The sequence below is a fragment of the Mchenga conophoros genome, linkage group LG7 (genome assembly GCF_057382185.1).
Source record: "Mchenga conophoros isolate Kocher_MC1m ecotype Shallow Benthic linkage group LG7, M_conophoros_male_GT1.1, whole genome shotgun sequence".
Lineage (NCBI taxonomy): Eukaryota > Metazoa > Chordata > Actinopteri > Cichliformes > Cichlidae > Mchenga > Mchenga conophoros.
Window position 1 is genome coordinate 23,598,615 of NC_140532.1, and position 143,880 is coordinate 23,742,494.

Sequence of the window (143,880 nt, forward strand, 5' to 3'; positions counted from 1 at the left end):
AAGTCTTTTTTTTCATACATTTTTATTTTTTCTACAGTGTCAGATTGTTTACAAAAACTCATCCTAATGAATTTAATGCCACCTTCCCACCCCACAAACACCTGTAAAAGTATTATATAGTTACTCTATTACATATTTTATATTTATATATTTACAAGTTCTTTAATTGAAATAAACTTCCCATCTTATCTACAACATGTTCTAGTTTTTATCCCTTTCTCATGCCATAACGAAAAATTGTCTTTACCCGACCAAAATCTGGATTGTTCCAAATGTTTTAGTTTACCTGGGATAAGTGAAGACTTTTAACACAACCAATTAAATACAAAACATCCTGAATGTTCATCACCTGGTTTGCCACAAAACAGAAATGACCCAGTGACTACTGATTTTTTCCATCAACTCAACATTTACCAGCAGTTTCAAGATCAGGGTCTCCTTGTGACCAAAAACACCAAAACACCATCCCAACTTTGCATTAAGTATTTCACCTAAAAATGGGCTAGAAATCAACCACTGTTATTATGTTAAAAATCATATGTGATTCTCCTTTGCCAACATTAAAGTGGCCTGAGATTTAAAGCAGGAGTGCACACACACTTTAAGACTGTGGGTGCCGGTTTAGTTCACTGGGATGAGCAGGGGACCATATGACATAATGCAACGTGTACACTAATGTCAAATGGACTCTGAACAGTTCAAAGATCACTCACAACAGTAATAAAAACTATAAACTATATAAAACCGTACAAGAAACACACAAAAAGACCAAAGCTGCCTTTCCCCACTCTCCCAAATTACACAGAGCACATTCATGTGGACATGGACAGTCAGAAGGATCTTTTATATTATTAGCTTTAACTATGTAGGTCCTCTAGAGTAGGTAGGGGGCATCCCATGGTTTTCTGGGCCACCCTCGGGAGCGCCTTGTTTTGTGCCACTGTACAAGAGGAAAACCACACACAGAAGTAATATATTAAAATACTCTGTGGAGCAGCAGTAGGACACCAACAGCCTCTGGGAGATGTTCTTCCTCAGGATCTTTGGGAAAGTCTCTGTTATTCTTTGTTTCAGTGTTGTGAGCACTTCAACAATTTTTCATGCCGTCTTAGACTCTTAGAAATGATGTCATGTTACCATCTTCAATTACATTTGAGCAACACTCAAATGACCTTTTCACACAAAAACTGACTGACTTCACAGATCAGGCTCTTTTGACAAGTTTATTTATCAAATATGACATTGGTGAAAAGAAAAGAAAACACACATATATTGTAACTTTGCAAACAGTTAACTTTTCATATACAAAATGCTGATCCATTTATCCATAAAATTCATTTATGGCCTTTTAACCTGAAATGCTTTCCCCTCGAAGCTGTCAAGACAATCAGCTCTGTTCACCTGAGGAAAAACTCTGTCTCATATAAAGGTGGTAGTGTCATGAGTCTATTCTTTTCCCCCAGCACAAGAGGGGAATCCATTCATTTCAAACAAAAGCAGAATGGACCTGTAACTACAGATCACGTAGTTTTAGGTATCAAGCACTTTCATGTTTCCATGTGGAGGTTTTGTACAATTTCCAAATACATCTTAGCCTGTGCTTGATGTACAAAAAAAAAAATAAAAATAAGGCCGCATGAAAAATATTTAATGAAAAATCAATATTTGTAAATGCCAGCAGTGCCAATAAAGCAAACTGGTACTTATCAAAGTATCCCAGTGTAAAAAGGACATTCTGTACAAAAGCCCTCTGTGGGACGTTGTTCTTGGTCACCATTATCTCAGCTGCAACAACAAAGATATGAAATTGAACATTTTGAACATCAAAAAGGCATTTTTCTTTGTACAGTAACATAACATCAAAGTTTGTAGCACTTTAATACCTCGATGCATTACTTACAGTTATATAGGCTATGGCACTGTCTGACTCCACGGCTCCATAGTTTGCTTGGCTGAATTCCAAATCATGCTAAAAAAACAACAACTTGCTATAGCAATCTGGCACGTAGGAAACATTTTATTTATCACTTAATTTTATTATTTATTGAAAAAATAAAAGACTTTAAAGTGCAAACTCACCCACTTTCTAGTTGACAACAGAAACACGTGATTAGTATTTTTGACACCAGCTTTGATTGGAGGACTAACCCCATGTTAATGATTTCGAAAAGATGTGCAAACGTCCAAGTATGGCAGAAATCAGTGAAAGCAGTTTCACAGATCTTCAAATTCTCAAATCCTTATCATTTCACCACAATCAGATTTCTGCCCGTATCTCGTTTTTGTAGTTTATAAAAGATGGATGGTCAGACGGAAATCACGCAACTTAATGGAATTAAATATGTGAGGGTAAACGATGAGTCAGCAACCAACTGTGTGGTTAAAACAACAACAACAAAAGGCTTGTTTCTAAAAGGTTTCTCAACAAGAAAATGGAAATATTTCACTCATTTTCATTGTGGTCTGATCAGTTTGTAAAACAAGGATTTTCTGATCCCAGCAACACTGTCACAGATTAACTGTGCCCACAGCAATACTGCGTAGACACCAGTCAGTATTCCCTTTTTATTAGTGCATAAATGACGATGAGAAATAAGGAGGATATTCAAAAGTAAGAAATGCAAAGCAACACGATTTCCAGGTGAGATAAAGGCAGAACTAAAAAGAAATTTGAAAAAGTTGCTTAAATGAAAGAAAGCACCAGTTAAAGTCAACCCCAGGGGAGCTCTAGCCTGCGTTTGGTCCCATTCGATCACACCCACCAGAGGGAACCGTGAATACCTTTTCCTCCCCGCAAGAGCAGCCATCCCAGGAAAACCAAAGGACAGAGTGGAAAGCGAAATCATCCCAGTCTACTCTACATCTGAGGCGTCGTTGTCAGAGGGGAGGTAGTTGCTGCCTTTTACCCGGATGTATTGGACATGACGATTGCTGTTGGGTGAAGGCTCTCCACAGGAGCAGAGCTGACCTGCGAACAGGTTCTCAATCTCTTCCAGCTGTAGGCCCTTTGTCTCTGGGAGGCAGCCCAGTACAAAGATGAGACCCAGCATGGCCAGGCCCGTGTACAAAAAGAACGCACCTGGAATACAGGGATTTTGGGAATTAGGCTCAAAACTATGAAGTTCTTGGCTGTAAATTAAACTTGATAAAGTTGTGTGAATTGTTTATTTAAATATTTAAATAGGAAAAAAACACCTAATAAACAAATTCAATTCCTCTAAATAACCTTAAAATAACCTTAAAAAGCTATGCACACTGCTCAGAAAACACAGCATCAAGTTAAGCTTGCAGGATATTGATGTGGTCAGTTAAGTAGCAGAGGGGGTTATTCATCAGTTTCAGCTTCTTTGGGGTTAATAAAATTAACATCAGGTGCACTAGAGGGGCAACAATGAGACTACCCCCAAAACAGGAATGGTTTTACAAGTAGAGACCACTGACATTTTCCCTCCTCATCTTTTCTGACTGTTTTTTCACTTGTTTTGCATTTGGCCAGGGTCAGCATCACTACTGGCAGCATGAGATCATATCTGGACCCTATAGAGGTTGCAAGAGGTAGTCTAGCTCCTCTAGGATGGCAAATCAATACGTGCTAATGCGGAAGGTTTGCTGTGTCTCACAGCAGTCTCGAGAGCACAGAGGAGATTCCAGGAGTCAGGCAGTTACTCTAAAAGAGCTGGACAAGGCTGAGAAGGTCCTTCAGTAGGACCCATCAGCAGGACCACTATTTGTTCCTGGCGGGATGGAAACTGCCAGAGCTACAAAATGACCACCAGCCAATCACTGGTGTAAATGTCTGACCAAACAACCAGAAACAGACCTTATGAGGGTGGCCTGAAGGCCCAATGTCCTCTAGTGGGCGCTGTGCTCACTGTCTGGTACCATGGAGTCTAAGGCTACTTTCACACTGCAGGCGAAATAGCTGGAATGAAGATCGGGAAAATGGACCAGGCTGCCGCATCATTTTTTTCACTTTTTCAGGAGGTGTCTTTGAATAATTTTCATTTCCATCAAACAACTCGGGATGCTTACGTTCCAAACACATTACCCAGTCCATATCATTTTTTCCTTGGAGGTCTGATCCTTTAACTTTTTTTAAAGAAGTATTTAACCCAATTAACCACAACTCAACCAGCAATAAAAATGTCTGTCCCTTTCTTTTTTTTGCCAAGTTTTATACTTTTAGCGTTTCCAGTTACTTAATACCCTAAAACACTTTAGCTGCTATCTTAATGCAGTCTTACCATAATAAGTAAGAAACTCTGCAACATGGAGAAACGTCAGAGACACCAAGACATTGAAGATCCAGTTCACTCCAGCTGAACAGGCGTTGCCAGTACTGCGCGCCCAAAGTGGGTAGATCTCAGAGTTCACTGTCCAAGGCATGGGGCCCATACCTGTAACGTGTATTGTATGCATTATTTTATCACATTAGACATGTGTCAACGACATATTAGCTGTTGGTTAGCCTTCATGATTAGGATAACACTGATAACATTCAAAGAGGTTGAGTATGAAGAAGCATTTTCCTACATCTTGAAAATTTGTTCTATTTCCATAACTCGTTTCTTAGTGTCACATTACAACGCATTAAAAAGTGATGATTTTGTTTTCGAATTTGCAAATGTTTGAATAGACATGATTTGGTATAAAAGATGGACCCAGACTGTTTGAAAAGTGATGCTAAGGTGGAAGCGCCTTTTATAAGGAAGGAATTTATAAGGCAACTTTTAAATGAGATCATGTGTTTTCAGAAAAGTCATTTTCAGATGGGGCGACTCATCGGTAGATGGTTTATTATTCGAACGACAGGCTGTTCATCACAAGTTTTCAGCCAATAAGACAGCAATGCAACAGTCAGGCCTAGTGCTCACTCCTCAGCTTTATAATGCCACTTCACTGACTGTCACACAGTAGCCATATCCATCATTTATACTGTCCAAGTTACCTCACAGTCAAACTAAATTAGGGGAATAGACTCAGCACGTTTAGGTTCAGCTGCAATAAGATGGGGATGGCTATGAACTGAGAAATAATAATTTAAACAACAAAATAAAAACAAATACAAAAAAAAACAAGAAGAAATTAATTTTAAACCTGGAGCAAAGAACGCAAGGTAGAGGATGAGGCCAAAAAGAACAATCCAGGAGTAAGACGAAGGACAGTAGTTGTACGCCCAAATTGGATTGTCGCTTGCTTCTGTTCCACTGGAACACCTGGATTAAAAACAAAAATAATAATAATAAAAAACAGAAACCATATTGTACTTCATAAAGCCACCCTACTGTTTTACATTTAGACTTTATTTAATTAAACATAATGTTATCAAATGTTTTACTTATTTTATTTTCATTGCATTTAGATTTTTACTTATTTTGCTTCTTTGATTTACTAAATTTTGGGATTGAATACTTGTTTCATTTTCCTTTTATTGAGCTAATCATCTCAACTTTGGGGGTAAATAACACAGATTAGCTTAAAAGTATTTGAAAAACAATCTATTACAGTGCAGGTCATAGACAGCATTGTAATATTTCAAGCACTACTTTTAGTAGTATTTTAAAACTGGACCTTCAAATAATGTTCACAGACACATGAACTGAAGGTCAGGAAGAGACGTGCTCTCACACTCTCAGATACGCAACTCAAGCTTAAAACACACAACACATCACCACACCTATGACGTAACACTGGATCCTGTTAATGTGACACAGACAGGAAGCTATAAAACTCCACCCTTCTGTTCCTTCTAACAATTGTCTTACAACAAAGAGGATCATTCAAGTTAATAATGGAGAGTTTTATCTGCATCTGTTCTGTGTTTTGTTAACATTATATATGTAAAAGATGTCTGTTGATGGCATTGCAAGACATCCCTGTGGTTTTTTTGGTTTTTTACCTTGAAATAGATTGCATTAGTGATTAAGCTGAGATGATATTATGCAGGTTTATTTTTTCCATGAGTTTGTTAGCACTATTATTTCACTACTTCTTTATGCACTTTTGATATCATCCATATTTCCATCCATCCACTTAGCAGTCATATCCAAGAAAGAAATCACTGGAACATCTTTTCGGACCTTTACATTTTTTGTGAGCTAATGCATACACCTTCCCTTTATACAAAAACAAAAGACCCCAAATATCTGACCTTCCCCAGGCTGCATGATCCGTGGATGACTGATTGACAGGAACACAGGAAGAGTCGTACACGTTGGTGCCATTTTCAAGGAAACAAAATCCACAATCTGGATCCAGCATGCAGCCTTCACAAGACCTGCAGGACAGAGATGAATGCAAAAGCTTTCACAAAAGACAGCACCAAATCTACTGAGCGGCAGAGATCAGGCCTTTAAAGATTAAGCAAATACAGCTATTGTTGGAGGTAGGAGGAAGAGTGAGGGGTTAAAAATCACCAGAGGATGCATACACGCACTCCAAGAATGAAAGTTAGCGAAATCATTGTCACAACAGTGAAGAAATACCAAGATAAGCATCACCACTGAGCCACAAAATACATAATACAACCAAATGTTGAACGACAACATAGTGTAAACTGACAGGAAGTCGAACTGCCTGCATGCTATGTTGCAATACAAAAACAAATAAAAATTAGTGCAGTGTGATTTTTTTTTTTCTTCTTACCCATATGTCCTGCAGGTTGAGTTTTGGGGGTCTAATGGGTGGAGGGTTATAGGAGGAGAGTTCTGGGCAGATAGCAAGAACCCAACTGCCAACAGAGCCAGACTCAGACCAGTTCCTGCATCGGAAACATAATGAGACAAACACACTGAGAAAGACGGCAGGGGTGTCTGCAGAAACAAGCAGTTCATTTTCATATACCTGAATAATATCATTGACCAAATATAATACTATTACCATAAAAACACATTAGTTTTACTTTAGAAGTCAGTCTGGTTGCAAAAGTCCCAGAGATGTTTACATGAAAATGACCCCAGTCCTGCCCACTGTAAACACTTTTGGCCTTAGCTACAGTAAGAACACATTTCTATATTTTTATTTTTGATTTGTGACAAATTGTGTTAAATTAACTTAACACAAACACCCCCCCAAACTTAAAAAAAAAATGCATCTATCAATCAAGTAATCTCTATAATTACAAACCTAAAAGACTGCCCAGGGTCAGCTTCCTGCGACCCACTTTCTCAACAAGCCAGACTCCCAACAAGGTGAACACGAAGTTGGTAGCTGAAGTTGCTGCGGCCAACCATATTGCCTGTTTATCATCACGCACCCCAGCCATCTGCACAATGGTTGCACTGTAGTACCTAGGATACAGCACAGGACAGATTTACAGAAAACACACTTGCTCTGATGTAGCGCTTGAGGTTTTACAGCAATGGTTAGCATTGTCATGCGGTCTGAAACTGAACAAAACAAAAAGTCGGCCTACATGACGGTGTTTATCCCAGACAACTGCTGAAACATCTGGAGCCCACAACCAACGATGAGAGCCCTACGAGTCGGCGAGTGCCTGAGGATACGGAAAATAACAGGCCCACCTAAAAATAACCAGGAAAAAAAAAAGAAAACACACAGTGTGATTAAGCACGCGCACATAACACCTGCTATGTTTCCCTTTTCCTAGACATCGTTTACCTCCATTTAAATCTTTCTCTTCTTCCTCAATGCTGGCTCTGATGGTGTCATACTCCTCATCAATGTTCTGGCCTCCTCTGATCTGGCTGAGAACCTGATGAGCCTCTAGGCTTCGGCCTTTTTGGAGGAGCCAACGGGGGCTCTCGGGCAGAAAAATAAAGCCGAAGAACTGCAGCACAGAAGGAAGGCAGGAAAGGCCCAACATGTACCTAAAGCATGGAGAAGATGCAGCTTCTTGGAATCTGAAAACTCTGGTGCCCTTATTGGCATTCACGGCAAAGATCCAAATAATGGTAAAAAAGGGATAAATCAAATTTAACCAAACTAAACTAAAGCCCTTAGCACAGGTGAGAGAGCATCAAAGCTGCGTACCTCCAGCCGTCTTGTCTCACGTAGCTGAAAGCCCCATCAATCACACTGGCAATGAACTGGCCACCAGTGATAAAAAGGGAATTGATAGTGACCAGCTGACCTCGCAGGTGAGGAGGGGAAACTTCTGCGATGTACACAGGAACAGTCATGGAAGCAATGCCTAAAGGCAAGGAGAGGAACAGTTTCATGCTAATGCACAACAGATGCATTCCCACAGACAATTCATATTACATCCTAACTCTGCCGTATAATTCAGAGCTCTGTGTTTGAATAAGGCAAATATTGAATAATGAGAGTCAAACAAAGGGTTCCTTATAAGGAGCAAAATCATAATGGTGACTTTACCTTGATACAAGCTGTAGTGTTAAATAAAAATAACTTACCTATGCCCAAACCAACTGTAATTCTGCCAACAAGGAGGACCACCTTGTCTGGGGCAAGACTCAAGATGATGCCACCGACAGTGAAGATAAAGCTGGCCACAAGGATACAGATCCTGCGGCCCAGCCACCCGTTCAGGTAGCCTCCACTCAGGGCAGAGAGCGCCGCAGCTCCCACAGTACTGGAAACCAGCAGCTCCTGCCACAGAGCATTCAGGTTCATCTCCTTCTTGAGGAGAATCATGGCTCCAGAAACCACTCCAGTGTCATACCCAAAGAGGAATCCCCCCAAGGCAGAGAAAAACGCCAACAAATAGACAAAAAGCGGCTTGGGGGCATCCCGGTCTGGGAGATTCTCATCCACATGCCTAGATGGAGGTCCTATGAGACTCCGCTCTCCATCGTCCCCGGCTTTCTGTCTCCTGCTGGCCATGAGGTTGCTCATGTGCTCCAAGCTGTACTCATCATAGCTGCTGGACATAGGAGAAACCAGAGGTTAAGCTAACCAGGGGTTGCAGGTCACCACTTTATTAAATCAGCCAGGTGAGATACTTCTGTGAGGAAGTGGCGGTGACGTGTACATGGATGCAGTCATGTCCCATTAAAGCAGATTACAAATCATAATCATTTTTTGTTGTTGTCGTTTTCCCCTCAACAAAATAATAGCAATATTTTCAGTGCAAGACGTTCAGCTAACCTCTAAGTTAAATTCCAAACCTTGGGTGTGTTTTTAGGTCTCCAGCTCGAAAAAGCAACAGGAAAGAAAGCACCACGTCGTGATTTTAGCAGCTATACTAGCTAACTTTGATGACGACATGTCGTGACTAATTCCTGTGGTTAACCGAGCGCCAGATTCTGCTGTGTCGCATATTTCGGAGTCGCGTCGTGGGAAAGCTGCCTAAACAGTGTAGGTTGATGACTTTAAGCTGACTTTAGATGTTTTGTTCACCACTGACAGCGCTACTGCTTTGCTCTGCGTGCAGCCATGTTTGTGCGTGAGGTCACGTGCCCACCCGGCTACAAAAACAATGTTGTTTCTTTTTTTTCAAACAGAGAGTTTACGATCTTCCTACAGCACCGTGCCAAACTCCATCCAAAATGTCATTTTTAACGAATTTGTGCTCAGCGGAGACTTTTGTGCACGTAAAACCAGAGTTGACAGCACATGTATTGTCTACTCGAAAATTCGGCAGAGATGTGAGTGAACAATTTTCATTCAGATCACTTTTCCCCATCTATTTTTCATTACTTTCATGAGTATTTCCGAATGTAACTTCTACTTCATTTATTCTTATAATGCTAAAAGTACGGAATGGTAAGTGACCCTTATGCCCCTCGTCCCCATAAGTCATCTGTTTGCAATAAAGTCAAATAAGTCGCATTACTGGACTTTAGCCTAGGTCACCTTAACTATCTGTGAAAAAAAAAACCATACCTCTAAAAAAGCTGCTTTCCTCCAGCGCACAGTGCTGCTGTGGATGTGTTCTTCAACAAACAGGAAGTCTGTTATGTGGATCATATGATATTATCCCTGAAAAAAAAAAAGTAAACACGCCCATTTGAACTGTAAAATGTAACCCAACTGGTTCTTTTTATGGTAGTCGTGATTAATGAGCCAACACAGCAGGAATTTGCACTGGCCACAAAACATGGCAAAGATTTCAACTGTGAGCACTTTTTTATGCGCTATCAGTAAGTTTGGGCAGATTTAGATGGATACGTTTCGCGAAGGTAAATATTAACTGTTGCTTAGCTACTTTTGTTTTTGTTTTCTTATGTATTTTTACCCCCCAAAATATGATTAACATTCTTTTTTTAATCAAACAGACACTTGACAGATAAAGACACGTTTTCCACTGGGCTTTCCTACATATAAATTGTGCAAAGTTGGGTGATCGTGGCTCAAGAGTTGGGCGTTCGCCTTGTAATCGGAAGGTTGCCGGTTCGAGCCCCGGCTCGGACAGTCTCGGTCATTGTGTCCTTGGGTAAGACACTTCACCTGTTCCCTACTGGTGGTGGTCAGAGGGCCCGGTGGCGCCAGTGTGCCCGGTGTCCTTAGGGACTAGTAAAGCGCTATACAAATACAGGCCAAAAAGCAAACCCATCTAAACCGTGGTCTAATGTATACTTTAAAACGCATAAAGCATTCTTGTGTCCTAAAATAAAATTTCATGACTACAATCTTTAAACAACAAGTAAACCGGAGTTTTTTTTTTCTTTATTTATTTAAGTAGTCTTCAGGAATAGTTCTGAATGATTTAAAAAAAAAAACGGCTGAAAAGTGAAGATATTTAGGCATATCACTGGTGGTTGGGGGGTTGTACCCAATGCTGAATACAGGAAAAATAAGATATGACCACTATGTCAAGCTGATATTCTGTGCTCACCGACTGTCATCCAATCCTCAAATCAGATGGTGCTCTCCTTGCCAGGGAACAGCTGGACCTGAACCACAGCTTCTAGGGACACTGGAAGTACCTACACTATAACATACTTTGTACTTATGCTATACAACTTAAACAACATAGTTTTCAATGATTTCTTGTTTTAAGCCTCACACTCATTTACTTTCCTCTCTGTGGGAGAAAAGGGTCCACCCAATATCTCAAAAAAAGTGCAAAGGTAGACAGCATAGTATGGTAAACAATATATATTTTATTCTATATGTCAATGGAAAATTGTATTTAGTAGTCAGTATAATCTTTTAGTGATATAAGTTTGCTTATGGTAGGATGCTGTTTGTAGTTATTTGGTAGTGACAGGATGTGTGATTTTTAGCAGGCTTGGTTCACCCCCACATCCTGGGAGCATGGGAGAGGTCGTACCTTGTTTTATTGTTTTAACGTAGCTATGTCTGTTTTAGTCTAAGTGCCTTAACTGCTGGACTTCCTCACCGTGCCATCTAGGGTGGGGGAGACTACCCTCTTTATGACCAAGGATATACCTTTTGTGCTTTCATGTTTTATGACCCTTTGATCAGCAGGACACACACACACACACACACACACACACACACACACACACACACACACACACACACACACACACACACACACACACACACTGAAGTATAAATAAAGACCGGGGCAGTTTCTTAGTGCGAGTCTCAGTCTGGAGGCTGCCCTTGCTAGCAAGAAGTTCTGTGTGTTTCTCTTCTCTGAGTCTTTACTGAAGAAGTGTTTTAGAATATTTTCCCTAACACTATATATCTATATATTTTTCATAGCTGCTTTTATTATTATATTATCATGATCAGAAACTAATCCCACAATATCATTTGCATTGGTAAGTTAAACTGCATAAAGAAATTATTATTTACAATGCTGCAGTCTGTTCCATGCAGCTACATTTTCAATAGAATTCACTGGAGAGCAACCTGTTGAAATGATCCCATATCCATCCATCAGTCTACCCATCCATCCATCTTCTTCTCCTTATTTGGGGCCAGGTTGCAGGGGCAGCAGCCTAAGGAGAGAAGCCTTGACTTCCCTCTCACCAGCCTTCTCCTCCAGCTTATCCCAAGGAACACCAAGGCATTCGCAGGCCAGCCACCCTTCAGAGAAAGCTAATTTCTGCCTCTTGTATCTGTGATCTCAATCTTTTGGTCACTACCCAAAGCTCAGGACCATAGGTGAGAGTAAGGACGTAGCTCAACCAGCTAAATCAAGAACTTTGCTTTTACACTCAGCAGCAACCGCATCATTGTAGCCACAGCATAAATCTGTCTGTTTATCTTCCACACCCAGCAGTCATCAACAAGACTCTGAGCTGCTTAAACTCCTCCACTTGGGACCGTAACTCATCCCTGACCCGGAGTGGGCACAACATCCTTTTCCAGCTGAGGACCATGGCCTCAGACTTGGAGCCGATTCTCATTCCTGCCACTTTACACTCAGCTGCGAACTGCTACAGTGCGAGCTGGAGGTCGCCGCCTTACTATACCTTTAGGCGCCCCAAGTCTGTCCAGCATCCACCCCCGCCACATGACTTGGATCAGGTGATCAGTTGAGAGCTCAGCACCTCTCTTCACACAAGTATCCAGAACATATGGCCGCAGATCTGATGATACAAAATTGATCATCGACCTGCAGCCTAGGGTCTCTTATTGCCATGTGCAATTATAGACGCCCTTTTGTTTGAACATGGTGTTTGTTATGGACAATTTGTGGTTTGCACAGAAGTCTAGTAATAGAACATTGCTTTGGTTCACATCTGGCAGGCTGTTCCTCCCAATCACGCGCCTGCGGGTCTCACTGTTGTTGCTCACATGAGCGTTGAAGTCTCCCAGTAAGACGACAGCATCCTCAGGCACACCACCTAGAGGCTCCAAGAAGGCCAGGTACTCTGAACCATCGTTTGGTGCACGGGCGCAGACGACAGCCAGGACCCATTCTCCAATTCAAAGGTGCAGGGAACAAACCCAGGAAAAACTCCAACTTATAGGCAGCAAGCCAAGCGGATGCTAAAATATTCTGACCAAACTGTTTCCAATTTTGCACATTAGGTACAAAGCAACACTGAGAAAGTTTTTTACTTTGGAAGCCAAATCATATTGCAAAAAAACCAGCAATACAGTGTAACTCTAACAAGTGGGGATGCGTGCATTGATACAAATATTGAAAGTACTGATCCCAGCATTGATATTGCTCCTGTTTCATGAAAAAGCAGCCACGTCTGTGCAAACACCGGTCCTTTCAGCCACCCTTTGCTCCACCCTCACCTCCTCCTCCCTGTGGTTTGTTGCTGTGGAGTCACATGACTTAGGTGCGCCTGGTGTCCAGATATTTATAGCTGTAAATGAAAACACTGCAAACAGCAATGCCTGTAGGAATTTCTCTACTATGACTTTATTGAGTCACAACTAGACAACAGTGGCAGTACAGATTAAAAGTACACAGTTTTACTGTTGTTTACGTTCAGTGATGCCATCTAGTATTGTTAATTCTATGTGAGGCTGCTGCTGTGGTGGGATTTTTGAGTTGAGGGGGGGCATTCCACAAAATATTTCTGACCGGGAGCTCGGAACTTCCGACTTATTCAGGAACACAGCATTAGAAAAACAAAATATCGATCATATTACCTATCATCGATTCAATACCAATACAAGCTTTGGTATCGATCCGCCACTTCTAGTATACAGGGGTGATTACTTTGGGAGGACACCTAATTTAGAGATTAACTGAAATAATTTAAAAACTATTTTAGAGTTTTCTTTAGTGTGGGAATTTTCCTCCATCATACACAGCAAATGTCAGTACCAGGTCAAGCTGCATTGTTGTAAATCTGTAAATCAGCAACTGGCATTAGACGCAGAGTGGGAGGGCTAACTCAAGCCACTCGTTAGCTTGTAAAAGTGTAGCTTGAAGTAAACAACAAAACAACAAAAAACCCGTTGGGGGGTAACGTAAGTGCCGTTGACTTGGCTCTCTGTCTGACTCGCTTCCCCTGTCAGAGAGAAAGTCGGATTCTCTCTGACTCTATTTTCAGCTTCCTCTTCTGTAAGCGGGGAGTTTTTACTGCCTGCAGTCATATGATGCGATCGTAGGAAAGCAGGAACACGCCTTTCAGAGAGGACTCGCTTCGTTTTCACATCCAAGCAACATAAAGTCACCGACTCCGCAAAGAGGAACTTATTCTCTGCCACAGGAAAGTTAGCCGAGGACCGTGATGTCGGAACCGAAACTCCGCGACACTGACCGCTTCCCTTGTAGCAACAGCCACTTATAGCTTTCTGTAGCTACTGTATTATTATGCAACACAGCAATTCAGTAATGATTTGTAAAGACATGAGTAACTACAGTGGATTTTCAGTGAGTTATTTATACGCTAACGCTGCGCTCAGTGTGGCCGCTCGAAGGCCGTTGTCGGTTCAGAGAGAGCGCAGTGATTGATTTCAATGCACGTCAAGTCGTCGTCAGCTGGAACAGGGCGCTTTAAAGACCATGGTTAACAAAGAGGAGCTGGAAGAAAGGCTGAAAAAACTTTTGGTGAGGCTGAAAACTCCCCAGGAAGACAGGCAACTGTGCACGCTGATTCAAATCATCCAGGATCTGCTTTTCCTGGCGCACACCGACTATGGTAGGAAGCACATTGTTTCAGCGTGTGCATCATCACGCTGCTCATAAACAGCCATCATTTCCTTTTAGCATTTTTGCATTGCCTTATGAGAATTAGGTCAAATTAAAAAAAATCAAGTAGTATTTGCCCAGTGTGAAATGTGATATGGCATTCAATAATTTTGCATGATCGTTTTTATGGTTTTATTTATTTCAGACCACAATGTAATTCACTGAGCTCTTTAAAAAAAACAAAAACAAACAAACTCTGCTCCTTTTGTGCATTTTTTCCCTTCCATCCTTCCATCTTCTAGTCTATTGATGCTGTATTTCTTTGTTCATATGTCCTACTTTAAGGTTTGTTATACAGCAGGTTAATGATTTAGCTGTTTTTACAGAGTAATTTCCCAGTTTTGGCGATAAATAAAGCATATCTTATCTTAAATACAAAACATAATGTCTTTGGGGTCATACTAAGGCCATTATAGTTTACTTAAGACTAGGCGTGAAAACACATTCAAGTTACCTGAAATCAAATTTAAAATGAGATTTACTTAGATTAGTAGATTTTAAGCACAGACTTGTACCTGCACAGTAAAGTCCTGCTGTAATGCTGCCTTGTTATGCACATTTAAAAACAGGAATGAGGGTAAAAGACCCAGTCACTTTATTCAAAACTAATGGGACTCATCGTGTCTTCTTATCTCTTGTTCCATGCTGCAGCAGCTGAACTGTTTGAAGACAAAGATGTCCACGTGCCCCTCGTGCTGGTTCTGTCTACCCACATCAGCAGCAGAGGAGTCCAGCAGGTAATGAATGACACAACGAAAATTAGCCATTATAATGGCAGGTGGTGCTATCTGTGTGAGGTAAGGTGAGGTGTGTTCAGCAGCATCACTCGCTCTTTGTTGTTGACAAAATCATCTGTGGACTGACGCGCCTACACAAAATCTAGCATGTCTTGTGACTGCTGTGTAATGCTAATTATCAGAGGTAAGACTACATATTGAAGCAAACTGAAAGTGAGATTGTAAGATTCATATTTTCTCAGTACTGTAATGTGTATGCTTGAGATCAGAATCATTACTTTTCATTGGTTTATTGTAATGACTCATTCCCGTCATTTTAATAAATTGTTTGTTCTTCCTTTTCACAGGTTGGCTGGTCATTGCTGTGTCAGCTGATTGAAATATGCCCCACTACACTGGACCAGCTAACCAGACCTTTGGATGAAGCCCAAGAGTGGGAGGTAGAGGGAGTGCACCAGTAAGTGAAGACTCTCTGGCAGCTGTGGGCTTTATGCAGCACCACTCATTTAAATGAATGACTATCATGATGGCTCATGCCACACGAAGGTACATGAAATATATAGGCGTGGTCAAGACAACCTGCTCAAGTTCAAACCAAGCATTAATTTTGGGAGGAAAGGTGATTGGAGTGACTTTGAACGTTGCATGTTGTTGCTGTTGGTTCCAGATGGGCTGGGCTGAGTAATTCATAAACTGCTGGGTTTTTCCCCTCAGAACAATCTCTAGGGTTTACAGAGAGTGGTTCAAAGAGAAAATGTCCAGTGAACGGCAGTTCTGTGGGCAAAAACCCCTTGTTGATACCAGAGGTCAGAGGACAATAGTCAGACTTTATAGTAAGGCAACAGTAACTCCAATAACCACTTGTCACTATCAAGTTTTGCAGTAGAACATCTCTGAATGTTCCTCTGAGATGCACAGCAGAGATGCACAACATGTTGATCATTGAAACAGCTACAGGGGCAGCAGACCACACTGGGTGTCACTCCTGTCAACCAAGAACAGGAAACTAATGCTACGGTTCAAACAGTCTCGTCAAAATTGGACGACAGAAAAACTGGAAAAACGTTACCTGCTCTCATGTGGCTTGATTTCTGTTGTGATGTTCAAATGTGAGGGTCAGAGTTTGGGATAAACTGCATGAATGCATGGATCCATCCTGCCTTGTAGCAAGTGTTCAGGCTGATAGTGACGAAATGGTACCAACAGAACCACTTAAACGTCATTAAAAAGCCACAGCGTAACAGAGTATAGTTGCTGATCATGTTCATCCCTTTATGACCAGTGTATCCATCATTTTTAACACAACTGTGCACCATGTATAAGATCATCATCCCAATCTGGTTTCTTGAACATGACAATGCCTATGCTGACCTTTAAATGACCTCCACAGTCACCAGTTCTCAGTCTGGTAGGGCTCCTCTGGGATGTGGTCGAATAGGAGATTCGAGTCATGGTAAATCTCGAGGCAAAAAGGAGACTAACCCCTTCAATTTTTACTCCACTTTAGTAAAATTCTCAATTCTGATTTTAGAAAAATGAATGTGGACCATACTGAATTGAATTTCTTTGAATCTGAGGCACATTTCCTTTTAGGTTTATAGAATCAAGTTTATAGAATTTGATTCAGATTATTTGACACCAGCTTTAGCTGCTATGACCCTATTTACACGTGCCAATTTCTATTAATTAATTAATTCTCCATGTCAGGCATTTGTGTTAGCGGCAATGCTTACACAATTTTAGAATAACACAACAGACAGCCATTTTTCATTTAATAATCAAATGATCAAGTTAGTATTTAGGGTGAAGTAGTTAAAACAATATATATCATAAAATAAGTTTTAATTCAGTTAATTTTTGCAAAGGTTTGGTCTTTCAATGGAGATGAAAAAAATGACCAAATCTATTTGGCGACAGCTTTGGTGAAGTTTTTGCTTGTTGTATGTTTTTCAGGCAGATCCTTAAGGTGCTATCTCAGTACAGCGCAGATTGTCGAGTGACCATGGTTGCACTCAGAGCCTTGGCCCTGCTGCTCAGATCAGGTATGAATACACCGAAGATCCTTCCTGCTACAGATGGCACTGCAAAAGCCTTATTTGTCATTTAAGACTCTTTAATGTGAGCAAGTTAACCACCTTGTTTTTCTTTCAGTGATTTGTTTGCCTGCACGGTCACACTCCTTTCTACTCTGATGTGTAGCTGAGTGATTTGAGGCTTCTTAGAAATGCAGAGTTTCAGCTAATTCAAGCATTTGCATACCCAGCAACAATGGAACAAATATTTCCTGCTTCTAAAAATGTTTGTATAATCTAATAATAATATCTGTGCTTGTCAGAAGAATTTCACCACTTATCCAACATGCATTCATGAAAAAAAACATTTTCTGATAACATAGCTAACCCATACATTGTAATAAGAGGAGCGGTCAATAGAGTAAAAATTCTGAAATGTTTTTAATCTGCAGGTTTAGGGTTTTTGCTTTTTGTTTGAGCTGGTTGGGTATAAAACAAGACGGGGAGTTTAACGAGAGGCTCGGATAAGATAATCGAAGCAGAAAATAATCTCAGTTTGGTGACTGGCTGCAAACAGATATTCATTGTACTTGACATTTTATCTCTCATACATAGCCAAGATTCCTCTGCTGCTACTGGATGAGGAGGAGGACGTGTTTGGCCTTGTGGTGTACGCCATGAAGGCGTTTCCTACAAGCGAAGAAGTGCAACTCCAAGGCTGCACAGCTCTGCAGCTGCTTCTGGAGGAAGGTGGGTAGATACACACTCCAACCTCGTAGCGTGTGGATTTATTATGAACTTAAATGTGTAGTCTACACTGTCTTTGTGTTTCTAGCTTGGTATGTGTCTTACACTGATCAGTGACACTGCCTGACTTTTATTTTAGAAAAGAGATTAAACTAATTTAACAACTATGCTCTACGTCATGTGAGTGTAATGCTTGTTAAATACAGCGTGCAGTCATTGTCTTTGTGACCTGAGGGTGGTTCCAAGTCGGAATGTGAATGCCTAAAGAAAAGTGAAATAAAGAGCCGCAGCGAGAGTCCTGGGGGGAATGGTATTTAACATTTGCTATTTTAACCCGTTAAATTCTCGAGGAAACACTTTGTAAAGTTGTGCCTTTCCTGTCTTCCTGCTTACGTTTCTTCAGTTGGACTTTCTCGTTCTTATTTGCCTTAGTGATGCAGGCTTCTCTCTTACATCATCATCGTCACTGCTTTTTGGGACACACCTTTCATAAATCTCACTGTGATTTTGCATTTGTGTGTATTTCTTGCAGTGTTTCCAGTCTGTAATGACTTTTTCTGAATTCTTACCAGAATTTGTTTACTTTTAGTCAGTCTACACTTCTTAAGGTACACCTGTTCAGCTACTTATTAATCTAATAATCAATGCAGAAGAGCACACATCCTGCAGTTTCAATCACATAATGTCACCGTATTCAATTACTAATGTGCTAATGTGAGGATGTTGACATGTTAGCTTGTTTATACATATTAATGGAGACATGACAAAAGAGAAACATGGTGCACAGAAGAATAAAACCTTGAATAAAGTTAACAAAAAAAGAAAAAGAACATACAGATACATCTATGTACTTCTATTTTAATGTCGAATGTTACTGAAGATTAGCTTGTGTACATTTGGAACACAACTTTTGGCATATAGTCATCGATGCAGCATGTCTAATTGAGCTTTTTGTTAGCTTCACATTAACATTTTCTTCTGTGTGTTGGTGAACAGCAGCCGTATATCTTTACTGCGTCTGTGTTTGCAGTCAGCGATGAGCACCTTGTGGAGTTTGTGGAGAACCAGGATCACGCTGTGGTTCTGGCAGCTCTCCAGAGGTTTCCGGACTACTGGGAGATGCAGCTGCAGGCTTTAAAAGTGCTGCTTCCTCTGACTCACCCTGGTAAGTCCTGATGACATCACAGTGATCTTTATGATGGCCATAGAGTAAAGAAAAAAAAACCCCGTGTTATTCTTACTGCACAATCCAAAAAAAGTGCTGTGTGTTGGTTCTTATAAAACGTTATGCCTGATCTGTGTAGCTGAGTCTTAGTTTGAATAGAGAGATTTGGTGTAGTTGTCCTTTGTGTGTGGCTGTGTGGTTTCCCTCGGCTAATGTCATCTTCTTTTTGCTTTGCTGAAGTCACAGTGGTAACAAACACAGGTTATGAAACAAGCTCATAAAACCTCGCATGGTCCATTTGTAGATGGACCATCAGACCGTGATGTCACTGCAATGCTTTTTAGGGACTCTTGATTTAATTTCCATTATCCCTCTAATGCCATTAAATAGGAGTAAAATAAGTGTCCTTCTGAGAACTTGTGGGACAGGATAGCCGTGCATGTTTGGAAAGAAAAACATCAAATTGTCATTGTGAGAAAACATAGCAGCTCATTCAGTGAAGACTCTCTGAAGTATATTTCCCAGTAAAACATGTTACGAATGCAGCAGATAATTGAATTGGAGACTTCCTACAGTTCCATGAAATTTATTTTAATTATCAGGATGTGGGAAGTCCGAATCCTGTTTTTAGGATTACAAAGATTGCATTATTATTATTATTATTATTGTTATTTCTTATGGCATCTTCCAAAGAGTTATCCATAATTTAAAATGGTGTGAGTTAGGAGGCCAGAACAGATCGAGGGCATTTGCTGTCCAACTTTATTACGGCCCCTTATCTGTTTAATCTGTAACACCAAGAATTAACGATCATGTATTGTGTCTTATACGGGAAGTCGATATATTTAATTTAAAATGAAAACGATCATCAATGACAATTTACCAAAGGATTTTAAAGTTGATCACTATTTTGGTATTTTCTCTGATATTGATGAGATATTTTACTTTATCTTCAACTTAAAAAGCACTTAACATTAACAGTAGCTTCTAATTGGGATTCCTTTTATTTTGGTCATTGCAATAAACCCAGAGGTTGCACTCTTTAAAAGCAGGCACTCACTGCTGCCTGGAGAGCAAGTTCTGCAAAGATAACACTGTTTAAAAGAGACTTTTGTTATGCTGCCAGGAAGTCCAGGAGAATGGTGGAAAGTACCAGTAACAGTCCGAGTGAGTCAAAAAAAAGGACAGAGAGCTGAAAATAGGAACAAAATATATATTAATGATTAAACTTAAATAATCCTTAACCTGATTAAGTGGAGTCAGCTGCAAATTGTCGTACCTGCTGTAAGGCAGGGGAGATTAGGCAACATCACAAATGAGCCTGGAAGGGCCGTAACTCATTCAGTACCTTTTATAAATATGACTTATAAGTAGATGTACTTTAAGCTACTCCATCTACTACTCTTAGAGTGAAGTGGAAGATGGATCAGCTATGCTCCCATCTCAGCCGTTTCAGTTATTCTTGGCTTGTATTGAGAAGCTGCAGTTAATATTTTTGAGAGAGAAATGAACCGATCGCACTTCAGAGATGTTCTCTGAAATACGCAGGACTGTACAGAAGATGGTGCGTTACTTTTATGCATAATCTAATTTTGAGCTGATTCAGATCTGAATGATTTCTGTATGGAATATGTAAAAAAAATTTAAATAATTTTGTTGTTGGTCGAGTATGTAAATCTTATTTATAGCTAGTATGTAAGTGTCTTATACTACTCATTACAGTTTTGTGCTATTTGTAATTCAGCAGTACTCAAAGACTCAGGTGGAGTTGCGTACTTGTCTTTTGCAGGCAGTAACGTGGAGGTGTTGATGTCAGGGGGCACTCGGTGCTACAGCACCATCATCGCTGCCATGGATGCTTTCCCTGAGGTGGAGGAGCTGCAGGAGAAGGCCTGCTGCCTGTTCAAAAGGTTTACTTCAGGTCAGAGCGAGTGGAAAAGGAGAAGAATCATATTTTAATCATATTTTTATGGCCTTCTTCTTCCTCTAATGTAATTTAGTACTGACATTGTTTTTGTGGATGCAGATTTGTTTTGTGCACTTTTGTGTTTCACTTCAAATGCAGAATATTAATTTGTGTATTATCATAGCTGATAAGAGCTATTGAATTAGACTCATAAGACTTTTGAATTACATCCACGTAGACATTTTACATACTATATTATATACTGGTTAATTAGGTAAATTAGTCTTTCAGTAACATTTCTCAGTGATCGCTGAGCTCATTCTCCCACTCACTGTTTTGTTTGCTGTTGTTTTATCAGCAGTTTTTGTGCCTCAATTAAATGGCACAGCTGACGAAAGTGAAAGTAAAAGTAAATGAAGAGTGAGAGCAGAACTAAACAGAGTGGTAACTCAAGCATCTGGAACTTCCACTGTCCCACCTGCCGACTGTAGAAACATTATCTATCTATCTATCTATCTATCTATCTATCTATCTATCTATCTATCTATCTATCTATCTATCTATCTATCTATCTATCTATCTATCTATCTATCTATCTATCTATCTATCTATCTATCTATCTATCTATCTATCTATCTATCTATCTATCTATCTATCTATCTATCTATCTATCTATCTATCTATCTATCTATCTATCTATCTATCTATCTATCTATCTATCTATCTATCTATCTATCTATCTATCTCAATTTCTGAGCCAACAGTGAACATTATTAAGTATCATTGTTGTTAACTATACAAACTAAATAAAATTAAAAAAACAGTGTTAAATGGGTCCAGCTCTCAGATGTACAGTTAATAAATAACTCATGAATAACACTAGTAATGATAACACTGTTTGTTGAATCCTCACTGTCAACACAGCAGTGTTTGGATTTCATTCGTTCGGATAAACTAACGTGTTTTTTCAGATGACAGATGAAGATTGAGGAGAGTTATCAAAGTAATCAGAGTATTAATTCTGGGTGCTCGGCTTATGGTGTCTTGCAGAGAGTTACAACGACATCCTGGTGAGGAATGGTGTCCACAGAGTCGCAGTCAGAGCCTGTCAGACTTTCCCTAACAACCCCAAGCTGCAAGCCGCTGCTCTGTCCTGCCTGGCTAACCTCAGTGAGGACCCACATTCACAAACTATATTTAATGGACGTGTGATGGTCTTAAACTCAACATCAATATATAGTGATGTTGCACATTTTTTGAAATATTGGAGTTCAGAAGCAGCACATTTTCCATATAACCGTGATGTTTGCTTAGTTATTTCACTAAAGTCTTCAAGCCCTGCATCTGTTTTTAAGCAGATGTAGACGCAGACGAATAACCCAAAGCAGTTGCCAAGCTTTGTGGTAAAAACCAGATGATACTAAAATGCAACTGTCTCTTGACCTTTCTCCATTCTGCAAAAATGACACAGTGATTGACACAGACTTTGTCCTTTTTGTTAGCTGCAACCATCGTGCAGAACAAGGCGGTGGCCGAGCAGGGTCTGGAGGAAGGAGAGGAGGAGGAGAACAGGGGTAACGGGCAGGTGGAGGACATGGAGCTGAGCTGGATGAGGGAATGCTTTACTGCACTGGAGCTCCACGCAGATGAGCCAGATGTTCAGGTCTGTCTAACGTTTGGCTTTCGAGTTTTACATGGTACTCCTGAAGACTTGAACTTATTTAAAAATCACTTGTACCGTCTCAGGAAGCTGCGTGCTGGGCCATTCACAGTCTGTTTCTGCACGGAGCTGCACTGAACCATCTAGAAGAAGAGCAGGATGAAAGGTGACACAGTGACATCTCCACACGTGCGTTCATAGCCGTTGAATCTGTGCGAGAACTGAATGTAATGATGGCGTTTGGGTATTTGCTCCACAGGACTCCTGTTTATAGACAGCTGATGGCGGCCATGCTGCTTCACTTTGCGTCTCCCAATGTGTTTAACGCTGCTACCAGCGCCATCGCCACACTCATCGCAAACAACAGTGAGTCTCACGTTTCCACACGGTGTGCAGAGATGCAGTTATGATCAACATCTGTTTGTTTGTCTGTGCTGAAACTGCCGCCTGCAGCCTGTAATAAAAGCTTATGCTACAGATGCTATGTATATATCTCTATATAATATAAAAACACTGCTGCTTTGGCTGTTGCCACGGTAACCGGTTTGCTTTGTTTGCAGGTAAGATGCGCTCTTTGCTGCTGTCAAGTGGCCTTCATGTGAATTTGGTGGAGATGATGAAGAGACATTCAGACTCAGCCGAGGTTTCCATCAGTGCCTGCAAACTGTTAAACCTGCTGTTCCAGGGAAGGTGCGAACGAAGACGGTTCACATTCTACGATGAAAAAATTCAGACACACTGAGGAGAGCATTTAGTGTTTCTCACAAGCTTTGAAACTAGTCTCCCTGTATTTGTAGGGCCGCCAGTCTGGATGAGTTGACCATGGCCATGAACCAGATCCTCAGCACCATGAAGTTTCATAACTTTAATCCCGAGGTTCAGCTGGAGGCTCTGCAAGCCAGCTTGGTCTTCCTTTGCCCGGGTACGCTCTTGTTTTCTTTTCTCACTTCCGTTCCCAGCAGCGACGTGTTCTTTGTGTGGTGTTTGTGCGCAGAGGTGACCTGCCAAACAAAAGTTAATGGTCGCACAAGTAAAGTTTTTTTTCCCATCTTCTCCAACAGGGCAGCTTATTTACCGCACTAAGCTTCGTCCCAGAGGAAGATGGAGAATATAATTTATGAGTATTATTTTGACTAGTACTAAGTCACAGTGTAATGTGAAATGAGCTGCTCATAATGAGGAAATCGCATCTATTCGCTAATTTTGCAGCCCTCAGAGCATATCAGCTATTTTTGTTATGGAATTTTGCTACATGTGCTCTTTAATTTAAGGGACTTTTCACATCTGAGAGTCTAAACCACGGTTCCTGTTTTTGTTCTCTTGTGTATATCTGATCCAGTTCATTTTGGTTTCACATTGCAGTTATGCAAAGGCGGTAAGACCTTTATATGACGAACGTGCATGGTTCATTGTATTTGATTGCTTGGCAAACAAGTGTGTATCTATTGTAAGTCCTTTTTGGCAAGTAGCCTGGCTCAGTTTGTATGAATACGAGAAAAAACAATAGACAGATTCTTTGTAATCCTTATGCCCTGTGATATTTAAAAAAAAAAAAACTCTTTCGGTTGTGTCTGAGGGTCCGTGTTTACTCATGTCCTTGTCCTCACTCGTTTCCTTCTCAGACAGGAGTTTAAGGGAGCACGGCAACTCAGTCGCAGATCCCGACATGGCCGACGTGTCTCTGAAGGTCCTGAAAAACCAGTGTGTGGTGGAAGGAGCTCACATCCTCTACCTGGAAGCTCTCAACAGGGTATGGGCAACACACACTTTTTCAACATTTTGAGCATTTTGGTTTTGTTTTGAAATGCCCAATTGGAGATTCTAATCGGGTTTTATTTTTAAGAGATTTTTTTTCAATAAAGAGAAAATTATTCAGGCTGCAGAGCGCCTGAATGAAACGACAGTTCACCCATTCGTTTTATAAACTGCATCGTAGCCTGTTCTGCAACTAGAAGATCAGAAGGATTGTGATTGCATTTCTGAAAAGATTTAATAACAATAATAGATTGGATTTATATAGCACTTTTCAAGGCACCCAAAGCGCTTTACAATGCCACTATTCACTCACTCTCACATTCACACACTGTTCTCAGTTTTCATATTGGTATGGACGTTGAAAATGTCCGTCTTTATGCTTGAGTGTGGATGATAAACACTGACTGAATCAGCCTCGGAAAAGAGTAAAAACCAGAAAAAAGACACCACATGTCATCGAGGAAGTGAACGTCTGTCAAGTCTAAACAGTCATTTGTCTCATATTTAGTGTTTTATGATAAAGAAGTCGCGACTTCACACAATGACTAATAACTGAATACGTTTTTTGTGCTTCATTATGTTTTAAAAGAACACAAACAGCAAAAACTCTGTTGCCAAAGGCCGTGACATCTGTGGCAGAATAATGTCTGAATAGCAGTTTATTTAACGTAATAATTTGTGCATTTGAAACCCAGAGTGCTAAAGAAGGCATAATCATTCAAAATGAGCATTCAAACAGGGTACTTTTGGCTGTTGTTTTATTTCCAAGGGGTCACCACAGTGGCTTTATCCGTATATTGGATTTATGACGGTTTTTATGCTGGATGTGCTTCCTGACACAAGCCTCCTATTTGTCTGTGTTTAGGATGCGCAGAAAGTACACTAGATTATGGCTTAGGCTGGATTTGTGTCTATTCCTCTTCACAAACTGGGGCTCTTTCACGTTTGAGACAAATATGTTAAGGATAATGTGATTTTTATTTGTTTTACAACCCAAGAAACTTCTCTTAGTCTTAGTAGACTGAGTCCCAGATCATGAACCTGTCTGCTGTTGAGCATTTCAGTGTACTCTAAAGGACAAAAGAGAATAAGAGTAAAGCTCAGATTAATGAAAGTTGTTTTATGTCATTATATATTACACGGTGTGCTAAAATGATATATATCCATTAACTTTTATTCTAATTAATGTTTCATCCATGCCAGTAGTACATAACCACATTTATATTTGTTACTAACGTTCTGCTGATGCTGATGTGTGCAACACTTGAGAAACACTTAATGCAGCATTATCTGTAATTCATTTTGGTCTCTCTTCCCTTTCTATGCATGCACGTGCGTACAGTTCATCAGCAGCTCAGCCATTCAAACATGTGGTTTGAAGGTGCTGTCTGCTCTGGCTGACTGCTCTGGTGCGGTGGATCTTCTGTGCCAGCAGGGGGCGATAGACACAGTGCTGCATACACTACAAATGTTCCCGCAGGAACGAGGTACACATTTGTCACTGTAAAAAATGCCAAACTTTCTCTTAACATGATTTGCAGGGAGATCCGGGGTGTAGTTTTTCACTTAGGAATAGCTGAACTAATCCCTTTGTTCACTTCATTAAATCTGTGTTTACTGCCTTTAGCTGCCTGAAGAAAAAAAAACAAAAAACACAAAGCTTTTTCTCAACAGAACTTTATTAAAGGCAAATAACTACACTCGCACTAAATTTCCTGCCCTCTCCAGAGATACACTACTGGGGGCTGACCCTGCTTACCTACGTTGTGTCCAAGAAGAAGCTCTCGAGGATGATCGTACCTGTACTGGCCTCCGTTGTGGTTACCGCTCTCATTCAGTACAGAGAAGACTCTGAGATGCTGCTAAAGGTGACCCAAGTGTTACTACTCTGATATAACGCCATGACGTAATAAACCCGCCCTGTAGTTTCATTAAAAATAAAAAAATTACATTATTGGGTTGAAGAAAAAAATCTTAGAGCTCCCATTTGAACAGAATGTAAATTACGGAGTTCTTCTTTTCATAATGTTATCTCATCCTATCCTATACGATTAAAGACATAACCAATTTTTAAAAAAAACGCTAATAACCAATTTTTATGTATATTTAAATCCCTACTTTTCACATTTGGATGACAGCTCAGCTAATAGCCATTACACATGCTATGATGTAATTGGTTGCTAGCCGTCTGGATACAGTGATACAGTCACAGAATTGTAGATCTGATCTTAAATCAAGCCTTCAAAGGCAGGATGCTGTGCCCTTTGAGGCTAATTTCTACCCTGTGTGTCTTGTTAAAGGCAGTACTGACAGTGTTGCCCTCGTAAACTTTCTCCTCCTGTCTGGTTTGCAGTGTTTACAGGTGGCATTGAGGATGCTGGACGCCTGTTCAGGAGCAGCTGCTGAACTGCAGAAAGAAGACTTTGACAGGCACATCTTCCAGTGCCTTAGAGAAGAGACTGACCAGAGCATCAGCCCAGTAAGTTAGACCACCGCAGCAACAACAACTGAATGAATTTCTTTAAAATTCAACACACATGTTCACATCCTTGTGATCAGTTTGATCTTAAATGTTTTCTACTAGGCATCATCAGATACAGATATTGATTCCAAATATCTGACCTTTTTTATTTAGACACTTAAACTTGACCAGTAATTTGAAAAAAATTACTTCCTTACTCATGATTATTATTTCCTGTGTTGCAAGATCAAGGGTAATAGTCTCTATCCCAATATCAGGAAGCAGTTGTGTTGAAACACAGGCTACTCTGTGAACACAAATGACCACGCATTACGTTAATCGTTTAAGCCATTGTCTGCTGGTTTAATATTTCCTGTGACATGCTTTCCTAGAAAGCAGACTTGCTGCCCTTTCTGACTCCTAGTCTCTCTGTCTGTCTGCGATCAGCTGCGGAAGTCGGTGTGCCTGGCTCTGTCTAAAATGTGGTGCGACTCAGAGCTGCACTACAGCATGCTGGAAAAGGCCTGCATGGATGGAGATACAACAATGACTGAGTGTCTGATTGAGCTGGGAGCTGACATCAACAAGAAGACCAAAAATGAGTCTCTCATTTACCAGGTCAGAGGTCACGATGGTTTCAGAGTGATTTGACTCGTTCACTCAGTCACACACAGGCATACAGTGCTTTTACCCATGACTAAGCACTTTTATCTGACATTCACACATGCACACTTACTCTCCTATGGATGCATTTTGTCCAAGGATACTTCGACACATGGACCATAAGAGCCGAGGGATTGATGCACAGACCGTCTCATTGGTAGTGACCCGCTCTGCCTGAGCCTCAGTGGTCCCCATTTAATTTTGTCTCAATAGACAGTGGCTCTTCCATTGCTTTAAAGATTAATAACTGTGACTTTGAACCTAGAGGAGACATTCATTTTCCCCAGAGGATGAACCCCACATGTGTATGTCCCAATCATGATCGACGTCGTACATAAGGAGTACCCTGATTTTTCTGACAGGCCTCAGCTTTACTTTTTTGTTCAGCACTACATATTATGTACGTCCATCCATCCATCCATCCATCCATCCATCCATTAATCCTCTTCTGTTTCTCCAAAGACACGTCACAGTAGCAGGATATTCTGTCCTTCTCCCATGTTGGAACGCTAGGTGTTCCCAGGCATGACAGGATGTAATCTCTGTAATCTCTCCAGCAATCTGTGGGGCAACCATCAGGTTCTCCTTTCAGTCGGATATTCCTACAAAACCTACAAAGGGAGGTGCCCAGGAGGAATCCTGTCTGTGTGCCTGAACCTTTTCAATTAGCTCATTTTAACACAAAGGAGCAGGAAGTCCACTGTGAGCTCCTTCTGGATGTCCAGGCTCGTCGCCCTTTCTAAAAGGCTGAGCTGATCTTATGGAGGAAACTTTTTTCGGTGACTTGCATTCGTGATATCATTCTTAGAGTAAGGGGTTGAGACATGGATAAGACTGGAGTTACTAAAGAATTTTTTGGTACAGTGTTTGATGATACTTAAGCTTCATTACTAATAATACTAGCACTCATGTGTTTTTCAATTCCCAGTCATGCTCGAATAATCTGTAATAAGACAATCAGTTCAGTCTCGATCATGGCCTGTCTTTTTCAGGTCTGTGAGAGAGGTGGACCTCTGGAACTGGTGGAACTCTTGTTAAGCCGAGGCTGCCACGAGCAGCACCTCCGCAGGGCTCTGGCCGTGAGCGTGAAGAGGGGTGACGGGCCCACAGTCATCCAGTTACTTGGCCGTCTGGGTCTGGACCTCAACAACAATGCCCTGTGCCTGGGCGGCTTCAGGCTAGGCCGTCTGGATGCTGCCTGTCTGAGCCCCCTGCTGGCCGAAAGAAGCAGAACTTCCAGTCTACGCTACAACAACAGTGAGGAAGAACTGCTGAGTTTTTACATTTTATATCACAATTTTATGTTTGTTTGTTTTTTAGATAAAACAAGGAGTTTGAATGTAATCATTTATATAGAGCCAAATCCCAACAAAGACCACCCCCGCGCTGTCTGCTTAGAGACACTGGTTTTGATGCTTTTTCATTCCACTATGATAAGATCACTTATCTTGATGACATAAAAGCCTGGATATGCTCGCAGGTTATCCAGATGTCATGTGATTCCATGTAGCTGTGCATAATCCACAGCAAGAGAAACATTTGCAGTGTTTTTTTTTAAATATTACTACCTAAGGGAATAAGTATAAAGTGAAAAGTAGCAGCACTCGCACAGAACCATAACAGAACCATAACAACATATCTGACACACTAAGGATGCTCTCTGTTCTTGGAAACTCTGATGAGGATTTTATTGGATGATGGGAAAAAAGCTGCAGAGGAAATCGATTCAATTAGCAGCTCTAATTTGAATATCTTTGTGTCTTCAAGCTAAGGGCACGAGTCTGGCAAAGTACATCCAGTTTCTCCAGAGGTCCAAAAGTGTGAGCTGTCCCCCTCGGTCAGTGACTGACCCATGTTTGACCTCTGGCTACATTTCTGATGAGAGCGACGACTCCAGCTTCAGCTTTACCTCTTTGGAAGACGGCCTGTTTTTCAACGATGACATGGAGAGTGATGGTAAAGGGATGCTGATTTTCACCTGCCTTTCTTAAAGAGGGCATTTCAGCTTCATATTCTTGAACTCTGTAGCTATATAACACTGTAGCTTCTCCCATTCCCACTGCCCATAACCTAGTTTTGTCTGATTAGTGCTCCTCATAAACCAGAGTTGTCAACAACATTGTGTGTGGGCTGCTGTGCTCACAGCCAGAGTTTTGTGCCTGGGTTATCTATTCCAGTAACATTATACAGAGCCAAGAGTAGAAAATATTATCCTAATATTATCTAAAACGGACTTGGAGCACTACTTGTACTTCTCTTTTAGATAACTTCCAGCACGGGCAACAAACAAGACACGTAACTGACACTTGATTATTAGATTTGCATGCTGTTCAGAGAGACTGTATAATTCTAACATTGCTCTAAGTAGCAGTAATCGGTTGCACTGTAGTGGCATTGTTCTCCAGCAGCGTTGTTGTTTTCTCAGAACTACAGCTGAACATTCTGTACATGGAAATCCTTCATTTTCCACTGCCAGAGTAATTCATTGTACATGTATGTTTTTACTTGCGATTAGACTCGGCCTATTTGTAGTGAAGTGGCGGTGTCTCAGTGACCCATTCGTTCAGTTTGCAGTGACCTTTTGCCTCAAAAGGAGGTCTCACATGGACTCGATTAAGAACTACACATTAAAAGCACATCTGTAAATGATCACCAGTGTCTCACACTATGAGCACATGGGCATGTTTAATGAATGCATGGAGTGTGCTGCTTTGTTCCCTGACAGTTTAAGATGCAACAAGCTAATATGGTTCAGTCAAACAATTTCAATCTTTCATGTGATTCAGGGGCAGCACACAGAAACAGCTCTGTATAGCATTATTGTTACTTTAACCTTCAGATCAATCTATCAACCTTGAAGGAGAGGTCAGAGGTCAAATGTGACATTATATTTTGGATATTTATACAATACTAATACAGTAAAATGCACACCACACTTGTAAGAATTACAGTTTCTTAGAAACCTTTTTTGAGCTACAGTGTCTGCAGACAGAACGAGACACAAACCCGACCAAAAACACAACCTCCTTGGTGACAGCAGCAAGAGAATACGGCTTCTAGTTGGCAACAATTTCATATCGCATGACGATTGGTACCCTGTAAAAACGATTAGGGTTCAAATATACTGCAAGTGTATTGAATAAGCACTCATGTTTTACTGCGTGTATCTTTTTTTATAGGAAGCGATTCGCTGTCTGGCGCTCTTTCTCCAAAGCCGTACAACAATTCATCAGAGGAGCTGAGGGGGGAATCCTTAAGGAGGAAGCAGGGCCGCCGCAGACATGCCAGCGCAGAGGTAAGAGCTGTTAAAAGACATTTGGTATTTTATGCTTTGGCCCTAAAATTTAACTTGTCATCGCCGTTTTTTTTTGTTTTTTTTAATCGCTTTTTAAAGTATGATCCTAAAGTTCCATTACAGTTTAAACACTCAAGAGAATCCTTGTAACATAATATTAGAAACATCAGGTTCCACATAGTTCAAGTATGGTTCCCACACCTTAAAGAATTGATCTGTTTTTGAATGCAATATACATGTAAGATATTCCAGTGGCACTAAATCCAACACTACTCTTTTCCAACCTTTAATAGTTGGTACTTTTTCATAAATCCATTGGAGTAGTATATTCTTCCTTGCCGCATAGGTGAGAACACAGTACAATCTCCTATTATTCTTGGATATTAATCGCCGGCTGGGGAGGCCCAGTATGAGAGACAGAGGGTCCATCTCCAATTCACAACCGAAAATCTTCTCCATTTCAAATAGCACATTAGACCAATATTCTTGCAATTTCAAACATGACCAGAAGCTGTGAGTTAGGGTACCAATTACTGTCTTACATTTAAGGCACATGGGTGAAAGGGTAGGATTATATTGATGTCTGCGAAACATAGATATGTGCATTCTATGTATAATTTTTAACTGTATTGCTTTGGTACGATTACAAACTGATATTGATTTGGCGTAACTCCAGACATCTTCCCACTCCTCATCATCATTTACTATACCTAATTCCTTTTCCCATTTGCCTTTAAGCCTCTGTGACGTCCCTGAGAGTACAGAATATAAAGCCTTATAAAATATCTTCACAGGTACCTCTTTGTCTGTTAAAAATAATAATTTTTCAACAGGAGAGACTTCATGACTCTCACTAAAGTTAGTACTATGCAAAATATAATGCCTTATCTGTAAGTAACGGAAAAAGTCATGCTTGGGGAGAGAATATTTCTCAACCATTTGGTCAAATGGCATAACTACATTATCGGAGAATAAGTCCCTCAGTCTCTGAATTCCTTTGTTCTTCCATTCCTTAAATCCTATATCAAACATCCCCGGTTGAAAGTCAAGATTATTCACAATAGGAGTAAACATAGATGTTAGCTTCAACCTTCCCTCAATTCGACATACTGACCGCCAGGCCTTAAGTGTATTAAGTGTGACTGGATTATCACAGCTCAATCTAATATCTTTAAAGTTCTTGAAAAACAATAGGTCCCTTAATGGATACTTTGAAAGAGAGGTTTCAATCCCCAACCAGATAGAGTGTGAATTATTTGTGACCCAGTCATGAATATAACTCATGTGAGTACTCAATTGATATGTTCTAATATTTGGTAAATCTAGACCTCCTACTGAACCTGGGAGCTGCAGTGTAGCCATCTTAAGTTTTGGTCTACGTTTGCTCCATATAAAAGAGCTTAGCCAACTATTCAGATCCTTCATCACTCTATTTGAAAATATAACCGGAATCATTTGGACAGGATATAACAATCGAGGTAAAATATTCATCTTAATCAAAGCTATACGTCCTAGCCAAGAAACAGGTAGGGAATTCCATCTCTCCAAATCTTGCTTTACCTTCTCGAACAGAGGGGAAAAATTTGCTTTATACATTTCTTTAAATTCTGGAGTTATAAATATCCCTAAGTATACAAAACCTGTGGGGGACCATTTGAAAGGGAAAGAAAACGGTCTAGTTGGCACTGAATTAAAGCTCCCAATTGGCATAGCCCCTGACTTAGTCAAATTTACTTTATAGCCAGAAAATTGACTAAATGTATCAATAATGTTAAGTAAAGCCGGTACTGATGTCTCTGGATCAGAAATAAATATTAAAACATCGTCTGCATATAAACTGATCTTATGCTCATAATCGATTTGCAAACCCCGTACATCAGATGTCGTCCTTATAGCCTCGGCTAATGGTTCGATAGCCATGGCAAACAAAAGAGGTGACAGTGGGCAGCCTTGCCTCGTTCCTCTATACAATGGGAAACTATCTGATTTCAATCCATTAGACAAGATGGACGCCTGGGGATTATCATACAAAATTTTTACCCACTTAATGAAATTATCACCAAGACTGAATTTATTTAAAGTATAAAATAAGTAGGTCCATTCTATCCGGTCGAAAGCCTTTTCAGCATCCAGAGAGAGCACCAAACCGCCTATGTTCCTTTGCTGAGCAGCCTGAATTAGATTGAGAAGGCGTCTGACATTATTACGAGAATTACGGCCTTTTATAAAGCCTGTTTGATCTTCTTTAATAATTACAGGCAAAAGAATTTCGAGTCGAGTAGCTAATATTTTAGAAAGTATCTTCCGGTCCACATTTAGAAGAGCTATCGGTCTATAAGAGGAGCAAGACTCTGCGCACTTCCCCTTCTTCAAAATAAGAGAGATATTAGCTTCCCTTAGAGTCTGAGGTAATCTATTATGCAAGAACGAGTAATTAAACATATTAAGTAACGGGTCTATTAACAGCTCACTAAATTCTTTATAGAATTCACTACAAAAACCATCAGGTCCTGGGGCTTTGCCGTTCTTTAAAGTTTTTATAGCATTTAGTACTTCCTCTCTAGAAATGGGAGCATTAAGGGTAGTCTATTGTTTATTTGTTATAGTAGGCAGACTAAGCCTGGAAAAGAAATCCTCCATTAATTCCAGTGCATTAACTGATTGTTCAGATGTATATAGTCTACAATAAAATTCTTTAAAAATGCTATTTATAGTTTTACTATCATATACGCGCTCATTCTGAGCATCACAAATAACTGTAATAAATTGTGTTTGAGATCTTTTCTTGATAAGGCATGCCAAGTATTTTCCAGGTTTGTTTCCATGTTCATAAAATCTTTGTCTAGTAAACGTAAGGTTAAGCTCTTCGTCTTGCGTAAAAAGGCTATCTAAAGTTGATCTGACTGCAGATATCTCTTGTAGTAAAGCTGGGGTTGGGGAGTCAGCATAAGTCCTTTCTTTTGTTTTAAGTTCTACCACTGTAATGGAACTGAGCTGTTTTTTTTTTTGTTTTTTTTTTTGTGTGTTTAGTTATCAGTTTGTTTGTTTTATGTTTGTTTGTCTGTTTGTTTATTTTTTTGGTTTTGAATTGTACACTGTATTATGTTATGTAATTATGTACTATTTGTGAAAATAAAAGGGAAAAAGGGAAAAAAAAAGAAAAAAAAAAAAAAAAGTATGATCCTAAAAATGTCTTTTCTTGGACTCTGAGATTTACTTCCCTAAGCAGTCCCTTCTTTTGTAACAGTCTCTGCTATAACTCTGATATGAAGCTTTCTTGTGCTCGTATGTCCAGAGTGGTCAGACTGAGACTGAGCACACTGAGCCTCTTCGCAGAAGATATGGACGGAATAGCTCGAGTCAGAAAGGTATCTGAAAAATCTGATCTGTGATCTTTGATATTTGTCTCTCCTTTGTTTTTCTTCTTTGCCTCTTCTTTTCTTCGATAACTGATCCTGTTTTTAATGATATAAAATCATACATGGACAACAGCAACTTATTCCATGAATTCATCTTATTTTTTTGGATAACACTTCCGTTTGTGACACTAAGATATCCACATTTGAAAGGATGCTGGAAGCATGTACACCTCCTTCTTAAAGACATCACGTAAAATAAGGAATATTCAAAATTTAACAATGCTTGTTTTTGTAAATGAGATTCTTAAAGACTGTGGCAGCTTTGAATTGTAAAAACTGGCTCCATATCCTGGAATGCCGTTTAATTTGAACTTAATACACGCTGTCCTTAGGTGCCCGCTTTACCACAGTAGCCTCAGACACTGTGGACGTTTGCTAAACTCGACACTGTTCTGAGAAACACAGTAACACGCAATAACGATAGCATCAGTTCTAACCCACCACTTGAAGAGCAACAGTCCCACGAGCTTATGGTCTTAGTCACGAAATGTCGTGAAGGGACTGCCCCCGTCATCACTGACCAAAGATTATTTCTGTAACTATAAAACCACAGCGTGCTGCTGCTATGTTTTGTGTTGCAGCAGTTTGTCTTTCACACGCTGTTGTGTTTTTGTTTGTCCACACTGTAAAAGACTTACTGAGTGCAATGGTGGCGCTGTGACAGGTCAACAGGCATGACTCCTGGTCCACACCTAGCTACTTTTTTCAAGTGTGTTTTTCCAGCTCTCTATCATACCTGAAGTGGATCTGGTGCTCTTGTGTATTGGTTTTAATTGGATAAAAGGTATCTAAGTAATGAAACTATTGCTTTTGCTCTTGTTATCGCCTTGTCAGTGCTGGGGTCTGCCGAGAACTCTGCTGCTCTGCCGAAAGAGAAAGAGAGGATCCACCTGCTGGACTTATCTGGGAATGAGCTGGACTCCCTGTCCTGTCTCAACGATGGCTTTGTCCAGCAGCAGCTGTGGCATATCCACCGTCTGGACCTGAGCTATAATTGTCTGCTCAAGTTTCCCTCTGAACTCTGCTTGGTAAGGTCTGCATTCGATCTGCACTAATAAAAAGAACTAAAAGATAAAAATATGGGCTACATTTTTTTTTCTTTCTGTTTTTTGACTCAGAGTTTGAAGAATTTGACTCGACTAGACCTGCAGGGGAATCAGCTCCAGTCGCTGCCACAGGAGCTGCTGTCTCTGCCCTCGCTGAGCATGCTGAACGCCTCTCGTAACTGCGTTGGCCCCCAGCTGACCTTTGACCCTGCTGTTACCTGTCCATCACTGAAGCAGCTCAACCTTTCATTCAACAAAATCACCACATTCCCTTTCGAGCTGGGCCGCAACCTGCATACGCTGGAGGAGCTTTATATGGAAGGGTAGGGTTTTTAAGGAAATTGATAGTTTTACATCAAACAATCTTATCGTGGATCCACAAACGTCATTTGCAGAATTGTAAAGACGATTTTTTCTTTTCTTTTCAGAAACTGTATCACTGAGCTGTGCACACCTCTTTGTCTGCCTGAGATTAAGTTGCTTGATGTGAGCAAGAACAGCGTGGAGAATATTTCTGCAGATTTCCTGAGCAGCTGCCCCAAACTGGAAACCTTTAATGTCTCTATGAACAAACTCCGTGAGTATTACCAACTGACTGATAAATTCCACACTAATTCTTTCACCATCAGTTCAGTCTGGGTAGTATTTTACTATCTAAACATACAGTGAAAAAAGAGCTTCATGCTACAGGTTTCATCAGACGTTTTTAATTTAGAGTTATTCAAGAATGATTGATTTGTATTTATATCATATTTTTTAAAGTAGAAACATTATTTTGTGTTCTCCAGGTTCCCTGTCCCGTCTGCCAGCTAAGGTTATGACACTAAAACTTGCAAACAATAGCTTTGCATCAATCCCCGAGGCTGTACTTGAACTTCCAGTGTAAGCCAGATCCTCACCTTCTGTTCTTATATTTTAATTCAAAAGTTCTATCAGTAATAAAATTGTAAAAAGCCTCAAAGATTCTGATTCTCTACTTGCACGATCCGTCCTGTTAGGTTACGGTCAGTCGATATGAGAACCAACAGCATCGTTGTCCTGCCTGGCCCGGCGTCCTGGGTGTCCAGCATCATCAGAGAGCTGATGTTCAGTCAGAACTGCATACAGACTCTGGATCTCAGTGGACCTATCCACAAATGGACCAGACTGGAGAAACTCCACCTAAGTGCCAATAGGCTCACTGAGGTAAAAGAGAGCGTATACAGCACTTTCTAGAATGTAAACAACACATTGTTGTAAAGGGTTGTCTTTGAGGGTTGTGCTGTTTGCATTCAGATCCCCCCCCAGATTGGCTTGTTGGAAGGCCTGACTTCCCTGGATGTGAGTCATAACACTAACCTGCGCTCATTCCCAGATGAAATGGGAAAACTGAGCAGACTGTGGGACCTGCCACTAGATGGCCTTCAGCTGCAGCTGGATCTCAAACTCATTGGCAGCAAGACAAAAGACATAGTCAGGTCAGGCGGGGTTGACATTCTGCTGCTTTTTTTGTTTGTTTGTTTGTTTTTTATGTTATCTTGTATAAAGAACCATATATACTCTCCTGTCAGGTTCCTTCAGCAGCGGCTGAAGAAGGCGGTGCCATACTATCGGATGAAGCTCATCGTGGTGGGGAACGCAGGAAGTGGAAAGACCAGCCTGATCCAGCAGCTGATGAAGCTAAAACGCTCTCAGCTGAACTCAAAACAGACGTCTTTTGGCATTGACGTCCGCGACTGGACCGTCAGGGAAAGAGACAAGAAGAAAATGGTGTTGAATGTCTGGGACTTTTCAGGTTGGCCCTCTTGTAAAATCTGAAAAGAGAAATTGACATTTGGATATCTTATTACACCAGCTGTGATTTTGAGGCCCTACCCGTATGTTTACCCCACAGGTGGAGAGGAGTTCAGTGGTTCTCACCCTCACTTCCTGACGTCCAGAGCTATTTACCTGGTAGTTTACAACATCAGCAAGGGAACTAGTCAAGTGGATGCTCTCAAACCTTGGCTCTTCAACATCAAAGTAAATCTAGTCATAAGAAATAAAAGTCTGTGAACTTGTAATCATTCTCCTGGCCTGATCTGAGCTGAGTCTGCAGTAGGGCAGCATTTACAGTGGGGCAAAAAAGTATTTAGTCAGCCACCGATTGTGCAAGTTCCCCCACCTAAAATGATGACAGAGGTCAGTAATTTGCACCAGAGGTACACTTCAACTGTGAGAGACAGAATGTGAAAAAAAAATCCATGAATCCACATGGTAGGATTTGTAAAGAATTTATTCGTAAATCAGGGTGGAAAATAAGTATTTGGTCAATAACAAAAATACAACTCAATACTTTGTAACATAACCTTTGTTGGCAATAACAGAGGTCAAACATCTACTATAGGTCTTTACCAGGTTTGCACACACAGTAGCTGGTATTTTGGCCCATTCCTCCATGCAGATCTTCTCGAGAGCAGTGATGTTTTGGGGCTGTCGCAGAGCAACACGGACTTTCAACTCCCGCCACAGATTTTCTATGGGGTTGAGGTCTGGAGACTGGCTAGGCCACTCCAGGACTTTCAAATGCTTCTTACGGAGCCACTCCTTTGTTGCCCGGGCGGTGTGTTTTGGATCATTGTCATGTTGGAAGACCCAGCCTCGTTTCATCTTCAAAGTTCTCACTGATGGAAGGAGGTTTTGGCTCAAAATCTCACGATACATGGCCCCATTCATTCTGTCCTTAACACGGATCAGTCGTCCTGTCCCCTTGGCAGGAAAACAGCCCCATAGCATGATGTTTCCACCCCCATGCTTCACAGTAGGTATGGTGTTCTTGGGATGCAACTCAGTATTCTTCTTCCTCCAAACACGACGAGTTGAGTTTATACCAAAAAGTTCTACTTTGGTTTCATCTGACCACATGACATTCTCCCAATCCTCTGCTGTATCATCCATGTGCTCTCTGGCAAACTTCAGACGGGCCTGGACATGCACTGGCTTCAGCAGCGGAACACGTCTGGCACTGCGGGATTTGATTCCCTGCCGTCGTAGTGTGTTACTGATGGTGACCTTTGTTACTTTGGTCCCAGCTCTCTGCAGGTCATTCACCAGGTCCCCCCGTGTGGTTCTGGGATCTTTGCTCACCGTTCTCATGATCATTTTGACCCCACGGGATGAGATCTTGCGTGGAGCCCCAGATCGAGGGAGATTATCAGTGGTCTTGTATGTCTTCCATTTTCTGATGATTGCTCCCACAGTTGATTTTTTCACACCAAGCTGCTTGCCTATTGTAGATTCACTCTTCCCAGTCTGGTGCAGGTCTACAATACTTTTCCTGGTGTCCTTCGAAAGCTCTTTGGTCTTGGCCATGGCGGCGTTTGGAGTCTGACTGTTTGAGGCTGTGGACAGGTGTCTTTTATACAGATGATGAGTTCAAACAGGTGCCATTCATACAGGTAACGAGTGGGGGACAGAAAAGCTTCTTACAGAAGACGTTACAGGTCTGTGAGAGCCAGAGATTTTCCTTGTTTGAGGTGACCAAATACTTATTTTCCACCCTGATTTACGAATAAATTCTTTACAAATCCTACCATGTGGATTCATGGATTTTTTTTTCACATTCTGTCTCTCACAGTTGAAGTGTACCTCTGGTGCAAATTACTGACCTCTGTCATCATTTTAAGTGGGGGAACTTGCACAATCGGTGGCTGACTAAATACTTTTTTGCCCCACTGTAAGTTAACAGTTCATCTGGATATTTTAATGTATCTTCTATTCATTTGTTTATTTTCTTCAGGCAGTAGCACCGCTGTCTCCAGTCATTCTAGTGGGAACCCATACAGATGTGAGTGAGGACTCACAGCTGCAGAACTGCCTGAGCAAAATCAGACAGGAGCTCCTGACCCACCAAGGCTTCCCTATTATCAGGGATTATTACATGGTCTCAGTCTGTGAGGACTCAGATGCCATCGCCAGACTCCGCAAGGCCATTGTCCGGGAGGTCACCAGCTTCAAGGTAAAAGGAAACATAAGGAGACTAAGGAGATCATCTTTTTGGAATAATTCAAAAAGATGATCTCATATCATCCTTTCCTAACTGCTTCTCTTTGACCTCGATGGAAATCATCATTAGGTCAGGGAAAGGTGCAGAGGTTAGGCATAGCAAACTCATGCCTAACTGGGATTTCTGTGTGTGTGAAAAGACAAAAACAATACATAAGCTTCATCAAATGAATTAATTTGTCAGGTCTTTGAGCTGTGACTTTAAGCATGAGGAAGTGAATCGGAGGTGTCTGTCTGCTGGTTCAGGTGCAGGAGGGAACCAGTTAGAGAGACACTCAGAGTTTGTTGAAGAAAACCTGCCGGGGAGCAGGTGAAGTTCACGGTGACTGAGTTGTTAGCTAAACCTGCTTCCTGGAATAAGCTATTGGTCAGCTCTTTACACGTTTCCATGGTGGAGCAGTTTGTAATTGCGTAACTCTCCTCTGGAGAGTCCTCTGGAGTCTCTCAAGTCTCTTGAAAGCCACACAGTCAGCAGCTGTACCCAGTGTTTAAACTGGAAGTTTGCGCTGCTCTTACTTGTCATTATTGAAAACACTGCTTGGGTCTTTGTATGTGAACTGGCACATAGGGAGTAGATTGCCCTGCAAATTCACACTAATTTCCCCCACAATCTATATGAAATGTAAAATTCCCTCAATTCATCTCTTGAACTAACTAATTAAATAATATTCCTAAAGGCTGCAAAAAATGAATGGACTTAATTGTACAGAACCTTAAATACTCTCCGTTCAATCAGTAAAGCTCATAATCCTCATTTAGAGAGCGTATATTCTAATAATTTCTTTAAATAATGCAACAAGTTGAGAAAAACCAGATCTTATTACTGCAGATTAATGGTCATAGTTTAGCTGTGCAACAGTAAGTTATGCAATGAAATTAAAAACACACTTCTAATTATCATTTACATGATCTGCACCACTTTGTCAATTATGTTAAAGGGATTTCACGAATGACTGGATGGTCTGACTACGAACTGTGGGATGACATTATCTCATCTCATTTCATATACATACTCCAGTTTATTCTGTGCCAAGGGAGGTAATGAAGGCATTCATATCCTGTTCCCCTCATAGATACAAGACCAGCCTGTGATGGGTCAGCTGGTGCCAGACAGCTACGTGGAGCTGGAGCGCCGGATTCTTCAGGAAAGAGCCAGGGTTCCTCCAGAGTTCCCTGTCCTCAGGCACCATGAGCTCCTGCAGCTCATCCAAGACAGTCAGCTGCAGCTGGAGGAAGCTGAGCTCCCTCATGCCATCCACTTCCTCAGCGAAGTCGGTCAGTCTGAATTAGGCTAATAAAGCAAGCACTTTTCAACTGAATTTTTAGTTTTGAAAATAAAATAGCAGCTTTGCCTCAGCACTTTCACACTCACACAGTGATATCCTGCAGAGTAGCTTGGATATCCAGCTTGAGTGTGTTTTCACTTTGCGTCTCCATCTGACAAGTTTTGTTGCATCTTTGTCACTGCAGGTGTTCTATTGCACTTCGATGATCCTGCACTTGAGCTTCAGGAGCTTTACTTTATTGACCCACAGTGGCTATGCAGTGTCATCTCACAGGTAGCCCTTCTTGTTATGAATCACATGCATTTGGTTTTGTGTTTTTTTTTTTTTAGGTTTTTTTTTAGGTTTTTGAGAAAAAGAAAATAGTTTATTCATCCCAAAAGTTGGAAATTACTGTGTTAAAGCAGCAAGAACAGAGACAAACCACAGTTGAAAATTACACTAAAATGGGCTTAATTAGAACTTTACAATCTAAATATGACCCAATAAAGGGATTCAATCTTGAACCTTAAGGTGGTAAAGACTTTCTGTATTTGTCCTTCTAGCATCATAATATGACGACAATGATGATGATGAGGAGGAGTTAGAGAGAGGTTTGGAACTTGGAGGATGGCCGTGTGAGAATTGTTGAATGCACAGATGCTTGTGTTATCTTTCCTCTGTGCAGAAACTGACCTTAAAGAGCTGTGGCTACTGGGAGCATCCTAAAGGAGTGGTCCAGCGCTCTGTCGTGGAAAAGTTTCTGTCTGAGACGAAGTGTTTCCCGAAGAGTCACCTGACACAGTTCTTGAAGCTGCTGGAGAAGTTTCAGATTGCTCTTCCGTTTGGCGAGGACCAGCTGCTGGTACCCAGCAGGTAGGCTGTGTCTTTGTGGAAATACAAGCAACAAATAACTGCTTCACACACGCTAACCACTCAACCCATAATCCACAGCTTGTCCAAACACAGACCCGTCATAGAACTGCCTCACTGTGAGAACTCTGAGGTGATCGTCCGACTGTATGAGATGCCGTACTTCCCCATGGATTACTGGTCTCGGCAGATCAGCCGCCTGCTAGAAACATCCTCCTACTTGCTTTGTGGAAGGGGTAAATTAAACATACACCAGTACATCAGTTGACTTCTTCAGTGCAATATTTAAAGAAGTCAATTGTTAACTGAATGCATTTCACACTCTGTGCTATCCAGAAAAAATGGTCCGACCCAACCGGATCTACTGGAGGAGAGGAATTTACCTGAACTGGTCCCAGGAGGCGTACTGTCTGGTGGAGGAAAATCCCTCCAGCTGTGTCAGAATAACCGTGCCCGCATCATGCAAAGGTGCTGTAGTATTTAAGGATGATAATTATCCTGAAATATCCAGTGTTTGAAAGCAATAAAAAGACAATGACCACAGAGAGCTGAGGCGAGATCGGACGAGCTCAGGGTGGTGTAACTCTATGGTGGTGTTACAGTTAAATGAAACTTCCATTTGTGGGTTAGTTACAATGAACCTTCATAAAAATGGCTTAAAAAAACACACATTATCGGCATTACCAACACTATGACATCCAGGGCTGAAAATGCATTACAGTACTGATAATTATTACTATGAGTTGTGGAGGTGTCTGCGATTGTTGTCTTAACAGTTTTCACTCCTTTGTAAGCCCTCATTTGCATTCCCCCAGGCCGGCTGCTGCTGGGTCAGGTGGTGGATCATATTGACTCCCTGCTGGAGGAATGGTTTCCCGGCCTGCTAAACACCGACATGCACGGCAGTGGAGAAGCTCTGCTGAAGAAGTGGGCTCTGTACAGCCCAGAGGATGGGCAGGAGTGGAGGAAGATTCCCCTGGAAGACATTTTTACAGGTGTGTGCACTAAAACATCAGCACTTGTATTGTTTCCTTAGTCAGGTCAGTTTTGTATTACTGTCATGGATTCAAGAAGTCTAAAATGATAACTTTGTTGATTGTAGATTTCTTGCGAGCGAGCGCAGAAAATCGGCCCTGCACTCTTCCCGTCTTTCAAACAGCCCCTGATCTGTTATTGAGTGACCAGCCTGCAGGAACAACACTTGACAGTGAAGAACTGGATGTAGATCTGTCTTTAGAGAACAGACTGGGTATGGCTGTGTAATGTCCCGATAATTTCTGTTTTTTATGAAAAAGCAGATTGTTAAAAGCACCATTTTTAATTTTGAACCTTCTTGTTTTAGTTTCATTTTTGTTTCTTAATTCTTTCATATTGGTTTTGTTAACAGGGGACGGTGGCTTTGGAACTGTCTATCGAGGCGTCTATAAGAACGAAGACGTAGCTGTGAAGATATTCAACAAGCATGCTTCTGAGCTTTACATCTACAGACTCCTCAGACAGGTACCACTGAAACTTTGCTTACCAAAGTCCCAACATTCCTCTTCCTAACATCTCTGTGTCCCAGACACCTGTGTTTTCACTGTCCTTGTGGCTCAGCAGTGATTAGACATCATACATTGTTTCAGCAGGAAGAGTTGCACATCTACCTGACCTCTGTGTCTTTTGTATCTTTAAGAAATGACAAATGTCACCAGCCATTTCAGAGCTAAACTTTTGATGCATTTTGCCTTCATCGATTCACATTTCTCCCTGTTTTTCAGGAATTAGTCGTTTTGGGCCGCCTCCGTCACCCCAGCCTGGTGACCCTGCTGGCAGCCGGCTCGACTCCTCAGGTCCTGGTGATGGAGCTGGCTCTGCGCAGCTCTCTGGATTCCCTTTTCGAAAACAAGAACGTTAGCTTCAACCAAAAGCTCCAGCACAGGATTGCCCTGCAGGTGGCTGATGGGCTCAGGTAGAACGAAGAGCTGTTGACATGTTATCTTAACCCAGCATCAAGAAATTCTTCACATAATCATCAACTAATTTTAAGATTGTGTTTTAGATTTTAACCACCATAATAACTTTAAATATCTCTAAATCAGATTTAAATGCTCGTGTAAAGTACAGAAATCGACTTACCTGCTGTTTCTTTGTCAAACCTGTGTGATCAGGTACCTTCACTCAGCCATGATCATCTATCGGGATCTGAAGCCTCACAACATCCTCCTGTTCAACCTGAAGACCGACTCTGACATCATCGCCAAGATCACAGACTACGGCATCGCTCAGTACTGCTGCAGCATGGGAGTAAGAAGCTCTGAGGGGACAGCAGGTCAGAGTCCAAAGTGCCTGTTTTTTGGGGTTTTTTTTCAATTATTATTTCATTGATCATGCGATCAGAATATTAAATTATTTTTAAAATCAGATTTTGAAGACATATTTGTCTTTGTGTTGTTTTTTTTTTGTCCACTTTGATTGGACTGCTTTATGATGTTATACTGTTATCAACTGATTACAGGTTTCCGAGCTCCAGAGGTCGCCCGAGGTAATGTGATTTATAATCAGCAGGCTGACGTGTTCTCGTTCGGCCTGCTGCTCTACGACCTGATGACCCGTGGCGAGCGCATTTTAGACGGCATGAAGTTTCCCAGCGAGTTTGATGAAATTGCAGTTCAGGGAAAGCTGCCAGGTGGGAATGCGACAGTTCACCTATAATCACTGACAGTGAATGTTAAGAAAAAGAGAGCCACCTCAGACATGGTACTAATAATGACCACGTACAAGTAACTAAATGCTTGACATTAAAGCCACATTAATTTAAAAGAAGGCAAAGTAGTACTCAGTTTCTATACTAGTATATTTGAATTGGATTTGCATTATATGTGTTGTTTTATATATTTCACAAGTTAAAGAGAATTCACTGAAGTGTGCATTACTTCTTCTACAGATCCAGTAAAACACTACGGTTGCTCACCTTGGCCCAGCTTTCAGGTTCTAATAAAGGAATGTCTGAGGGAGAGCCCACAGGATCGACCCACTTCTGCTCAGGTTAGGACCCGCAGACTGTGTAACCAGCTTGTTCACCTTTTCTATCTGAGAAAGGTGATGGTGGTGGTGCCACCGCCCCCTAGTGGCATTAAAGTGGATACTATGTAACAGAAATGCAGAAGTGCAAGCAGCAGATTTAAATTTAACTCGATTATGATTTTTAGTCCTACTTGAGTGATACACAATTAAGAGGCTTTTGTGTGTGTGTCTGTGTGTGTGTGTTATGGGTGGAGGTGTTTGACAGGTTGAATTCAGGTGAAATGCTGTGTCTTATGAGGGAGCTTGTGGTTCCCGGGGTTTTGAGTGCCGAGTGCTTCATTCTGAGCTCTCGCACCGCCGACAGCAATTCTTCCAGCCACCGGGTCTGGCTTGGTGGAGGCAGCAGGACCCAGAAGAAGGGATCCATCACAGCTGTGGACCTGAACACCAACACGGTCGCTACACAGGTACTGATACACAATGTTAATGTGGCAGAGGGCTGCCCCTCCCTGAACCTTGTTCTGCTGGAGGTTTCTTCTTGTTAAAAAGAAGTTTTTCCTTCCCACTGTTATCAAGTGCTTGCTCAGAAGGAGGGTCAGCTGATTGTTGGGGTTTTCTCTGTATTAGTGTAGGGTGTTTGCTTTACAATATAAAACACCTTTCCGTTGGGCATCTTTCTTTGCCTTTAGACAATAATTCTGATGGCAAAAGAACCAAACGGGACAGGCGAAAAAAAGAAACAAAAACAATATAAAACACCTTGAAGCAACTGTTACTGTGATTTGGTGCTATATAAATGAAACTGAATTGAAAGTTTTTGATTTCACACGTTTGATGCAATTTAATTCATTTAGCGTCTTGTTTCTTTACATCTTCTTTGAGATCTCATACATTATAATCCCTGTAAAAATGATTCTCTTATCATGGAATTATAATTTGCATTCACAGGCTGGTTCATTCGAGGTCGACACCAGTCCCGTCCTGTGCCTCGTGACTGTCCAAATCCCAAACGAGGACAGCGATTGGCTGGTGGCAGGCACCCAGTCTGGCTCTTTAGTGGTCATCAACAGTCGAGACACGTTGACTTGGCACCACCTGCAAAGGGTCACCGACGCCGTCACATCACTGTACTTCCACGTACACCCTCGACGCACGTAAGCATGTGAAAAAGTGCACTGTGAACTGCTGCAGTTCCGGTTTAGGTCGTATTATAACCACTTCTATATGTTCCCTGTTGATCTCTTTTTTAAAATTTGTTTGTTTTTAGTCAAAGAAAGAATTATTTGCTGGTTGGGACAGCAGATGGAATTCTTAGCATTTATGAGGACTCTGTGCTCAAGGTAAGTATTCAAGGATAAAGAAAAAGCCCTTTTTTGATTGTTTAACGGCTGATATTCTGATACATGCTAATTGTGCACATTTATCAGCTGGAATTCTTGTTTTTTAGCAGGAGAACGGCCAACCGGTTAAAACGCTCAGTGTGGGCCACGTCAACACTCCGGTCATGTGTTTGGGCCAGTCGGTGCATTCACTGGACAGCAGGTCTGTGTGGGCCGGCTGCGGATCCAAGATCCTTTCCTTCACCACTGACTATGATGTCTGCAAGTCCATCGACACAAGACCGAACCTCTTTTCTCAGTAAGTCTGTGTGGGAATGTCAGGCAGCTCGTTCTGTAAACAAATGCATATATATGATATATTCCAGCTCCATTTACATAATATATGAATGGAGTGTCGTTTTCAAGGTGCTATGAAGATTAGAAAGTATGAAGTGTGATCAAAATGTTTCAGGAGTTGTCTTTTAAAAAGACACAAAACACTTGGAAATGGTCATGTGAATGTCTCATCTGGACTTCTTTACAACTGATTGCGTAACAGCAAAATTCTGTGTCTTTGTGTGTTCGTGTGTGCGCGTACGCCCTTCAGCCAGCAGCGGTCACTGGGGAGCGAGGCGTGTGTGTATCGTATGGTTGTGGATAAATACGTGTACCTCAGCAAAGCCAGGACAACAACTGTTGAGGTTTGGGACAAGAGGAGCGAGAGGATGGTGGACTGTATTGACTGTGCTCAGATTATTAGGTACGCTCGCACGTGACACACACTGACATACGGAAATTTTTCTGCAGTTACAAAGTCGCAGTGACTGTTAACTTCCACTAAATAAAACTGTATTTTTCTACTCCATGTCTTTGGAGTATGAATGTAGTGCATACAGACATACAGCAGGCCCCCTCCAACCAGAGGGAACAGCAGAGGCAGATCTCTTGCATTATTAGCTGCAGACACTGACTGAATAAACAGTGAGAATGAGAACACAGGGATCAGAAACAAAAGGTAAAAGATGATGCAGAGCAGCCCACGGTTTGAAATTAACGTGCGATTTTGAAAAGACACCAAACATTACCGAGCACTTAGCAAGAACATTAACTGAGCAGGAAAACTGCAGGTGACTGTTGTCAGTCTGTTTTTCAAAATTCAGATAGTTTTCCACACAACAGCAGCTAATGCCATCCGTTCCCCGCAGACGTGACAGAGGCGGGAACGGCAGAGAAGCTGAGCTGCCCTCTGAGGCGTCGCCCTCCTTGGCCACAGTGAAGGCCCTGCTCTTGCCAAGCGCCGCCATGCTCTGGATCGGCACTAGAAGGGGCCACCTGCTGCTACTGGAGCTCCCCAAACACCAAATTCTGCAGGTCATGGAGCCCCACTGTGATTCTCTCCGCTGTATGGCATCTGCACTCATACGTGGGTCCTTTTTGTTTTTAGTTTGACCTTTAATTTCATGCCACTCTCCTGGCAGATTAGCAGATCCGCACGGTTCCTGGTTGGTGTGGATGTATTGTTACAGTAATAATAATAAAGCCAACCACAGCATTCATTTAATGGAACAGAAGCGTCATACATTTATGCACCTTATATACTTGCTGATGTCGCTCGATGTTGTTGTCTAAAATTGTATATTAAAAGTGGAAAAATATTTTGTGGAACAGCTCCCTCATCAGTGCACAGATATGTGCTCATGTGCAGGGCGTCTGCGGTCCAATATCTTCTTACTGCTGATGGTTACTGTGAGATAACAGATAACAGGACACTAGGCAGTTGAAGTACCTCTTAAAACATTACATGTGATTGAAATTGTGTTTCCTGCACACACTGCCGTTTCATGTTCATATTGAAGATTGCTTAAAGTAAAAATATCACATCAACATTATTTTGCCCCCCCCAAAAATAAGAGTTGAATTAAAGAAGAAATTAAAAATTGATGACCAAGTTCATTGATTCTTTGTTTGTGTCAGTCGGTGTGAAAACGTTGCAGTTTTCTGTTTTTCTGGTTTTTTTAATAGAAACACTTAACAGGGAGAATGTGGTGCTGGTGTTGGGCCGAAGACAAACTCAGCACAAGAATCAAAATGGTGAGTCCGACGGTTCATTGTTTCTCACACGACCTTGAAAGCGGCGATCCTGCTGTGCAGGTTTTTTTTTCTTCATCTGTTCAAAGTGTTTGTTTGTCTCGGCTGTCAGATGAAGAGTCTGTGCTTACGATGTGGAACAGCATGCTCCCGGTGGAGGTCAAAGACCTGAGAAAGCACTGCGAGAAGAGAGAGCAGATCGCAGCCAAAATGAGAGAGCAGCTCCACCAATGAGCACACTGACTTTGTATGTTTTCACTTTTTTACATCCTGCTTCTCAGCTCATATATGGATTTGTTTTTATGCTACTGTCATTGCTTCATTTTTACTTTTATGAAAATCTCAATTAAAAAAGGACTATGGGAGGATGCCAGAGAGAACCCACAAACACACAGGAGAATCGGGGGACAGCATGGTGGTTAGCACCATGGCCTCATAGCAACAAGGTGTAGGCTCCAGATCCACTTGCCTGTGTGGTGTTTGAGTGTGTTCTCACACAGCCCAGCGACATGCATGCTAGGTTAAACTTCTGAATTGGCTCTAGGTGTAAATGATTGTCCATCTGTTAGACTGTGACAGATTGTCGAGATGTCCGGGGTGTAGCCCCGCCTCTCGCCCTGTCACAGCTGGGACAGCCTTCAGTCAGAGTTGGATAAGCAAGAAAAAACCAGATGTACAGATGGCTTAACTGGAATCTCTAATGATGCTTTAGGTCATCCAAAAATACGAAACACTTTAAAGGATTCAAAGACTTTCTTTGAACTGTTTTGATTATTGTGTTAATCCTTTTTTTTTTTTTTTTTTGCAGAATGTTTGTTGAAAAGGGATCAACTTCCCACTGCAGGAGTATCTCGGCAGTGCACGCTGAAAGGGGCGCGTTACCTCAGTTTCTAATAGCCATTCAAACTTTCCAGCACACTGACCCTGGAAGAGCACTAATAAGGGGACGACTTTGTAATGAACTGGTCAAAAGAATCTAATTCAACAAATGTTTCTCGATGTTCTTGATGATGCACATTTGCACCACTTTTTATCAGATGAAGAGAACCTTTAATTACTTTGTCAGAAGGGACACAAAAGGTTTCATTTGTGTTTTCAGAGCATATGTACTAAACCTGCTCCTGATAGATAACTAGAAAGCCAAAGGAAGGAAAAAAAGCCCTCAAAGTGTACATTTGACTATTTATTTTATACGTTTACCATTGAGCTCCATCACGCCACATCAGTAAACAGGAAATGAACATCTCATAATGCTGCCTGCTTTTCTCAAATTTATATTTCCTGTTGTTTAAAGTGAATGTGATTGTGCCAAACACAAGTAACTACAGTTTTATGTACTGTGATGGCTCTTTGTTGTGTCGCTTTACGGAGTATGTTCACAAAAAGACAGAAGATGAGAAAAATGTATTTTTTATAAGAAGGAAATGTAGAGAAAATTTGAATGATTTGGTGTTAATTTGCACTTTTTTCCAGTCGCATGTTGTACATTGAACAATGTGTTTTTCTGAGTAGTGGGATACTGTACATACTGGGAATAATCTCAAATTGCACTGCAAGAATAAAAGCAACAAACTGATTTCTAGTGTGTGGTTATGTTTAAGCTTTAATCAGAGGGAAAAGACATTAAAATTGAAGCTTTTTGATGGAAAAGAAAATATTTACAGAGTAAAAAAACAAAGATGGGTTAAAGAATTAGAGTACTTCTGAACCTTAAAAACACTGTTTTGATATCCAAACTAACAAGATAAATATATTTAAAATATTTATATTATATTTACAGAATACTTTAAATATACAACGGCCATCGTGTATTCTATAAACAAATATAAATAACTTAGGCACACTTTTCTTGCAGACAATCAAGGGAGTGGCTTTCAAAGGCCATCCTTTCGACCCAAACTCGTGCCAAGAAAAACTAATCTCGCGACATTACTTCATCATTGACACTGCAGCTAAGCTTGGTACTTTCTGACCACCTCTTACATCTCTCACCTGAACTGGCTGACTCTTGGAGATTCGTATTCAAGCAGGCCTCTTTGGCTCTCCAAAAAGAAAGGGAGCAAAGACTGGAGGGAAATGGAGATGAGTTTGGGAAGCACACAAGCAAATCGGTGAAGGATTCGACAAGGATGGTGTTTATTCCTAGACCTTCTTTTAAGGGATACAGTTGTACTAGTGCAGTTTCACAGACATGAAATGAGCCTGGCCTCAGACTAACGTTTTCCCCATGGAGATTTTTTTAGGTTCTTTTAGTACAGAATTAGACTTAGTTCAAAACTCTGAAACTGGCAGATAAGGTTCAGAGACAACAAATAAGAGAGCAGTTACAATATATACAAAGAAAATACGGTACAAGAGAAATGTACAGCGACAATACAGCTAACTAAACGCACGCAGAGAGTTGAGGGGGGAGAAGTGGCCCCCCGTTATGGCTGCGGAAGGGCATACTATCACTGTCAGTCTATAAGTCTGACTCAGGCATATCTGGCATGTCAGCCATCAGGTAACCGATACCATAACGGCCATTAGGTGCGGTGTCCACATCAGTGCCGCCGCTGCCGCTCTGCTTGCGGTAGATGCTGTTGCCAGGCATCGGCGAGGGAGCCTCGCTGGGAGACTTTCCATGAATAAGGCTAGCGTCGTCGTCTTCCTCTGGCCGGGCGGTCTCCTTGATGATGCGGCCTTTCTTGTAAGAAACAGTGGAAAGGCCACTCGTGTTCTCACTGATGATGTTGAAGTAGCGTAGGCCAAAGACCACGGGCACGGGCAGGATGGCCATCACCACCAGAGAGATGCAGACCACAATGCCCCACGGAGGGAAGCGCAAGGTTTTCTCTATGGCCTGGAGGGCAAACACAAGAAAAGCAACGAGTTATAGTGAAAGAAGTTAGCAGAAGAAGTAATGTAAGTAATGTGATACTAGATTGGTAGAATATATACTTTTTTAGACAATCAATACTCTATTAACATAATTTTTAATAGAAGGCTATTTTTCTAACTAAAGCAATAATACTTGTGGATGCACTTTGTCTAGTATGACCTGTGCTCCACTTTATAGCGGTTTCAAGCTAATAGCACTGGTGCTTGAAGGTCTATGTGGCAGACATGTATCCTGTTGATTTTCCTCAGATTAAAGGATATCTAAACCTCTGTTTATCAGCCAAAAAGCCTGGCTCGTTTTCTACTTTCTTGCCATTTCTTTGAACTCTTGAATTTGCTTTTTACTCGTTCCAGGTTTACTATTTAGGAAAACTTCCACCCACATTGATCCCTGATTTCAGAAGCCCAGCCGGAGACATTAACTCACCTCTTCCTGGATCCAGGCACTATAGCTGGGCGGCGTCATTATCAGCTGAATGAAGCTGGAGCACAGGAGGACCATTAGCAGGATGGGTGTGATGTACTTCCACATGTAATAGTAGAAACGGTACGGCGTAAAGCCCAGCATGTCCTTCAAGTCTTCAAAGAATCTGAAAACAGAGCAAAGCAGCGGGAGGTGAGATCAGATGAAGAATTCACAATAGTTTCCTGTTTTCGCTTTATACACCGGATGGCTTTATATATGTGGTTCTTATTTTTGCCATTAAAGTTGCATTCAAACAATTATGTTTAAAACAAAAAAGTGTCACAAAAATAGACAATGTGGAAGTTATGTAAGGAACAAGTACAGTCTGTAGCCCTGTAGGTAGGTAGTCTTTGTTACAGCCATTTGCCTTAGGCAGAAAAAAATACATTAAGAAAAAACTATAAATGAATGGCTTAAAGAGCCATTAAAAAGCTTTTTTCTGCATAAGCAGTAAGTGAGTAAATATTAAGGAAACATGGAGATGATGTATATTGTGAACTTACTTATCGATCCCATAGAACCAGGCGATCGCCACGTTTTCCAGTATGACCACTATGAGCAGAGGCAAAGTAGCCGAGTAGTCATCAAACATGGTCACAAAGTAGTTCCCTGAGCGCTGAACAAAGAGGAGACCGATGGAGAAGGCCAACACGCAACATCCCACTGCAGGAGAGATCGCAGGTAGTTCGTCACTGTGCATACTGACATACATTAAAGGTCTCAAATGAAAACTCCATAAATATTACATGTGTGATGGAGCTTAAACTCAATACTGTCATCATTCCCCAGTTTACAAGAAGAGTTTGGAGTGGAGTATATATAAGTGGAACGGGATCCATTCTAAGCTATCTGACTCAAAAAGACCGGCTCAGCAACCTACATCTTTTCACTGAGAGTGTGACAGCCACTTTGCCACCATGTGTTATTAATCGAATTTGTGTTTTTACATTATTACTTATCTCTCTGAAACTATATTTTTGAGGGTGTAGCTTGGTTTTGGGTAAAGTCAAACTCATTTAGCTTTAAATAGCAGCTCTTCTCTCGTAGAAAGAAAACATAAAGCATTATAAAATCAATGTGTTTTTAATGGCAATGGTTTATTTGGGACAGTTGTAACTCAAAGCTATAGTCAGCCACAGTCTGCTTCCTACAAGATGTACGTCTGAGTAAAACAAGTCTGCACGGGTCTTCTGCAATCGTCTTCCATCCACTTTTGCAAGACTGAATTACTGCCTCCATTTATCCTTCATACACAGCATGTCTAAACATTTCCTTTTACAGAGCTGGACTGATTTAAATATGGTCATTAGGATAAAACACAGGTCATGTGATCTTTCTAACCTGTAAGAAACTCCTTTCGGACTTTGAATGTGTCTATCAGCGGGGTGAGGATACCCTCAATGGTGCCAAACATGCTGCCGAGGCCGAGGTTAACCAGCATTAGGAAGAACATGACGGACCAGAAGGGTGAGGCTGGGAAGTGGGTCATGGCCTCTGTAAAGGCAATGAAAGCCAAGCCTGTGCCTTGTACTGCCTGTCAGGGAGAAAAGAAGGAAAGGTTAAAACACAGCACCAAAGTCCTAGCTAGCTAGTGTAGCACTAGCTACTTTTAGAGGCCTCGTTGCTTTGAATTTGTTCTTTTTGTTGTCTTTAATGAAGATTAAACAGACTGCCAACCTGACCAGAGTTGCCAGAAATATGTGCTTTTCTTTTACAGTAGGTGATCCAAAAGTTAGCACAATCCTGGTTTCCACGAGGTCCAACAAAAATCTAAGGGGGCTTTTCCATTAGGTTTTGGAATACTGTAGGTATAAGGTCCATGGTGAAAAAAATAATACCAATGTTTTCAGCAAGATAACTTTCCCAAAGTGTTGCCACTTTTATGAATTCTGGAGTTCAAGTATACTTACCAGAAGTACTTCGGTCATTCCCTATTTCAATCCCTTTTTCCAGTCTTTACACATATTCCACATATGTAAAAGACGTCTAACTCTTTGTCTTCTGCAACCCTTACCCTCCTTGCCTTGTCAATTCTCGAGTCTTTGGATGTTGTCTTGGTTTAACTGCTAATAGTCTATACCTGATAAGGTGTGGGTAAAGGCAAGTTTGAGGTTGGCTTGGGAAGAATACCACTTGCTCTGTTTGCAGCCGTTAGCTTAAATTATTTACTTATGTAATTTCAAATAAACCCATCTTTCTGAACACTCACAAAGTGGGTAACACTTGACAAGAAAGAAAATAAACATCTTCAATAAAATGTTATAGACTTTTAAAATAACATACGGCCATGTGGAATGACTTGAATACGGAGTCATTTACAACTTTTATCCCCATGTACCTTATTCAGCTCGTCTTCGATGCTGCAGGCTTCCAGTCCCAGTGACTCGAACTTATCCTGCTTAACCCCTTTGATGTGATCTATCATCTTATGGTAGTCCTCACCACTGACTTGATTAACCTGAGTAAGGTTCATGGGGTGGGGAATAAGGTTTTGCTCAAGGATGCCGCTCCCCAACAATGTTAAAATCTTGTTGGTGTTCCTAAAAAAAAAGAAAAAAGTTGCTGATTGTTAAATTCTCAAGAGATTTAAACGGTGGTCAAAAAGCTAAACATCAATCATCCTTGAACAATCTTCAGAAATACCACATTCAAAGACTGAAGTATGAAAAAGTATTGTCTGAAACAAGTGGACCAATGGACTCGTTGCTGTTGGTGTTAGAGTCTTATACTCACATTGCAACACATTTGCTGTTCATGATATTGGCTTTGAAGCCCAACACGGCAAACACCACCAGGGTGGCCAGCACAGAAGTGAAGAAATTGATAAAAGACACCAAGACGGCATCAAAGTGGCAGTTGTTGTCGCGCTTGTTGTAGCTGGAGAAGGCAATGACGCCACCGAACCCGAGACCCAGCGCGAAAAAGACCTGCGTGGCTGCCTCACGCCAGACCTTGGCCTCCAGCATGATCTCCAGCTGAAAACGAACAGATTTGAATTAAGTCTTAGCTCTAAACACCTATTACAATATAAATGGATGTGCAATGACATCCCCAATGTAACGTCACAAAATATACCAAATGATGAAGCTTCAATCAAGCATTTGCAATAACTGGCAATGATAGCTGACATGTTGTCAAAGTAAATGAAAGATTAATGTAGTTCTTAGTCATATATTTGTGATTTCTGTAAAAACCTGATTGTACTGCTTTCTTGTGGAAATAATATATATTGGTGAAAGAAATGTTCAGTCATTTTGGCAATTTTTCTGGGAGGAGAACAGACTGATGAGTGTCATAAAACACCACATCACTGTCATCTACCATAAGTTATGTTTTAAAGTTTTCAACTCTGCTGATAGGCTGGAGACCATCTCAGCTGAGACCAGGTAATCCTTGGAGAGGTTTGTCGTGTCCAAATTCATGGGCTGCATTCTCCTGAGGCCGCATTTGTAGACCGATTACGTCACAGCGACGCGCCGAAGGCTGTCCAAATTCGTAGACCCCTCCGAATGCAGCCGACAAATGCGTGCTCCTTTTTCCGAATTTGAAGGATGGGTCGGGTGTGTCCTTCGTGGCCCACCATATCCCAGAATTCATAGCGCGGCCCAGCCAAGCTCCAGTTTCCGGCTAATGGCGGCCGCTACTAAGTTTTAAAATTACTCTTATTAATCTTTCTGGGTCACAAAATAAACTTTTAACATATTTTCAGGCGAGAAAGTAGTTGTGTAAACATCAAATATCTGCTCGGTTTATCAAGATATCGCATCTTTGCTAAAGTGCTTCGACGTTTTCGGAGACGTCTGCTACCCACCAGCTCGATAGCTAGCCGGGAGCTCGAGGGTTACTGATGCGGCCGAGAATGGCACAACTCCCGGCACATCATTTTCAGATCACCGCGGACTTTCGCTGCTCGGGTTAAACGTTGTCAGCCGGTGATCAGCTGTGATCAGCTGATCACGGGGCCGGGGTTAAAAGAGAGACGCCAGACATCATTCTCTTCGTGTCAGGAGCTCCGAAACTCTGCCGACGTCAGTCTCCGCCTGATTCAGCAACCGTGAGTGATTATCCCTTCAATCCTTTTTCTCTTCCCGGCTCCGCTCGCTCTCTGTCGGTAACGACCGTTCCGAAGCCACGCTTCGTGCACTGATCGTTACTAGAATAACTGCGTGCCTGCTCCAAACCCACCGCTAGCCTTCGCCGCGCTTGGGTCTAGCCAACACGCCACACGGGCACGCCGAATTACTGTGTGTAACCCGCCCGGCCGTGACAAACGTAATATATAAGTCACTTAGACAACCTAAAAATGTTATTGTTGGGCTTTTTTTCAGTGTTTTGTTTGTTCGTGAGTAAATCGGTTTGGCTGAGATTAAAGTTATTAGATTAGATTAGATAAAATAAAACTTTATTAATCCCCCGGGTGGGTTCCTCCTTGGTTTTTACACAGCTGACTAAACGTCAAACAGAAAACTGATTAAACAGAAGTGTGAGATGGCCGAGAGTTTACTCCAGTGTCCTGTTATATTTTAGACAGCAAGGAGCAGACGGCTGAGTTTATTAAACTCCACCGAGACAGCGGTGACGCTAATCAGAAGGCTAGACCGTCCAATTTCACGGCCGTTTACTTCCGGCCTACCCGATCTTCTGAGGACCCGGCCCACGTAGACCGCGAAGGCCGGGTCCTCGGGAGAATGTAGCCCATGAATTTGGACACGACCGTTGTCGGTCTATTGAAGGGCTAACCATTCACATCAACAGCTGCAGCCAATTTGGAATAACCAATTAACCAAACATGCACCTCTTTGCACCTGGAGAGAACCTATGTAACCATAACGACACAATCTCTGCACAGAAAGCCAGCCGATTCAAACGCAACAGCTTCTCGCTGACAGCCAACAGTGTTTGTTTTATTAATTGCATAATATTCCTTTTACATATTTATTCATGAGCACACGTATCAGGTACATGAAAGATGGTGGCAGAACGCAAGTGTCAGCGACGAGGCGAGAAGACATGCAACACAGACATGCACTGCTGCCAGTGTCTGCACTTGGATGGTTACGTAAAAACTCAGTAACTCCTGTTTCCATGGTGACATTCATCTGCAGCCTGACATGCCATTGGCCAGTTGCTGCTGAGGAGCCAGCCTATCACAGTGCGGAGTTCTTTTTGAGTTCAGACACAGTTTAATTCAACAGCGATTTCAACAGTGAATAAACAGAAGCAGAAATAAGGGCATTCTGACCTGAGCACTATTCAACTCATGTCTAAGTATAAAGCCAGTACTATCATCTAAATGGATTAAAGTATGAAAGTACTCATGATGCGAACAATCCTCTACAGTCCTGTTCAGTATTATATGGTTCTATCATACGATCCATTAAAGGAGACCTATTATATTTTTCCTTATTTTCTGTCATATTCATGTGAAAAAAATGTACTACATACTGCTCCAAACACTGCGTTTCAAACTTCTTTTCTACTTCTTTTTCTGTTTGCTGTCAGAAGTCAAACGACTACTGAAGTCAAGGAACACAAATAAGGAGCATTTAATATTTAAACACCATTGTGTTAGTGAAGAAGCTAATGTTGTCAATAAGAACATTTGTGATGTGTGAAAAGGTGATTTTGTAGTATAAAGTAAAATACTTTCATTCTGAAGTGTAGTATTAAAGGGAAAATTAGCTCGAAATGATGTATTTTTAAATATATGATACTTTAATTATACAGCATCATCAAGTCCAAACATCATAATAACAAAAAGGTAATCCTACACTTGAGAGGATCTTTACCTTGGGTGTGAACATGTGACGGATCCCATCCATGGAGCCCTTCAGGAGGAGCGACCGAACCAGGAAGCAAACCAGCACAACGTACGGGAAGAGGGAGCTGAAGTACATCACCTGCAAGCAAACGCAAGTGTTTTCCACATCACACAGGGCACGTATCTTTGGAAAAACTGTCAAACAAATTAAAATGAGTAAACAAATGCAGCGTGATCTCACTGCCTGACTTTCTATGCGGTGCTGATCGTGGTCGTTTGACAGGAACATCAAACTGTTCAGAAAAGAGAGTGAAGATCTGCTGAGAGCTGATAATAAGTAAAAACATGTTTTTCTTCTATTGCTGTACTTTCTTTAAAATCGAATTTATTCAAGCATTCAAAGCAGGGACCAAACATCTCGTGAAGAATTTCAGTTTGCAGCTGAGGGATGTAGTCTGAACATTTATTATTTTATGTGATCGTGGCATCACATCACACTAATTTGTGGGTGGGCTTAAGTGCCCCTTCCCCCTCAAACCTACATATCATTAACCGGATAGACAAGTTGGCGCTTAAAGACTATAAACGGGATGAAACCCTGAGCCAGATAGTTTACAGATCCTGTAGGGTGTGGGTGCAGACACCGGGAGATAGTTTGGGATTGAGTCATGAGCACAGTCAGTGATTCAGAGACATTACTATCTAGGTCCTTCCCCTTTATAGCCAGCCTGCCTTCCAGCTAACTTTCTTCTGATTGGCTGTCTTCTGCCTGACATCATAAACAGCCGACGACAGAAGAAACTTCCCAGAAATGGGCACCAGAGAAGTCTGGAAGGTTTCACGGGAATTACAGATAAACCGATCTCCTTATTTAAAATATTGGCCATTTTTACCATGACGTTTCATGACTGTAGCGGTGTATATATATAAGATAAAAATATGGAACAGCATGGTAGGTCCTCTTTAATCAAGGTCTCTGGCATTTAATGAATTTCTCCTCAAGCTTTAATTTTAAAATAGTAAAAAAACAAAAAACAAACAAGAAGCAAGTTTTGTGTTTTAAATAGATTTTATAGCCAATCATTTAGTACGAGGTATAGCCTCCTCTGCAGATGCAAGCTGTTGCCCATCTGCACACGGACCGCATCTGTTGTTGAAGAATTGCTGACCATTCCTGGATCAGCCTGCCGCTACGCAACGGTCATTGGTTGTGGATTTCACTAATAAACACATCGACCCAGCACGTCCCACGCATGCTCAGTTGGAGACATATTGGGACAAAAACACTGGTCAAGGAAGTCTGGATATGCTCTTGATTCAGAAAGGCCTGTGGTGCTCTGGCAGTGTGGAGGCTGAAACTGCCAGAGGGACAGACACTGCCACGAGAAGTGCAAAAGTACAGGTTGGAGGACCTCATCTCGGTGTCTCTGTCGACTCACATTTTTACCATGAACGATCAGATCAGAGATGGTGCTCTCATGGACACGCAGGACTGTAGCAACAGTGCGTGCCACGATTGCTCGGTCAACTTCAGTCAATTGCACCATGGTGACACTGATGATAATGTCATGCATATATTGGAGGTGGGGGTGGGAGTGGGTGGGGTAGGGGGTGGAATGTGTTCTGCCACTGAAAAAAACCAGTGAAAAGAAATGGAAAACTACCCACAGAAGATGTTTGGGTTTTCTAAGAGATTAAGATAATGTACTGAGAGATGGATTTAAAACTAAGATTGAAAATGTATTTCACAAAATATGAACTTCTTGTTTATTTAACTCTCTATTTATTTTTTGAGTAGTATATTTATTATATATACAGGACGTCCCTGTAGAATATGTAAAGACCACAAATGTTTACCTTCCTTCATTTTTAAAGCACGGACACAAAGTTTTTTTTTGTGTGATATGATACGTTTCAAATTTCAGGAGAACCCAAATAGAATTTAAAGCAACATATATAATCAAATATATTTATACATTTATTGAGTTAAATGTTTCTCAAGTGAAGAACCCTTACATAAAGTCAATGTGATAAGCTGAGTTCATTTCTTCAGTTGGTTTCTCCTCTTTTTCAGCTGTAACTCTTTTTAGCACTTTGCTGAACTGAAATGCAGCCTTGGTCGTCACAAAGCCAAGCAGGCTGCTCCTTTGTAACCTCGGTCTTATGGTCTTTGAAAAGGGGTGTTTTTCTCTGAAGGCTCATGTATTGTTACAGATAGAAGGTTCTTCTTGCAACGGTTAAGTTCTGGGAACTTCACTGTTCTCTACATGAACTGATAAATTTCTCTGACGTCATTACAAGAAAGCCTGACTGTAAAGTAATAAAGTAATTTTTTTAAACAAGATTTATCAGTAATCTTAACATTTAACATTTAAAACGTGACACATAAGTTGCCATAAAAGTATAAGAAAACAAAAGCTTTCAAAGTTCTGTTATTTTATCAGTTCAAGTCTATCTTTTATCATCTCTTTTTTTCACCACGCTCTTGACAATCAAGTCAAGCCAAAAGAGTGTGTATAACCATGGTAACCAAAGGTTTAGATCCCTTTCATGCCCACACACACACACACACACACACACACAAATGGGGCAGAGACGCAGATTGTGGCAGGGATATTCCTCGGACAAGTCTTTTGTGTGAACATTAGCAGAGAGGGCATTAATATTCTTTTGTATCATGTGCCGCTGATTAAACTTCTAAGACACTTAGCTGGCTCCTCGGAGGGAAAGTTTGTGCACAGTCTCTCTGCTGGACAACTAAAAAGGGCCTTTCAGACCCAGCTGGTGGTTGTAGGACAGCCATCTGGCTCAAACTGTACAACTAACTGACAGCTTGGGTGGCCCTGATTACCTCCAAAAATGAGTATTTATGTGTTTCTTTCTGTAATTTATTTTATTTCATTGATAACAGTATAAGGGTCTGACTGTTTTGTGCTAATGCATAAATCCCCTCCGATGACGCAGCGCTAGTGAAACACTGATTGTATTTATAGGTGAGAATTCTTGCCAGGCAGCAGGGTGTGGCAGACAGCAGAAAAGAGACCAGCGTTGCAAATCACCGCCGACAGCGGTCCAAGATTAAAGGACTTCTGCTGGACACGGCATCCATCTTGTTTTGTGCGTCTCTGCTGGGGGGAATGCAAAGCCAAGCATGCAGTAGACTGCTGCTACTCGCTGGGATAAGACTTGGGGGGACCTGAGAACAATGGCTCTCATTTGCTAACAGTGTGTAAGCACAAATGTGAGCGCAAACTGCAAGCACGAATGTTTCACACACAAACCAGCAATTTACCAATATTTTCATACCTGAGTTTGTTTGTAGTCCTTATCTTTATCTGATTTCATTATATTTTAAATGAACTCATCTTTAATTAAAAATTGCTTGCTAGATCCCATCACTTATAGTCTAATAAGATACAGTAAGACTGTAATCAGAATACTCTAAATGAGCCGCTGGGTTTGCCAAAGTCTTTTTGCTGCCTGCAGATGTTGGTGAATGAAGGTGAGATTGCAGCACTTAATAAAAGTGCTGTAAAACCAAAAACAATGACCTAAAAGAGGCTCAAAAGCCCAATAAGACTGCAGAGCGTGATAAGAAAGTCTGAGGTTGAGTCAACTTAATAGGCCTTCACTAAAAGGCCTTACTCCACTACATAAAAAAATATCGTTCACATCTACCGTATTAATTTTGACCCTACACCCAGTTTATAACTCGCACAACATCAAAGCTCGTTTTGGGACTATTTGTACAGCACAGTTAGCAGAGGCTTGACTCTGACCCCAAGAGTACACCAGCTAATACTTGTCATATGATAGTGAAAGTGTGGAATGATAACGATCACCTGTTAAAAGAAAGCGAGGAACAAGCAAATGACAACCTTTATCCAGGGGCTAATCCTTCCGGATGCTGGTCACGCTACTGTCAGCTTTGTTACACTAAGCTAAAGTCAGCTAAGCCAGAAATCCTACAAAAGATCACATGGGCTCTGAAAATCATATTTCAGGCTGTATCATTAGAAAAATTTGTCAAGGCACATTACTGCGGTCAGTGCCTGTTGAAGAGAGCTAATTGTGTGTGAAAAGACTTTCCAAAACATTCTGCAAGCACAATCCTTTTGTTTCGCTTACTATTCTCCATTTTCCACAGTGCAAGAGTCCTAGCAGGTGCTGATTTCTTCCTGTTTTGTTCCATCTGTCTCTTCTTCTCTCTTATTTTCTACTGGTATCTTTTCTCCCTATCTTAAATTAACTGTTTTAAATTATGCGTACCTTCCCAGAAGACTGGATTCCCTTGATCATGGCAAGGCAAACCATGGACCAGGCAACCAGCAGACACACGGTCATCTTCCAATTCAGCCCTCCGCTCTCAGAGATGCTGTCAGAGATGTCCAGGGCCTCGCGGTACCAGTAGTAGGTGGTTGCTGAGCTTTTCTCACACTCTGGCACCACATCTATGGACAAAAAACATAGCGCTCATCATGGACGTATTTACTGAAGATCATTTCCAAGCGGCACAAAGACCTTAAGAAGCCTGCCGAATACTGCCGTTACTAAATTGCGTCTTACATGTACTGGTCTTGTTCTTCACGAGGGGGCACTCGTGCCATGGCAGAGGTTGCTGGAAGGACTGGGAGAAGTAGAAGAGACTCCAGCTGATGATGACATTGTAGTAGAGAGCCACAAAGAAGCACACCTACAGGCGAGAGAACAAAGTCAACTTCAGACACACAACTGAAATCATAAACAGTGTGAAACACAACATTTAGCCACAAAATAGAGGCTAAATTAGTAAAGACTCCCCACCCCACAATTTTCCTTTTCTTCAAATTATTGTCACTCCATATTTTTCCCTACCTGCAGTGACTTAACAGCTCAGTGTGAGAATCAATACAACCAACAGTATGCTAATATACCACCATACTGTTTATACACAATGTTTTAACCATGTTCAGACAGGACCCCTGTGTCTCACTCACCACACAGCTGGCAAAGCCAATCCCCCCCAGCCGAGGGCTGATGTAGTTCCACACACCGATGCTGCCCCTACGGATTCGCTGTCCCACCGCAAGCTCCAGGAAGAACAGCGGAATCCCAATCAATATGAGCAGGATGAGATAGGGCACCAGATATGCTCCTGCCAATCAAAACAATATGAAGAGCAGGTTAAATGAAGGATGCAAAAAGAAGAGTAAACTGTCAAATCACATAACAGTGAGGCACTAACATTTGAGTTCCTGAAAGCAGTTAACAAACATGTGGTGACAACACTTAAACATCAGCTTTTTAAAATCTTACCCTTTGCCCCATTCTGGCTAGAAAATCACACCAACAGACAGCTGTTTTCTAAACTTTAACTATACAACAACATAACATCTCCCTGATGGTGACACATTCACCTAAACAGCAAATTAAACACACAATCAGATCCAAACGACTACACACACGTGCTGCCTTGATGGGCTTCTACCTAACAGGGCCCTATGGAGCGTACAATAGTGCAATCAAATCATTATGGAAACCAGAAAAGATACTGAAGTCTAAAATTACCTAAATTACAGTGGCAAATATAGCATTTCTCTCTAGAATTAAGGTTTCTGGGTGAATAACCAACATTAACTGGTGTAATAGTGTGGTACGGTAAAATACAGGATGCCGCATCTCCTGTGAGCACCGAGACTGCCAAGCGCACAACAACTTCAGGACAAAAAGAGAACCCAAAGCTAGATTTTGGAAATAATGAGCCGTTTTATTTTCCTGAGAGGAAACGGAAAGGAACTGTGCTCCTGTGGGGTTGTTTCGCTTTTTCGCACGTGAAATGAAACTTCCTGTCTGCCCTCAACCACTGATATATATTAAAATCAATTGCATCATTTCCAGGGTGCAACTAAAGCAACGAAGAAGAAGAGAAAAGCCCCCTCTGTGACACGGTACCAATCATAAGTCTGAGCCACATCAAACGTAAACACTGGTGAGTCGGCGTAGTGTGAGGCTTGCTGTGAGTCATTGACAACAGCGCCGCACCGCAATGGGTTTATTATTTTAAAAACTGGTTTCATCTCTTTTGCAACAGAGCTCATTGTTTTATCTGGCAGGACATTCATTCACATCCTTTCCTGAGTCCTCCCTTAATGGGAGTGGTCACACACGAGAAATTAATATGTGTGTGTTTCTATGCTTTTTACACATGTGTGTGTGTACAACATACTTAGTAATTTCTATTAATATAATATCTAATTCTGCTACAGAATACGCAGTTTATTTTGGGCTTTGACAACATCAAAACCCTCCCTCTGGTCTCCATTGTCTTTTAAGAACTTCAACAGTCTCCCTGGGATATTCAGACACTTTGATGGCACTTTGAGAAAGCAAACAGCCCAACAAGAGTGCAGCTTTTGTTTTTTCCTTCTTTAAAAACGTTTCACAGTCCTCCTCAGTCCCAGCAGTAAGTGAAATGAAATATCTGGTTTAGCCAGTTATCAGGCACGCAGCAATTCACTTCCTGTTCGGTACCAAGAGATATGGATTACTTGCATTATTACACACTACTAGAAATACCTAACAATCTATCCACCACTAAATCTGTTTGACTTGATTTATGATTTACTAGAGCTAAAAGGCAAAACACAAGCTGACTACATGCATTTTCCCTGCTTGTTTATATAAGCCTAACACTGGGCTTGAAAGTGTTCCTGGAACATTGTGTACATGATCTCCAAAGGGAAGGTGAGAAATGAAAACAGACTGCAAAAGTCATAAAGACACACAGAATTGCTATACAAAGGGTTTTTAGAACTTACCTGTTTACATTTAATAGAGGCTTATATTTATGCTTTTATGAGTTAGCTGTCTGTTTTTAGTGACAGGTAGGTACCATCTCATTTGCTAATGGTCAGTTAGCGTCACCTAAGCTAATTCAACTCTGGATTTCTGCTCAGCTAATTCTACCAACAGCCTGTAGACACAGAAATCAAATGGCACCTTACCTTTCTAAACAAAATGATAGAATTTCATCTGTAATTTGTTTATTAGCACTAATTAGCAGATACATAAAAATATAGTCTCTGAATGTACCTTGCTAACCAAACTTGCTAGCGTTAGCTGCTAAGTTAGCACTCCACCTACTAATCAAATTATGATTCGTTCTGGCTCAAAAAACAAGATGGTGATAGCTGTTCTATTTTATAATACACATTTGGTTGGTGCAGAACATAAAAGAAAAAATGTTGTCCTCTAAATTTGATGTTCAGAGCTAAAAGAGAAAGATGAGCAAAAGACCCTTTCCTTTACTAAAGCTTCTGCTCCCAAGTGGGTTCAAAACTCACTCACTGGTCCTCACAGACATAACAATATAACACACACACACACGCACGCACACACACCGGTTTCAGCCCCCATTTTAATCTAATTACAGTGGAACACAGCAGGGTGACCAGAGCCGTTTAAAACAGACCTGAAAGCATGACAGTCTGTGAGAGGTGGTAATTTTTCTGAACGTCCCTGAGCACACATGCACACTATCTCATGCCAATTATATACACACTTCTAAGAACATGATTCAAGGTGGTATTCTATACCAATAAAGAGCCGGGCCTCTTTTTCTGAAGACGTGTCACTACAGTGGAGTATTTCAGACTCCACTGTAGTGACACGTCTTCATCAACCACACATTTCTCAAAGATTCTGCATCTACTGACCTCCCCCTAAACCACCTACCTGTGACTCAGAAGTGGGAGCGACTTGAGGAATTAATATTCAAATTTTCCTTTTAATAAACTGCAGAAAACTTACATTTCCCCCTCTTTTTTAAACCTGGAGTTGTGTATAGTGTTGGGCACAAACCCCAGTCTCCCAGGTTAAAGTCCTGGGTTTGACCTGTGCAAAACGCTTTCTTTCTACTCAGAGAGTGGACGTCATTACTCTTTAACTCTACATGCACTCACAAGTTATCATAGTCCCTAACAAGCAAGCAATTATGAGGTGTTTTTCACATAATAGCACATTAATAACTAATGTAATTTGCCTAACACATGATTTTTTATTAACTTATATATTAATAGCCATTTATGATCATGATGAGGATTACTTTTCCTAGTTTGGGGAAATGTTGTTTGCCCCGAGTCTACACAGATCATTCAGATCTTCAGTGTAGTAATAAACCTGGACGGAGTTTCTATCCTGTCTGGCCAACCTGTTTATTTAATCAGCTTTCCAGAGACACTCAGTAGCTTTACATAATCTCCATGCAACACCTTATCAGGACACACACACATACACACGTTAGACTAGAGACACAACAATTGTCTGCGAGGAGTCAATCAAGTAGAGCAGACCGCATTGTAGGAAACGTGGTTATCATAAACTATAATCCGAAGCATCACGCTCTTCTTAGAATTATTTCCTGTATATTGAAAGCAGTGTCAGAGGTTCTGTGTTTGGTTATTTGCTCTTGTATGTTCTATGAAATCACAGACGTAACAAGGCAGTCGCATTAACATTCTGTCTGCGGTGAAGCTCACAGCCGAGTCTAGTTTTGATGGACACATCACGGGACTCTGCACCCACATGGTAAACACAGAGTACAACACGTTCACTGTAAAATGGTAATTTCATGAAGTCATGACGCCATTTAAAGCCCATTCAGAGTGTCTGCAAAGAAACAAAAGTGGAAGGTGATACTTCTGGTTTCTCAGCAAGGATGAACAAAAAAACAACCAAATCAAACACATCTTCTTTAACTATTTTTTATCCTCTGTAAAAACATGCACATGTAGATGCTAGACTTGGCTTCTACCCAAGAATATCACATCCCGGATCTACGAACACTTTTAATTACCACGGAAAACACGGAACTCCTTTTGTCCCCTTGTGTCTTGGCCTTTGTTCCTTTTGTTATCATGCTTAACATGGTGCTACCCATCAGTTATACGCTCTTACTATGTGTGTGTGATGCTAGCTGAGACTCACCCCCCCCATTCTTCTGACACAGGTAGGGGAATCTCCAGACGTTGCCCAGGCCTACAGAGAAGCCAACCTGGGCCAGGATGTACTGGAGCTTGCTGTTCCAGGCCGGTCGTTCCTCCTCCTCGGCATCTGACCCTCCTTCCTCCACATCGCACTCTTTCCCTTCGCCTTCATGGTTGTTGACGATCAGCGAGCTCTTCTTGAAGGAATCATCACAGGCGTCCTCGTTGGAAAGCAGATCTCTGACAGACTCCGTGACATCGTCGTCAAGCTCTCTCTTGACGGCCTTGCTGTTTTTGGGCATTTGATAAAGCAAACAAGGGCGAAAGGGTGGAACGTCTTCTTGGCTGGAGGGCTGGTGGGACAGAGCCGGCGTGTGAAAAGAACTCTGCGCAACGGCACAAGTTTGAAAGTATTCTGGGTTCAACGGCCAGCGGGCTTTGACAAAGTTTGTAGAGGTTTATTTCCTCATTATCACCATATATCTGCGGGGGAGAGATAGGAACACAGCAAAGGGTAAACAGCCAATGAAAGTGAAAACCTGTCTTTATTTTTTACATAGTTTCAGGTACTTATTTCCTTCCTAAAATGCGAAAATAACTTTGACAAGAGATGACCAGAAATGAACTTACTAAACTAACTAAACCCAAAGGTAAACCTTTATTTGGTTTACCTTTGGGTGATTTGATTTCAGTTTGACTCCATTTATATATTTCACATGAAATAAACTACTTTTTTAACCTTACTCCTTATCCCTCAGCATCTTACTCGAATTTACACTGTAGAGAGAATTACTTCTCCATCTGAGGGATGCTGATTTATTCCTCACATGGATATCACATGACTGGAAAGGGCACCGAAATCAGTGAATGGGATTTTATTCTCAGTGCTTGTTCTGGACCAAAAAAATGGGCCTGGAGCATTTAGCTGGTTGAGCACGCTGCCTAGGACAGTGACACACTGGGATACAGAGGCTATCCCGTTTCAAGCCCCCTGAATAATTGAACAGGCAAAGCGATTTGCATACAAACCCAAACATTCCCTCCTTTTACCTGATGGGGAAAGCCTTCAAATATAAAAGCATATGAGCTTCCCAAATTACACTTTTCTCTCCTATAAAAGAGCTTCATCACGGTGCATTAACATTTAATGACGCTTAGTACCGGCAGCACTGGAAGAGAATCAAGGGTGTGCCGACCACCTAAAGGCTGATTAAGGTGCGCAGCATCCTTGACTCCTAAATGTGAGCATCCTTTCAGGGAGGCTTCACATCAAGCTCAAATCCATCCTCGAACATTTTCATTTAAACTGTCAGAGGCGCAAAAAATATCCCCAGCACGACGAGGGGCGTTGCGACCACGAAGCACTGCGTGTCTCCCGCCTTTCACCACACAGAGGATTAAGAGATTAATAGATTTCTTTCAGTGCTTCCAGATTAGCCTGGTTTGAATGAGGCAAAGGCCATCGTTTCATAATGCAGTGAGCACAACGCGGCGTCCAAAAACGAGCAACGATGCTGCGCAAGCCTCGCCTCTGTTCATATTAATCGTTTAATAGCAGAGCACTTATTACAAATATTAAACATATGAGTGCGTCTAGAAGGAGAATGACTCATTCTGTGGTATCTTTTTTTGTATGCACATGGCTCGGCCTGTTGGGTTAACATGACACACCAAAGCGGATGAAGCAATAGATTAAAAAATAGAAGAAAATGTATTATCAACCCAACCGGTGTCACTTGTGCCATGTGGCGTTGTCCTCGTTAATTCATTTCCTCCCTCCCGCTCACAGCCGTCATGTCATCGCTGAGGAGTGTTTCATCATTCATCGGTCATCCACATCAGGGTACCTCAATCCACCCTATACTCTCAATGTATCACGCCTTGCCTTTACCATCAGCCTGTTTATCCCTGCTGGAGATGCCGAGGATGGTACTCACCTTCGCGGAATAGCAATCTTCTGAAATGACTCGTCTCAAGGAATGAAATTGTGAGAGCACATGCACGGGGAAGACATTATCACCAGTTTGTATCTCAGCCGGTGTGTAGAGCGGCGCTTCGGTCTCCTGCGCTTCACTTGTCTGGCTCACACAGTAGAGCGCCGCTCAGAAAGGAAAGGAGGGGGGCGGAATGGGTGGGGGGGTTTCTCCGCCTCCAACTCACTCGTGACCGTCAGTAGGCAACTCTTTATTTACTTAATATTTAACTTTATATAGCTTATATCACATATCTATGTCACACTACACGCCACGCATGCTTACACCGTTCCTATTTAGTTGAAATAAGCATATTTGTACCCTCTTCCTCCCCCCGTTTGCCACTTGGTACACTCCACTACTACTAATCCGGCAGAAAGGGGCTGGCTTAAGGACAAAAAAGCAATGTGCCTCTGTTTATAAACGCGGATTTTCTCTGACTGGATATGTATTTGGATCGTACATGTATTTTTTTATTTTTTGCAATTTATTTAAAAAAAATACAGACTGAATTTAGGGGGCATGGCGTGCAGATAGCAAGGTTTCTGGTTCAAGGTCGTCGTTTTGAGCGACATCCACCATTCGACCTCCCAGAGCGGTGCGATGAAATTTACATACATCCTCGACGAGAGAGAAATCAGACAGAAATATTGTTTTGTCATGCTTTTTATTTAAGATATATTTAGATAATACCATTATGTCAGCAAACTAAATGAATGAAAACAATGAATATTATATTACAGGGAGTAACACCTGCCGTCATGGGTCCAGTTAGGTCTACAGTAAATGTATGCCAAGGTGTAATATGGATCAGAGATTCATTATATATTTAAATTGGAATCTTGAGATCAAACTAAACTGTATGTCGTCCATGAAGTGAATTGAGCTTCATACCTAAAAGCATGACGACTAAAAACAGGTATAAAGGCAGTCATCTGGATACTCACATTTATTTTCCTATTACACGGAGGTGGCATAAAATGTCATTTTCTGAAATGTGGTCTCAAAGATTTTCACTTTGACTGTTTGCAGAATATTTCAGACCAAGTATTAACTTGTCAGAATGTAGGAGAAGTTTGAGCGACTAAGAGGAAATATGTGGTTTAAGGTTGCATAACCTGAAATTCGGGCGTTATCTCGGAGATGATAGGTTTACCGTTGCCTTCGTTTTTTTCCCTTTCTTTTTTCTCTATAAAGTTGTTCTATTCTCTGAGAAGAAAATCATGCACTTGGAAACACCACCCACGTTTATGTCCTGTGTTGCCCTGGTGGCTAGTGTGAAATCCACCCACAGTATTTCAGGTGCATCATCACAGAACTCAGTAGTTGTCACCCCAGTTGATCTGCTGATGTAGGCTACTGCAAATCAGAGGATTATAGAAAGGTGATTAAAGGACTGGGAGATTTTGTTTTTGATTTTTTTTCTAGAGGAAATTGATCTTTTAAAAAGTTTTTCCACTGGTTGATTTTTTCAGAGTGGTTATGTAGATCTACATTTCACAAAAAATACATTAAAAAATACATAAGTACAGAATACAAAGAACTAGCACCTGAGGCTAATTAACAGAGCTGATAAGTCTGGGTTAACCTTCTGGGGATTGGGTGCAGTGGATTTGTGGTGTTATGTGTTATCGTAAATGTCACTGATTCAGCTTTTTCTAGTTAGGTAAGTCATAAAGTGAAAAGAAGCACTTCTTTTCACTTTATGACTTTATGACAGCAACAGCAGAGGATTACACTGGTTCTTGATGACTACTGTATAAACATTATTCAATGGAATAGCAAAGTAGCTTCAGGGGGTGGAAACAGTTGGCTGCTCAGTCTACAGATCCAAAGATAATGATGATGATTTGTGTGCTGAGTAAAAGGAAGACCTCTAAATTGAATTCAGTTCAATTCAATTCAATTTTATTTATACAGCGCCAAATCAGAACAACAATCGCCTCGAGGCGCTTTATATTGTACGGTCGACCCCACAATAATACATACAGAGAAAAACCCAACAATCAAATGATCCCCTATGAGCAAGCACTTTGGCGACAGTGAGAAGTGAGATTCAGGATCACCTGGTCCAGCCCTAACTATATGCTTTAGCAAAAAGGAAAGTTTTAAGTCTAATCTTGAAAGTAGAGATAGTGTCTGTCTCCTGAATCCAAACTGGAAGCTGGTTCCACAGAAGAGGGGCCTGAAAACTGAAGGCTCTGCCTCCCATTCTACTTTTAAATACTCTAGGAACAACAAGTAGGCCTGCAGAGCGAGAGCGAAGTGCTCTAATAGGGTGATATGGTACTACAAGGTCATTAAGATAAGATGGAGCCTGATTATTTAAGACCTTGTATGTGAGGAGCAGGATTTTAAATTCAATTCTGGATTTAACAGGGAGCCAATGAAGGGAAGCCAAAACAGGAGAAATCTGCTCTCTCTTTCTAGTCCCTGTCAGCACTCTTGCTGCAGCATTTTGGATTAGCTGAAGGCTTTTCAGTGAGTTTTTTGGACATCCTGATAATAATGAATTACAGTAGTCCAGCCTGGAAGTAATAAATGCATGAACTAGTTTTTCAGCATCACTCTGAGACAGGATATTTCTAATTTTAGAGATACTGTGCAAATGGAAGAAAGCAGTCCCACATATGTGTTTAATATGTGCATTTAAGGACATATCATGGTCAAAAATGACTCCAAGGTTCTTCACAGTGTTACTGGAAGCCAAGGTAATGCCATCCACAGTAAGAATCTGGTTAGATACCATATTTCTAAGATTTTCAGAGCAGAGTAAAATAACTTCAGTTTTATCTGAATTTAGAAGCAGAAGGTTAGCGGCCATCCAGGTCTTTATGTCTTTAAGACATTCCTGAAGTTTAATTAATTGGTGTGTGTTACCTGGCTTCATGGACAGATAGAGCTGGTGTCATCTGCATAGCAGTAAAAATGTATACTATGTCTTCTAATGATATGGGAAGCATGTATAATGTAAACAAAATTGGTCCTAGCACTGAACCCTGTGGAACTCCAAAATTAACCTTAGTGTGTGAAGAAGACTCTCCATTTACATGAACAAATTGGAGTCTATTAGATAGATGTGATACAGCCCACTGCAGTGCAGTATCTGTAATACCTACAGTATGCTCTAATTGCTCTAAAAGGATATTATACTCAACAGTATCGAACGCTGCACTGAGGTCTAGCAGGATAAGCACAGAGATGAGTCCACTGTCAGAGGCCATAAGAAGATCATTTGTAACCTTCACTAAAGCTGTTTCTGTGCTGTGATGAGCTCTGAAACCTGACTGAAACTCTTCAAATAAACCATTCCTCTGCAGATGATCTGTTAGCTGTTTGACAACTACTCTTTCAAGGATTTTTGATATGAAAGGAAGGTTAGAGATTGGCCTATAATTAACTAAGACCGCTGGGTCTAGTGATGAATTTTTAAGTAAAGGTTTAACCACAGCCAGCTTGAATGCCTATGGTAAATAAGTGATTGTTAGAAACAGGTTTATCATATTAAGATTGAAGCATTTATTAATGGCAGGACATCTTTGAGCAGACTTGTAAGAATGGGGTCTAAAAGACACGTTGATGGTTTGGAGGAAGTTTTGTGGTCTGGTTACCTATAGGCTGGCCATGATCAGCAGCCATCAACTTTACGACTCATGATAATCACATAGCTGTGTATCTTCTGCAGATCCTTTTCATTTCTCCTTTAATTTCCTTGTATTCAAGATCATTGCGTCTTTAAGAAGTTATGAACATAGGCCAACAACCAGTAACTAGTCACTGTGAGACCACTTATTTTGTCACTGGCCAATCTGGTCATTGGTTCCTCCTCCACAATATGATCTATGGAAGCAAGTGGAAGCAACATGCTACAGATAAAAACCCCCAAACAAAAACAAACAAACAAACAAAAAACTTTAGTTCCAATAATAAACCTTAATGAACATTGCGTTATTATTAATATTTTTTGGTCAAAATTAAAGGACCTCCATAGTGACAATAAAATGTAGTTAAGGTTATGTAAAGGTTTTTAAGAGTTAAAAGCATGCTAACGTTCAATGTTTTGTTGACCCATAAAAAGTGTTTAAACAATTCCAGTCTGGCCCTGCATGCTCCTGCTTGATGAAGAGTGTAACTCAGCGTGGAGTCACACGTCACACTGCGTCTGTGGCTGTGAGTGTGACTCCACATGTTGCAAAATGAGCTGATCCTCATGTGGTAATGCAATAAAGATCTCTTTGTAGTAACAGTAAGGGTGGTTAACAAAAAAACAACAACTATGCAGTGAGGGATATAATATATTTTTAGGGGGAAATACTTTGTCTCTCTTTGCAAAAAAAGCGACTAGCAAAATGATATCAGTAAAGTGTAAACCTTTAATAAAGTGTTTTGGGATATGAAATCAGAAATTGAGGGTGAAATTACATAAAATGGTCCTCACACTTATCTCTTATCGTTTCACTGCAATCAATTAGCTGTGCTGATCAGACCCTGTGCTACAGTAATTTAACCACTGACTGACAGCTGACTGGAGCCAGTAGAAGGAAAATGGAGGCGAGAGAAGACCATAAACAGTGAATGGTGGCAGAAAAACAGCTAATCTGTAAGATGCAAAAACCAAAATCATTAAGAACCACAACACAGGAAACTGATATAACAAGTACAGCAGAGTGGAAAGAAAACGCTTGTGGACAAAATACACAAAGGGCAGGTCTCCCATGGAAAACAGCTGCAGCTGATGACAGACAAATCCTTCAAGCTGTGAAAAAGAACCCCAAAACAAATGTCAGTGACGTCAGTACCAGTCTCGAGAAAGCAGGTGTTATTATGTAGAAGACTCGAACAGCAGAATTACAGAGACGATGCTGCAGGATGCAGACATTATGAGCTGCAGGGACTCAAATGTAGGATTGAAATTTGGGCAAAAATAGAAAAGACAAGCCAAGTCAGAAAGTAATATAAGAGCAAAATGAGCTTTTACCAAAGTGTTGGAAAGCCCACATTCATAAGATACTAAATGTTCAGTTATGATTTGTTGCAATTAATTATTAAACTCGTACTGCACTGGGACTTAGCCATTTTGTCTTTTTTGTCTTTATGTATTGGCCAAATTAAATAAGACTTGAATTAATTCTCTGCATTTATTTGCAGTTCTTTTATGTGTGTCCCAGATATCGGTTGTTTGTTTGTAACAAGGTATAAAACATGTGGTTAAGTACGAGGTGTTCCCCATCCCGTGATGCTGTTTTGTTTTTGTGATGGTAAACACAGAACTGGTCACAGATGGCAGCTTACACTGGTTACCTGCTGAATACTTCATGAACTGCCTCTGACTTTGGTAACATTATGCCATTTGGTTGTCATGAGTTTTCCCCTCCCGGACCTCTGATGGAAAGTTATGGCGGATTGGTTTTCACTGTGTCACAGATACGTAGGTTGTCAGCCAATGGGAATCACACAGAGGTGGCATAAATAAATGAACTGGGGACTTGATGGTGGACATGAATTTCCAGGTTTCTTAGTTTGAGGAAACAAATCTTGCAGACAGTGAGGTCACTTTTACAATGTTTAAATGTATTTTATTTTGAATAGTGTTATTTAATTCCCTGATTTTTCTTTAAATGAGTAATTAATTAATAACGAGCAATCAAAGGACTGAACAAGTAAAGCATGATTTCTTAAATGAAAACTGTGAAATAAAGTAAGTTCATAAGTGGACTAGCTTTCAATTTAATATAAAATAAAGAGCATTCTAGACCCATTATCCAGTCCTATGATATATATTTTTATTTTTATTGTTACATAGAATAGTTATTTCTACCTTAAATGTGTGCTGTTGTCTCAAAAAGATCTGATTTTGCCTTGGGAAGGAACAGAACATGTACTTGATGTGCTCTCTGCGAGCTGCTTTGAAAAGCCTGTGTTCTGTGATTGGCAGCTCGATCCTAATTTGATAAAACAAAAGAAAACAGCCAGTGATGAGACTTCACTGTATCAGCCTTGGTAAGCCCCCTCCCCCTCCCCACCACCACTACCACCACCTGAACATTGAGGTCACAAGGTCATGAGAAGTTGTGATGATTGGAGAATAGAAACGAAAAATAAGGTACTGATGATAAATACAATCTGCTTCCACTATGTTGTGTCTTCTTGAGTCAAAGTGTTCCAGGTGGTTACTCGAGGATATTAAAAAATAATAAAAAAAAAACCCTCCATGGATTTGTTTTCAAAATGTCCCATTTTTGTTTTTCCAGGGGGAAAAAAAGGACTAAAGAGTTTTGGATACATTGTGGATAAAAAGTTTTTGACCCCTTCCTGATTTCTTACTTTTTTGGATATTTGTCACACTCACATGTTTCTAGATGATCAAACAAATTCTAATCTTAGACAAAGACAACTTGAGTAAATACAAAATGCAGTTTTTAAATTATGATTTCACTGATTTCATTGAGTAACCAGGAAAGCTGAATTTCATGTCACTAGTCACATCCAGTCCTGATTAATCAAGAAATCAATTTAGTCCTAAGTCCAGTATATGCTTTAGCAAAAGTAAAGTTTTAAGCCTCAACCTAAAAAGTAGAGAGGGCGTCTGTCTCCTGAATCCAAACTGGAAGCTTGGTCCACAGCAGAGGGGCCTGAAAGCTGAAGGGTCTGCCTTCGATTCTGCTTGTAAATACTCTGGGAACCACAAATGAGCCTGCAGGCTGAGTGAAGTGCTCTAATGGGGTGATATGGTACTATAAGGTTATTAAGATAAGATGGGGCCTGATTATTCATGTGAGGAGCAGGATTTTAAATTTCATTCTGGATTTAATAGGGAGCCAATGAAGAGAAGCCGATATAGGAGAATTATGCTCTCTCTTTCTAGTCCCTGTCAGGACTCTTGCTGCAGTGTTTCAAATCACTTAAATAGATCAGTCTGACAAAGTGAAGCAAGCTAAAAGATCAACACATCATGAAATTATCTAAAGAAACTCAAGAACAGATGAGAAACAAAGTCACTGACATCTGTCATCAGTCTGGGTTTCAAACGCTTGAGGCTTTGGGACCAGAGATGGGCAGTAATGCATTACTTGTAATGTGTTACTGTAATCTGATTACTTTTAAAGTAACAAGTAAAGTAAGGAATTACTATTGCAAAAACAGTAATTAGATTACTGTTACTTTCCTGTAGGAACGCTGCGTTACTGCGTTACTAAAACCATGATTCTTTTTGCGAGAATGTCTCATGACAGTGACGTAAGCGAGTGCGACGTTCATGACAACAGCTGTGTGCAGATCAACAATAGATAATATATCGATTGTGGGAGAGAGTGTGAGCGTGCAGCGTTTAAAGCGTGGAAGTACTGACCTTACTTTGAGTTTGATTCCATAAAAAGTGACAAAAACATTAGCGTCTGCTGTGCGTGGGAAGAAAACTTCTTTTTACAGCGAAAAAAAACCCTAAACTTCCGAGCAAGCACCGAGTGCGCAACGACGTAATGGGAAACTCACAGAGAAACTCGTGGATTCTTCAACTGACCGCTGCGGCACACCTGCACCAGGGTAAACCTCCGCCTACCCTACTCCTGCTTTACAGGTGAAAATAGAGCAACAGGACCGCTGAGTCTTTGACTTTATTTATTTTCTGCTGTGTTTTACTTGCATCTATTTGAAAGAGTGAGTGTAAACACAAAAAATATTTTATTTTATGTGCTGGAATGTGCAGAAAATAGGTTTAAATGTTAAACTAATTTATTCAAGTCAGAGAATGTTGCATATAATTTAATTTTTACTTGATGCATAAAGTTAAAAGATTAAAACTGATAAAACAAGTTAAAAAAGAGACTTTTCCATTTGATTACATTTTGTATGATGGATTATGCAGAAAAAGTAGAATTGGGCTGAAAGATCTATCACTTTATCACCTCTTCAGGTTGTAAATCGTGTTTTTAAAAAGTAACTAAGTAATTAATTACTTTTGAAAATAAGTAATCAGTAAAGTAATGGGATTACTTTTTGGGGACGTAATCAGTAATTAGTTACTGATTACTTTTTTCAAGTAACTTGACCAACACTGTTTGGGACTCCAGTGAACAATGCTAGCTGCCATTATGGAGAAAGCTTGGAACAGTGGTGAACATTCCCAAGAATGATCAGCCTACCAATATTACTCCAAGACCACACTGACAACTAATCCAGGAGATCACATAAGATTCCAGGGCAACATCTAAAGACTACAGGCCTCATTTGTTTCAAGGATCATGATTCAATTATGAGAAAGTGACTGGGTAAGAATGGCATCCATCCATCCAATGTGAAAACCCCTGTGGCTTCAGCAGGAGGGCTTGAAGACAAAGCTTTCCAAATGTGCCTGTTTCCAGCCAGAGTTTCATTACTTGGGCCATGCCATTTCTTATCAGGGTGTCTCCACAGGTCCCAGCAATGTTAAGGTAGTAGCTAACTGGCAGCCTCCTAAAACAGTTTCAGGAATATGGTCCTCTCTTGGCTTTGCGAAGTTTGCTGTCTCTCTGCATAGACTGGTGGCACAGTCTTGGGGCAGAGCATGGTGTCATTGGGAACTGGACTGAAGAGTGTCACCAAAGCTTTAAGCCATTAAAAACTAAGCTCACAATAGCACCAGTGCTTTCCTTTTACAGATTTCTGTGTGCCTTTTATTTTAGAGGTGGATGCAAGTAATTTCGGCCTGGGCCTTCCCAGTAGGGAGGAGGTAAAGTGAGACTAACAGGCTATGCTAGCCGAGGTTTGAGGCTAAATTATAGTTCAATGAAGTTGGAGTTTTTGGCACATAAGTGGACCGTGACTGAAAAATTCTTGTTGGGCTACAAGTGTAATTTTTATACTGACAAGAACATCACCAACACCACTATGCCCTCCAGCAGGCCGATTCTGTGATAAAATGAAATCCTGGTGTTTTAGCTTAGGTTTGTTTGTTTAATTGTTTAAGTTCATTGCCCCAAAGGTGCTGAGGTGGTGCTCCAACTTTTGCTGCCTCATGTACTAATTAGGAGGTGCTGACTCAAGTTCATCAGGACCACGGCCATAAAGGTCTGGAAAGGACTAGACGTTCATGGTGCTACTGGCCAGGTATGTCTGCTGAGGCAGCTCACTGGTGTCAGGCATGGGAACATTGTCAAGTTGCAAAAAACACACAACCAGTTGCTCAAAGCTATATGGGACAGTTGTTGTCTTTTTGCCCAAATGAAAATTTTGCAGCAGGACGATGATCTGAAAGACACCAGATAATCCACCTATGTTCAGCCAAAATGAGTGTCCTAGTCAAAGATCAGACTTAAATCTAACTGAAATGCTTTGGCACAACCTTAAACAGGCTGTTAATTCAAAACAAACAAACAAACAAAAACCCTCCAGTATAACTGAATTAAAACAAGTGGGCAAAGAAGAGTTGACCAAAATCTCTCCACAGTGATGTGAAATATTCATTGCCAGTTATTGCAGTTCTTGGCACAACCGTTTTTTTGAGGTTTAGGGGGCACTTAACTTTTTCACACTGGGCCATCCATGTAGGTTTAGATAGCTTTTCCCTTAACAGATGAAAATGCATTTTGGGTTTAGTTGCAGTACCTTTGTCTCATATTCAAATTTGTTTGATGACCTGAAATATTTGAGTGTGACAAAAAATAAAAAAACTAAGGAGCAGGTGGGGAAAGTTTTTCACACCAGGCTACATATAGCAGAGCAACAGTTTGTTGTTCTTTCTTTTTGCACCTCACCTGGATATCAATTGCGATTAACTGCTTTGTTTATGGGTTTAACACATTTAACACAAAAAATAGAACCTGCTTGTAGAAAAATGGTACCACTAGTGTTACTACTTGTTCATATGCCACTCTTTTTTGCCTTTATGTTTGTTTATTTGTTTATTTATAAGGAACCCCATTAGCTTCCACAGCAGTGGTTGCTAGTCTTCCTGGGGCCCAAACCATCAAATACCACCGAATAAAATGTTACACAATGAGTTGGATGCAAAATATCCACATAATTTGGTTCTTACATCCACAATAAGGTTTGACAATTCTGAAAATATAAGCATGTAAATATTAAAAATGATAAAAAACACTCAAACAAAATACACAATTTCCATTACAAGTGACATTACCCTCTTACAATATTTACAAATAAATTAAAAACTGCCCAAATAGGCTTTTAAGTGATTTTTAAAATTATGAATAGAAGCCAATTCTCTAATTGCATAAGGCAACTTATTCCACTGAAAAGATGCTCTAAATATAACAGAGTTTTTCAAAAAGTTACTTTTAACTCGAGGAGTTACTTAATTGTGGTTAGTTGAGAATCGTGTAGCATGATTATGTATTTCATCTGTGAAGGAAACTGTTTCCAGGGCCTAATCCGTGGATCGACTTCCTTCGAGGCGTGGACGTCTATCAGCAGAGAATGTACCTTAGTCTGTAACACAGTCAAATATATTCTCAAGTAATATTCAAGCATGCCATTCAGCGTGTTAGTACGAGCTCGGGAGCAGCTTGGGAGAACAAGAAAACAGAGACTGCTTCAGGTTGTCTTCCCAAATTGACTCAACTTTATTCACAAGTACAACAGTTTATATAGAGGGTAAAATTCATGAGACAGCAGATTTATCAGTTTAAACCAGTACAGACCAAGATAAGGCAGCGTCTTCCTGCCCTTGGGTGAAGAAGCATCCTTTGTGTAGTGTATCAGTTCAGCTACAATTGTGATTATCTCAGCGACATATTTTCAAGGCACAAAACAAAGAGTTCTTAGATTAGTTCTTACACACACACACACGTAGGAAAATATTTAGTATACACATCCAGAAATGCATACACTATTATATATTGTACATATATTTATTAGTTTCAGGTTGGCCATTCTTGTATTTTGCTCGTTTGTGTTGTTGTGTTTGCACATCTCTGTTGCTTGTGGGGCTCGCACACAAGAATTTCACTCGCATGTGCTGTGCCAGTGTGCCTGCACATGTGATGTGACAATAAAAAGTGATTTGATTTGATTTGATTTGATTTGAAATCTGAAACAAACCATTTGGCCTCAACAGGCGTCTCCTAAAAGATTAAGAAACTAATGTAGCTGAGGGAGTGATCTCTGTGGTATTTCAACCTTGTACCAGCCTGTGATTCTCACACATCAATTCTTGGGTCAAAGAGAAAAATAACTAAAACAAAGGGGCCTTATTGAATGACAGAGTTTTCCTGCATAATGTCACTATAAAACAATATCCAGTAAATGCTCCCATGGTACTAAAATACCTAACAATCTGGATACTGCAACTGAGCATAAAAAAGTGTGGTGTGTTTACCAGTATTGCTTTCTTTAAAAATACAAGAAAGCCATAGTATAATTTAGCTTGTACAGCTAGCTTGTTTGTAGCCTTTCTTCATTTCATTTTTAATAACATAAACATTTGATGATTTTTTCCATTCAACTTTCCAATAAAGCTTATACTGGGAAATAACAAAATAGTTAAAATCATGTCGGTCATGTAGGTTTCTGGATGCAGAATTAATTACATTTTTTTATTATGGAAAACTGGCATTCACTTAAATAAAAACGACAAATTTTTCATGTGATACGCTGCCCAGATAAATCATGCCTTATACCCCACATTCAAGTCTTAGGAATTTAAGGTTTGGCTCTAACTTCCTATAGCAGATGAAACTGCTCATTTAAGAATTACACATGAAACAACTAAACACAGACACACACACACGGATACACGAGGCATGTTGGCTGGATTTGATGCTCTTTCAAAGTGAGGATTAACAGCTCTTTTCTTTTTCCTTGGAACTGTCCTGTGCTCAAGGCCAAGAACAAGTCATGGGACTTACAGAACATATCAGACCTGAGCCAAGTGCTCTCATCATGTTTTTTTTTCTTTTTTAAAAATCCCTCCAAGGCACATGTGGTTGCCGATTTTGTAATATCAAAGTCAGTGACGTGCTGTAATTTAGTCCATTTGGTAATTCAAATAGGTGCAAAGGATAAAAAATGATTCCAATAGTAGGTAGAGATCTTTTAATCTCAAGACATACAAAACTCAAATTCTCCAAAGTGGATTGAAAAACTATCCAAACAGTAGATGTTTACAACTTATTTAATAAATGAATACCTTGAAGATTAAAATGAAGACTAGTAGTCGATAAAAAGGTAGGCAAGTTACTTTTAGTGTATATAACTGAAAATGAAAGCACTCATGCCTTTGCTTCTATATTTTTGTACATTTCAAAATTGTAACAAGTTTTCTGTTTGGACAAGATGTAAGTGACCAATAATCACAGCTTTTTGTCTCATGCCCTCTTCCTCTATTCTGAATTTCTTGTATGCAGAAAAGTACTATTTTCTGGAAGAACTATAGCAGTTAGTGTCCTTTACAGTTTGCCACTGTTCATTCTGTCTCTACACAGTGGATTTTTGTACACTACATGCTGTAGGCTGATACAGAATAGTTTAGCTCGGGACATTCTCAGTAGATACAGAATTTTCAACTCTTTTGTGGAATTAACAAAAGAGCTATATTTCATTTTGCTCCATGGCTGTCAGCATGACCATTGATACAGGCTGTTCTTCGAAGTGTGAATGTTAAACTTACGCGGGGAACATGTTTGGAGTTTTTTGGAAAGCCTGGAATTTACAGTTCAAACAAGAGAGATGAGTTGTTTAAGTATTAAATGAAAAAAGCACAACTATTACTTTAAGTCACTTGTAATGGACTAAGCTAATCCCAAATTAACCCTCACCAAACCCTCTTAGGTGGACTTATGATTGCAACAATAATCCCACAGTCATTTGAAGCTGATTTAGATGTACTAAAACTCACAATGGCAGCATAATGTTAACTTTGAAAGAGAATCCAAATCTGCCTTGAAGTCTAACTAGTTCACTTGTGTTGTCAGTCTACTGAGAAGAAGAAAAGCTTGGTTAGGAGGATGCTGGGATGACCTGGTTGAACTTCTCAAATCTGAGCCACTCTTGTGTAGAAACAGCTTTGAAAATGTACCGCAGGTAATGATTGCACAAGCAAGACGTGATATGACAGTAGATACTTGCAAGAACGCAACACAAGGCGTTAAGCTTGCAGAGGTATTTGTGCAGGATTAGCTTGCTTAACATTTTCCCCATCACATGCACATAGTATATTACCATCAGGTCGAGTTCCTTTATCATCTCACTGAAGCAGTAACCTGAATGTTCAAGTCTGCAAAATAGATAAAATGTATGTCTTCAGGCATGACGTCTAATTCTTCAGATCAATTGCATTAATCACTAATAAATACACACGGATATTGCAAATTGTACCTTTGTGATGTGCACTAAGTTAAGTTAAAGGTTAGTTGGGATACTGGCAACTTTTTTCCTCCAATCCCTCTTTCGTCAAATCCCTCAGATGGAAATGATAGGCTCGATTTGCTCAATGGCTGCCAAGATAATGGCTACAGACGAGTAACAGAAAACCCTTGACAGTGTAAACACATGGGTGCTATCTAAACCTCTGCTGCGTTTGGGCCGGAGCCGCTATTGACTGGTGTAATCTGCTGCATAAATCTACAGCTTGGCCCTGTCTGGCTGCTGTCTGGGTTCCGTGCACTTGGACAAAAGCGCCGGACACCTTGCCCACTGACAAAGGGCCTAGCCCTAATTGGAGTAGACAAGGCTTGCTGATGGAGCCTTTTTAAGCAATTGAACTTGGTCAATGAATCTTAGGGGACCTAATACAACATAAGGGACAGGCAGTTTGACTCCAACAACGGCAGTAGCACCAAACTGTCCTGTAGCTCCCCGTCAGCCTAAGCACTGAAGTTGGGCTATGACCCATAATGACTTTTTATCAAAGTACAAAACGGTGAAGGTGTTGATCTTGTGCCACAGTAGGGCTGTAGATGGGCCGTGTTTCATTGTTATTGTGTAATTCAGCTTTGCTTTTTAAAGGACCTGGCGCCATTCCACTGTTTTGTTTTCATGTATTAGAATAGAGAACAGGCCTCACTGTGTCTCCTGACCAAACAGTTTTGGATGAAGGACAAGCTGTTCTTCGTTTGAAAGTTATCAGGAAGGAGACTGGGTTCCTTTTAGAAAGCTATCAGGAATGTGTATGGGAAACCTGTGTGGGCCACTGGAATCTCCTCAAAGAGAAGACTATAGGACAAGTGCAAAGCCCTCACCACGGGAGAGAGGAACTGGTCTTTGTGATCAGAAATGCCATGGAAAAAGTGCGCATTGTTAGCAGCCCAACAGATTTTGTCCCTCTGGTCGTGTGATTCACCTACAAGGTCTCGGGCTCACTGACCCCCCCCCCCCTGCTGGCTGTTAGAATGCCCACACAAGTCAGTGACACTACATTTTCTTCACACTAAGTAGCCAAATAGCTTTGCTGACCTCAGATTCATAATTTTGCTTCTGTAACTTCTGTGCAACTTTTTTCAATAACTGTGCAACAATATGAATTATTGTTTCAATGTTTTCTAGTTGGACTTCACCAGACAGATCTACAATTGTTATGCTATAAGTGTATTGAAAATTAAAGCATTTTTATTCAGATCATTTTTCTGTAATTTGATAGAATTTGATATTAAAAGATGAAACTTTTGGTATATTGTCTCTCTAGTTATTGTCACGCATTATAAGGGGCTTCTTCTAGAGCTGTGTACCTTTGTGATGTGCACTAAGCCATTGCCTGTGATCGCCATCTTGTGGTAGTTTTTTCCTCTGTTCTGGTCGCCTGTTGATCAACGGGAAATTTAAACTGATGATGTAAAAAATTAAATAAATGCCTGCTTATTTACTCTTTTTTCTTTGTCTCGTGCGTTAGGAAGTTTCCAAGGATCAAAATAATTCAAGAATAGAATTATTAAATTGCAGCCAACGTTTGAGGCATTTTGAAATCATTTCATTTTTATAGCAAGCAACACGTGATTTTCTTTTTTCTTCTTCCTTTTTTAAGGACACAATGTATGTGCCACACATAAAAATGCCTAAATTAGCGCCCTCTTCATTCTTCATGTAAACACCATTAGAAAAGGACTCCTTTTCTAATGGTGTTTACATGAAAAATGAAGATAAAAATACTGACGTCAATACAACAAATGCAGTCTAAAAAAATTAAAAACAAAACGTAAGCCGCCTTTTTCCATTTAAAATATGAATTAGTTTTTCTTTTGCGTTTTGTTCGGTAAGTCCCTTTCGAGACTTCGTAGTTCACAGCGTTGTTTCCATAGAGACAGAACTTCGTCTAGACGCAAGAGGATCTTTCAGCCAAGTTCTTCTAAGCTTCCAAGCGAGTATAGCACTAGTGCTGTATCCAGGTAGGACATTTTAAATAATTACGTATAACTTAACGGTAAATATGAGTACTTTGGATAAACGTGTTACAGTAAATGGTTTCAGCAACTGAAACTTAGCAGACCGTCTAATCATGCCTTCATTTTCACTGCTCTGACAGATAAGTAAATCGTCATGCTGGAGCTGGATGAGCCATTCACCTCTGACGAAACTGAAGAAGAACAGGAAAATGTTTCATGTCATGAAGAAGAGGTAAGGGTGTGGGCCTCGTTCTAAAAATACAGCACATGCATGTATGTTTCCGCTATTCTCCAAAATATTCTCTTCATTTACTATTTTTTGTCCAATTCTGCATACATTCTATCACCCGGAGAGCTGGAAATTAACAGCTATTTGTCAGGGTAGACACCTTAATTTATATCTCTACCACAAAAGCATCAGGATGATTCGTTTGAGAGCCACACATGAGCTTAGAGTGACACTGAACAGGACAGCGAAGCTAAACGGATAATGGATAGAAGATAAATTATGCACAACATAAGCTGACCCTCCGTAAATCCACTTACTGCCTTATGACTTATACATCCCAACTATTGCTTTTTCATATAGTGAGTATGGATGGGATTTAAGAAATTCTTCCAAATAAAAATAAATGGTACCAAATTGTCCAGTTCATTGGACTAATATCTCTTTAAGTGTAGTAATGCCATTTATGAATGCTGCTTAGAAAACAAAATGATAATTGCAACACAGTGACCCCAAAACCTTTGAGCTTTTGTATGTGTGGGTCACATACAGTGCAGACCCTTTTTTCCTTACTTTGTTTTTCTACTTTTGCATTCTCCCTGAACGTCTGCTGGCCTACTTTAAAATTAATCAGAAATCAATAAGGAAACCGATTGACCCATAAGCAGAATAGACAATGGATTTAGTATCAGTAAGAGTTATTGCTTCACTTTTGTCCCCACAATGCTTGCTAATATTGTTAATATTGCTTGCTTATATTAACATTTTCCTTTTGTGGCGAAAGCAGAAATAATAATTAACCTATTTTCTGACCGCAGGCTTCAGATAATTTCCCACCAGCTCTTCTAAGCTACTTTGAAACATCAAAAACTAGAGCGGCAGTTTGTGAGAAACTTATCCTTGAGGAACTTGAAGGTAAGTAATAACTTACAGCATTTAACTAATGTGTACGGTGATAAAGCTGAGATTATCTCCTCACCATTCTGGATTTTGTCTGCACTGTCTTTGAATTCCATGTCAGACTTCACACCATCAGATTCCACTGATAATATGATGAGGCTATCAAATGAAGTCAGCAAAGATATGGTGAAAGTGAATGAACAGGTAAATTGGTCTTAACGGTCTAATCTTGGTTGTTTTATTACATCTAAAATATGTCACGTGGCCTAATTTTTAAAAATGATTTCTTTTTACTGATACAGGTGGGTGGTGAAACAGAAAATGAGGAAAAAAAGGCTGATGGGTCCCTTCTTCAAACACGAATAGTGACACAAAATCCTTTGACTCACAATATGTTCATGTGGCCTAATAATGAAGGTAGATAACATGTACATGTGTATTGTTTGGGACAAAGACACCATTGTTGTAGTTTTGCTTCTGTACATCACCACAATTGATTGTAGATCAAACAACCAGCATGTGCTTGAAGTACACAGGCCAATAGCTAAACTGGACTCAAACGTTTTTACAGTGTTTTATTATGAAGTCAACAGGTGAATTTGTGGCAAAGTGTTACTAATGATGCGGCCGTGGGTCAGTGGGGGTGAAGGGGGAATTGGCAGGTTGCGACGGGGATGGAGCGGGTGCATCTGGGAAGAAAGGAGAACAAGGTTAAGAAGGCGCCAGACGCAGGGTATTTAGCGGAGGTGGTAATGACTGACAATGCTTACTGATAGTCAGGGTGAGCTTGGCTTTGAGGGAGAGGCGAAGAGAATCCAGGCGAGTACTGAAAAAGGCTGGCTGACCTGAGTGCCGAGGTGGTGAGTGGTGGCTGGAGGGCAGGCAGGTGAGGTTCTTTGTATTTTTCCAGAATGCGAAGATAATCCAAGGAGAGCTGAGGTTGAAGGCAATGGCAAAGAAGGTCCAGGAAAACTGTAGCACAGGAAACCAAAGTAGGCAACAAAACAAGTGGCAAGAGCATGGGGCAAAACCTTAGCACCGATACCAACATGAGGTCATTGACAAACTGGCAGCAAAGGAGAGTCTGAGTGGAGCTTAAATCCTCAGCCTGATTACCCAGAATCAGCCTCAGGTGTGCAGGACTGCAGGAGAGATGATGGCTCCGCCCAGGGGTGGAGACCAAGGGACTCAGGTGCCTGGTGGAACTTTCCAGTCAAACCTCCAGATCCTGACACAGACTTTCTTTTTTGCTTCAGTCCCCTATTTCCCCCAGGTTCAAATTTAATGGGATAATTGATTGACAAGCAGTGGCCATGTGAGGCCTGATCATTTTTTTTAAATTTTAAATGAAGGAGATATAATATCTCAAGTCAATTCAATTCAAGTCAATTCAATTCAATGTGTTTAATTTTTGTTTTTATAGCTTTATACTGTAATTTCAATTATTTATAATATCAGGCCAAAAGAGATGTTAGTGGAAGTGAGTGAAAAAAGTGAAGAAAAAAAAACTATCAGAGAGACAGCCAAAACTTTAGAAATGGCCAGAAAAGTGAACAACTTTGAGGTTACTGAAGTTCTGATGTTGCATAATACAGCCATAATACACTCGAAATAAAGGTAAAAGGTAACATAGTTTGCCACAAGACGTCACTACTTTCATAGAATTTGCTGTCACTCACGACTTCAGTAACATGAAAAGGTAGATAATCCTGTCTTGTGAATAGACTTTTAAATTTGCAACTGAAAGCATAAAGCTAATGGTGATCAAGCTTCCTGGAGGTATATTTTAGTTAAATCATATATAATGTAGATGGACTCAAAATCACTGCCATGTCACTGATGTAAATTTAGAAAAAAGATTAGATTGGGATCATTCTTTATGCAGGAAATTTGGTTGTTATTTGTTATTAGTGCATAACAATCAATGGAGAGGCAAGGCATGTCTTACTTTGAGCCTGATTTGAACTACATATGCATGGCTTTCCTTTCTTGCTTACTGAACTATTGAAGCCTTACATTTTTGTATTTGTCTTAGATGGAGCTGGAACAGATCGATGTTGGGAGACTGAGAAATATTTGGCCCGGGACTTTAGCAAACATGACATAGCACCAGAGAAACACTGTGATGAGGAGATGCATAAAAACGAGGAAAGGCAAAAAAGAGAAATTAACTTCCAGGAGGAGCTGAGGAAGATAATGGAGGCAGAGAAAGTAAGTTACTTCTGACTTTTTTTTCTCTCCTCGACATAGTACTTTTGGATCCAGGTGGTAGAGCAGCTATCCCATAATTGCTACGAATAAACAATAAGCTGGTCTTAAGGGTAATTACATAACCCAGCCTTACTTGGATATGGAGGAAGTGGAAAAGAGGCCTCTGATAGCCTGGTGCACCACAGAGCCATTGTTTATGTTTATGGCTGATACCTTACTTAGTAAGTACACAGACTTAGTCCACAGACCGATCAAGCTCACCACAGAGGATATGAAAGGTTTGACTGTAATTGTCCACTAGAGCAAAAATTGTGTGTCTTTAGGACACTGACACACTGAGAACACCATCCCCAAAGACACAGTGGGCAGAGAAGCAGAAGATCATCATATCAAGAAGAGCCTGAGTAAATGTGGTTATCCAGCTGGGTATTTGACTACGCTGGGAAGACAACTAAGCAGTGCTAAAGTGTCATCTAAAGTGAAGACCACTGGTGATTCCTTATGTGTCTGGAGTGTCGGAACAACAGTGACACATGTTTTCATAACATTGTGTCTCTGTGGCTTTCAAATTCCAAACAAAACTCTCAAAAGTTTGTCCACCCCGAGGATTGTGTCCTCTGCCTTAAACAGAGTAATATTGTGTACGCAGTTAAGGACCAAGAAGATTGAGATGAATTATGTAGGTAAACTAAACAACCTCAAGCTTAAGAAATGGCACAACACATAAGAGATAGCTTGTCTAGCCTGGACTCTACAGTCTATTTACAGCATTAAAGCAGTGGTCACGCTTTCACTGGCACATGGAGGAACACTGATTTGAGCATAGTAACAAAGGAACCCTCCAACCAAACATAGTTTACACAAAGATCACATTGGGAAGACAGGTCAGAAACTGATAAGAAGAACAACGAAAATACACAACATGAGGTGAGAGGAGGAGAAAAACGAACTCCACGCAGAGTGAGCTCCTAATGGGAGAACAGTTTGAGAACAGAAAAAATAATAATTAGGATAGATTGCAGATTATTATTGTGTAAGCTGTAGAGTACTGCAGCATTTTGGTAATTAGTGCAGTGTATTGTGATTGCAGTCCTGTGCTTCTACAGTAACTGTGGCAGGAGCAAGATTGGTGCTTGAGTTATTCTCTCGCTCCTTTAAAATGAACTTAAACTCCTGCATCGTAACCATTTTTGACAATTTCTATCCCTTCTGTAGATTATTCCAGAAAACCAGGCCAGCATATTTAAAAGCCTTTTCCCCCTCAGTTCTGTTCTGATTCTCAGGACAAACATTTGTATTATGATAATATGATGGGCTGGTATGGTGTGGTACAGGCTGGTATGTACAGCATTCATCACTAAAGTCAAGGGACCTGTTGTTTTACTGTGTTCTTAAGGAGTGGGGAAAATAAATGTATTCATTTAGATGCCTCAGGATTAGATGTTTCATACCCCCAGACAAGGGTACGGAGGGCAAACTGTCACAGAGAAAATACAGAATGCAGCAAAAATGGCTGTATTAATTAACCCTGTTGTGTTTTATTTATTCTGGTTCCAGCTGCATGAAAAGGAACTGGAATTGATGGCGAAAAGAGCCCAGGAAAAACTTGAGCAGGAGATGCTGCTTCAGCAGGTAATTAATTTTTTTATTTTTTTCAAATTTGTGTGCAGTGTGACGTAGAGCACAGGCTCACCATTGTATTTTTAGACATTTGATATACTTTTGGGTATTTGTTATCAGCGCAGCATTTGGTAGAATCAATTTACTGAACATACTGGATTTATAAATCAGTGGTCCTCAAAAACACACCTTAAATTTAGTACTTATAGATGCTTTTTTCCATTTTGATTGAATACTTTTTGTGATGTTTGTAAATTCCATGTAGTTTGCTTAATATATTTCAAAGAATATATTAAAGAAATGAGGCAACTAGTTTTTTTGTAACTCTATAAATATCATCTCTAATTAGGAACTGATTGGTAACTTACAAAAACAAGTGGAGCAAGAGAGGAGGATGATTGAGGAAGAGCAGAGAAAGAAAAACAAAGAGAAGAAAAGGAAAAATGAAGAAGAGAAAAGGAAAAATGAAGACATGCAAGCGAAAAAGAAGCAGGAAGAGGAAGACAGAAGGAAAATGAAGGAGGAAGAAGAGAAAATTAAGAGTGAAGAAGAACAGAAAAGGAAGAAACTGGAAGAGAGGAAAAGATTGGATGAAGAGGAAAAGAAAAACATGATAAAATTAAGACATAAAGAAGAAAAGAAGCAAAAGGAGCTCTGGGAAAGGGAGGAGGTAAAGAAGAAAATGGAAGAAGAAGAGATTAGAAAGAAAGAGGAAGAGAGAAAAATTGAAGAAATCAAGGATGAGGAGAGGAGAAGAGAGATACAAGAGGTGGAGGAGATAAAGCAAAAGCAGAAGGAGAGAAAGAAAAACAGGAAAAGTGAGGACGAGGAAACAAGAATAATGGATGTCAAAAACAATGTGACAGAGGTTTCTGGAAGGAAGATGACTGAAGATCAAAAGACAAAAAATAAAGAAATAAGAAGTATTAAGGAAGAAAAGAGAATAGATAACGGAGGTGAGGAAGAGACGACAAGAAAGGAAATTGTAAGAAAAACTACAGAACATAAAATGGAAAGAAATGAGGTAGAGCAAAGAGAAAAGCCCGAGATGAAGAAAAAGCTGTTGAATGAAGACATCAGGGGAAAAGATGAGAATAAAAGAATAGATGACAAAATGCAACTCACGGAAAGTGAGGAAAAGAAAAAGAACGATGAGGAGAGTTTGGAAAATCAAGATATGATGAGGAAGGAGGAAAAGACTAAAACAAACAAAGAAGAGCTGATTACAATGAGAATGGAAGAAATGAAACAGAATGAAGAACAAGAACACAGAAACACAGATGAAGTAATAAAACTCAAGCCAGAGATTTGTGAGAATAAAGACCAGAACACAAAAATGGAACATGAGAGGAAAAAAGATAAAGAAAAGAAGAAAGAAGAGTTGCAGAAACACCAAGAGGGGCTTAGTATAGGAAAAAAGAAGGATGGGACGGGAAACAAGGAAGATGCAAAGGATTATGGAAATGAGGTGAAGGAAAACATACAAGCAGAAGAAAGGAAAGTAGAAGAAGAGTTGAAAGAACGAGTCATAAGTAAGAATGAGCTGCGAGACAAGGAAAGAGAAAATAGCAGCATGCAATCTCAGAATACTGGCAGGATCTCACACCCAAGTGCTAATTCACTGCAGAGTGAATCTACAGCTGACCCCGTCAGCTCTGAAACTGCAAAACAACAGAACCTAAACAAGAACATCAGTCAGATCCCTGTGTATAAAACCAGTAACTGGCAAGATCCTGCAAAGCCTGGCACTTCTTCTTGCTTTTTGCCTCTAGGCCTTCCAGAGCACACAGAGCAGAAAAGGCTGTTGTGGATGAAGGAATGCATCCCTTGGTCTAATCTGTCCTGCCAGAACAGGAGGAAGCAGAAAGGATCAGTCCGGAGTAGGACAGGGCCAAGGAGGGTGGCAGAGGGTAGCAGTCTGCCCCCTCTGTGCCCACACACTCTGCTTCAGTCCACAGGATGGAGATCCCTGCAGGAGGTAACATACTGTGTGCTTAGCTGTGATCCAGGAACACTGATGAAAATGTTTTGTACTTAAATGTTTGTTGTGTTCGGAAAGAATATTCACACATAGAACCCATTATTTTCATTTGAGATCCAGAAGCGCTGAAATATGTTTGGCTCTCTTTCAGGTTACCAGCGTGACCTTGGAGGACTTACCTGGCTGTAGCCTTTTTACCCTTGCCCAGTGTACTCAACTTCAGTCGCTCACCCTCAGATGCTGTGGACTGAAATCATTGGAAGGTATCAACCACTTACAAGAGCTCTGGTACATTGACCTACAGGTGATTATATAGTTAAAAAATAACAAAAATAACAAAAAACTAGTCATTACTGTGATTTTTTCATGTTGTTTCAGTCATTTCAGTCACAACAGCTTTGCTTTTGTTTTGTTTTAGGAAAATGACATCTCATTTGTGGATTGTGAAAACATGAGCAGCTTACGAGTTCTTCAACTTGCCCACAACAAGCTGACTTCCATCCATGGTTTAAATGGTGCTGAGAATTTGGATATTCTTGATCTCTCGCATAACTCCATCACCCGTATTGGTGAGAACTCATGAAACACTGACAGCTATTGAAAAAAGCCCCAAAAAAGAAAAACGGATTAATTTTTTCGTCAGTATAATGTCTGAAAGTGTTTGTGTTTTAAATACTTATTTGCTAACAATGTGTGTGTAGCAGCTTGAGATAACGCGTGACTGATCCGAACACCTGGTAAGTCTAAAATCCTCAAAAAAGAGCAGCATTCACTTAACCTGAGAACAGGCACGATGCCATCGTGTTCCATGTAAACACAGAAAGTAGTATGAGTGTGAAACTTCAAAATAAAAAGAGTCTATGGAGTATGTCAAATGCATTTGGACTTCTTTATGTTTAACAAAATTAATGAAAGTTATGGCTCTTAACATCAGAATCCTGGTAAAAGACATGCTGCAGTTACAATACATTTCTTACATATATTTCATTTGAAATTCTAAAGGACTACATTCAGAGCTTATCAAACCTGAGAAATAAACGTGAAAATGGAAAAAAACAAACAAACAGTATCTAAAATCTTTCATGCAACATTTTACTTATTACCTCACATGCTAAAGGACTATCATAGATGGACATCAGGAATTCCAAGTTTCCCTCCAGGTTTAACTAAACTTCCTCTTCTGGTCAAAAAAATCAATGTAATGTAATGTAACACAAGAGGGCAGCATCTCTCTTCTTTCCTGCTGAGGACTTCACACCATTCACTCTGCAGTGAAAACTGCAATTTTGACTCCATGTACAGACTGTACTTTTTTTTTAGACTGTATCATGTCAACTTTAAGACTCATGCTCTGCTTTCTGCATATATTCTGTCTGCTTCCTAGCTGGTCTGGAGTCTGTAAGGAGGCTACAGAGGTTGTCAGTGAACCACAACCAGCTGATCAACACCAAAGGGATGAGAGATGTATATACACTGCTCCACCTGGATTGCTCTCACAACCACCTGGCCAACGTGGAGGGTCTGGAGAACAGTGCTCTGCTTCACACACTGGATCTAAGAGGAAACGGCCTTACTGAGGTAAAAACTCACGGCAGATGACTGGAAGCACTAAATCTAATATCACTGTTCACTGTTGCAATTTTGCGAGAGCTGCAGAGAAAGTGGTGTGGGTGTTTGAGACAGGTGATGGGCTTGAATTAAGCCTAAAATCCTTTTGCTTTTATCTACTACGTGCCCTTTTAATTGAGAAACAGTTCCCCTTATTCCAGAAGTTACGTTTAGTGATAAATGATTGTCAAACCTTCAAAAAATAAAATTAAAACCAGGCAAGTATGACAAATATAAATAAGGTGCTTAATTTCAATTAAAAAAAAAAGGAAGCTGATCCATCAGATCTAATCCAAGAAGTACCTCAGTCAAACACATGCTGTTGTTTGCTAATTCGCATTTCTCAGCTGTGAAAATAAATTTTACCTGGCCAAATTTCAAATTTTCTCCAGTCCAGCAGATGTGCTGTTAAAAATGTATATTATTGCACACATGTGATAATGGCCCACTCTATCCTCAGTAATCTTTCAGTCACAGATTAACTATGCTTGTGTTTGCCAAGCCTGAAAGTTTTATCACAGTGCTTCACAAGCAGTGTGAAAATGAACCTGACGAGCTTCACTTGTGGCAGGCACTCATAGCAGTAGGCATAGCAGGGCTAAAACAACTGACATTGATGGATGAGGTCGTTTCGTTGCTACAGCAGGAGCAGCGGTGTGAAGTTAGTCTAACCTCACAGTGTGATGGGTGTTAACTGACGACTTTGTCCTGTTGCTTCATCAGCCCCCGAGTCTGAACAACCAGGTCCTCCTCAGAGAGCTATATCTGGATGACAACAGCGTCTCCTCCCTTCACGGCCTCGCTGCCTGCTGGCTTCCTCTAATGCAGCACCTCTCTGCAGCTCAAAACGGGTATCCAGTATTCATCCAATACTACTTGCCATCTGTCTTCGCCTAAGTTTTGTTATGTGATATATATTCAAAGTAGAAAATAACACACGTGCCACAATTTTTTCTGGCTTTTCTTTCTTTTGAAAATGTAACTTGATATAAAAAATTGCAATCAGTAGGTTCTGTAAAACCACGACGAGTCAAAGCCACACAGTCGCATAAATTCAAAATGCTTCTGTGTTTAACGGTGACATGAGCGATGCATTGAGATGTGGTCTAGCTTCTAATGTAATTTGTCTCTTATTTTCCTAGAATTACTCAGCTGCCCTCCATGTCTAATTTTGTGTCCCTTGAAAATCTGGATCTTAGATACAACTGCCTGTCAGGTAACATGTTTTCTTTATAAAATGGTGAATGGGCTGTGCTTGTTTAGCGCTGTTTTACCTTAGTGGTTCAGCAAATGTCTCTTGTTCACTGTTATGCAAGCGCTACTCCTAATAGAGCATCGCCTGCTCTGTTAGGAGCAGCTTGGCCTTCATTGTTTTGCTCAGGACAGCCTGAGTATAGAGCTGCTAATCCTGTGATTAGTGGTCAACCTGTTTTACCACCTAAGCCAGTTTAAAACCTGTGGTTTTTCTTCTTCTTTCAGCTCACCGTACTTGAACTATTGCTTTTATATTTTGTTGATCTTATTTCGGTGCCTTGTGTAAAATTTTGTAACTTTGTAACTTTGATATAAGTTCACTACACACCTCTGCTTATTTCATGTAGGTTGATATAGTTTGTAAGTTGGAGTTATATTGAAACTGAAGAATATATTGAAAAACGTGTCATGCTCTCTTTCAGACCTGCAGAATGTGTGTGAAAATCTTGAGGGATGTCAGTTCCTGCGTGAAATCCACCTCACAGGGAATCCTCTTCAGCAGGAGAGTGGCTGGAGGTAGGGTAAGCACTGGACAGAGTAAGAAAATGACATGATATACTGTCTTTTTAGAACTAAATATGTTGTTATCTGTATGTATCTGCTTTCACGACCCATCATGCAGTGATAGTGCATTGCGCTAGTTTCAGGAATCTTGAATTTTCTGGCTGCCTCTCGTTGAGACACATTTTCCTCACCTGCTCCACAGTTTCAAATCAAGATATAGTAATTAGAAATTTCTGTTCTTTTTGGAAATTATTTGGATAGAAGTTCCAGTTTCTGCCTCTTTTGCTCTTAAATATAACTTGATATGATGGGTGATCAAAGGAAAATACCACTGAAAAGTCAGTATTTGCCTATCCAAAATTTAGTCTGTGGGCTCAGGTAGTCTAAACATTCCAGCTGAACACTGGTCTCCCTGTCCACTTCCAGGATTACCACTCTGATCTGCATTGCCTATTAGATTACCAACATCTGTATGTGTGTATGCCACACTAAGTGGTCATAATTTCCAAAATATTGATACAGCAGAAAAATCAATTATCTTTTCATTGTCAATTTGCTCATTCACTTACATTGCTTAAATATTTTACCAGTGTTAAGGCAGTTGCAATGAGTTTATATGAAAAATATGCAATGAGCACTTATATTCTTTGAGGTTCTACTGGGATGTCATGAGCGGTGATGTCAGCTGTTACAGGTTTGCAAAGTTATTTGGCTCCTCAGAGTCAGTTACACCCAGCAAAATAACCAAAATATGAAAAACTATACTAGTTTTGGAAACTTTTTGCTTATTTAATAGTCAGATTTTTATCATTGTTCATATGTTGGAGTTACTGCCCAGCAGGTTCAATAAAAACATCAATAAAAAAACAAAACAAAACAAATGTTCTGTTAAATTTTTGCCAGTACCACTGCCAATGTTGGTTTCCATAAATGGTAAATGGCAAAATTTAACGTGTGATTAAAAAAATACAGGAAAAAAAGCCTTTAAAAATTTATATTCATTTTAAAATGGTACATTGTACCATATTTTTTTAATGATTTTTATTGTGCTGACAATATGAACATAAAATCTATTTTTTTTATCTTTAGATTGAGTTTTTAGAGGATTCTTTGCTGGAATAGGTGTAAAACTATGAGTTACTTGTGAACACTTTCTTCCTTAAGCCATAACTGAAACATTACCTTAATTTTTCACTGAACTTTACTTAACCCCCAGTGCCAACAGTAGAATTAACCCTCAGTATTTCCACACTCATGCCCTTGTCCTTTCATCCTCAGCCAGTGATAACACTGGCTAAATAAAAGCACCAAAAGGCAAGCGCTAAGAATTACAATCCCTGTAGGCACCCCCTGATCCAGGAGAAATAGATGAAGAAAATACTGGCCCTGATTAATCAGAGCCGCTTAAAGAGCCTATGTTTTGGAGGAAGTCTTCACTAAATGAAATACGGAGTTATGCTCATAGGAACTGGAGAATCAGGATGAAGGATCCAAAAAAGTGTTTTAAAAGAAAAGGAGGATAAAATTTATAACAGTTTAGTAAGACTCAAGTTGAAGTTTGAGTATCTTCAGTGTACTGTAGATATAGCTGTGAATAATGAAGCCCTTATATTAAAAAGGTAATAAGTTGCTGCTATTTATCCAATTTTGTCTAATTCGGGTTTGGAGCTTCATTTAAAGACAGCGAGTCAGGCATCCTATTTAGGGTTGGAATCCAATTCTAATCTGTGTTTGAGAGACCCAGTGATCCACATCAAATCAATCTATCTATCTATCTATCTATCTATCTATCTATCTATCTATCTATCTATCTATCTATCTATCTATCTATCTATCTATCTATCTATCTATCTATCTATCTATCTATCTATCTATCTATCTATCTATCTATCTATCTATCTATCTATCTAGACATTTTCATATAAACCATTTATGAATGCATCTGAAGCAGTAAATGACCTCAACACATGTTTTGTTCTCTCTGGTGAAGTCGTGGGACAGATTTAAGAGCATACAGTACTCTGGGAATCGGTTTTAGAAAACCCAGTTCTTAATGTTTTAAAAACTGACTTCGCAGCCCAAAGGCTTTTATTTTTGCAAATTTTATTGTTGCTGTTCCCTAGTGCCCTGTAGAGTTTCCAGCTCCACATTTTCCCACTGCACAGAGACCACATTTGGCCAGTGCTCCACTAGTAGATGCTCTTAGTCTGTTTCTCTGGCAGATATTTGAGATTCCTCTGCTTGCACATCCTTAGCCTCGGGCAGTGGTTACCTCTCCCCCTGTATCACAGCCATTCAGGGCGCTCCTCCAGCTGAATGCTCACACTACCTAACATATGCACTTTGGAAAGGATTTCTATCCAAAGTGGCTGTGTAACTACACTTTTAGAAAATGGCACTAGATTGATAGTAATGAGTTCAAACAGGTTCAGATTGTAGACTCAGACAACCATTAATACCAGGGGATGACTAAATCACTGTACATATGGTCCTTTAATTAGTTCAGAGAACAAAATGTACTGTGTACAAAACAACATATACTGTGAGAGGAAAGTTAAACGGTTTCCTCAAAACACTACGGTCTAAACAGAGAATGGTTCTGCCAGCTTTAGAGAAGCTTTCTGTTGGCTGTGAATATTATTTTCTTAGTCAGGCAGTGATTGTAATTTGACAGTTATGAGTCGTATTGGTAAGTAAATAACTGGAAACAAATATAGAACTCAAATTAAACTACGTCTATTTGGCAAAACTATTTTGTGATCTACAAAATCTGTTGAGTAAAATAAGTGTCCTGTTTCATAGCCCTGACACCTCTGTGCAACCTCAACCTGAGTTCCGTTCAAGTTGCCCTCATTGTCTTTGTTACCTGTTAATAGTGTTGTTTATTATAAACTTTAAAAAAATCACCAAGCTGTTTGCCTTTAATGCAGAGGTAATGAGTTCATACAAAAATACAGATATACATAATACCAGTAGCAGTTACAGTTTTTCTCAGTTGCTTTGGTGCATTTCTCACAACAGAATTGATCTCTGCACCACTACTAAGGCTCTTCTCAAAACAATTAGTGCAAACTGCAAAACATGGTGGATAACTTGCAAAAGTGAGTCACTTCATCAAAAAGAAAAGTCAGTTGTTCAAAATAAGTAGTCAATGCTTCAAAAGCAAGTCCCTTAATCAAAACAGATAATATATTTATCAAAAGCAAGTACTTATATCAAAGTGTCAGGGCTGTCACAATTACAAGTCATTACACCAGCACCTTTGGTCACAAAATCAAATGGTTTGAACATGTTCTCATTGTGACGGATTTCTTTGTAGGTGCTCCCCAATGACATGTCAAGTCTGGACAGCATCCATGGCATGTTGAAAACCATAAATTGTAAAGGAAAATCAAGACACTTCATATGCACTCTTGATAATATTTAATTGAAACTGTTCACAGCATTGTGCAACTGGGGAAATACAGCAAATCAAACATTTTACAGCAAACATAAACTCACTTAGACAGTAAACCTTACTGCAGTAGTTATGAAACAAAACCCTGAAAAACAGACACTGCTGCATATCAATCATTGATATCTAGACGCTCCCGTCTGTCTGCCCACATATTTGCATCAACATCACAGCGAATGTCAGCTCTATCGACGCATCGGGGAAAGTATCTTCTGGAGTGTTGAATCCACCCTCTGCAGGACTCTGCTGTGATGTCATCACAAGCTGCATCCATAGCTGCTAGCAGGGTCATTTGGGTATGTGGATGCCTGTCATATACCTTCCACCTCCAGGAAGAGAAAAACTCCTCAATTGGATTTAGGAATGGAGTGTAAGGAGGAAGAAACTCCATAAGCATCCTGTCGTGTGCTGCAAACCACTGCCTGACTACAGCAGAGTGATGGAAGCTAACATTATCCCAAACCGCTACATACATTGTCCGATTGTCACCAGGATCATCCCTTTCATTTTGTGGGATTAGGTCCCTATAAAGAGCGTCCAGAAAAGCCAACAGGTGTTGTGTATTGTATGCACCAATACGAGGAATATGGGTGTGGACGACATTTTCTGAGATTGCTGCACACATTGTAATATTTCCTCCTCGTTGGCCTGGGACATCAATGGTGGCTCTTTCTCCAATGTGATTTCGTCCACACCATCTGCCTTTTGCGAGATTGAATCCCGCTTCGTCAAGATATACAAACGTGTGCAGGGGTTCCCTGGCTTCCAATTCCAGGATACGCTATACAAAGGATGAGAATGAAAAAGTCTGTAATGGTGCATTTGGCACAACAGATTGTACAGTTTGAATTGTTAATAGGATTACAGTAACATGCATAAATGTAAGTGCAGTACATGGCCTAAACTTTTACAGTAAACAGAGGTACATATGCAAACATGTTTTACCTGTACATACTGGTGACGGAGCTCCTTCACTCGTCACCTGTGACTGGGTAGAAGAGGCTTTTCATTGGTTGCAAGTAAGAGTAACACACACCACCTTATCTCACACTAATGTGTGAGATAAGGTTCACCTGAGAAAAGTAATTTATGGAGATTTTCATGGAAACTCCTTAAAAATAGGGTTTTCAAAATGGGTGTACAAATTGTTTGACAAGATGTTCAACAATTTTGAGTGCACTGACACAAGCAATGAAATGAAGACTATTAGTTGTAAGGACAATGACTATTAAGCCGGTACAAGTATAAATAATTGTGACATTCATGATAAAAGCAAGGAGATAGTGATGAATAGCAAGTCAAAAGTGACCATTCTTTAGATATTTGTACTTACTCAACTGCTTCATGTCCAAAGGCATTTGCCTTTGGACACCGCCACAAGGTTGTGCCAAAACAACTACATGTTGTGGAGGTTGAACTAACTATTGTGCAAAGTTTAATTCTGTTGTGAGAAATGCACCAAAGCAACTGAGAAAAACTGTAAAATGGTATAAATAATGCATTTAAAAATATTAGTAAAATCACTTCTGCACAGCTCAGGTTTTGCTGATTTTACTTTCCTTTTCAGATCCACACTACAGAAATCAGTGCCTGGCCTTAGAGTCATTGATAGCCAGGAGACAGATTCCTTTTTCTTGCCTCCAGCTGTTCAGCAGGTCAGCTCGGCCTCAGACTGCTTCCTAACTTTCTGCCAGGCTCAGCTTCAGCAGACTCAGAATTTACAGCAGCATCACAGCAGGGAGCACAGGTAAGAGACAGGCTGCCTGTGTGGATGTGCTTGCAGTGTGCTATGTGTTTAGTGTGGATAACTGCAGGTTTTGCCGGTGGTAGGATGTGTGTTTGACCCCAGAAGTTACTGCTAACACTTTCTTAAGTTATCCACATTGTGGAAGAGAAAACAATCTGCAGATACAAGTGCTTATTGTGAACTCAGTTTACACAATTTCCATATTGTCAGATTTCATACTCACACTCATCTTATATGATCTGTATTTGTAAACTAAAATATTGCAGGTAAGCTGCAGATTTCTGAAGAAGCTTGAAAGCAGATCATGGGGAAGAGGTGCGAAATGTTCAGCTTCAAATAATAAAAAAAAATTGGTTATGGTAATAGAAAACGAATACTGTACTGCAGAATTCTCGTCTCTTCTACTGTATGCATAAAAATCAAGTTATGTTTGACTGAGAGTACTTAAGATATAAAGAGATAGGATGAAGGCATGAGGTCAAACCGAGAACAGGTTGAAAAGAAAAGAAGAATCAAATAGTAAAAGGGAATAATAAAGAACAGGGCAAAACAACAAAAATAACCCAAAACCAATGCACCAGAGGTTATATTACACTTTTTTTGTCGTGTACTGCTGAACCTGTCAGAGATACCGCCATCAAGCAGTGAGGAATGTTAGCTATCCTCTTGTTATGTCTGATACATAGGGCGTAGTGAGCCTAAAGACAACGTCCATCTATTTTCACAAGTCCTTCAATGTCACTGGCCTCTGCACATATTGACACTCCTATACAAGGAGGACCACCAGCACTTAAAACAGTGGTCAACTTTCTGCTTATCTTCCTGACCTTTTCAAATTACACAGTACAAAAGATGAAACATGGTGGCGGCTTCTTGTATGGGTCACATCGAGGACTCCTATGGCTTGGGGGAGGTTAGCGTGGCCCTCCCCTTGCTTCGCCCCTCACTGAGTGCCCTCTACCCTTCTGGCCTCTGGACAATGAGCCATTTTGGGGGCTTTGCAAGAGCCAACACAGCCATTTAACCCCTGGCCTGACCTTGTGTCAGACTGAGTTTTTAGGGGAGTTGAGAAGAGTGCCACACGCCAGTCAACTGGTGACTGTAAGGTGAGGTACTGTGGCGTATTAGGGCTATTACTCTCTTTTACAAGGTGTAGGGATTCTACCAAAGTGCCTCTGTTTCACCCATAAATGAGCATGCCTTACAATCCAGTCCTGTATGCCATTAAATCAAAACATTTTTTGGATGTGGTGGGAAAAAGACCAATAAACCCATCTACTACCGCAATCTCCCCACTTTTTCCACTGTGTTCTATGGCACTCAGTATTTTTTAGGTTTGAATTGCTCCTTATGTGGTTGTAATGTAAAAGAAGTGAATCAAAAATTATGTTTCTATGTCATGTGGAAAAAGATGGGTTATTAGTCTGAGTTAAACAAATGAAATGAGTACTTTCCACTCATTGTGCCTTCTGTTTGTGGTACCATCACACAGTATGGTAAAGAAAAACTGCTAAGGCAAAAAGCCAAAGCTTTGAAGAATACACCAGTATTAGTCCATTTCAGATTGCTGAAGCCTCATTTTAGCATTAGCTAAATGTGCCCTGAGCATCTTGCAAAGGGTAGTGTGAACAGCAGAAGCAACTACAGCAACCTATATGTTTTTTTGTGTTTGTTTTCATCAACATTTTAGCATTATGTCTTTTATCCTTTCTCCCACCACTCACCCCAGCCAGTCATGTGAGATAGTTGGCCCTGCCGGAGGTTTTCATCCCCACTGTTGCCTAGTGCTTGCTCTTAGGGGTCGTCTGATTGTTGGGATTTTCTCTCTGTTTTTATCAATTTTATTGTTATCACCAAACCACATTTTTCACCCACAATGTAGAAAAAGTGAACATAGAAGTGAAACAGTTACACAAGACTTTTGTTGTGTTAAGTATACATATCATTTCTGGAGCTGTGAGGTCTTCTATGTTCTGTTCATAGTTGTCTGACAGTTGCGACAGACACAAATTGAATTTTCAAAAGGACAGTAAACGCCTCTATAATATAACTAGTATAGGGTTTGCTGCTGGCTCAGGAATTTCTTGCAGCTCTCGACCTCAGTTTTTTGTTGAGTGGCCTCCTGGGGACACCCATGTGATAAAGCAACACCAAATATCTCTAAATTTCCTGTATTGCAAGTCAGAAGACAAATAACCACTGAGAGCTTTTAGCATCTACATACATGGTTGGATATGTTCACAGGCGAGCATTAATCAGTGAATAACTTTTCATTTTCCTGTCATGAACATTGTATACTGAAGCTTTCTTTTACCCGTGTTATGGTGACCCTGGAGTGAACCAGCAGGTAGAGGGAGGGAGGGTCACTGGTGTCACAATCCTTTAAGACCTTCTGACTCTTCTCTTTCTTATCCCACTGAGAGTGAAGAGCGAGGTCTTTGTAGAGAAGGAGTTGCACTACTTGTGGCTACTGGCCTTCCAGACTGGCCAAGCGTCTCTGGCCCCTCGGGGTTTAAGACAAGGAGCGGAGCATAGCTAATAGATTAATTAAGTTTCCATTGAGGTAGCTTTGTTGTCAGTTTATCCCCTCAATGAAAGAGACATTATATGGTATTAGGGCACCCACAGAGCAGGCAGACAGCTCTTTCTCTCTCGCCCCCTCACCACCCCTACCCTCACATAAATATAAGGACACACACTGACCACACCTATCACAGGCTGGCCAAGAATAAGAGCTAAAAATGGATATATATGTGATATTTAACTCAAAATGGAATGGCTTTGATCCTTTTTGAATGATTTAATTTTCTAACACCACCGATCACTGTGTGTTTTTAAAGAAGTCCAGACGCTTTTCTTTGCAAGCTCCTTTGACCACTTTTAGGGTTGTTTAATGCAAGAATGAGATTCTTTAAATATGTCTTCTCTATGTCCTGTGAGGTGAACTCCGTGGAGAGGATTGCTCTGATACTGTAAAAGCAGATAAGCTATAACTTTGACTTTTATGCAGGTCAGATTTAATTATACTGGTGATAAGAAAAAAATTGTTCTGTTTCCAGAATAGATTCACATACATTCTAATCACAATGAGGATTATACTACTAGTCTATAACCAAAACTCTCAAAGAAAGATTTATTTAAGTTACCTGAAGACGTTTCACCTCTCATCCGAGAAGCTTCTTCAGTTCTGCTTCTGAAGAAGCTTCTCGGATGAGAGGTGAAACGTCTTCAAGTAACTTAAAGAAGTCCAGACGCTTTTCTTTGCAAGCTCCTTTGACTACGATGACCTGGATGACTGAGAACCTTCACAGACAACCCTAAAAGTGGATAACTGCTTCTCCTGAGCTCAGAACAATATGCTACAATTACTGCTTACAGTAAACCTATTAAATAAATTTGATTGGGAACCATGTGGACTAAGATTAACTTTAATGTCATTCACTTTATTGCCATTGCACAGTCATACTTTGTGTTGTACAATGAAACTGGGGTTCCTTCCTTCATCGGTACTAAAAGAAAGGCGAACAGTAATCATGATAAATAAGATATATGCAGAGTAAGGTTTACTTGAAATGCAGAAATGAAATGGGCAGCGATAAAAATATATGTGCAAAAATAAAATCAGTTATGTAGGTCAGGTCAGGTCAGGTATTTGCATTGATTAGGACTATTGCCCTGTTGTCAAAACTGGTCTGTATTGCCAGTTAATAATGTAACGTGAAATATTTTTGTATGTGTTTGTTTACAGCAGACTTGCATTTCCCTTTAATGATGTGCAAAGCTTCTGCCGGCACTTCAGTATGACTCTGAAGCTGGCTGAGGACCAGAGATTTGCCCATGAATATGGTGAGACCACTGTGTCTGATGAACACTGGGCTGCAAGTCAAACAGCGCCTGAGAAAACACTGGATAGTGTCATTGGTGAAGAGCTTATGGATTGCCGAGATATAGAGTCCACTAACAAATTACCACCAGTCTTTCCAAATAGAGACATCATGAGATGCAGCTATTGGAATTTTGATGAGACTCCAGCTACAGAGAGTCACTATGACACATTTGGCCCAAAACAGGGTCCAGCGACCTTCTTCAGTGATGAAAAAGCATCTGTCTCCAGCCATCAAGACTTAAACCTCAAAAAGTAATTCACTCTCTGCTTTTATCTGAGTCACTCGTGTGTATGTTTGTATATTCACTCTAATAAAACCTTTGTATTCGATGAAAGATCAGCTGATAAAAATGCATGCGATGAAAACCTCCAAATTCATTCGTGGTATACAACTGGATGCTGCCGACTTAAAGCAAACACTCTGTTTTTATGTAATTCTTTTAACAGAGCTCAGCCTTTTATTAGTTTCTGCTGCAAAGCATTTGTCATCATTGGAGCCTCCTCTACTTGATTTACACCAGAAGACGTTGAAGATTTTATTCATTTTAACACGCAGCTTTATCATTAACACTGTGCTATCTTCGGGAGGACAATACATCTTTGATTTGAAGGGTGGCTTTAGACAGGCTTAAACTCTCCAGAGTACTGCTCTCCAGATGTCTGCTCACATATAAATTCATGTTTTGAAAGATGAAGGTGCTATGATATCATGTGCAATATATCCCTCACTTTGTGTGTATTTAAATGCCTGTGTGTGTGTGTGTTCTTTTTTGAGCAGCACAGCAGCAGTTGTGATTCAGCAATGTTGGAGGAAATACAAGCAGATATGTGGGAACATTAATGCTCCCCCCATCACAGAGAAAGGAGGAGAAAGAGGAGGAGATGGAGGAAAGCCAGAGTCAAGACTTTTCTATATTAATAGGAGCACTGCTGGCAAACACTGTGCGGCAACTGTCATCCAGGTAAAACATTTGTAGCTTGTAGCATTTGTAGCGTCCTAGAACAATTTCCCTCTGAAGATTTCTGGGTAACAACTTAGAACGGTTATCCAGGCGAGTTCATATGAATTCAGTCAGTCAAACTGTTTACTTGTAATAGACCTCATAGCACCATATCACCCCAACAGAGCACTTTGCTCTGAGACTGCTGGCTTGCTTACCTAGGATGTTTTAAAGTAAAACAGGAGGCAGAGCCTTCAGCGTCCAGGCCCGCCTTCTGTGGAACCAGCTACCATTTGGAAGTAGGAGATAGACACCCTCGCTACTTTGAAAATTAGGCTTAAATCTTTCTTTTTTGAATTGGAAATGTTGTAGTACTAAATCCTCCATTTTTATGCTGCAATAGGCCTAGGCTGCTGGGGGCTTCCCAAGGTGCACTTTCTTTTTCATTCACCTTTTTTCACTCACTATGTGTTTACACACCTCTCTGCATTTAATCATTAGTTATTGTTAAACTCTGTCTCTCTCTGCGTCCTTTGTCCTGTGTTCCTCCCCACACCCACAACTTGTGACAGCAGATGGCTGCCCCTCCATGCGCTTGGTTCTGCTGGAGGTTTCTTCCTGTTAAAGTTTTTTTTCCCACTGTCGCCAAATGCTTGCTCATAGGCGGTTGTCTTATTGTTCGCAATTTTCTCTTTATTATTTTAGGATTTTTAGCTTACAGTATTAAGCACCTTGAGGGTATTGTTGTTGAGATTTATATCCATCTATCCACTGGGCCACTGTGGCTATGACGTCTATTTTCATTTCGCAGTTGCAGAATTCAAAGGCAGAGGATTTTTGGTAGCAAAAGCTTTTAGGTTCCTTCTTGTGGCCTGAGATTTATGTGTGTAGCCCAGATGCATTGCTTGATGCTTTGCATTTGCTTTGAACGTAGCCTGGCTACACTAAAATCCCTGAAAGATCGGCTGTTGCTCCTAGAGGATAGCAGAAACTGCTGAATATCACAGATAGCAAATAGTTGATTTGTTCTATTTTGGGTTCATTAATTAGTGAGTTTATAAAAATTTGATAAAAAAGAGTAGGAAAAAACCCCATCAGAGTTTGTCATAGCTTAAGATTATGCGTTGAGAAGAAACTGCTCACATTAACCTTTTATTGTGTAATTAAGGATCTTACTTCTGCATGTAGAAAGTGTGCCTGAAGTCACTTCCTCTTTGTGGATATCTGAAAATGCCAATTTTCATCCTTAAAAACTGAACTTCAGGCCTCATACGTTCTTGAGGCTTATTCGGCTAATCCTCTGCACAGAGGTGTAAGCTGCTCTTCTGAAAAACATGCTACTCATCACCCCTCTCAAATCCCTTTTCAACACACAAAGTGTTTGATGACTCCTTGAGGGCTAGGTAGAGGCTGGGAGTTGCCGTGTACCGTGCACTACAGCACTGTGTAAGTGTGTGTTTTGTGCATGTCAGGGGGGTATAGAGTGATTAATCAGATTCCAAAGACGTGCGGTAGTAAGAGTTCTAAAATTCCTGTGCGGCTCAACTTGAAGTGAAGTGTGCCCCCCCCCCCCTCTGCCCATTGGGAATTGCAGGATTTAGAGGCGCACTGGAGCTCTATTTGTCTCAGAGCAGCCTGGAGTCACACAGAGTTCAGACAGCAGAACACTCAGCAATTAAAAGAGGGGTTAACATGTTTTATCTTCCTAATGGGATAACATGCAATATTTACGTTTGCTCCATGATTCATTGAGCAACTACCATTTCTTTTTCTGGGTACCTCCAGGCATTCTGGAGGGGCTACTCTCTGAGGAGGAGGCTCACATCTGCTCTTGCTGCTGTGACATGCCCCAGTGTTGGAGAGGATGACACCTTTGAGGAGGTGGACATAGATGAATTTGTCTTTGATGAGGTATCTGCACAAGCCTGTATGTTCTTCACTTTCACGATTCGGCAGTTGTTCCCCATCTCGCACCCCATCAGACCAAAAAACCTGCACAGAGGCTAACACATAAATGTAACACATAAATATAGTACTGTATACTTCACTCCAAAGACACTTTATTTGTGGTTTGTTTGTCATTGCCGTCCAGAAATTCAAGTATTTTTCATTTTCATAAAGGCAGCTTTGGAGGAACACTGCACACTGATGCTTTCTCAGGACTCGTCTACCAGACACCAACTTGTGTCAGAGCAGCAATTATCTACGAAGGTAAAGTTTGATATTCTTAAAACCTGGTAGTCCTGACATGATATTCTCTAATACTTTGAAACCTGCTATGCAAATTGTGAATTTTGGGATTTACCATCTTGTGTTATGTCAGTGTTGGAGTTATTTTCTTGCTTGTCTACCTCCCCTCCAGGAATTGTCTCACCCTCCCTTATTGATCTCTAAATTTATTCACTTGGAAAAACAGGATTATTTCCTGGAGGGCTGAAAGTTGCACAGCACCAGCAGATGTCATTTTTCATGCTGGCTGGACTGTCGTCCTGTTTTTTTTCTTCATTTACCTCTTGTTGGATCTTTTCTTTGGAGCGTGCTCAGCGCTGTACATCATGGTAGCCAGTTTAAGCAAGCTGATGTGGTGCAGCTGCTAGCGTGGTCAGCCTCAATATGTTGACACTGAGGCACAGATCAAAGGCAGGGGATGAACAATTTAGCACTTTAACCAAGAGAAAATAGAATCTGGAGAGTAATTAAGCTGTTACTTTGACTTAAATATGAGAATTCCATGATTGTGAACCGTTCACTCGGTCAGCCACATACCTACAACAAAAATAGGCCCCTGAGTTAAGTGTCACTGGATATAATAGTGTAGAATGTAATCACTTCCCCCAAGAGTTACAGATAACTGTAGTGTTATTCCATGAAAAATTAATTAGTATGCCACAACAGACTGCTCAGATTTTTGTAACTATAATGAAAGCATGCACAATTTTACCTTTGTTACAGGTCCTTTAAGTACACAGATGTCAGTTGAAGTTTTCCACTAGTAATCTATGTCTATTTTTTTCCTAGGATTTTTGAGTGTGCTCAAGTTCATAAATACAGGAGAAAGCTACATTAGTTTTTCCAGCCTGAAAAACACATTCAATTTTTTAAAAAACTGCAACCAAATCAATTTTGCATAAACTCCAAGTGTCACAGTCTAAAGCTAAAATCCTGCCTTTGTTCAGCGTGGTTTTATCTCCAACCAGCTTTGAGTTTGATGAACAGTATAATAATGAAACATTTAGAAACTGAAAAAGCAAAGCCGCTCCGATTTAATGTCTGTGATGCAGAATAACAGAAATAAAAACACACACTGGTATCCCAGATGTTTTATGTGTATTCTGGTAATTCATTAGGAAAACTACAACAAGTGTGTTTTGGTAACATTTCAAGGTAACAAAAAAAAAAGAAAAGTAACTTAGGCCTGTCATTAATTGATATATGTATTTCAGCCTCCTGGGCCCTGTCTTGATCCCTCCCAGGACATACTCCCCCTACCAAAGCACGCCTGGATGGCTGGGGAACATGTGGACGGTTCTAACAGGTACAACAACCCACAGCCACAGCATTTGAAAAAGCTGTTTATTTTAAGCTTTATATAGATTTTCATAATTATTGTACAAAGTTATATAGGGAAAAAGAAGATAAATAATTTTCATAATAGGACATATAGCAAACAGTGTTGATTTGTGACATTAATATTTTTCGTTAATGCAACTCCAAGTAGAAAAATACAATCTTTGCTAAGCACATTAAAGAGTCGGATGTATCTTAGAAGTTAGAGATTTTAACTGGGTTTACTTTTTCACATATGAAGCTCATGATATGGCGTTTGCTCTTGGAACAAAATACAGACAACCTGAAGTATGTGTTTAAGTGTTTCATGGATAGCAAAATATAAATCTGATATTAAAAATGCAAGGAACAATAATCAAACTGGCCCTAATAATGCAAGATTTTAATGTCATAAGATTTTAGTATAGCATAGAAAAAATGATGATACAGATGTTGAAATTTCACTTTCTGGATATAAAGGAGGATGACACACACACTAAATCACATTTATATTTTTGTTATGGTTGTGATCCACAAAATGTATCCACATATTCAGCTAGCAAAACACTCAAATAAGCAGGTTCACTGAATGACTGTTCAGTTCTCCTCTCTATGATGTTCAGCTGATGTCACTGGTAATCTATAAAGTGGTAATATTTGTTTTTGTTTACTTTTTTACTTGGTGGCATACAAATCATAAAATTCAATGGCTTCCATTGAGGAAAAAAATGAAATGGAAAGGAAAACAAGGCAGCACTGCTCCACTTCCAGCATGCTTGTTATGTTGGTTACAGTTATGTGGATGACAGGTGCATCTTTTGCTACAGACCAGACAACAGTTTTCAGTTTAAGAGTTTGATCAAGCTTCAGTTCAAGAGCTGGAGCAGGAGTGTGCTTTTCCTTTTTTAAATGAACTTTTAGAGGACTGAGACTTTTAAACAATCAAATGTTTAATGCATGTTTTTACTGTAAGATCCCAAGGCATCTGAGAGAACAGTTGCTACTAAAGACCACAGCTGTGGAGCATGCCACCATCAGAGTGCACTGAAAATGTGTTTTTGGCCCCAATAAAGATTGTGTTTGGACACACAAACACAATCTTCAATCACCACTAGCCCTACTCGCCCAGTTTAGCTCCCTTTTTCCTTAAATGAAATGGGTTTCCATTTTGCACATCTTTATTGCACGTCCACTGAGCATAATAATATTAGCAGCCATGCAGGAAAAAATACAGGACAACCTTGACTTAAAGATCAGCCATAATTCAATCCCGAAAGATTTAAATATGTGTAGTCCTGTTGTGAATTTCTGCATCTCAAGTTATGTTTTTAAGGACAATAATTTCTTTATGATTCCAGAAACACATCTCCTACTTCCACCTCAGCGCTTAGTGGTCTCTCTGAAAGATCAGAAAAGATTCTAGAAGAATGGTAAATCATCATCTCCTCCTCACTGCTTGCTGCAACTGTGTGTTGTTAGTAAATGGCAGAACGGCACTTTCTATTTGTCTTTTCTTTCCTTGCCATCTGCAGGGGCTTTACTGACAGCCACACAGCACTTCTGCTGCTGAGGAGAGCTCGGAAGATGAAGTCAAAGAGACAACTGCAAAAGAAGCAAAGGGGTTAGTGTGTTTAAAGTGGGATAGGTGGAAATTTGAGATTTGGACCCTTTGTGTTTGCATGTGTGCTTTTTATGCAGTAGTTCAGGTTTAAAAAAACTATTTTTGTATGTTTTTAGAAAATTCCCCATAGAATTTGAATGCTGTGATTGGAGATTAAACACTGTTGTGGTTTCCTTCTTCAGTCACCTCATATGCAATGCTTCCTTCATTCATTAATCCTTCTACACCTCAGCTGATGTTTCTGTCTTTATATAGTTCACAAAATGGAGATAACTCCTGTTAAGACATAAATCTGTTGTCTAAAAAGGAGAAAGATCTCTCTTCATTCTCATTCTTCAGCCGTGCTTTAGTAGCAGTGAACCTTTCCGCCGCATGTATGTTAATGAGCCATAACAGACAGCAGAAGCCAGGGCTGTCACCTCTCATTGGACTTATTTACGAGCCTGCAAAGGAAATAACTATTGCCAAGAAAGCTCATGACAAGTCGTCTTGTGGCGACTTTCATTCCATTTCATTGTAGTGGTTTAGTGTAACTGTAGTGAAAGGTGACCTCACCTCTGCTCTGTTCCAAGAAACAGTAGTTCTGCCATGGGTATCATGTCATGGTCATGTAATGGGAGGTTGGTCTTTGATCAGACTTTCAAATGCATGATTGCATTAGTGGTGCTCTTGTCATCTTGCTCCATCGACACACAGGTCTTTGTCGGCTTTAACTCCTAATGGCATCTGCCTCAGCTGAACCACAGCGCTGTATTACATATGCACTAATATTTTCTGACTGTTTGATCCTGGTTTTCTGCTTCTGGTTTAAAGCCTGGTGTGTCCTGCTTTGACCTTCTCTTTCTTGCTGTGTTAGATCCCTCCGTCCGACTTGACTTGTTCAGAAATTGTAATTACCAGCTTGGTCCAGCGGAGGCACAAAACACAACAGCACGATACAACAGAAATTATGCAAAAGGTAAGAAAAGAGATCTATGCATATTTTCTAACCCAGTAGTATTTCAAATGCTTGGATTATTTTTAAGAATTTTTAATTTAAATTTAAACTATTTAAGTCTGGTCTGGTCTTAGACTGGACTATTGCAAAGCAGAAGGGGTAGATGGCCTCACATTTGTCTCTAAAATACTGTGATATAAAGTCACTCATGATCAACTCAGTGATTGCAATTTTCAAAGGTCCTGCAACTACAAAACAAGCCCAAATCACCACCCGTCCACCGCCGTGCTTAACAGTTGGTGAGAGGTTTTTGTGCTGATATGTTGTGTTTGGTTTTTGCCTGTTGGGCCACTGCGCTTTATGACCCAACATCTCCGCTTTGGTCTCATCAGTCTAAAGGTGAAAGATGTCTTCTGGATGGCTCAAATGTCCACATTCTTTTAAAAGAGAAGAAGCTTTCTTTTGGCAACCCCTCAAAGCCATATTTTTCCAACCTTTTTCTAATTGTACTGTCATGACGGTCAGGGTGTACTTTTCACAGGACTGTATGGCACAACTTTTTTCCAAAGAGTTTTCAGTGTTATGGAAATACAGTGTCAAAAAAAGGCTATGGATTGATTATATGTGGGATAGTGTGATTGGTTGAGAAAAGTCAAAAGCCTCCCTCCACCTTCATCCATATTCTGCTGTGGCCTGGTGCCCTGCCCTGAGGTGCAGAGAGGATTTGGCATTGTGACACACACAGACAGACTTAAAAGGAAGGGAAGCGCTGGAGGGAGAGCATAAGGGAGAGTTGGGGGGGGGGGGGAGTCTGTTTTTATCATGAGGGACTGTCTCCGTCTTTCTTTTGGACCCCACCACCACGTACCAGGGTCAAGGCCTCACATCCATGGAGTAATAGTCTCACGGTCATCCAGCAGTCAGAGGGATGCTGGAACAGCAGCATTTGCCAGCAGAAAGTGAAGCGATCAGTTATAAGACTAACATACTAAAGAATTAGCTGTGAAGACGAAGAGCAGATTTGCCTGTCATTTTATGTTGCAGTCTTAAAAAATAGAACAACCATGATCTTTTTAGCGTAAAAATGTGGCGATTTATATGTGAATGAGTTCTCTTATTTTCATTAATTCTGAAGTTCTTCTGTCAGCAGACACTGTTTTGCCAGCATTACAAGGCATTTTCATCAGGACAGTGACGGACTAACAAATGTTCCCTTTTGGAGTAGGTGGCACAACATTCTTTTCCAATAATTATTTTCCATTGACAATTTATAAAATGCATGAAAAATGGAGCTTGACTATGACAGCATCATCCATCCATTTTCTTCCTCTTATCCAGCTCAGGGTCATGGGGGGAGCTGGAGCTATCTCAGCTGCGTGACAGCATCATTATGTTATCTATTGTTTATTTGAATTGCAGGTGTATTATGTCAACTTTCCAACATTGTGATTGCTGACACTGGAATTATGTGTGAGCATAATACTGCTGTGGATAAACTGTCAGCTAACTGGCAATCGAGGAATAGCTGTATCCCGATAACATATTAAATTACAACAATATTTCCAGCTCTGTTTTTTCCCATAGCTTCATCGCTCCTCCCCACCCTCTTATTGACAGTTTATCAAACGGGACTGATGCTTTTGAGCTAATACAACTGATAAAGTAATGGAAGGATCTCTGGTTAGGGCATTCTCTTTCTTTCCGGTTTATATTCTGTATCCTCAGTCAGTTTTCTGATCTGACAGAAATGTGTAACTCTATCCAGCTTCAGTCTAGGGGAAACGATTCCTACTGTCTTTTTACAGCATTGCTATAAGGCTGGCGAGTGAGGTGCTGTGTCAGTTATTAACTTGTGGTGCTGTGAAGCTGGGTCTCTGTAAAAGGGTCCAGGTTTGACTACATCCTCGCCCCCCTGGTCCTGACCTGTGTAAGACACCCCCTCCTCCGGATTCATCACCAGTGCCCGGGGCCTGGCCAGCCCAGCCCCAGACTGGCCCAGCCAGCGCTCCCCGACAGGGGCTAACGTTTCAGGCCTCGAGTCAAGCTCCTTCTGGAGGTGATTAGCCTCAAACCCATGACAGATTCTTTCCAAGATATCTGACGCTGCGTGTTTATTTTATCCGGGCTCTTTGTGTGGATGTGCTGGACATGAGTAACCCACTTGAAATGGGTATCAGTTTACATACCCAGACACGGAGACAGAGAGGGAGAGAATAGTGCAGAGCCACAACAAATTTTCTTCTAAAAGTTTAAAAGAGAATATAAATATACCTTTTCCTTATTATTTGCATCTTTTGCATGTGTCTGGGGTGCTGCAGATGTTGACAGTGTGGTGTGCCTCTAAGGAATTCTCCTAATTTCTACTCTTAATTACCACTCAACCCCTCCAGATGCACGCACAGATACACACACACACACACACACACACACACACACACACACACATACATATCCATACATATACACACAGAGTTCTAATCATCCTCTTCCATCCAAACTGAGATCCAACCCCACCAAACATCCGTCCTCGTGTCTCAGGGACACAATGATATATATTTTTGTTTCAGCCTGGTTCCCCTACCTCCTGAGCATTTAACTTGATTTCACACTTGATGTCATCAACAAAGTCAAACTGAAACACAATCATTTTGTTTATCATTGATCAGTCAAAATAGCTTAGGCTGTTCCCCACCATTCATATGCATCCAATTTCAGCCCCGTAATCTCTAAGCTTCTATTTATCTCGTGCAGTGGAGCCTCTCTCCTCATACTACATGACTGAGGCGCATTGGCACACTTCAGAAACGAGCTGAGCCAATGTGCATTGGGCCATCAGTCATTCACAGAGTCAGACATCTAACTAAAACCACCGAGTTGCTAAAATGTCACACATTTCACTTAGCAAATGCCTAAAAAAAAGGATTATAAAATACTTTTCTATATTTCTTTTTCATTTTTTTCCTACATTTTCCAACATTAGCCATCTGCACAAAACAGAAAACGTATGCACTTTAGCCGTCTTATTAATTTAAATTCATGTTACTTACAGAAGGTCCCTTACAAGTCTCCAGTAATCGAGAAACACATTAATCTGTCAAGTTAGAAGTCCTTTCAGGAGCAGTGCCTGAAAATGTGGGAACTAAACATTTACATTTTTAATTTCTAATGTGTTTGGATAATATGCAATTTGAACTGGTTCTCTTCAAGTATCGTCACAAACATTTTCCTGTCAGTGTTCCAGTGTTTTTACAAAGTTAACAAATGGATCTTAGAATGCTTTTAGATCAAAAGATGATTAGCGTGTATGAATTGCTCCATCCTACGGTGGTCTTTATTTTCATGTTTTAGCAGACCAAAACCAGCCAATATGTTTGCAAGAGACAACTTCATTTTACAGACCTTATTGTGATTCAGATTAACTTCAGTGACATGTTTGTAGAATCATTTAGAGTCAAGTCGCCTAATGCATGAAACCAAGTTTTAGGGGTTAGAAAAGCTTTACATCTCTGGTGGATAGATGTTCTAATCCACAGATGTGCACTGTTATTCCATCTCACACTTTTACATTTAGATTTGTTTTGTGACACAGCATGTGTAGAAAAGATGAAGATTCAGGTTTTCGACCTAAAACGGCTTTAAACATGCATTTTTTTTTCTCATTGCCAAAAGGAGAGGGACTCTTCTGGCTGCTCCAGAATTTATAAAAAATCGATAAAAGATTTCTAAAAAATCTACTACTTACTTGATTCATGACCTCAGTGAAGGGTTTCTTAATGAGTATATGGTCTCAAATGCTAGTTTGAGTCTGACTGAGTACAACTTGATGTCCATTTTTATAAAAGGAATATAATGCAACGTATTCTTCAGTGTGGGCCTCCCGCTTGATTGATAAATCACTACAGTGTCTTTAGTTGGCTTCAAAAAACCAAGATTGCCAAGTCATCCACAAACTATGGGCATCTTTTATCTATGGTTTATGCCTGAAGGACAAATCAAGAATCCTCTGACTTTAAAATATGTCTGTTATAAAGTGACTTGGTTGTTAAACTTGCTATATTTGTGCACGTGCACAGTTTTACTCTTGACACAACTGTCCTTTAAGGTCACTATCATTTGTTTAGGAGTTTTTTGTTTTTTTTTCTACTTGTTATTGGTACTGGTACTGACTCTTTGCAGGACTCAGTGTTTTTTGTTCCTTTAGTGAGGTTCGAGGAGAGGAGACTACTTAGTGACAACATCATCTCTCCTTCATCTCTGCTTTGCTGCAGGCCAAAACCTGAATGCTACTCCTCCTCCCCGGCGCTCTGATATTGACGAGATCCCCTAATGTGGTTAAAAGCCCCCCTTAACAGGCATGACTTTTACAGGCCCCCCTCATGATGTCCTGGAGGAGTACTCAAGGGGGATTGAGGAGGTTGAAGGAGGTCAGGAGGAAGCTCTAGTAGGGGGTTCTGAGGGGGAAATGGAGAGAAGAAATCTCTCCATGCTGCTCAAGTACATCAAACTAAATGATTTTTTTTCGTGGTTCTTATCTTGCATCAGTGTGTACAGATTTCTGTGCATGTGTTTACCTACCCTTTGTAATCACTGTATTTACTCTACGCGAGCAGGCTGGTGTTTGAAAACTGATATCTGGACTTCTCATGCACCATCTCTCCCTCTTTCTCTCTCAACTTCGGGAAGTGCAAGTAGCCATATCCTGCCCTTTGCTGGCCCAGGGGAGGCATCTATCACTTGACGTTTTTAGTGTGGCTTCTCAATTAACCCATGAAAACTGTAAAGCTCTTTTCTTCTTTTTACAGCTCAGCAAAAGCAAGTGAATGGCTTAAATAAATGCGTCATTAGTTCCAGCACTGGCCTGTCAAAATAAATTATCAGTTTACACCCATCTAAGGCAGCATTACTGTCAGTACAACCTAAATGTTTATTTTGAATTACGACCTTATTATGGGATTTCAGCATAACCCGTAAATCACCGGCCTCTTGGATTTTTCACTTTCACAAACTTTTGAAACATTGCTTGGATTCAATTTTACAAAAAAACAAAACAAGTCACTGCCATTGTTGGAACAAAATGAGGCCTTTCCTGTTGCAACTTTCAGCAGTGCTACATGAATTATTACACCACCTTCTGCCCTAACATGACTTTGACCACTAATCTGTCCCGTTGAGGGAAAGCTGGCACGCTGTAATGGCAGTAAAACGTGTCAAACTTTGCCACAGAACAGGCCCTGCAGTTGTTTATTTGTTCAGCTTGAACATTTGTAAGCATCTGTTAACACAAGCCTTGTCCTTTCATTTAGACTCATGCTATCTTCTCCACAGCACACGGTGATGAGGCAGTTATTTCTTTATTGCCACTGTTGTCAAAAATGTTACCTAACCAACAAACTGAAAAAAGAACAGCCTGTGACCCTTTATTTCATTTCTTCTGTTGAGTGCAGCTGGTGGGGCTAAGACGGGCCATCAGCAGGCAGAGAGGACAGAGCAAGTTAAACAAGATCAAACTCAGCAGTGGCTCCATACCCAGGCCACTCATGGGCATTCAGACAGGTGAGCTATTTAATGTAGATCATAAGGTGATGAAGGTGGTGTTTATGCATCTATCTGTATCGATTCACCTTAAGACCTGCGCTGTATCATTCTAAAATAAAATATTCCAGTGCACTGAGAATGACATATTAACTTAATTGATTAACTTATTAAATAATTTCCCCCAGGGATCAATAAAGTATTCTGATTCTGCTGAATCAGGGAGATGACAGAAACAAGTCAGTGTGTAGGCCTGTGCTATCCCTGCCCTATTTAAAAAAAACAGACATAATCCATATAATTTGTTTCTTTTTTTAAAATTTAATATGAGTTTTTTGCTTGGAAATGGAGCCTGCAATAGAGAGTTAATCACTGAATTGGTGTGAAGCATGCAGAACACTAATCATCTAAGCATTTTGTGTTTTGTCCTCAGTGATCATTTCTTACCGGACATAAACTCATCCATTCTGAACGGAGGCAGAGTGCAGCTCGTAGTGAGTATCGGTCCCCCCAGCCATGCTGTTTCCCCCCCTTGATTTGAATCTTTTTTGTGGCGCAGTTGCATGCATGTAAAGCTATGTAGTATTTACATTTACCAGTCAGAGTCACATCCCACACCGTAGGTCCTCTTCCTTGGAGTCTGTCTCATCAACTTTGATTTAAAGGAAGAGGAAGGGGCGGGGGGAGTCTGAGGTTTAGCTCTGTAGTGACACTTTCAATTGGATCAAGTGGGCGCGATTTCTTAATTTCACTTGTTGAAATCCCAGTGTCACATTGGAGCAGTTTGTTTAGACCTGAGAACGATGCTGATGGTTGTGAAGTCTTTGAAGTCACAAACCACAGGTCTCCTCGTGCCATTATGGAGCAGTGTGACTTATGTTTACTGGCAAGAGGGGCCGCCCCTTTCCTCCAGTTTCTTAGATATATCCTCTGACTGCAGAGCTGCTGGGTTGTTGATTTTCAGAATGTTCGACTACTTGCGTGAGATGTTTCATTTTGGGCCTCATTTGTGTGTGTGTGTGTGTGTGTCTGTTTCTGTGTGTGGTGCATGCAGGCTAACCCAGCATATGCAGATTGTCTAAATCACACCAGTGGACTGTGGACGAACAGCAATTTGGTTGGCCAGGGTTGCAAAGTGAACAGTTATACCCGTAGAACCTCCTCCAGTCATGCAAGTGAGTCTTGTAAACTTGTAAACTGCTTTTCTCCACAACATCACAGTGATACTGGGAATAATGAACTGGTCTTTCAGCAGAGTGTAAAAAATATCTGTATGTATGTGAAGTAAAAAACCCAACTCTCCTTACAGAAGTGTTTCCCTTAGTTTTTTTTTTTTTTTTTAACACATATAATTTTTAACACATATAATTTATGGCAAATTTAGAGATGTATATATATTTAAAACTCATTATGTATGCAAAATGTATTTTTATGCAAATGTGTTAATTATTACAATTCTAGAAAGTTGCCCTTAACTTGAAACCAAGTTCTGACTTAAAAATAACAATTAAGAAAAGGACCAATAAACATATGAGCTCACTGTCACATATATCTCTATATTCTCCTGTTAGCAGTCACAGAGAGAAAAGCACAGGCTCAAATTCAAACTCTTCAAAATCTTTTGGCAGGGGTGCACATAACTGTGTGTTTATTACATGTGATCTCTTTAGGTTTGCATAGTTGCACCTATGACTACTGGGCCACACAGATCTGAGTGCGCAGAGCCAGGGATAAAGACCGCTGCTTATTCAGCCTAGACCGAGTCCGCTGGTCGTCTGCTGCGGGAGGGGAGGGGAGCCACAAGGTCGGGCTGGGGACAGAGTGTCGTGAAATTTTCCTCTGACAGGAAACAGGCAGCGAGGGAGAGAAAAAAAATCAGTCCTTTCAGTGAAGAATGACTGGCCCTTCTGTCAGGAGTAGTGGGGCTCAGGAGTTTGAGTGACAAAGATGCTACTGACAGGCTGACAAGCAGATGACCACATTAAACAAGCCCAGGAATCTGAGTGAAGGAGAGCCCTGTCCATGTTAACGAAGCCAAATTGGATTCCGATGATGATTTCAAAATGATATCCACGAGGTGCAGCAGCAGGAACGAGCATTTCCCTGTTAGGCAGGCAGACTCTACGGGGAGTGTGGCCGGGAGAAAGAAAGCCTCTTTGTCCGCACTGATCAAAACATCCATTATCAAAATTGTGAAGGACAAATTGAAATATGGATGTATGTGTAAGGAAAGAATATTTCTTGAAAAGCCAATTAGATATTTTATAAACTTGGAAAGACTATCTAATGGTCCCAGTGGTCATCAAAAAGTCATGGCTTGGAAATTCCTTAGGGAGTAAAATCAGGGAACGCAGCTTCTTTGATGTAAATCTTCATACTGAGCCTACGTGATCCTGCAAAAAAGTGTGACTGACAATCGCCTTCGCCTGTAAAGGGGCATACATCATCAAGGTGGGGGTTTAAAGTTAGAGGGTTCACTTAGTTTGGTATAGCAGTAAAGACTACATAAATAGTCTATAACCTGTTGCAATGCGATACTCACCTCTTGCCGGGACAGTACCATAAAATGCATTTCTCGGCTCACACAATATTTTCATTACGTGTGCAGAGGAAACTACTTAAGTTAAGCTCCTCTTGCAACCCTAATAGGAGTAAGATGACTGAAAACAATTTGTTTGGTCACAGTGGTTTGTTAAAATGAGCAGTTTAAACAAAAATAAAACTCTGTACTGTTAATAACAGAATGCACAACTAGCAGTGCTATTAGGAAAACATGCAGCAAAAGTTCAGTGTTTATTACACTGGACTTTTAGTGCAGTAATGCTTCTGATTTCAAACGCATTACTGCACAAAGTTCCTTAATATACTGAGCCACCAAAGCTGACCTGGAAATAAACACCAAAACACTGTGTATTAAGAGAGACCACGAGGAAAGGAAAATCGCAGTGTTAGCCCAACAGACTTGAACAAAATCAAAACTTAGAGATGTGTGATTATGTGTGACTTGTGAGCGGATGGTTATTCTATACAGTTTGCCAGCTGTGCGGATATTTGGGGCTAGCATAGAACGTGCGATGCATCCCAGCCCTCCCACCTAAAGAGCGCTTCATGCTGTTGGACTCCCTGTGTGAGGCAGCCGTGCTGACTGTGGGTTTGCGCTCTACACGTGGAATGCATCATACCCTGTAGAAGCGCTGCCTTTGTTCTGTATGTTTGAAAAGCTTTGTACTGATCCCCAGGTGAAAGTGGAACGGCCTGTGATACAGCACACACACTGCTCCCGAGAGGCACCGAACAACCCGCCTGCTCACACTTAAGTCTTTAGTGTGAGATTTAATGCAGCACCATCTCGAGTATTTTGAGTCACACAAAATTGACGCTCAATTTTCAAAACATGTATATTAAGTACATATTACAAATCCTCATATTTTAACCTACTTAACACTGCATCATTAGTTAAAGCTTTTATATTTACTTTTATGCCATGCATTTTTAAGTACTTAACAATTTCTATAATGTGACCCTGGCAAACTAACATGACGTTGTGTGTTGCAAAGATAGCCTTCCCTCTAGAAAACTATGTTATGAAATTAATAATAACCCATGTTAATAAATTCTATAAAATATGTGAGCAGACACAGAAGTACAAAATGAGTTCTCGGTGTCAACTGTTGTTTAAAAACACATATAGTATGAGTCAGCAAAGTAAATTCACTCTGCTTGTTTTGAATGTTAAATACTGATGCCGTCTTCTTCCATTTTGTCTCCAGGAAAAGAAGTCCCATCTCCCGCGCGAGTCACGTCTGCCCCGTCAAAAAAGGAGCGTATCTCCTTCCGTGACAACCCGGTTCAGCTGAGCGGTGGCTGGGGAGGAGGCAAGAAAAGGGACAGAGTGCGCAAGTAAAAACACAAAGCCTCCTTCCAGAGGTCACCACTTTTCCTGCCCTTGCTCTGCAGCCTCTAATAGATGCAGTTGCAGCTTTCTTATATGTACTTCGATGCATTTCGCGTCAAAAGATTATTAAAATATGCGTTGGAAGAGCTCACGTGGATACTTTAGAAAATTTTTAGCTATTAAAATTCGATGTGATTTTCCTTTGCCGGTCAGCTTGATTTTTAATGCTGTTTTATTGCCTGCACTAAGATGGAAAAGCAGATGAAAACTCAAGACTCCCTTTTCTGTAAATTAATTAAGGCCAACAGGACTCAGACCAGCCCAAATATCTGCAGGCGGTTCTATTATGTTCATTCAAGTATCAAATGCTGTGTTCTCAAGTATCATTGCCCAAACCTCACTGCATCCAACTAGCACCAAAACACATGGAACAAAGTCACAAATGTTGAGTGGATGACATGCTTCATATGCAAATGATGGCAGGAAATAAGAACCAGGACTTTTAATGCCTGTTTCTTAGGATGCTGTCATTTTGCCTCCATGCAGATTTTAAATACAGATTGTAGCTATGAGATCAGTCTTACCCTTTTCCAATTTTCTGTTGCTTTCTCAGAGCAGACTTTATGAAAGTGCAGAATTTTAGTTTGACTGCCCTGTATTTGCGTTTAACACTTGCTAACCAAAAGTGCACGTGAAATGACTGCATTTATGTTCTCAGCATAAACGTTGGTGTTAGATTTGCAACACTGTTTTCTTTATCTTCTGCTGTGGATCGTAATGGCCTTTTCTGTGTATTTGAATTTGGAGAGCCAAGGCGTCCGTCCACAAACACAAGCCCTACTGAAGGCAGTGAACATCAGGCTTGAAGGTTCCTTGCTGAAAATGATAAGTTAATGAATGTCAAAACAAATAGTCAGAGTTGCAGAGTGGCTCCCTGGAAGGAAATGCATGTCGGCCTGTTTATTTTCCTTCTGTCTTTCACTTAAGCATGGCTTGAGGCTGTGTTTTGACTGTACACGATCTGATGGGGATTTTTGTCTTGGAGAGTGGCGCATGCCAGAGATGTGGTGGTCCTGCCCACTTGGGGGCTGTTGTGAAACTGGAGAGCACTGTTCTCCTGCAGCGGGGAGACTGATTCTTCTAGTTGCTTTTTTGTAGACTGTGATCATACCAGTACTGCATAAGTCAAATCTGATGCTTTGCTTTACAGACAGGTGTGCGTGGCCTATCTGTGCCTATGTCTTGTCACTAGTATTACTTGACACAAGTTCAGATTTGCCATTAGAGCTGTTTTCTGCAGCTTCCTATTCTGAAGGGATGTTGTTAAGCTGTAATCTACCACTTTTCATTTCATTTGTTTACGTTTGGATTATGGGTAAATTATATGTAACCTAAGAGATCCAAAACCCATTGCCTTGTAAAATGAGAGCTCCACTGCACATTTAGATAAGACCAAGAATGTCCCTCTCAGCCTCGTCTGCCATGTCAATGGGACTCTGCATCCAGATCTCTCCAAGTGCTCTCTTTAAATGCATTGAAGTCCATAAAACCACATTTCCATGTTTTCACTACAATTTGCAAATTTTGCACATTTTTGCTGAACATTTTTGAAGTACGCTGTGGAGTTATAACCAATTCCTGGTAGCTTTTAGGTTCCTATGCATTTCTGAATATTTGAAAATGAATTAACAGACACGTGAAATGTTAACTTTGGCCAGTGGTTTCAATTTAAAGAAAGCAGTGGCTATCTGGAAAGATTTCTCAAGAACACTGGTGTACTTGCAGAATAATTCACTGTGATGTTAAAATAGTTAAAACATGAGAAACACACAGGCCTTTAAATGTGTAGGAGGTTTTTGGTGGTCCAACTAATGCAAATAAAGAAAGCTGTGGTGAGGTAATGCAGGATAAGGGTGTGGCGTGACCTTGACATCAAATTTGTGTGTTGCAAGAAAATAATATATATTCTGAAGTGATTACATTTTTTTTTAGTCAATATTAAATCTTAAAGAGTTTGAATTGTATGTACATTCTTTAAAAGGGACCTTAATTTTGCAGAGATATATTGCGCTACTTAAAAATGCTTTAGAATGTAAAACCCTTATTGATAAAAATGACAGAGGAGTTGGATTCTATTTATTTCTACTTTATTAGTAACTCTGTCAGAGTAAGAACATATTGTGCAAGCTGCCCTCTAAAAAAGAAAATGGAAATGTTTTCATTATCAAATGTATCATTAAATGAACGTTTAGACACACTTTTTATGTCTGTTTTTTTATGATGACTCGAAATATAAGATGTGTTTTATGAAGAAGTAAATAAGAAACACAATTTTTGTATTGTAATAATAATTGATGTGATATGATTTTGTTTGTTAAATTTGGTTTGATAATGCCTAAACTGCCTTTTCCTTTGCTGCTGGTTTCAGCAGTTTGCTACAATAATAATGGTTTATGTGGTGTTTTGTGCTTTTATAAGTACTTGATGTCTTTTAGCATCTCCCATGACACAGAGGTCATAGAGACTGTTTTGCTGTTCACTGATTATTTTTTTGTTAAGCCTAAACCTTTTAGATATGTTTCAAGTATTAGGAAAAATATATTAATTTATTAATGTATTAATTGATTAATCATATGCGAAATTTATAGTCTACAAAAAAAACCCTTCACAATGACAAGACGAAGAAGAACGAATTTCCCATTTATAATTTCCCTGATATATAAAAAAGCATACACTATTATAAACAATGTATTTAACATTTCCTTTACCCTTGTACTGTACCATAGCATTCGATTACTTAACTGGACGGTTTGCAGTGGTTTCAGTCGTATAGGGGGCCTGTGCAACATGTTAACATGAACTCAGAAGACTTAGTGAAATCACTGAGACTTGAAGCTTGTTAGTGCTCAGGAATGCCTGACTATGGAAAAGCAAATGGCAAACAAAATGAAAACAAACTTTCGTGACGCTGATGCACTGCTTTCACTTTCTGAAATTCAGCCAAATGTTCTGCAGACTCGAGTGGCATCAATAAGCTCACAGTTTGTGCTTTTGGGGAAAATAAACTTTGGTCTTTTTCTGTGTGTGTTTCATGCAGCCAAAGTTTGAAGACATTTCGTTAAATTGAATTATACCCAAGGGTAGCTTTGGGCATCATGATGTCATGTTTATGCCTTCTGAAGTGGCAGATTTTGGCCTGTTCAGTTTCAGCTTTTTTGTGTGTTTGATCATGTTCAGTCACATTAAGGCTCAAAAGGTTGAGAATTAGTTCAATTCAATCATATATTTTAGAATTGTCTTTTTTTAAAGTCAAGTTGTAGGTCTTTCAAGGTTGCTCACATGACATTGGCAGCAGTACTTATAGAATTAGCCTGACTGATCAACTCATGACCAGCTTCTCCACTTTTGCAGAACCATGCAGGAGCTATTGTGGCTGGAATTTCCAGCAGAAAGCCCACCAAACCACAGTGAACTTTTAACATTTTCTCCACAGCATGAGCCAGTGTGCAAGGTCATCGTAGGAAGGCTAAGACACCCCCTGCTACTTAGGAGCACACCTATTTATTTTTATTTTTTCTCCTGTGGCACCATGCAGCCCCAGGTAACTGCCACTGACCCTCGAGCGAACCAAAGCTATGCATGGTGTGCATCGCAGGTGGTGTAGCTCAGGGTGGAGATGTGGAGGTGGAAGATGGGCTTTGGTTAGCGGTAATATAATTCTTACAATAAGAAAATACAGAAGAACAACTCTTCCTGTTCTTTTTTTTTTTGGTGAAAAACTCGCAGCTGGGTCCTGTGTGTGTGTGTGTGTGTGTGTGTGTGTGTGTGTGTGTGTGTGTGTGAGGGCTTAATGAAACTAAACTTTCCCGGATGTTTCAATTAAGAAAAACAGGAATGATCAATATTCCAGTAATGGAACTTTTTAAGTTTATTGCTAAAGTTCATAAAATCCTCTTTTCACCCAGCAGACAACAGTGGCATCCTACTCTAATTAGAGAGCATAGTTTTAGGCTTTTAGTCCAACTGAAAAGAATTTCTCGTCTTATGCTTTTAAAAAGTTTTCAGTTAGTTTTGCAAGCATCAAGCAGCAGCTTCATGCAGGTTTGCAGCCGTAATATTAGATTCTTATTACAAAGCAATGAAGTGCACAAGATCCTCCGCGCAGCTCGAAATGTAATTTAAAGTTTAGCTAAAAATAAAACTTACTCTAAAGCCACCAGATATGACATTTACATTATTATCGTGTTAGAATAATAATAATAATAATAAAACCACTTCTTAAAATCCATATTTTGATCACGTAAAAGAGAAAGTCTGGAATGTGCCACGGTGTTAATAAAGATCTGTTTTTGGGTGCAAATAAATGAAAAAAAGAAGAGAAATCTTGCATTGGGTTTTCAGAAGGATTTGAAATAAGCAGATTAAAAATAATAATAATAATAATAATAATAATAACAATTTACCCGACAAGGACGAACGCATTTTCCACCTTCCTGTTTTAATAATTAAATATGATTGATTATTTTACTTCGTCACATGACAGATTCGCAAATGTCAAATCTGCTTTATATCGTTTTTACTAGTTTGAAGTTTCAGAAATGATCTTTTCTTTAAAATGGTAATAAATCAATCCTCCGAACTTAAATGACTTACTGCAAAATATAACAAACTTATTTATATGTTCACGCCAATGAAATCTCCTCATTTTGAGAACATCTGACTGTTGACTTCCTTCTGCTGCCTACAGGTTAAAATATCCCTCCAAATAAATAAATCACGAGCAGAGTTCTTACAACATTTCCAAAGACACGAATTAAATCCCATTTTCAGCTGAAAGGTTTAGCTGTAGAAAAATTATTGCCTCATTTTGGACGTCTAAACATGCTGTAAATTAAAGTCACTTTTGATTGTTTCCTCGAATTCGTTGTGGGTCTCCAATCACTTTAAACTGCTGTTTGGTTTGGATTCAGGGCGTAGGAGGAGTGGGAGGAGGGCGCTTTTTCATATTCAGAGAGGGGGTGCTCTTTAAGGATCTCGTTCTCTTTGGGGCTATAAAGACGTTGTGCCTTCAAGACAGAGCAAATTATCTTCATCGGCGAATTATTGCTTTACAAGTCGTCTCTACTCGTCGGTGCGCGAAGCGATTAGTTTCTCTTTTTTCTTTTTTTTTAGTGACATTTGATTAGAGCGAGCGGTTTTCGGTGAAGATGATGGAATACATGGAGGATAAGTTTGCCTTGAAAAGTCAAGCGATGAAGGCCAGCGATTACTACATGGATCAAGTCATGGAGAGCCTGGACAGCGCGCAGTACTTCACCAAGTCTCCCCCAAAATGTGTGCAGGCCTTCGGGCTGCAGAGCGGCGAGCACCGCTCCTCTCCCTGCGGGGATCAAACCCGTGAGTACGCTCATTTTTGCAAAGTCAAAGTTATCCCGCAAATGTGTGCGCGAGTTAAACGAGTTAAGCGAGAGAGAGAGAGAGAGAGGGGGGGGGGGGGGGGGGGGGGGGGAAGCTTACATTCCCCGAAGTCGATCTTTTCAATGACGTTTAGTTTTATTCTCCTACTTATTAATTACAATTTCTTTTGGATTTTTATTTTAATTTTTTAAATCGAATCTATTTTTTTTTTAACATTATCTGATATGTAAAATAATTTAATTTAATCTCCAATACAGGCTAGTAGGTTACATATTTTGGTGCAGTGACTAGCAAATTGAGACTGTTGTTGTTAACTTATCACTTATTTGTATTGTAGCCAGTTACAGTGTGCCAAAAACAGATGAAGACACCTTGCACTCTGACCTCGGGAGGCCCATGGACGGTTGTTGCACTCTGCGGGCGTCTCCGGTGACCACCGGCTCGGAGAAAACCGATTTGGATGACATGGGAGACAAGTGCGACAGTAACGTGTCCAGCAGCAAGAAGAGGAGACACCGGACGACCTTCACCAGCGCGCAGCTCGAGGAGTTGGAGAAAGTGTTTCAGAAGACACACTATCCAGATGTTTATGTGAGGGAACAGCTGGCAATGAGGACAGAATTAACAGAGGCTAGAGTGCAGGTAGAGTTTACGGACCGACTCGTTTTTGCTTAAACATAATGAGAACAGGAGCCTTTAAGCGCTGAAAGGCGTAGCCTAGTACGGCAGCGGGCGTTAATATCCAAACCCATACAGCCTATGTATACGTGAATATATAAGCATAAAGGTTTTGATAGTTGAAATACATTTTCATGTTTCTTTTAATTTTTTGTTTGAATGTTGCAACTTTGTTATTTTCTGTTGTCCCGTTTTTTGTTTTTTTTTTGTTTTTTTTTTTAAATAGATTGGCTACTTTTCTGTCTTTCTGAGCCTTTGGGAAAAATAATATTAATAAATGTAAACATATTTTATATTTCTGTCTTTTTTCTTTTACTTAAAAGGTGTGGTTTCAAAACAGAAGGGCAAAGTGGAGGAAAAGAGAGCGCTACGGGCAAATCCAGCAAGCCAAAAGCCACTTTGCAGCCGCCTACGATTTATCCGTGCTACCGAGGACAGACAGCTACACACAGGCAAGTATTGAGAATTTTATTTTATTTTATTTTATTCATTTTAAGCATTCATGGACTTTATTCTCAGCGTCAAAAGAAAATGAGTTTCTTTGTCAGCTGCATGGGCTGGAGGCAGTACTGTGCTTTATAAAGAATATGAACTCTTTACTCTCACTCCTTTCTAAGCATCTCAGTTATGTAGGTCACTTCAAACTTAAATTAGTGCTTCGGCCACGATTGCTCGATAAATCACTAATTATGAAACCCATCTTCAGATAGGAGCCTGAACACTGATTAGAGTCGCTGTGAGGCGTCATGTCTGAATGAATGAGCTTATATCAGATTGCATGTTGGCTGAGCATTTGTCTTGCTGTTTGGACAAAGGTCAGTTACAAGATGAGAGGAGGTGAGAAGAGAAGAGATGCAGAATGTCAGTGTTTTTTGTGTCTTTTTCTCCTTTTGTTAGGTGTTACATTAAAAACGGACATCTGGCCTTCAAGTGTTGTGGAGACTTTTAGGTTTTCAGAGATGTAAATATGCACACAGCAGCTCTGTAGAGAGATTCGCATTTACACTCTGAGTTTGAGAAAAACAAAAACAAAACAGCTGACGTGTTTGATTCCAAGAGGCAAAAATAATAAAATGTAGTAAAAGGCAGAGTCACAGCTCTGCTATACCCTGGCCGAACACCAGGTTAGAATTCTGTTGGACTGTCTCACATTTTTTCCTCACATATGTTTCTGATAGATTCTCCTGGATATGAGCCATGCCTGTTCATACAGCTGATCCCCATTACTATCAATAAACGGACAAACCTACTTGTAACCCTGTTGGCACTGGCTGTTTCGGTCTGCTGAAACACACTGGACATGAGTTGCATTGCTGTGGCTTTTAGAGAACTTTCTTCTTTTTTTTTTTTTCTGTCAGCGAGGTTTTCGGTTGTCGTTGATTTCTGTGCAAAAGTTGAAGTCATGCTTAACAATGATGCATGTGGTCAAAAGGGCACCAGTCGATTCTTATGCTAGTTTAACTTAAGGATGTTCATCTGACTCCCAAAACAACCTTAGTCAGTCAAAACGTATTTGGCATTTTGTCATTTGATTTTCAGAAAGCCATGCTTCAGCAAAATGAGCTCTACCAGTTTGGTTACTGTTGATGTGCAATTTGCAGAGTCTTTTGAAGAGGCAGACATATTTCAGTCACTGTTTTTTGACCGAGGAAATTTGCATGCTCCTTAGTTACATTGGCCTGTCCTCTCAGTTTATTGGAAATTTCGCACTGTGTCAGGATCAAATTGTTTGGATGTGATCAAGCAGTCAGTAGACTCTGAGCTTATAAGTTAGACAGTCATCCTTCTGTAAGGTGAAGTTTATTAAAAATCGGTCATGTAGTGTTTGCTGTAGCTTATCACATGAGTGTATCTCTTGTGTTATCCTACTACTCCCTGACTAAATTTTGGCCACATGACCTTTTAGAGTGAATTTAGGACATTTTAAACTACTCCGGAGTCACTACGACTGATAATCATACACATCACCATCAAACGTAATCATATCAGCAGTTCACTGAAAAATGTTCACTTAAAATTTCATGGAAAGATGCATTACAAACACAACCCTTTAAACAATAATTTTAAGTTTTCACGCTTTGTATAAAAATATTTTTGTCCACATTTACATTTATTGTATTATTAATATGCAACCATTTAAGATTCCTGTAAGTAGTTTTTACACGCTTTGGATAATCAGGTCCGGATATTTTCTGAAGTTGACCTTTCAAGCATACAACATGTGGGATGCCCAAGCACTCACTGTGAATTTTTATTCTTACCTGGGCTCAGTTGGGCATCACTCAAACTTTGTATTATAGCGCTGTCAGTGTCAAAACTATGTAATATTCATTGCTATTCTCCTCTCTTTTTTTAGGTAATTGTTAGAAAACTTTAGTGCTACAGTAAAAGTTTAAAATCACTTGCAACTTTCCAGTTGCATGAGATAACATATATATAAATAACAGAGGACATTTTAAAAACAACAACAACAACAACATTTTTTAGTGAAAAATACTTCTGTAAACTAGATGCTTGTTAACTACATACACTGTATTCTCTGTATTTTATGTTCCATATAGACAGTTCGAAAGGCAATAATTGTACCCAGGATACATCATAGTTTACTTTACAAGATCATGTCTGTAACCCTGTATTTACAATTCTCTTAAATTTTTTCAAATGGTAAGTTACAGATAACAGGTCAGCGTACAGTGTCTTTACAAGCCCAGTTATTAATCCATATAAACTAATTTGTACTGTATGCTGGGATGAATTGAAGCCATTCCCTGTAGTATCTAACAGCCTCTTCACCCAACAGATCACCAACAATCTGTGGCCGAGCCCAGCTCCTGGCAGCTCTGTGGTCTCCTCTTGCATGCTGCCCCGAGGTTCCCCTCCTTGTGTCACTTCTTACTCCCACTCCCCTCGTTCGGCCGCCACTGCTGCTGACCATGGCTACATGGGCTTCCAAAATCAGCAGAACCAATTTGGCCACGTGTCTCTCAATAACTTCTTCAGCGCAGACTCGCTTCTCACGCCGGCAAGTAACCCAGCTTTTGACACCAAACCTGAGTTTGAGAGGCGGTCATCCAGCATCGCCGTGCTGCGCATGAAGGCCAAGGAGCACACAGCCAACATCTCGTGGGCCATGTGATCAGGGTTCCCAGAAAGCCCGGATACTGTGTGGGAATTTATTATCTTTTTCAATTATCACTTTTTACACAAAAAAGTGAACTGTTCTGAAAAAAAAAGCTCTATGTCACTCACAGTGAAGCTCTAACAAGCCTTTCTTTGCTCGGTGGACTCGAGTTCACTCTCCTACTACTTATGGTTCTGTGCTTATTCAAAAAATAATACACTCAAGCTCGGACCATAAAATTGAACTAGGAATGAAAGTGTATGACAATCAGCTGTGTTTCTGGCTGAAGCCTGTTTGAACTAATTGAAAGTTGTCATCAAACGGAACCAATACATTCATATCAAGGTAATGGTCCCAGCAAATATTGTCACTCTGGTGAGAAGAGACATTTAATGAACCTTTGTGATCGGTGGAGATGAAAGCTGTGATGTGTATAAGCTTTGTCGTTGTTGTTTTTCTTTTCCTATCACCATTTCCTCTCGACAGAGACAATAACAAAAACCAAAGGCTACCGTGGGATTTAGTACCACTTTGTGCACACTTGGATCCAGAGAGAGGGGTCCAAAACCACTTCAGTATTTCCAAGCACTGTGAATAGCTTTCTTTTACCTTTCATATTTCTCCCTGTCTCAGGACTGAAGATGAGCAGAGCAGAGGAAAAACCTACTTGGCGTATTAACGTGTCTGTGTGCTTTGCAGCAAAGCTGTAATCTCTGTTTTCTGCCTTTGTTCTGTATCAAAAGAGGCAGGTGTTGTTGTTTTTTAATCATGTTTGTGCTATAAATTTATTTGATGGAATCATAATAAATGGATTTTACTTGATTCTGGTATGGCTGCATTTTTAAAAAAAAGATTACACTGAGATGTACGGCAGGTGTCGACAAACCATGGAAGAACCTTTACATCCAAGATCTTTTATTATTTCTTCTTTTGTGCAGCAGAGTTTTAATATAAGTTAAGAAATATTAAAAACATGAGAGTGTCAAACAGTTTTACTGGGTGATGGTTTCCATCATTATTAATATTAGTGCTGCAAATGTTTCTTTAGTCTGTATCTCACAGAACACCCACATCTATATTAATCTGCAGCTGACTATTTCTAGCAAATTCACTCTTTACTCCACTTTGAGAGATTGCTTAAGAAATGATTTAGACATTTTAAATAATTACATTTGGAAATTAAGTTGTTTTTAATTATGCTGTTCCATAGTTGCACAACTGGTTTATTATGGGAAAAATAGATTAGACAATTAAAGTCATGCATACCTCAGTTCATCAAAGTCAAGTATTTGTTTGGAATACATGATTTTTAAAATGATTTGTTTAACTAAATACCTCTATTTGGATAAAAATCAACGTCTTCATTCATTTTTTGGCCGTAGGATATGACTATGTTCTTTTACAAGGAATTTCTTTGTTTCACACGGAATCATGTTTATGCCAAAGAGCTGCAACAAATACCTATTTTCTCCGTTGAATATTTTTTGATGACTTGGTTATTTTGTCTGTGAAATTTTGTGAAATATTGAATTATATTAATAAGTTCAGCATTTCATTTAACAAAGATTTAAAAAAACCTACTGTGGTTGGTAGAAAGTAAAAAAAAAATGCTGGATAAATGGCACAACAAATTGTCAGCATTCTTTCACTTTACAAATTGATTGTAAAGTGAATCATTTTGGCATTAGCCGCAGCAGTTTAAGCAAGTTTTAAATATTATCTGAGAGATATAAAGATAATGAAAAATACCAAACAAGCTGTATGTAACAAACTGTATCCATTGTCTTTGAATACTTTTTATCTTACTTCTCTGGCCTGTTTGTGGCTCAGTTTCTACTGAACATGTAATTTTTAAAAAATGGTCACAAATGTTAGCGATTTGTCAAACAGATGGACACTAGAAAAGTCACTCAAAGAGAAGTTAACAGCGCTTGAGAAGGGACCTATTTTCAGCTGTGGAGTGACACAATGCTTTAGTATTCACGCAGTAGGACAAAGGGATTTGGTTCAAGATAAACTACAGTTTCTATGGTTATAGTAATGGAACAAGATATGAATAAGGGATATACGAATTAGATATATGACTCTTATGTAAGAGTACTAGCATACATTAATTGTTGGATTTAAAATGTGGTACTTACATGGGATTTGTTTACAACAAGAAAATATATCTGGAACCTTATCCAAAATCAGACCTTTCCTGTGGAGTCCAAGTCGGCTCATTAAATGCAGTTAATCTATTTATTCACCAACACCACAGTATGTAAAAAAAATAAAGTCTTGTAGTCTATCATGCTGTCATGTAATTAGGAGCATGTCATGTTCTTTCTCTGCTGTTTTTTTTACTGACATCATCGCTTTGTTTTGCTCTGAAATCCCAGCCAGCGGTGAATTGTGTTTTCAGGGAAACCCTGTCTATAGGAACAGCGGGCTTGATTCAATTAGGACCGTAACTTGTGTCAGATGCCTCGGTTTGGAAATAGGTTTGTTTTTTTGAGGTACTTCCTGCTTGCTGCCATTCTGAGAACACCAAGTGCCTTATCGGCGCACGTTATAACACACAAGCTTTGATGCTGAAGTGTTCATGGAACGAGCGCTGCATACACTCCCAAAAGTTGCAGTGAGACTCTTCTTATAGTGAACAAATAATTTACGTATGTCTTCACTTTTTCACAACTGCGTGTATTGTGATAAGATATTTGTAATAAAACTGCAGTTTAATGTTGCACATACACTTTCAATTTTTGAGTGGATCATGGCTGTTGTCACCAAATCATATCTTCTATTAAGTACTTAATGTTTGATTGTTGTAATTCTTAATGATAATATTGTGTCAAATGTTCAAAAGTTAGTCATCCATCCATCCATCCATCCATCCATCCATCCATCCATCCATCCATCCATCCATCCATCCATTCATCCATCCATCCAGTGGGGGAAATTATTTGAACCTCTGCTTTATTTGTTAGTTTGCTCAGAGAATATGAATCAAAAATCAAGAAAAAGGACATTACATGAACGTTATAAATTGATTTGCAAGTCACTAAAATTACAAGGAGTCAGTAATAAGTCAGTCAATCAATTACAGATACTTGTGATCTCAACTCGTTATGCGTATAAAGCACATCTGTCACACAGTCTGTTTCTTTGATCCCATCCTCTCTACCTCCGAGGACAACAGATGTCAGGAACAAGTGTAGACCTGCACAATATGGCTACAAGACCATCACCAAGAAGCTTGGTGAGAAAGTGACAGTTGTTGATATGATTATATGGAAATGGAAGGTCTAGAACTCCAAAAATCACACTCATGAGGTGAGGATGAGCATGAGATAGGTGGTGGATCCCCCAAAACTAGTTGAGAAAATCTTGCTAATGATCTAAAGGCTGGTGGAACCACAGTAACCAAGAACACCATTGGTAACACACTATGCCATATTGGATTGAAATCCTGCAGCGCTTGCAAGGTCTCCCTGCTTAAGAAGGCACAGATACAGGCCCATCTTAAGTTTGCCAGTGAACATTTAAAGAAGGCTTGAGAGAAAGTGCTGTGGTCTGATGAAACTGAAACCAAGCTTAATGGCATTAATTCGATCTGCTGTATTTGGAAAAAGTGAAACACTGAGTATAACCCAAAGAACACCGCCCCCATAGTCAAGCTCGGAAAATGTTAAATGGACTGATTCTTATATAGCGCTTCTCTACTCTACCCGAGCACTCAGAGCAGCTTCTGATACACGCCTCATGCACCCATTCAAGGTCTGTGACTCATGATGACTGGTGTAATTATGTAGTAACGACCTCGTACTTGTGAATCAAAACATCCCCGTGTTGATTACATTGCCACTTGTGTGATCCCATCACCGACAATCTGTCTTTGCTTTGTGGTGCTTATCTGTAGACTATAACCATGAACTATGTATTTACAGATACATCTACTTTTTCTAGTAGTGTTTCTAGTGACGTTTCTTACTAAACTTTCTTCACTACAAATCATTGATTCTATTAGAAATTGCCCAAGGCAAAAGCTTTGTTCCAGTGGTGTTGTTAAGTGGTGAGATCTTGTAGCAAAGAGAATAGAAACTGCTGTCTATGAAAAGTAAAGTGAGCAGTGTGACATTCTCACCGTACAAATGGTTTAATGAGATTCCACTTGCCATAACCCTCGGTGATATACTGTACTCAAGGAGTAATTAAAAATTGAAAATCTATCTCGTTCCAGTTTTTTTTAAATTATTATTATTTTAAACCCTAATTTAAAAACTCATAATTTCTTTCTAGTCTGCCTCTGATAAAAATGCCTGTAACCAGCACTCTGATCTGCTCTTTTATATATATTCATCTTCTTTTTCCCCCTCCAACCATCACTATGTCCATGCTGTCCTGGCCTCCACGCCATCTTTTATCTCTCTCCATGGTCATCACAATGTGCCTGGAGACTGATCATGCAGTCAGGTCCACACTGTGTTTGTGTTTTTGTGCGTAGGCGAGAGAGAGAGAGAGAAAGAGAGCTCCTGCAGTCTAGATCCATCAACAGCTCCAATGGGTTTGACCCTTCCAGGTTAACCGCAGCCATTAATATAAAAGCTTCCCTCCTCTGCCTCCCTTCTTCCCGCACAACCTTACGTGGGGGAGTACAAGCCCCAGTGTGTGCGCATGTGTGTGTGCATACATACGCACATGGCCATTGGTACGAAGAAAAAGAGGCAGATCAAACGCTGTGGTGGCAGGCGGCTGAAAAATGGCACTGGCGGTCACACATGTTCCTCTGCTGTGGAACATGTGTCTTGCCCACTGTTGTTTTTCTAATCACTCAGCAGTGATGTTTTACTTCTTCCTCTGCTCTGGAAGGATGGACCAGTTCACCTTTGCCGTCTTCCTCGCTACATGTAATATAAGACTACATTTCTTTAGAGGTCATTTAATAAAAGATTTTCATGTCAGACTGACAAAGACACATTTCATAAATTATGAACTTATGTTAGCTGGTAGACATTTAGCTTTCTTTGATTTGCACAATAAAACATATAACAGTTTAAAACAAATGATACACTGAAACAGCACCAGGCCTTCCTTGCACATTCAGTGCAGTTTGAATTTTAATATTTAGCCATGTGACTCATGATTTGGCTACTTAGCACAGCAGTAAGTGCAACAAAAGAAAGAGAGCATTTGGAGAACATTACGATTTGTTCCACTGCAGCCTGTAGCATTCAAATGCGGTTTCCTGCTTTTAGTTACTTATGAACATATGTTGTGTGTAATTTGCAGTATTAATTCAAAGTTTTGTATTTCTGCAAAATATCTATCAAAACCAGTCAAATATCCAATGCCATTAAGACTTCCGGCACATGCAAACAAACTATGTACACTTCGTGAAGTACTGCTCGCTTTTAAAGCCATCTAGTGGTCATGTTTAATGCAAGCAGAGTGTATTACTCAAACAATGCAACTAAAATGACTTGAATTTACCTTGGTAAAATCTTTTTGTGTAAATCACTAAAATCCATTTAACCCCAGTACGTACACTGGGTGATGTTCACCCATATGAAAGTGAGGGTGATTGTGTTTCAAAAGCCATGTTGGTGTCTAGGCTTAACAGTCAGGTAATACTCATTTTCATATTATGTTTATTCGGGGCAAGCTGTTTTAACACCTGAGGCTCTTTTTACGTGTTTTTTTGTGTCAATAATAGGGAACAAGGTGGGCCTTTTTCTTTTTTGTGTTCCTTTGCAACACCTTCCTTTATAAAACCTCTTGTGAGTTTAAAAGCAGGCATACTTCTTTTGCCTAAGCTGAGCTCAGAATGCTTCATTCTTCAGTTCATGGAGCTGAGAAAATATGATCAATTCAATACAATTCCAAAAATTCAAAAACATCATCATTTAGCGGTGTTGCTGTGTTACAAATGCTCTTACTTTATCTCTTTTTTTGACACATGTCCTGTTGTTGTCAAAGCCCCTCCAACTCTGCAAGAGCTTAATGACCCAGAGGAATCCGGGTGCATGGCCAAAAATGCCTTTCAGGAGGTCCCTTATTCTCAGCGCAGGGAGGAAGTGGTCCACAGCAGGCCTGAGGTGGCTTACAAGAGGCTATTAGGAGGCCTGCGGCAGGATGCCTCACAAATCCATTTAGGAAGAGTTGGGACTGGATCTGGACTTTCTACTGCTGGCTGTCAGTCAGAGCAGGAGAAAGCAGGTGTCCAGTTACCAAAGATGTCAAAGTGGAACGTGTATGTATTTGTGTGTGAGAGAGAGTTTGTAAGTGTTTGTTCCTATGGAAGCCATTTGAATGTATTTATATGAAGTGTAAATATTCACGTTTTAGCTGTACCCTTATAAATAAAGGACATGTGCCAGTGGTGGTGCTGTGGGAAAGCTGCAGGCCGGGTCCCTTGGTAAATGGAGTCCACCATAACCAATGAAAAATCCAAATGCCAGTTACCTAATCTCTGATGTAATCTCCCTGCAGCACACGAGGTTTGACTCACATGAGTGGATTCTGTCACTCATTATTTCTTCCTCACGTTAGCCTAAGTTTTGCTGGAGTATTATTAAGCTGTCATCAGTGTAACATCATTTTAGTAAAGGTAGTAATAAGAAGTAATGAGTCTTTTCATGGTTCCAGGCTCGATAATGATAATGATTAAATATTGGGAATGCTAAAAGACATAACCCCACTGCTCCCTGAGGAAACTCAGCTCACCCGAGATATACAAAGCTGGGAGGTCAAATGCAGCCCAGAAGAATAGGTGTTGTCATTTTATAATTCACTCAACTCTCAAGTCTGTGTTATTTTCGTTCCTTAATTCACATTTCCAACAGATTTGTTTGAATCCTGAGCCTCTAGCGTGGCACAGTTTTTCAAAGGGGAGGAAATGATGTGATAGTTCTTCAATAATTACTTATCAGAAAGAAACTCAGCAAATCAATAAAGTTAAATATTTGGGAGTAATATTGGGTGATGAAGTAAAATGTGAAATACAGATTAAGAAAATTTCCAAAACCCATCAAGATTAATTTGAACTGTTTTTTAACCGTTCTAATACAATCTTGTCTACCTGTTAAAGCTTCCAGTTATATTTACATGCTGTGATTTTGTCACATCTTTCATAATGTGATTTTTTATGCCAGGCAACCAAATCAGATATAAAACCTGCAATGTCAACATACAAAAAAGCTTGAAAAAGGCAATACAATAGAATTATTGCAAAATGAAGCTAATAATATTTTTTAAATAAATGCTCTTATACAATTTGCCCTTTTAACATTAATTTTAAAGGTGTGATTGGCCCTGAAATTTTTTAATGAAAAAGCAAAATTATGGCTAAAATAAATCTGTGATCACTGAAATAGGTCTTCTAGTGTTCTTAATAATTTTACTTAAATGTTTCTCTAAATAAATTATTATATTATTATTATCATTTGATCTCCTCTTTATATTGACATATTGTGTCTTAAAAGTCAAAACAGGGACGAAGTCTTTCAATTAGCTGTGGCTAGAAGGCCTACATACATTACATCAGTTATATTTTTAAAAAATATATACAATTTTTACATAAATTGTAACTTTGCACTGGTGTTCAACGCTCCTCATCAGATGGGACCTTGAAGCATTGTATTTGCATGTTCCCCCTGTGCCTGTTTGGGTACTCTCCAAATGCTGCAGCTTTCTTGCACCACCTACTGACATGCATCTTAGGTGACTGGTGATTTTAAATTTGCTGTAGGAGTGGGTGTCAAGTGTGTGTCCTTGTATCAAGCCTTTTAAAGGGCTGGTGACTTGTCCAAAGTGTACCACTGCGCCAGAGAGTCAGCAGCAATAAGCTTTAACCGCCTTTATTCTGTGTACTTGTGGATAGTTGACCTGGCCAGTGTTTGCTGACACACATGGCACAAAGAATGTCACAAAAATTGGCTGAATCGTTTCCCTGACTGCTCCTCTCCTTTCACTTGTGGACAAAGAAATCCCTCTTAAGGTTTAGCTCTTCTGCTGTCCTCATTTAGCTTCCTAGAGATGCAGCCCGGTCCTACCATTGCAGTGGAAGTAGATTTATAGTCAGTGTGTACTCAGCTGAGTCTGCACTCCTGAAGTGGGATTTTGTCATCAATCCTAATTGACAGAGCAGTTTATCTCAGTGCGACACTTTCTTTCCTAATAACTCTCTGTCTTCTTCTTTCTCCTCAAAAACGGAAACTGAAAGTTTTAGTGTTAGAATTACCTTGGTATGAATAGTTTTACAGTTAAAGGCAGAACTGATGAACCTTTTTTGATTAACAAAGTTTGAAAACTCACTTTCTTTTGTGTCATGGACAGAAACAGCTGGTAGACTGATACATAGAAATATGACTTTTAACCTAAAAGTAAGTAGAGAAGAATTATCATCCTTAAGGTAAGAACTTAGGTTTGCACCCTCACATTTAAAAGTTATCTTAATGAGTCTATGTGTGCAGGTAGCCTGAACTGTAGTGCAGATTCTTCACTTTGAATCATTGTCTTGCTATCGCCAAATAAACCCTCTTCCCCCATGTACAGGATAATCTCTATCACACTTGTTTTCATTCATTTAAGCCCCAGAGTTGCACAATGTGGATGAAGATTCACATAGGAAAAATTATTCAAAATCTGCTGGATCTCAAGCGTTGTTAATATCGTTCCTTGGGTGTCTTGAAGACTAATCTGTCAAATAAAGATAGAGACAAAACTAACAAAAGGTCCTCTGGGCCCCTCTAGGCAAAGCAGCAGCTTTCTTTAATAAGTAGAATGTAAGCCCTGTGGTAACTCAGCACTGCCTGGGAGACATTTTTGCGATCTATTATTAACTGCTGATTTTTCATTGTTCTGTTTTTTCATGTCAGTGTATGATATCTAATGCCAGAATGTCTGCTGGACAAATGAGGCAAATCTGCTTTAAGGAAACGGGTCCCAAACTGCCATCCAGGAGCTAAGTCCCTTTCCTTCATTTATAGTATTCAAAGGACTAAAAGACTCACAATATTCAGATGTTATAAACTGTTGGCGTGCTTGGGCCCTTCATCCAAATTAAAGATGGCTGTAAGCATCATGACATCACCTCTTGGTAGATTTTAATGCAGTTAATTTCAATTCGGCAATTTGGCGCTTAGTGCCAAATCAAAACAACAGTCACCCCAAGGTGCTTTACATTGTAAGGTAAAGACCCTACAATAATATAGAGAAAACTCCAACAATCAAATAATCCCCTATGAGCAAGCACTTGGTGACTATTGGAATATAAAACTCCCTTTTAACAGGAAGAAATCTCTGGCAGAACCAGGATCAGGAAGGGCCGGCCATCTGCTGTGACTGGTCGGGGTGAGAGGGGGCTGACAGAACAGAGACATGCTGTGGAAGAGAGCAAGAGCTTAATAATAACTGATGATTAAATGCAGAGAGGTGCAGAAACTCACAGAGAAAAAATGTGAAAGAAGAAGAAGTCGCACTCAGTGCATCAGGAGAAACCACCAGCAACCAGACCTATTGCAGCAGAACTAAGGGGGGCTCCAGGGTCACCTGATCTAGTCTTTATCAAAAAGGAAAGTTTTAAGCCTATTCTTAAAAGCATAGAGGGTTTTTGTCTCCTGAATCCAAACTGGCAGCTGTTCCACAGAAGAGGGGCCTCCCATTCTCTTTTACAGATTCTAGGAAGTACAAGTCAGTAAAGATGAGGCCTGTTTGTTCAAGATCATGTATGTGAGGAGGAGGATTTTACATTTGATTCTGGATTCAACAGAGAGCCAATGAAGAGAAGCATTCTGGTTCTGGATTTCTGCAACTGGCCAAGGCTAGTAGGTCTGGTTAGCAAACTGCATTCTTAAACTATATGAGTGCAATACATAAACATTTCTGCTAGTGAGTGCTGACAGACTAAAATAACACAAACAAACCTACTGGATTGTCTGTATTACACAGCAGGCCACATTATTTGCCAGAAAATCCCATTAGAAGTACTCTAAAAGGGCCCAACACGACAAAAACAGCTGAGAGGTCCAGTTAAGAGACTGGAGATAGTGGAGGTGATGCCTCGCAAACAGTAAACGCCTACAGTTACCAGTCACCCAGCGTCAAATGCTACAAAGGGAGAAACCATCCAAGAGGTCAAAAACATTTTTTGTACCAGGCTGAAACATGTGTCCAATACTGTTAAGCTGGGCATTTTAAAATGAATCCATGGAAATTGATTGGCTTTTTGAGCCATTGGGATAATAGGTAGATATACTTTGTGTCCAAAGTTTGGAAAATCTAGTGTTATTGGAGCCAAAACATTAGACACAACCAACCATTAGCACAACTGCAGTTTTTGACCCCTAAGCATGGGCTTTAGTGGCGCTGTCATACTCAGACTCCCAGCAAGAAGGAGGAGGTATGTTGGTATATTGAGTTTGCCTACTGCTGATGACTTACTCTTCATCCTTCCCATTAACATCATAGATTTTTTTTGCACATTTACAGAAACCTTTAAAATTTCTAATCCACTAGCTCATAACTCAGTGACAAGAGCTTTACTGTGTGCAGTCTTTCAAGGGTGTCACATCCACTTAGTTAGAAATACGTAGAAGAACAATGTAATCAAAAGCTATTCACGATATGAAAACCTCAGTTTTTGCAGCCATGGAAATTGGGCCATCGAGATAGTATTCATGAGGCTGCCTCCACAGAGATGGATGCCCTCACCACATGAAAGCTGACGGGGGGGAAGACGACTCCTGCTGTGTAGTGGCCAAACCAAACTGCAGCCTTGCATCTCAGGAGTGTTAAAGTGGCTCATATATCTGACATAAGTGTGTTTGGTTTACACTTCGAGGTAGTTCATATGTGTCATAAATATACATGAGAGCTCAGGCACACAAGCTGAGGGAGGGAAGAAATACTTGAATGAAGCTAGAATCTAATTTATGAGTCATACATAAGAAAGTTATCTCAGGTTTGCTCAGATAATGAGGATATATAAGATAATGATCACATATAAGCTTGTACTAAAAATGTGATGAAAGGCCTGCAATATGACAAAGGACAGATTCTGTAGAGTCTATCAAAGGATTAACAGCAATTCTACGTTTATTATTATTAGACTGTAGAGTTTTGTAGGTGTCCTGGCAAATCCAGGTAGCAAAGGCTACAGAGCAACACACTGAGAGACACAACGCAGACATATCCGGCGAATACAGAATGAAGTGCAGAAGCATCTCAAATTAAAACTTTGAAACAGAGACTTAAGACATCACATTCATCGCAGGTCAAACAGGGTCACACACAGCATCTGCAGGAAGATGTGACTGCTTCTAAATCCACTAAAATGACTGTTCATTTAGACAGACCATCTGAAAGTAAAGTGTAAAAGAGAGAAAGAGAGAAGTATTTATTGAAAAAAACTACGTTTTAGAACTCTGTAAAATCGTGAGTATTAACTATAGTTTACAATTTCAATTTTTATTTTGTCACTAGAATTAAAAACTTAGTCATCCACTGTGCTAAAAGCAAACTGTAGCTGAGGTCGAGCCTGCTTATGGGCAACAGGAGTAGAGATGTAAAAATAAGGGATTTCTGCTCTAGTCCACTAGATGGAAGCATATGATCACTTTAGGGATGAATATCCAGTCAGGCTGTAAGCTTTTTTTAGGCACACAAAGCTAAACCTTATTTATTTCAGAAATAAAGAAAACAAACCATACAGACAAATAAAAGATTATATTGTGGGATGCAAAGAGCCATGACATGAAAGTCTTCCATCACCTGAGATGAAGCACGAAAACCTCATCATCTGACAATAATTGTAGCCAAGTTGTAAAATCTTGTAACCTGGCTGCTAACTATATATGCTGTGTATATCGGAATACCTGTGCAACCTCTTTAGGGTCCAGATATCACCTCGTGCTACCAGCAGTGACGCTGACCCTAGGGGATTGCCAAACTAGTGAAAAGTAAAGTGAAGTAAAAGACAAGGAGGGAAGAGTGTCAGTGTCCTCCACCTGTAAAACCATTCCCGTTTTGGGAGTTGTCTCATTGTTGCTCCTCTAGTGCACCTGTTGTTGATTTCAATAGCAATAAAGCAGCTGAAACTGTTTAACAACCCCCTTTGCTATTAAACTGACCAGACAAATAGACCACAAGTTTATGGCATACAGTACATCAGCTGAATACATCAGCTGAATTTGAGGGCAGCTATAGCGGGGCTGCTGACCTTCCTCCTCTGCCAGTGATATTTCTTTGAAGCACAGTGTAAGTGGCTCTAAAACCACTTAAAGACAATGGGGGGGCAGGTGGTACTGAGTACCTTTTTCATCAGTGGTGATGGAAGATGTGAGAGCACTGGCGTTATGATGGGGCACTCAGTCTGTGGAACCAAGATATGAAAGGAAAGATGAATCCACTTCATACTCGACTCTTGGAGAAACAAAGAGTGGCAGTAATGGCATGGTAGCTGTATACAAGATAGAGGTGGTATTGATCAGCACGGCAGCTTGTACTTCAACACTGATGAACTTTCCATATTACCTTTTAGATCGACCGCGTTTCTTCTGAAAACAAATCAGAAGCATTTTCTGTAAAATACAATACAGCTTCATGATGGAGTTAGGTCAAAGGTCATACTGTAGTTACATATAGCAGGAACCTTGGCCTGCTTTGCTCAAGAACACTTCAGAGATTTTCCCTTGAAATTAGAAATATGATTTAAACAGTGACAGGAAAATCTCAGTTGACCACATTTTATTATTTTGGACTTGGAGAACTTTGGACTTTACCATGTAGCCTGAAAACCTCACATACAAACCTAATGATGTTTTATCCTTTACCCTGTCAGGCATCTGTATACCCACAGATGTACTGTTAACGCTGGTCTAAATACGCCCTTTGGAGTCCCAGATTTACACCCTGTGGGAGTATCCTCCCAAAGAGGGACAAAAGGAGCCCCTGATGATCCTCTACCTAATCACATGAGCCAAGGTGTAAATCTGGGACTCTCCACCATTTGACCCTAGAACTGAAGAACGTCTTCAAGCAACCTAAAGAAGTCCAGACGCTTTTCTTTCCAAGCTCCTTAGACTGCGATGACCTGGATGACTGAGAACCTTCACAGACTTGATGATATGTGATATATATCAGATTTTCACATCCTTACATAACCCAAATAATTCACATAAACAATATTTTGTGATATGGATAGAAATGCTTAAATTGGGTTGTAAATATTTACCATTTAATCACTTCTGGTTCTACACTGCTTGCTGCCGTGGGCCGAACAGCATGTCCAGAGAATGTGTAAAGATTTTGAAGGTGATACACTTGCATCACTGTTATGATACAAATCCATGTGACTCATCTGAGACACATGATAAAGCTCTCATGTGAAGTTGAATTAGGTTTTCTGGACAATTTCTATCTTAATGATCCTAATCCTAATTACATTTATTAATGGAAAAATTAAAACCAGGAAAACAATTAGCTGTGTGTTTTTCCACGTTAATACTTTAGGCATTAAAGCTCATGACTTCAGCTATTAGTTGACCTGACGTGACTGAAAATTGATCTAATTACACTGAGCTCATAAGGAAAAGGAACAGCTTATTTAATAAAACATTTTAAGATGCCGCAGGGAAGATAAAACAAAGAAGACATGAGATTCAGAGAACGAGCACAAGTTTTTAAAACATTTTAATTGCAGTTTAATATTAAAGTCCCTTTAATCAGCAACTTTCAGCTTTTACAAAACCTAACAGCTTATATCTTTTATAGTTAGCTCAATGAATCATGGGAAAACTACATAGATTGTCAGGTGATCTGGTAATGATAAGGTGTACATATAGAAAAGGTAATGCAAGCCCCTGTATACTGTGTTGGAGGTCATATGTTACCATACTGCCACAGCATCAATATCCATGCGTAATTCATGATATTTATTTGCCTTTGTCTTTTCATGGGCTCTGTGGCCTTGCTGTACGATTGACAGGGGAGTTCCTGTGAGTGCATATCTGAGACTTGAGTGCCTCATGGCTCCTGATTGTGCAACAAAATCGCCCACGAGCTACACAGCCAATGCCGTGGATTTGACTGGCTGTCTGAGGACAAACTAGCTGCATTTGTGGTTATGTCATGCTGACACTTATTTATCATAAATGTGCTGTACCACAGTGCTTTTACCCTTGGACTTGATGAAAACACACAGACTTTGTGATGCATTTCAGTGAACATATTTTGTGCTTAAACCCCGGCCGTAATGATGACCCTTCTGTCCTCGTAAATTCCAGAAAATTCCTTTTTTCCCCCTTACGACAAAGACACATGATTAAACCGATCTCACCATTTTCTGTCATGGGCCACAGGCTGATTGTGCTAGAACAAACTTACTCATTACCCCCTCAGAATCTGTATTCTTTTAAAGTTTCTTTCTTGAAATGTATGATTCAGACGGAGCCTCAGGGCTCATCTTATCGAGATGAAAATGAGGTCTATTGATAGAGTGATTTTTCCATTAATCTGAGGAGAAAAAGCCAATTCTCCTATACAAACCTCATCCTGTTAGCTCATTAAATGTGTGAAAGCCTCGCCTGGTGTGAAGCCACCAGTTAGAGTCAGACATTTTACACACTTAGAAGCTTTGTTCTGTCAGGTTCCCATTTGAACGCAGACATCACTAGCTTTATTTTACTTGATAAAAAGAATCACTGTATAGAAGAAGCTACTTTTGGCTGCTCCCTTATTCACAAGGGTTTGCCACAGCGGGTAGCATTGCATGTTTGATCTGGCAGATTTTTATGGAGGATGCCCTTCCTGATGAAACTCCAATAGGATTTGTATCAATAATATAATAAAATATTATAATATTTATATTAATAGTATATATATTTTTGGAATTTTGGAGAATTATTTGAATTAACAAGATATACAAGAAAGTGCAGACAGAAATCTATGATGAAATGTATTTTAACACTGATTAAATGTAACCATAAATGTTCAATTAAAAAATATTTTTAAGAAAAAAACAGTATATGCATGCAAATTAGGACTTTTTTTATTCTCCTGAAATTTTCAGAAACCACTCTGTCCTGATAGCCTCGGGTTAGATTTGGGGATATTTACAGATCAACAGGCAAAAATGTGAATCAGTCGGAAGGTTTGGGTGCTGGAGGGTGCTCCACCTGGAGACTCTGTTGTCCTGCTGGGAGACTTCAATGCTCACGTGGGTAACGACAGCGAGACCTGGAGGGGCGTGATTGGGAGGAACGGCCTCCCTGATCTGAACCCGAGCGGTGCTTTGTTATTGGACTTCTGTGCTAATCACAGTTTGGCCATAATGAACAGCCTGTTCGAACATAAGAGTGTCCATAAGTGCACGTGGCACCAGGACACTCTAGGCCGTAGGTCGATGATCGATTTTGTAATCGTATCAGCAGACCTGCGACCATATGTTCTGGACACTCGGGTAAAGAGAGGGGCTGAGCTGTCAACTGATCACCACCTGGTGGTGAGTTGGATCAGGTGGAGGGGGAGGA

General features: G+C 40.2%; 5 protein-coding genes across 15 annotated transcripts; 3 read left to right on the forward strand and 2 right to left on the reverse strand.

Annotated features, from left to right (window-relative positions):
* Positions 1-1,204: 1,204 nt before the first annotated feature.
* Positions 1,205-9,911, reverse strand: LOC146570146 (proton myo-inositol cotransporter-like). 9 transcript variants are annotated; one of them, XM_085282996.1, is made up of 13 exons: positions 9,808-9,910; positions 8,376-8,842; positions 7,993-8,152; positions 7,621-7,829; positions 7,415-7,523; positions 7,126-7,289; positions 6,646-6,760; positions 6,152-6,277; positions 5,098-5,216; positions 4,245-4,397; positions 2,907-3,079; positions 1,901-1,969; positions 1,205-1,785 (listed from the first exon to the last, which is right to left on the reverse strand). In XM_085282996.1, the coding sequence occupies exons 2-13, from the start codon at positions 8,815-8,817 to the stop codon at positions 1,777-1,779; spliced, it is 1,848 nt and encodes a 615-aa protein (XP_085139122.1). In that variant the 5' UTR covers positions 8,818-8,842; positions 9,808-9,910; the 3' UTR covers positions 1,205-1,776. The 9 variants fall into 9 exon arrangements, 8 of the variants coding, with proteins under 8 accessions (XP_085139122.1, XP_085139117.1, XP_085139116.1 ...); XR_014893437.1 differs by having other exon boundaries at positions 1,901-3,079; XM_085282991.1 differs by having other exon boundaries at positions 1,205-1,969; positions 8,376-8,845; positions 9,808-9,911.
* Positions 9,912-13,688: 3,777 nt separating this feature from the next.
* Positions 13,689-49,513, forward strand: lrrk2 (leucine-rich repeat kinase 2). Of its 2 annotated transcripts, XM_085282998.1 has the most exons (52): positions 13,693-14,450; positions 15,152-15,237; positions 15,585-15,694; positions 17,191-17,279; positions 17,865-17,999; positions 19,027-19,161; positions 20,951-21,082; positions 22,118-22,237; positions 22,570-22,730; positions 22,814-22,893; positions 22,987-23,093; positions 23,288-23,417; positions 23,525-23,649; positions 24,350-24,477; positions 25,825-25,969; positions 26,211-26,350; positions 26,836-26,961; positions 27,391-27,561; positions 28,599-28,863; positions 29,374-29,562; positions 30,786-30,901; positions 34,197-34,269; positions 35,155-35,348; positions 35,439-35,689; positions 35,795-35,943; positions 36,155-36,248; positions 36,365-36,551; positions 36,642-36,823; positions 36,917-37,140; positions 37,240-37,367; positions 39,124-39,342; positions 40,463-40,664; positions 40,860-40,948; positions 41,340-41,527; positions 41,606-41,760; positions 41,861-41,992; positions 42,340-42,519; positions 42,627-42,773; positions 42,912-43,024; positions 43,285-43,475; positions 43,675-43,835; positions 44,022-44,192; positions 44,451-44,551; positions 44,785-44,997; positions 45,479-45,684; positions 45,798-45,870; positions 45,978-46,168; positions 46,457-46,609; positions 47,055-47,272; positions 47,872-47,940; positions 48,050-48,184; positions 48,746-49,513. In XM_085282998.1, exons 1-51 carry the CDS (start codon positions 14,315-14,317, stop codon positions 48,169-48,171), a joined length of 7,602 nt encoding a protein of 2,533 aa, XP_085139124.1. In that variant the 5' UTR covers positions 13,693-14,314; the 3' UTR covers positions 48,172-48,184; positions 48,746-49,513. The 2 variants fall into 2 exon arrangements, 1 of the variants encoding a protein (XP_085139124.1); XR_014893438.1 differs by lacking the exons at positions 47,872-47,940; positions 48,050-48,184; positions 48,746-49,513 and adding an exon at positions 46,737-46,864 and having other exon boundaries at positions 13,689-14,450; positions 47,055-47,181.
* slc6a15 (solute carrier family 6 member 15) lies at positions 49,514-68,084 on the reverse strand. The gene is made up of 12 exons (XM_085282999.1): positions 67,945-68,084; positions 66,009-66,490; positions 62,021-62,178; positions 61,611-61,737; positions 61,314-61,495; positions 57,073-57,183; positions 54,017-54,258; positions 53,622-53,823; positions 52,625-52,817; positions 51,787-51,946; positions 51,245-51,407; positions 49,514-50,779 (listed from the first exon to the last, which is right to left on the reverse strand). Exons 2-12 carry the CDS (start codon positions 66,307-66,309, stop codon positions 50,399-50,401), a joined length of 2,220 nt encoding a protein of 739 aa, XP_085139125.1. The 5' UTR covers positions 66,310-66,490; positions 67,945-68,084; the 3' UTR covers positions 49,514-50,398.
* A 15,021-nt stretch (positions 68,085-83,105) lies between these two features.
* Positions 83,106-121,717, forward strand: lrriq1 (leucine-rich repeats and IQ motif containing 1). Its single transcript, XM_085283000.1, has 27 exons — positions 83,106-83,294; positions 83,432-83,523; positions 84,336-84,432; positions 84,539-84,621; positions 84,720-84,834; positions 86,453-86,628; positions 88,186-88,260; positions 88,598-90,226; positions 90,381-90,533; positions 90,648-90,798; positions 91,614-91,807; positions 92,561-92,688; positions 92,980-93,053; positions 93,514-93,607; positions 98,617-98,796; positions 102,545-102,934; positions 103,461-103,644; positions 105,409-105,534; positions 105,745-105,834; positions 107,067-107,158; positions 108,528-108,599; positions 108,702-108,790; positions 109,647-109,748; positions 115,172-115,280; positions 115,693-115,753; positions 116,314-116,434; positions 119,030-121,717. Exons 2-27 carry the CDS (start codon positions 83,446-83,448, stop codon positions 119,161-119,163), a joined length of 4,797 nt encoding a protein of 1,598 aa, XP_085139126.1. The 5' UTR covers positions 83,106-83,294; positions 83,432-83,445; the 3' UTR covers positions 119,164-121,717.
* alx1 (ALX homeobox 1) lies at positions 119,030-129,175 on the forward strand. Of its 2 annotated transcripts, none has more exons than XM_085283001.1 (5): positions 119,030-119,159; positions 124,327-124,551; positions 124,910-125,214; positions 125,574-125,702; positions 128,051-129,175. In XM_085283001.1, exons 2-5 carry the CDS (start codon positions 124,362-124,364, stop codon positions 128,384-128,386), a joined length of 960 nt encoding a protein of 319 aa, XP_085139127.1. In that variant the 5' UTR covers positions 119,030-119,159; positions 124,327-124,361; the 3' UTR covers positions 128,387-129,175. The 2 variants fall into 2 exon arrangements, with proteins under 2 accessions (XP_085139127.1, XP_085139128.1); XM_085283002.1 differs by lacking the exon at positions 119,030-119,159 and adding an exon at positions 122,725-122,755.
* The last annotated feature ends 14,705 nt before the right edge of the window (positions 129,176-143,880 follow it).

What these genes read in the sequence shown, in the direction of transcription:
- LOC146570146 (XM_085282991.1), bottom strand. Translation starts at nt 8,817, where the DNA reads ATGAGCAACCTCATGGCCAGCAGGAGACAGAAAGCCGGGGACGATGGA. An exon ending in TACAGTTGGTTTGGGCATAG is followed by an intron (nt 8,153 to 8,375) that starts GTAAGTTATTTT and finishes CCTTGCCTTTAG; the next exon opens with GCATTGCTTCCATGACTGTT. An exon ending in GATCATGCAGCCTGGGGAAG is followed by an intron (nt 5,217 to 6,151) that starts GTCAGATATTTG and finishes TTTTTAATCCAG; the next exon opens with GTGTTCCAGTGGAACAGAAG.
- lrrk2 (XM_085282998.1), top strand. Translation starts at nt 14,315, where the DNA reads ATGGTTAACAAAGAGGAGCTGGAAGAAAGGCTGAAAAAACTTTTGGTG. An exon ending in GGCCCTGCTGCTCAGATCAG is followed by an intron (nt 17,280 to 17,864) that starts GTATGAATACAC and finishes TCTCATACATAG; the next exon opens with CCAAGATTCCTCTGCTGCTA. An exon ending in CACACTCATCGCAAACAACA is followed by an intron (nt 23,094 to 23,287) that starts GTGAGTCTCACG and finishes CTTTGTTTGCAG; the next exon opens with GTAAGATGCGCTCTTTGCTG.
- slc6a15 (XM_085282999.1), bottom strand. Translation starts at nt 66,309, where the DNA reads ATGCCCAAAAACAGCAAGGCCGTCAAGAGAGAGCTTGACGACGATGTC. An exon ending in TTGGCTTTGCCAGCTGTGTG is followed by an intron (nt 61,738 to 62,020) that starts GTGAGTGAGACA and finishes TCTCGCCTGTAG; the next exon opens with GTGTGCTTCTTTGTGGCTCT. An exon ending in CCGAAAGGAGTTTCTTACAG is followed by an intron (nt 51,947 to 52,624) that starts GTTAGAAAGATC and finishes TCTCTCCTGCAG; the next exon opens with TGGGATGTTGCGTGTTGGCC.
- lrriq1 (XM_085283000.1), top strand. Translation starts at nt 83,446, where the DNA reads ATGCTGGAGCTGGATGAGCCATTCACCTCTGACGAAACTGAAGAAGAA. An exon ending in GTGCGGCAACTGTCATCCAG is followed by an intron (nt 103,645 to 105,408) that starts GTAAAACATTTG and finishes GGGTACCTCCAG; the next exon opens with GCATTCTGGAGGGGCTACTC. An exon ending in CATGTGGACGGTTCTAACAG is followed by an intron (nt 107,159 to 108,527) that starts GTACAACAACCC and finishes TTATGATTCCAG; the next exon opens with AAACACATCTCCTACTTCCA.
- alx1 (XM_085283001.1), top strand. Translation starts at nt 124,362, where the DNA reads ATGATGGAATACATGGAGGATAAGTTTGCCTTGAAAAGTCAAGCGATG. An exon ending in TCCCTGCGGGGATCAAACCC is followed by an intron (nt 124,552 to 124,909) that starts GTGAGTACGCTC and finishes TTTGTATTGTAG; the next exon opens with CCAGTTACAGTGTGCCAAAA. An exon ending in GGACAGACAGCTACACACAG is followed by an intron (nt 125,703 to 128,050) that starts GCAAGTATTGAG and finishes TTCACCCAACAG; the next exon opens with ATCACCAACAATCTGTGGCC.